We start from the raw sequence: 144179 nt of genomic DNA on the forward strand, positions 1-144179 counted from the left end.
TATATGTATTTACTATACTCATGTATAAACTTATGTTTTCAATTTGGCCATCTGTTATGGGAAGATTAAATTGCCGGGATCAACCCACCCACTAGTTATTGTCTAAAATGCCATGGTCTTGTGATCATGGAGTGGTCTTGTACACTAGAATAACCCTCCACGTCGCTGTTTTGATCATTTGACGCTCGGTAAACGTACACATCTTCAGTCTTCTTCTGTCCTTACACAGGCAATCTGACCAGACTTCCTCCCTGATGTACTTTACTACGCTCATTTGGAGGCTGACTGTCCAGTCTGCATACAGATAGTGTTTGTCCCAGTGCGGCCCACAGATGGTGGCTGATGTGGTATTCCCCTCATGACGTTGTATGCTCCTAGACTCCCGTGTCGAGGGACGTTGTACCCTAACCCTGTCGTCTCCTGCTCCTTAATGCCCGGAGGACAGCGAGCTGTGACCGTTGCTAACACGACACTAAACATGCCCCATCACACGCTCCCTCCCTCCCTCCCTCCCTCTCTCCCTCTCTTCTCCTGGTTTTCCTCTGCACTGTCTAATTTCTGTCTCAGTTTGGACGGTCTCTTACGGAGAGTGCGGTCATCTGAGTGACTAGCATGCCCTGCCCTGCTCAGTGTCCTGTGAAATGGTTCTTAATTGGCCGGCGAGGTTGAGGGAACTTGTGTTCAGTGTGACCGAGGATCAGTAAAGGGGGGTGGGGGTTCTCTTCTCTGGTTTCAGCAACCGACTTTGGCATTAGGCCCTTTATTAGCAGCAACATTGTTTTCATCCTGTACTTAATAGAAACCGTTCTGTTGAAATCCATTCCACTTTTTACATTCTAAATGGAAAATTGACCATCTATGTTATATACTGTTCATACTGCTGGGTTCAATAATGGTCTTGAGTTACAGGATGTAATAGTAATATCATTCCAAGTTTATTCATGCATTGAGAGAAGGTTCACAGCCGTAGTGCAATATCAGTTCACTGCCCAAAGGCAGTCCTACAAAACAGACAAAAAATGGATGCTTAGATTACAAATACATCGATAACGCTAACTGGTTCCAATTGGTTAGACTCCATCAAGACTGCATTCCTTGTCTAAAGAAAAGGGGAGAGTTGTCTCTCAGTTTAGATACCTACAGTATATAAACAAACACAGGGAGTTGAAATAGTTCAAGATTTCAAAGATTATTTATATATTTATATATGTGTATATATACACATATACACATTAAATAGTTTACATGCATGCAAATATTGTTTTGTTTAGTTGTGTCTTATCTCAGTCAGTTAAAAGACAAGATGCATTAAGAGCCAAAGTTTAAAGAAAGAAACGTCCATGATAAAACACATATGTCTCTCTTCGCTCTTCCTCTGTTGTAACATGGGGATGCTCTGTTGAAACACCCACACACCCTCACACACACACAATCGCCCGCACACACTCCCGCCCGGCCGTAATGGAAGGCTGCACCATCAGCTAATGACTTGGTATGCTGTAATGACTTGACACAGCATACAGGAGACAGGAGAACCCAGGCCATCAGTTTGACCGACTTGGAAGAGGCTGGCGTGGAGAGAGGGCAGACAGACACACACTGGCATCCACACGATGGCTGTAAGCGCACACCGCAGATGAGGGTGAAGGTAGAAGTCTTCTGAATACCATAACCTTCATTTGTTCCTTCAGACCACATCACTGCTTTTCAGAGACCAGAGGGGGCCGTATATTGTACCCTTCCTTCTGTCCAGTATTCACATTTGAACAAAAATTAATCATTTTGCTGCAGCTGGGCCTTTATGCAAAACCAGGAAGGAGAGACTTCAGAACAGGGAGAGATTACGCCAGTGCAGAACCAATCAAAACCAATGGAGTGAAATGGTCAAGTGGCCTGCTCCTAAAAGTTTGGAGTCTTTCTCTGTAAGTCAGGCATCCCCAGTCTACCTTCCCTCCCCATGGCTTCAAATCAGTCCCTCACTTCTCCACTATCAGCCTGGCCCAGAGTATCTCTTAGGGACAGCCCCTTTGCCCATCCCCAGCCAATGACTACCCATGGTCGGGTCAGCATTAGGACATACTCTGCCTTTTGGAAAGAAAACAGCCATGTTTAAAAAGAATAATCTTGACAAACGGCAGAGCTCCTAAATATGCACTTCCTGTCTTTGTCACAGTGTTCTGCTCAACTACACTCTGCGGCTCTCTGGCTTCCGTGAAATCCATCTTAATATTCCCTCCAACGTTAATGGGGGGTAGCTGTTGCTTGGCTAATAAATGACAACACAGAGCGGGCGGGAGTCCGGGCAAGCAACTTTGCAACGAGTCATAATTATTTGAGACCTTCTTGTTTACTTTTCCTATGCCCAATCAATAGCCCATTATGTCATGCTGATATTTTTCTGCAACATTAGGTTTTTAACTCCACGATCTTGGATGTCAGAAGTGTTCCGCCATACTCTAGGCTAATTGGCAAACATCTCTCTCTTTCTCTCTCTCTCTCTCTCTCTCTCTCTCTCTCTCTCTCTCTCTCTCTCTCTCTTCTCTCTCTCTCTCTCTCTCTCTCTCTCTCTCTCTCTCTCTCTCTCTCTCTCTCTCTCTCTCTCTCTCTCTCGTGCTCTCCACTTGTTCTGATAGGGTATGTTCATCTCCATTACATATGGTCACTGTATTGTGTCACCAGACAGGTGGTCTGAGTGCATGGCTCTATCTCTCACTGCTAAGGGGGTGAGAGTTCCAATTAGAATGGGTTTGGATGACAGTTTACTGCCATGCACAGCGCATATTAGCTCCTGGTGGCTCACTGTGATAAGGCATTATTCCTGCTGTGTGCCTTGTGCTCACTACATTGTGGTTCAGATCCCATTCAGCCTAAGGAAGTAACCCTTCCATCCTGCAGTGATGTGCTGTGTGTATTGTACGTTGAATGAGAAAGCCTGTGTCACACGTGGTCAAGGGAGTTCTACATTTTCACGGTTTCTCACATTACTCAGTTTTTCTTTTACAGCGTGCACCGGCCGTTAGGCTACAGCTGTTGCTGCTCCACCTCCCCGCATGGGCGAGTATCAAATCATTCTGTCTTTTCCTGAAGGCTTTTGATTTCACAGCAATATGGAGAATGCTCCGCTCTGTCTCATAGCCTGGCCATGACGGTGCTACAATGCACAACACTGCTGTGCTGGAATTAGAAGTGCCTGAAAGAATGTGGGCAATTATCCAACAGTGGCCCAGGTTAATCGCACTCTCATAGCTAATTTGTCTTTGGCTAGGCAAGAGAGCACCCATTTGTTTTGTTTACTTCTAAGAATGTACCTGGCCTTTTCACCTTCTCTGTAATCTGAGTTCTTTGCTTTCAAATCTCGTAGCCGTTTTCTAGCAGGGTATCTGTGGAAGATCACTAACTTTCTTCCTCACTGTCCCAGTAGTGCCAGAAGTGCACAATTCACTGTCCCAAACTGAACTTGACCTGTCCCAAAGTGTACATTCTTGTGTTTTTGCATTTTGACATTCTAACATGGGTCTAGGTTATTTGCAACACTTTTTAATTCATCCATACAGTCATGGGGCTCAAATCAATGTCTGAATTTCAATGTGAATACATACACAGTAGAATACACTTTTGTCTTGTTTGTTTCGCGATTTCAAAAATAGTTTTGACAAAAAGTTCCAAAAGGTTAAAGTATTTTGGAAAAAAAGGTTGTCAAAGTCTCTGTCTCTGTCTGTCTCTCCCTCCACTTCATTTTCTACTATCTTATTTCCTGTGCATCCCTCTTCCCAACTCTTTCTTCCCCTCTCTTCCTTGCCCAGTGGGCAGCAGTGTCGCCCTATCGATTGTGGTCTTCTCAGTCGACCATTTCCAGTGACTGATTTCACGAGGAAGCAGGCAGCTGTGGATTGTCTGCTTCCCAAGCCCTCAGACCAAGTCCTCTCTATGATCTCAAGGCCTCTCCTCTGTGCCCATGTGCCTTTGGACACGTGTGTGGCATGTACAAAGGCAGTAGACCAAGTCAACTCATCGAGACGACGCAGGGTAGCCAGCTCCCACTCTCCTGTCGTGGGAGAGTGACAGCGTCTAACGACGGCGCCTCTTCTTCAGTGAAGGTCAATGCGCTCCTCATCAGGGTGGAACCCACATGGCACTGTTGGCCTTTTCATGTCTGCTCCTTGTTCAAATGAGCACACTTGTGCCATGAAGCAGCAGCACTTATTTTTGCTCCACACCCTCCAATTATACGTCGTTCCCCAATTACACTCCTTTGGTAATTGGCGGTAGCATCAAAGAGGTCAAACATTTGGTGAAGGATTTGATCGTTGTAACTGACAAAGAATTCAATTGAGGCACCTTGAGGACTCAAATGCACATATGCACACACACACACACACACACACACTCTGAGACACTGGCTTTGCATTCAGACTCATCCCTCCCTACCCTCCAGCTTGCTCAGAGTCCCCCTCTCCCCCCGTGCTGTGACAGGGCTCTGTCCCTGCACCAGGTCACCACAGATTCATAATTACCAGCCTCAACAATTACACATCCATTATTTAAATGAGCCAATGAACGTAGAGGAGGGATCTGACTGTGATGGGGGCCCACACAATCGGGCTGGACCACAACTAATTGAGCCTCTGCTGCGATAATAGAGACAGGCAGCAGGGACGAAGCAGTGTGGAGAAAGGGGGGAGGGATAGCATGGCTGCTTCTACCCAGTGACAGGCTGCTGTCGGCGGGTGGAGTTGGAGGGTAGGACAGGGCCCTTCAGGATAGCTTCCAGCAGATTGCTGTTCCAGCGAGTCCAGACATAGTGTCAGCTGCTAGGCAAGGGAGTCATTTGGTCCATGTTAAAAATGGTTCAATGTGTGCCTGTTTTTGTATCAACGCGTACCATATTTACAAGTATTTTCTAAGTATTCTAAGTCAGAATGGGACTAAATCTATCAGGATGTGTCTCTGAATCACAATGCTAAGTGAAAAGATCCAAGAAGCAATGTTCTTCTTCATAGGGTAAAATTAGGTCCCTCTTTCTGTCTTTCGCTTTCATTCTCTCTCCCGGACTTTCTCCCAGTGATTCTGTATCGACAGGAAGCCAGGTAAACAAAACAACAACACAGCAGTCTCAGCATCCACCGGAGCGTGGCACAGCAAGAACATGCCTGTCACCGTAGGTAACAGCTCCCTGAGGCTGGTTCATAGCGTGCCGGCCAAGTCTGGATCAGTAAGAAGTGGCCCGGGCTAAGATGTACGAATCAATACCCCTCTTTCACTTACAGTAGAAGGTGTACCTTAAATGTGTTTGTGGTTGTGGATTGGAACTGTGTGTGGTCATGGTTTGGAAGTGTGTGTGCCATCAGCGCTGTGGGCCAAAAGCTTATTGACAAAGAGCCAATCATCGATGATGACTTGACATGAACAGCAGTCTGACAGTGTACCCCTGCACATCGACATGAGCTGCCCAAGCAACTTTGCAGAATGGCACGGGCAAAACACAGCTGAGATGGCATGAAAAATATCAAATGACAAGAGTTGTAGCGATGAGACGGACGCCAGAGTCCGGAGCGGCAGCGGAACAGTGCCGGGAAACGAGACTTTCTTTCCCTCTCTGTTTAACTCTGGTCAAGTCAAGTCTGGTCAAGTCAACCAACAGCATCGAAGAAGAAGACCCAGGCGCCGGTGACGCAAGAGGCGGTAATGCAGGGGTGTGGGTGGGCCAGGCAGGGGCCAGCAGAAGTTAAAAGCCAGTGATTGGCTGGTTGGGGGAAGTTTGAAGACCCATGGTGCTCACAGGAGAGGATTCCTTGCTGGGATCAAAGAGCCTGAGCTGAGGCTTGAGTGCTTCCACAGCTGACTTAAGAAGGCATGCGGATACTAATGAATGTCATTCCTGCTTAATGGACTCTTCTGCAGGCCTTCAATGGAGTCCTGTCTTTTTATTTGTCATATGGTGTGCTCTCTCCATTTGTATGTCTGTTTGTGCCTTTTATGTAAGCGCGTTGTCTCAGCTTGTGTTTACATTTACATTTAGTCATTTAACAGCCATTCTTATCCAGAGCGACTTACAGTAAGTAAAGGGACATTCCCCGAGGCAAGTAGGGTTAAGTGCCTTGCCCAAGGACACAACGTCATGTTGGTCAATCGAACCAGAAACCTTCTGATGAATAGGCCGATTCCCTAAGCGCTCAGCCATGTGACCCCTGTGTTTGGTGTGTTTGGTGTGTTTGGTGTGTGAGCTCCCCGTCTGCGTGCTGTGTGTCCCTGCTGCTCCCGTCCTGCCTGTCAGAGGGCCACATCAGAGAGGACCATGGTGTCCTTGTGCCGTGTGTTGCACAGCTACAGAGACTTTGTTCTGCTGTCACATGAGTCAGACGTCCCACAGAGAGCAGCCAGACCCCCCCACCCCCCCCCCCCCCCACCCATCTAACAGTGTCCTCTGGACAGAATACTCTGACACATGAGAGAGAGAGGGAGAGGGAGAGAGGGGGGGGGGGGGGAGGGGGGGGAGGGGGAGGGAGTAATAATATTGGTGGACAAGCCGCTCCAGCCTGAACATCAGAAGGACCGAGGACCAGTGCCTGAAGAGTTGGCAGCCAATTAGGGTCATCGGGAGGCATTTAGTTTGACTTTGAAAGTCATCCCATGTTTGTTTGCTGCCGTCTCTTTCGCTCTCACGCTCCCTGTGAAGCATCTAGCATGCGTTCGTTGATTGATTTGAGAGTGTCGTAGTGTCACAGAGACATCCAGAGAACCAGCAAGGGGGCAGGAAGTGTTCGGTGGCAGCTGCTGTTGCACGGCATCACCAGCTCCTAGGCTGTTGCACCGTTTGAGGAAGGAGAGATCTAATAACTCGGCGAGTCACTTGGTAAAATGACACGTCAACAACAGATGATATTTGAAAAGGTGACATCTGCCACCAGAAATGTTTGTTTCTTGATACCTGTGCTTGGGTGCCTGCGCATGTGTTTGTGTGTGCGTGCGTTCAAGTAAAATGTCAAAAAGAAATAACGAGGATGTTCACGTAAGCTTGTGAGGACAGAACCAGTCTGCCTGTTATGCGTGTGTGTGTGTGTGTGCTCATGACCACCTATCCACATGTGTTACCCACAGGCAGGTCTTTCATCCAAAGCAGAATGAAAGCCAGAGCAGAGTGCTGGCCACCAGCACGATAAAGCCTAGCGAGAGTGACAGCATCCCTTTGACACAACTGAGGGTGCTGTTATCAAACACCCCAGCTCTGCATTTCCTAAACCCTAATTAGAAATTAATCAAAATCCAACAAAGCCACTTTGATCACTCCCAATTGATTTTCTGAGATGAAAGCAGGAAAACATTGCAGCTGACAAACCAAAAGAAAGCACCACCTTAAAAAATCAGCTCCCCCAAAAAAATTAAATTGTACGCCTTTCATTTGACTTAAAAAGAACATAAGTTCTACTCCATAAAGTGAAACTGAGAACAACCACTTACAAAAAACCCCAAGAAGAAATATGTTGTTGTATTCCATGGTTCCAAGGCCAGGGGTTTCACAGTTGAAGTGAAGTGAATCTATTGTCTGCTTGGCTGTCTGTTTGGGCAGCAGACGACGGCAGCTAAATCCTGTGACAGCACAGAGAAGTCCCCAGCCCTGCTCACTCCCCAACGAGCTGCAGAGAGGGGAGAAAGAGATATCCTCCCTCCCTCCCTCCCCCCCTCCCTCCCTCCCTCCCCCCCCCTCCCTGTGCTACACAATGATCCACCTTACGCTTTCCTTGAATGTTTAACAACGCACTCCATTTCTCGCTCTTGTTCAGAGGCCAATCAAAGTCAATTATGACTGCTCTCTTTGACTGAAGTAGGCTGCAGCTGCTCTCTGCCTTAGCTCTCTGCTTTTTCCTCAGACAGTTAACTGTCAGAATTAGCATTATTGACCAGGTGCTAAACACCTCAGATTTACCCCAAATCTTTGCAGGGGTCTTCGCTGCCCCTCCTGTAGGCTACAGTCATAAACATTGGCAAAAAATTCTACCTCTTGAACAGTAACGTATTCAGCTAGTTAAGTTTTGAACACTGCTTCGACTTAACGTGAGCAAGGCTTAGGTCTCACGCTATCAGTAGCATCACCATCAGCAGACGACTAATTAGCAGACTTGATTAACCCTGTGGCATCACTCATGTCTACGGGCATTTCCAGGCGCACGTTTCAGCTCTATCAACCCCAGCCTCAGACTCTCCTGCCTCCGCACATCCCTGAGGACTCGTGAGGTAATTAAGACGGGTGTCTTCCAGAGAGGAGCCACGACCCTGTCAGAGGCCCAGTAAGTGAAGCAGGCTCTTTGGCGGGCTGGGGGGGCCACCCCTGACCCCCCTTCCCCACCCTGGGTTCTCCAGAGGACCCTAACCTGCTGGTTAGAGACCGGCAGAGCAGCTGTTTGGCTGACAGAGGCAGCCGGACGTGTTAGGCAGCTAATATGGCGCCCTGATGAACCAAGGCAAATATGTCTATTCGTATGTGCTGCGGTACTAATAGCATCCATTACTAAACTGTTTCCTATTTCCTTTGTAGGTCATACACAGACATCTGGTTGAGAGATCATGGTTAGGGCTACCAGACATTTTCCATGTTATTTTATACATCATATGGGTACATCGCACACTTGATTTCATTCAGTACCCTTTGCTAATGTGGCATTGCTTGAGATGTTGTTTTTCCAATCTATTTGAAGTGCAGCAGGCTAAGGTGATTGGACATGCCAGGGGTCTAGACAGAATTGTATATTTGTTCTGATCTTTTATCTTCCTCTGTACTTTCCACATGCATTATGTCGCTTTAGATAATGTGTCTGCTAAAGAATAAAACATATATTGGAAAATTGGGTACAGATAATGTGCTGCGCCTGGGATCGTGCTGCTCAACATTACACATTTATCTACATGGTGGGGGAGCAGTTTCAGCCCCTGCTAGCAGGACCTAGCAGGATGAAAAGGAGGCAGACTGGTTCCAGCTGTGTCTGGCTAAGCATCCCCCTCACCCCCTCCCCCTCCTCCCCAATCCCCACCGGTTCTGACTGATGGCACAGGAAGTAGGCTGGCTGGTCCACTGTAGATACTGTATGTGTTCGTTTAGGTTGTGTTTTGCCCGGAAGCCGTGGCGTGCTAGCGTTGTGACACGAGCGTTGCCTCTGCTTTATCTCTGCCTTTCTTTCCCTGTCTCTCTATCTCTCTGTTCCTCTGTATTCCTGTTCCTCTCTGTCTGTCTTTCTATCTCTCTGTTCCTCTGTTTTCCCCTTCCTCTGTCTGTCTCTCTATCTCTCTGTTCCTCTGTATTCCTGTTCCTCTTTGTCTGTCTCTCTCTGGTTAGCATGCCCTGCCGTCCGCTTGGCCCTGGTTGAACAGTGTTCCGAGGCTCAGTACAGCGCTCTCTTCTCCCTCTCTCCTCCCTCGTTCGCCATCCTAATCCCCTACTGCCAACATGCTATCAACCCAACCCCACACAACAGGTTGAGTTTTACCTTGGATTTCAAAAAGACACGCTTATCGTGTTCCATGCCCCCCCCCCCCCCCCGCCCCCTCACTCACCCAAACACACACAATTCCCTCAATTTTTCTTAAATCTGGTAATAGAGGACTGAGGTTGTCATGCCAATCCCCAGTGACTTGTACGGAAATCCAAGGTTGGGGTTTTGAGTGTGTCATATGCTATGCTGCTGTTTGCTTCACTCAGTGGGGTTGTTGCAAAACGTTTATTTTGTTTGTCAGGAAGAATGTGTGTGCCCCCAGAAGATGGTGCAAAGCCATTTTTCTCAGCAGCATAATTGCGTTTTTCTGCAAAAAACCTCACTTCACAAGCAAAGAGAGGGTTTCCGGAAACCTCTCTGTTGATGGGAGACATCGATGTACACATAAGCACACACAAACACACACGATATGTGACAATTTGGGATGGAGGCAGAAAAAAAATTAAAAATGCTCTTGTTTGGCTTGGCTGCTAGCTGGTCAAGGTTTCATCTTGCAGGAGCACTAGTGTCGTGTAGCTCTGGTGGGGGGAGCGGGGTTAACCGGAGTGTGCTTCAAGGGAGGGGTGGGGGGTGGGGCTGGGGTGTGGCAGAGCCACACCTGGAGACGGGGGTAGGTAAGGGGGGGGGGGGGGGGGGGGGAGGGGACCTGTGGTTTTGAGCTGGAGGTTAACAGTCCACTCTCCCAGTCTCATCACCCCTTTTCCTGATGGTGCTTCAGAGAAGGGCTGATATGGATGTATACCACCAACCTTTCTGTTTGGAATGTGAGTTTGTACTAAATTAAACCACTCTTAAATACAGTACAGGACATCTCCACACTGTAGGTGTGTGTGTGTGTCATGACTTCTAACCCGCTGCCTAGCAGGGTCAGGTGTTGGTGACAGACTGATGGCAGGAGTCGAATACCATTTGTCTGACGCACGGCAGGGACTGATATTTCCCATGTGCCCCTGGGATGGCGGGCTGAGATCCCTCAGTGCCTCCAGACAGCACATAGTCCTGCTGATCCATCACACGGGGTGCAATGAAAGAATACATGAAAGAGAAGGAGATGATGAAATATGATTACGTCCCCCCAGTTCAGAACTGGGTTTTTTTAACTATTAACTGGTCAGTGTGTGCGTGTGCGCGTCTCACACATGTATGGATACCCACACGCACTAGTACACACATGTATTTGCAGTGTGTGTTCTTCAAGCACAGGCAAAACAAGACTGAACACATTTTGTTTCTTAAGTGCTTCAGATCATTTTTCCCTCCAGTTGTTTTTGTTTTGTCTGCACTTTGTGTCCATGAGTAGTGCTTGCAACACTCTCCTTCTCCAGGATATACACACACACACACTAAAGCATGTATCAGTGTTCAAAATAGCCAGTTGCTCTGTTTGATAAATAGGCATCTCTTGGCCCTTCAGTTTAAACAGAGTGTGTCAGTAGTGTCAGGAACCTTCCATCCCTCTTTCATTTTTCTCTATCCATCCCTCCCCATACACGTTCTCACCCCTCTCACGTCGTTCTCTCTCTACCCACCTCTCCTTGCCTCCCTCCCCCCCTCCCTCTGTCCCTGCCTCCCTCCATCCCTCCCTGCTTGCCATTCAGTGCAGGTAGTCTACAGGCTACGTTGCTCCAGCTAGACTGAGCTACTGCTGCAGGATGGTTTCCTTTTCTCCTCAACTTTCCCTTTTTCCTCTCTTTGCCCCCTCCCTCTTCTCTCCCCCCCCCCCCCCCGCCCCTTCTAAACAGGCTGCTTGGTTAGCTTACCTCCGGGGGCAGTGCTGAGGATGTGTGAAGGAGGCTAAGTAGCAGCAGTCTAGTGGGTCCCTGACCCATGACCCTTATTTAATCACTCTCATCAAGGCTGAGGGCACACACGCACGCACACATGCACACACACGCACACAACGGCACCGAGGAACCATTGTCTCTTTCATTATCAGCACATTCAACGTAACCTCTCTCTCTGTCACATTCTATCCTTTCAGAGGCAGGGAAGCGTGTGTTTTCTGTGTTTCTATCCTGTAATCAAGCTGGCAGATAGCCGTCGCCGTGACTCCACCAGCTAGTAGCTTCCACTTAATGAGAACAAGTCAGATTGTCTCATTTCCCGCTCCTACTAAGGGAGCTCAACTTATCTTAATGAGCATCTGGCAATTGGCTATCCATTATCTACTGGTCTCCAACATGGCTGCTCTCTCTTCTCTGTTTATCTCTCTCTTTCTCTCTATCTCTCTCTTTGTCTCCCTCACTCCCCACCTCAGCTCTAAGACAGTCAAGTTAACCATCCAGGACAGTAATTCTACATCTCGTTGCCTCTTAATCAAGCGCCTAAATTGATATAATTTAGCACACTGAGCCATGGAGCAATAGAGGGATAAAAAAATAACTTTCGTGTGGAAAAATATATCTTCTTCCTCTATCTTTCTCCCTCTCTTCCCTTTTCCCTCTGTTCCACGTGTCCCCCTTCATCTCTTTATTAGACCAGACATCCTACAATGCACTTAGGCAATATAGTCTTAGACAGTGAACCAAAAGCCTTACTAGGGAATAGTTTTAGGGGAGGGGCGGTATGTGTTGATGCTCTCTTCAGATTTGTCTTTCACTCCCCCTCTTCCTTCCTCCCTCCCTCTTACTCACACACACACATGCACGCACACACACACAAACACACACACACCCTAGGACTTTAGAGAATTAAAACCAGAACAAGAAATACAAATAAATAGAATGATAGAAATGGACAGTAATATTTGATAAATGGGATGTGTCCCCAAAGCCCAACATGTGTATTCCATTATGCCATACGCTGTGCCACAAATCATCACATCATGACAGGTGGGGTCCCTACTGTGCTGTTATGTCATAGCTGTGTGGGGATTCATGAGGACACACACAAATCAGTAGTTTGGACTTAACAAAGTACAGTTTTAAAGTTTAACAAAAATCACTCACTTAATTATTGGCATACAGGTTCACACACACACACACACAAACACAAACACATAGACATACCGTAAACAGACACACACACACACACACACACAGGGCTGTCATGTGGCCTCACTCTAACAGGCTTTAACCTATGATTCATTGGCAGGGCCCACTGTTGACAGAGTGGGTGGACATTCATGCGTACATAAGTTTTAATTTATCTTTTTTTTTTTTATCCTTTTAAACACCAGCAGCCTGATATTAATTCCTGCAGGCCTGCACGTGTATGTGGCGGAGGGGGCAAGGGACATAACTACAAAATAAATGGCCTTCTAAAATGTATTCATATTTATAATGTAGATATAACGATAAACAATGTAGCTACACAATATCATTTGTACACATATAGAAGTAGTATGAGGTACAGATTGTATTTAATTAGAAATGTTGAACCCGCTTGGGGGTGGCCGGCAGGTGAGAAGTTCTAACTGTGAGCCACAAAGGAAATGCACAGTATTTCTTTTCTGGTACTTATTTTATCCTATTAATTTTCAATAATTGTCCAGGTGTGGGGGTGTGATGGGTTTCTGCGTCCTTGAAGAATCCAGGTCGCTCAATCAGACTTAATACCATCTGCTTAACACATATTTGGGAGCTTGGGGATGCAGGCCAATGTGATTATTGATTAAATAAAATTATGTTAAAATGGGATTTTTGCTGTTTCTACAGATTGGAATTAGGATGACCTCATACTAGTCGGCATTGTGTAAAAAGGGAAGGGCCAAGTGTTTGTGTGACCCTGGGCCTTTTTCTATGTCAGGCTGTATTTTGAGAAGTGGTTCTCGGTTTAAGAAGAGTAGTGACTCTGAGGAGCCCTCTCAAGTCCTCTCACTCAGTCTGCTTTTTCATTCTGGCGAGAGCTCTTTAATCCTGCACCCTCCCTCTGGCTCTTAAATGACACATTAGCATGTTGCTCTCCAGGCAGCCCAATGACTGATGTAGTCTGGTCTGCCGTTAAGACTGCGGTTTGTGTGTGGGTGAGTGTGTGGGGGTGAGTGGGTGAGTGTGTGAGTGTGTGAGTGTGTCAGCCCTCGTGGACACCTTCTCCCCTCGTCCCCCTGGTGCAAGAGGATCCGCTCTCACACACGGAGCATGGAGTACAGCGCAAACACTGATTAATCTACTGTCACACCCGTCTCACACACACACAGACACACACACACACACACACACACAGACACACCCCACCAGCTTCACACACCTGCCAGCCTGGTGTGATGGCTGGGCTTGCCTTGTTGAATGTGGGCCTCTTGCCCAGGCGTATCCGTCCCGTTTGTGAGCCTCTCCGCTCGGTTTGGTGCATCGCCCTGCGCGCCAACATATGCAGTGCTTTATTACTGTTAGGACACACACACACACAGCCTGACCGCGGGGGCGGAAGACAAACAATTCATTCCCAATGTCATAACGTCTATATGGAAACCCATGCAGTCGGGTGCCTTGGCCAAGGACATGGCGGCCATGTTTCATCCGGAACAGGGATTGAGATCCGTCTTAACGACAGCCCCCGGTACAGCGTCACTTCAGCTCCACCGATCCCCATCACGTGTGTACGCACCCGTGGCCCCACGGGAGAGAGGTTCTATTGAGACATATGTCCGGCCCCTTATCAACACCCCGGAGCCCAGAGGGCCTCTGTGAGGCAGAGGGACAGCAGGGCGGGTTAGCTGTCACTCTAAATACCTTGCGTACTCATTGCATGTGTGAGACTGGGGAAATGGCAGTACTATGTGCTGTAGACATCTGCCACAGTGACACACTGGCTAGATATGCAACCACCCTTTCACTGTACTACCTAAAAAGTGTTACTTTGTGTCTTTATTTAATTATTGAATTGGTTAAAGAATATTTGTGGTATTTAGAAGTGATTGATTTTATTTTGGGATTGTATTTTTTTCTTTTCTTTTTTTCTCCTAGTACAGGAATGTACATTGTTCCTTTTTCACAAACTAGGCCAGTTCTACTACATTACCCAGAGTTCAACACCTAGGCCCGGCAGCGGATTGCACCCTGCGGACAAAGAAGTCCCTCAAGACATTATATGTGATGTCTCTTGACAGCCGGGGGCGTTGGAAATGAGTGTTAACACTCTGACGACACACAACTGGCCCCTCCATATGGTTGGAGGTCGTTCCCAGGCTAATGGGGAAAAATCTAGTTTATAGGTGGCTGATGACACACACTCGCAGGAACCACAGGAAGGGAGCCTTTTCCTAATCGACAGTCTGTCTGACGTGGACTTGCGTGAGTGTGTGTGTGTTCAGGTGTGTGTGTCCCCGTGTGTGCAGGAGACCAGACCAGGTTTGTCATGGCTTCCCCAGCCAGATAATGAGCGAGTTAAAGTGGAGTTTTACAGTGTGACAATCCCTTCTGCTCACAGCCCATGTGTAGATGACCTCACAAACCAGACATTTCGACCCCTGCTAACAGAGTAGTGGTGAGCACCAAGTCTGTCCTTGATAAGATGATGATGTTAACATGGTAGATTGATTGTCAGGGGTTGCCAAGCAACCACACGTTTAATTCTGTGCATCGATAAAGTGTGTTCGACAGAACACCGCCATACCAAAGCAGCCGGCACTCTGCACTGCTGTCTGTTGATATAATTATCCACGGTTTACAATTGTGCTTGTATCATGTATCAACTGTGGCGATTCAGCCCATCTGAACAACTCTGGCCTAGACCCAATCCTCCCCTTGAATACCGTTCTGCATGGACATCTATTTAAGTTTGGTTATCCACACAAACGCAGCCCTCCCTCCCTCCTTCTGTCCTCATGGCTGATTGTGGGGCACAAGGGCGTTAGACAGCACAGATGATTCCCCCCCGTCCCTTGACCACTTACCCTGGCTTGCCAGACACCATCCACGATTCAATCACCCTCTATCAAGGCTGGTCAGAGGGCCCACCCACACAAACACACGCACACATCCACACACACACTCATACAATATGTACACTTCTGGACAAACGCACACACATGCATTCTACATTCAAAGCAGCTCCTCTAAATCGCATGAGATGAAAAGTTTTTTTTTTTTCATCATATGGGACCCTGTTCGCTCTAAGGGGTCAGCTACCGAAACGACAGCAAGCTATCGGGCAATTAAGAGACCGCTTTGAAATCTCAACACCATGGACTGGAATGCAATCAGTTCTGATGCCTTCTCGGTAGACTGTACAGTTTTTACCCTACAGTCATTCCATGGTGAATTACCCCCAGCTCTGATCCACTACCTGCAGTTTGTGGCTCCAGACCACCTGAACAGACTGTCTTTTTTTTCTTCTCTGTTCATCTAGTGTCCGCCTACTCTATAAAGGTTTTTTGACCTACCACATGTACCTCGACCCCCCTACCACCATCACTCTAACCCCTCCATCTCTTGCATCACTCCAAGGCAGGAACACTGAAAAGAGAGAGTGAGGGAATAAGATAGACAGAAGTGGGTGAGGGGGGGGGGTGATACTGTCCCCTAGGGAGCACTGACTCAGCCAGCTGTGGGCTGTCTGGCTAAGAGGCCCAGGGGAGTTGGAGCGGGTGTGGGAGCTAAGCTAACCCAGCGACACAGCGACCTGTCCCTCACGCCTTCCAGTTCACCTCCAAGTCACGGGGGCTAACAGTATGTTACCGCATTAGCCTCCTCTCTTTCAGTATTCTGACAGAAACAGAGACGACTTGAAGGGACATGCAATAAGCACAGAAGCAGGAATAATATGGGGGGACTAGATTGACATGAGCTACTTAGCACGCTGCAGTGCATGCTGTGCAGTTGGTTGAAACCAGTTCCTTCATTTTTCAATTAGCACATTGCTCTGGAAGGCCATGTTTTTGTTCTTGAGGAACTTCTTTTCAGCTGGTTTATTTCCCTTCATTTCTTAGAAGTCTGGCATACCTTGGTTATTAGTCTCATGTGGTTGTTACTGTAGCACTTTGCTATTGTGGTAAGGCCCCATAGCTGTGCTGCTCAGGGATGCTCTTAGTAAAGAGCAGGTAAAGCCTGAAATCTTTGAAATGCCTTTCATAACTTTGGCAATTTCATTTGAAGGGAAAAAACGAATAGCATTTCTGTTCTCCCAATGTAAAGTGTGTGTATGTTGATGCGTTCCATCTGTGAGTGCTACCTGAGTAACTCAGCTAAACTAACACCTTATTTTCTCTTCTCCTATCACACAGACTGGCAGAAAAGAGAAAGGTGACCCTTTGAACTCCGCCATCGACAAGATGACCAAGAAGACCCGCGACCTTCGCAGACAGGTAGGTGCCATGCTGAAACACCTATAGCAGCACTGAGTCAGAGAGCCCTGTCATTGGCTCAGACCCAAGCCCCATGTTAGGTCTGAGCCTATGAATTCCGTTTTGTACTCCAAGCACAAATCCATTGTAAGTTGGGACTAAAACATTATTTAATTACATTTACGTTTACATTTATTCATTAGCAGACGCTTATATCCAAAGCGACTTCCAAGAGAGAGCTTTACAAAAAGTGCATAGGTCAATGATTATAAACAACGAGATAGCCGCAAAAAATATTGCAGGACGCCAAAACATGAGCATACATTGTGATAAGCAACCAAGTGCCAATGGGAAGAAACATAAGAGCAAGTAGTTAAACAAGTTACAAAATAAACAACATGAACCTCAAAAGTGCAAGAGTGTACCTGTAGGAAAGCAAGCAACAATAATATAATCTAGTTAACTCAGTTACAACTAACCAACAAGTTACAACTAACCAACAAGTTCAACAAGTCCCTCTGTAAGTTTCAATGCTGAGACTTAAAAAAACATACCAAAAGATCACATCTCCATTTGAGATTCTGTTGACCACTCAAGGTAGACTCACAAAGTAAACTGCCTTCCGAGCACAAACTTCCATCATCCATGATGGCTCAAAAAGTCTTTTTGCACTTATTGTATAATTGGTTTAAATAATTATTTGTATTTTAGCACACTGCTCCCTCCGTTAGTTAGAAGTCTATGTGCAGCACAGCTCCTTCCTCACTCGGCCTAAAGAACCCAAATGTTCCTGCCTTTCAGTATTATTGATTACAGCCACCTGGAGCTCTGGTTTCTAACACCATAATCAGCAGCTGGGCTATTACCTCCCAAACTACAATGTTTCTGTGCAGTTGTGGCTAAACTAGGAGGGCCCTAACCCATTTCTGTTTAGTGACAGAGATAAAAAGTGAAATGGATACTTTTTCACTTCCAAAATGTTCAAGAAAATGCTGTATTCTCTATCTACCTATGGTAGTGTACTTTAAAAAAATCTTAGAATGGAAAAACAATATGAACAAATGAAGGAAATGGGCCTATATAAAGCATGTACAAAATAGATTTGTTTGTTAGATTTGAAATGAGAACTACTTTTCGAAGACCTTATACAAAGCAACATGTATCTCTGCTTATTAATATTTTGTGCCGAGCCTCACTGTTTGCATCTACATTCAGCTTGAAGTATAAGACAACGTCATTTCAAATCCCATTACCCAGGACTTCCAAATAGGTGTTTAACCCAGATAAACAACATTGCTCCACAGTGGTAGAGAGGCCCTGCCAAATTTGTGTTTGTGTGTGTGTGTGTGTGGTAGGTGTGTGTTCACATTCCCTCAGTGCAAGTGTAGAGACACACAGATTGACACCTCTATCGTCCTTGTCAAGAGAGAGGACTGTACAGAGAGAAGCACTGCAGCGCTCAGCTGTCAGGATCACCTAATGGCCTTTTAGAGTTGATCATGTGACTTTCAAACCCTACTGTCTGCTGTCACTGTGAACGGCCCCCTCCTTCCCCCCTCACACTCACACTCACACTAAATGTACTTGTACAGAAACATCATGAAACTTGGTCTCAGTAGCTAAGCTTTATATGAAGCATGTGTGCTACACTCTGTCTGACACAAATACACACACCATTGCGTTCTCACTCCTGCGCATGAAAACCACACAAGGCGCTCATGCAATCCCCCACAATATGGCACATCTACAACGCTTGACCGAGCAGTACTGAAAACACGGCATATTCAAACGGCAAGATATACAGGGGGTTTAGATTGCAAGTTTAAGTGAAAGGCCCTCTATCAAATGTTTCCCCCCACCCAGAGTAAATCTTGATTGTGCAAACACACATGCGCTAAAAGTGACCCACACAGGTCAAGAATTACTGCCTCAACACTCGCTTGTTTTCTCAGTGGCAGGGGGGGGGGGGGGGGGGGGGGGGGGGGGGGGAGGTTTGCTTCAGGCATAAATTACCCTTAGATCCCTCTGCACCGTGAGAAGACCGCCTCCACCGCCAAGGTGCGCCTTGCGGCGAGCCAATCCCCACGTGACGCTGCTCTGCTCCGCCCACCCTTCCATTACATCCACATTTTTACATTTCATTTATTTAGCAGACATTTTTTATTCAAAGTCCCACCTTTCCTTTTTTAATCTCTTTCATTTCCTCTCTACTCCTTTTGCTGGTAACCTTTGCAATTGCAAAGGTCTGTGGACCAACTGCACAGGTGTACCTGACTGTAGTCAGGCTGGTTGTCAGGTAGACAGCCAGCACATGACCTCCCAGACAAATACACCAAAAGAAGGGAGGATAGCTGTTTACAGATTTGCAAGGCCAGCCATTTTTAATCCTCTTAAGACATTTATGTCATTATCTATCGCTGTATTAAAGCGCTAGAGATGTTTATTGCATGACTTTTTATGGCACAGTAAAGTGGTTTAAAGGAAATGAAAAATGTTTAATAGTCCTGATTTACTCGCTTAACTTGCCCCCCTCATCCCCCCCTCCCAGTCATTTTACCCCCCCCCCCCCCTTGTAATTTTCCCCATCACTTCTAATTCTTGCATAAACCCCACTCTCTATCTGGTGGCATGTGTATGGAACAATGTTGCTCTCAGGGCAGAGCAGTAGTACATTGACTCCAGACTCATCCTCACCTGAGGGCTGCCTCGACAGAAATGAGCGACTCCCAAAAAGAGCTGTTCAAAAAGTCATTATTATATTATATAGTCAAACAGATTTCTAATAGTAATCCCACTTGGCTGAACTTGTATGCATGTCGTGTAACTCATAAACGGTGTCAGGCTACAGGTTTGAACTGTTCAGGGGAAAGAAGTGATTCCTTTCCCGTGTGTGTGAGAGAACACAAAGGATAGTACAAGTGCATATATAGCAACAATCCAGCCAATTGGAAGTATATGTGTAGTGATTTTTTCCTACAGTTATAGGAGGTGCAAGGTAACATTACCATCTCATGTCACCAGCAGCAGCTGTCATGCGAGCTGAATGAGATCCGCCCATCTCGTCACCAGACATATGTACCCCACATCTGCAAATTATAGCCACGGGAACAACTAATAGGATCCAGCTTTGATCCGCCACAGTATTGATTAAATGAGAAAACCAGGCACATAGAATGAAGTTATCAGTGAATAAATCCTTGTGATGGTTCCAGCGGATCCAGAGAGTAGCTGTGATGTGGCGTAGAGCAGCCACCTACCGTCTCCAGACGGACTTCTCAGCAATCACCTGTCCCAAGTGCGGAGCGCCCGTGTGCGCCGGCTGGACGGCCGCTGACACGTCCTTGACTTTCAGACCAAAGGTGTCTCACAGTGATTCAAAATACGACCAAGAAATCTACAACAAGAAAATGAAATCCCCCTCCCCTCCCTATTGTTATCTATACGGGTTCTGCTCCGTGACTTCTCCAGTCATGTGGCTGAGGGACTGGTGTGTGAGTCTCCAGCCACGCAGAGCTTTGAGCCTCCTCCAGCCTGCAGGCCTCCAAGCCTGCGCTAGCTTATCCAGGATACTGGTTAGGTCAGCCATGCAGTCTGACACAGTGTTCTGCACACAGACTAACAGGCCCAGGGAACGAGGAAGCAGGGACCCATTGATTCCAGAGAGACAGAGGAAGAGCGAGGGGTAGCGGGGAAAAGAGAGAGAGAGAGGTCTGGATCTTATTTACAGCCCAGTGGCCTCGCTGTGTGATGGGGAATGTGAGCCACTCTACAGAGCTTTGTTAGGGAGTAGAAGACCAAGGTGGAGAGAAGCGGCTAAACTGGTCTTTGTAAGCAAATACCATTTCCAAGCTCCTGTATTTTAAGGGTACTTCACATATCTATCAATGAATATAATACAAAAACATTTGTATAACCTTGTGAAACATTTAAAAAATGTACTCCAATTCTATTCAGACAATCAAGCAGTTGCACCAACAATTACACCCCCTAAACAAGAGGCCTCTGGAGGCCAGTCCATATTCTTTGTTTGGACGGCAATTTGAGGCGGCTCGTTAATCCAACTCATGGTCAAGAGAGACAATGGCACATGGCAACACACACACACGTACATTATTCACACACACATCCTGATATCTACAGCTCAATAGTGCATTAGTCAGGCCTCTTTAGCCGAGGACTCTGGGAGGTGAAGTTCAGTGGACCCCTCTGACAGACCCTGCAATTTCCCATACTGCCCTGCTCTGATGGCCCCAACTGGCTCTGTGTGCCTTTAAGACTGGAGGGGTAATTGTGAGTGAGAAAATGACTGTATGAGGGAGGGGGGAAGGGGAGGGGGACCTAAGAAAAGAAAGGAAAGTGATGGAGAGAGTGGGAAGTGGAGGGAGGCAGTACGAGAGAAATAATACAGAAAGAACAGAGAGCGGGAGAAGAAGAGGGGGGGGGGGGGTGTACAGGAGGTACATTTAGCATTCCAGCTGTTCTTCGCCTGTGATGAAAAGGACTAATTGGGGTTAAGAAATAAGTGGAGGACGTCCTGTGAAACCAGCCTCCACCTCCCAACATCACTAAGGACAGACCTGAGCCTGGCCCCTGCTCTCTGTAACAAACACCTGCGTCATGTCAGGTCTTTCAGGGGCCTCACCTGCGTCATGTCAGGTCTTTCAGGGGCCTCACCTGCGTCATGTCAGGTCTTTCAGGGGCCTCACCTGCGTCATGTCAGGTCTTTCAGGGGCCTCCCACCATCAACAACCAGTTTCAACAAACCAATTATCAAGACAGAAAAGAAGGTAAAAGTGGAACACAACAAGCCATTCCTCCAATTGTGTTCTTGATGTGTTCATTATTACAGATGTTGGATGATTGGTTTGGAGTAGTGTGCCGAGGGGTGTGGGAGAGGGAGGGGTGTAGGAGGGGGAGGGAGGGAGGGGTGGGGTGGGGGGACAGCTGTGCTGAGCTGAATGCTGTGCTTTGTTTCCACAAACAATTAGAAATCCCAGCCATCAGCCTAGATAGGCTGCAACACATTAAAGATTTTCATCAAAAGTACTGTACTGTACTTGAGGTCATTGTTGGCAATATTGCAGTGTCATTTACCAAGATAAGGAAGAGAGAACAGGAAGAAGATAATAAGTGTTTTCACCTTTATTTACAGTCAGAACAGGAAGTTGAATGAGAAAGAAGCTGCACTGAAAAATGACACGGCATGTCAACCAAACAGATGGCAGTGCTGTCAGCAGGGTTTGCCCTCCAGTGAGCCCCCAAACACACACGCACACACACACACACACACACACACACACACCGACACACACACACACACACACGTGTAATGGTGCACCCTACATAAACACAAAGACATTGACACACAAACATGCTCACTCTCGTGCCATCTCTTTCACAGTCAAACATACATGAGCACACATCCTGCGAGGGCTCTTCCATAACAGTCTGCCAGTCTCTGAACTGCCATGAGGGATAGATGAGATGGAAAGATGGAGGGAGGACAGAGGGAGGAGTGATCGAGTCATCCATAACATTGGTACTCATTATAGAGCTGAGGCATATCCATCTTTCTCTCCCCGGCCACGGCTCAGTAGCTGTATGTGGTCCTGTAGCTGTAGCATCACTGGTTTCTCTCACCTGGGTTCAACAAGGTCGTACCTGCACATGGGTTTTCAGGCCAAAGTCCTCTTACAGTACGTCTCCAATATCTCTCACCCCACTCTCTCTCTCTCTCTCTCTCTCTCTCTCTCTCTTTCTCTCTCTGTCTCTCTCTCTCTCTCTCCTCCACTCCTCCCCTTCTCCCTTGGTCCCTCACCTATCATCCTCACACAGACAGCCAATATCAAATATGAACACTATTACTTAATTTTGATTTGCACAGGCTGTTTTCCCAGCCACAGCCCGCCCGGCCATTTATCCTGTGATTGCTCTTGACATTTTAATAAGAAACTTTCCGACACTGACCCCAAGGCACCTCAGGCTATCTGGGCTAAATCACAAGAGCAGCGCACGGGAGTGCCGTGGGGAATACCACTCGGAATGCTACTTTTAAAAGTCCTGCAATGATTTTTGTTGTCCCTTTTCATAATTGGATTATCCTTGTTTCCTCTCTGATAGGTACCTCTTTTATTTATAATTGTTTCCATCGTGTGTGTGCATCTGAATCGGCCTGTGTTTGTGCATGCGTGTGCGTGTGAGCGTGTTTGTGTGTCTACACAACCATCGGTGTTGTTTGTGTTTGTGTAAATGCATCCATCTCAGATGTGAAGTCTACATGCACCATGCCTAGCACCGGCTGGCACAATATTCAGTGGCATGTTATGAAACAGAGACAGAGACTGTCATGAAGTATCCCTTAGATCTGTTCCCTCTGACATCTGTGTTTGTGTATGAACAGGTCCCTAATTCCCCCGCCCTTTCCTTCTCTTCGCCAAAGAAGAAGAACCTCACAGTTTCTCATAAAGAAAGCACATTTGCTAAATAAGCTGCTTATCTCATTTTTGAAGATCACAAACACTCAATTTTATCAGTGAACTGTGGCGATATCCATCTCCCAGAATCCGTTAAGTATATGGATCTTGAATTTTTATTGTTTTCAACTGTTACCATTTTATCTGCGCAGACATCACTGCAGCGCCTCTGTATTCCTCCACAAAGTCATGGCACAGATGAGAAGACATGACAAAGACGGATGAGGATAAGGGATGAGGGTAGTGTGAAGTACAGGTAGTTTACAAGCCATCAAACGTTTGGGGGAGAAGTCGCCGAAAGCAATTTACGCTCAAGCACTCGTTCGCCCTGTCCTTACCATTTCCAATTTTCCTCTCCCTGTTTTTGCAGACAGGAAGAAATCTGTGACATGCTCTTTGTCAAGTTGGACCCCTTTCTCTTTCCAATTTAGCAGTGAGATTACTTGACGGAAACTGTGATTCCATTGACGACAATGGAGACATTAAGCGTTTTCAACTGAAGTGGAGTTCTTGGATTGCCTGTAATTGGGTCGTACCGTTTCCAAAAGACATCAGCTCAGTTCAAAGGTTACTAGAAGGGCTTGAGGAAGAAAATAAAAACCTTTGGAGGACTTTATGGTCTGTGAAAAAGGCTTTGTCTTCAGCACGCAACCCGCTCTGAGCTTGTGGACTCAAACTGTCTGCATGGATTACAATTGAGTCTGTCCCTTCAAGCTACTTCTTCCCCTCGTCAAAAGTACTCTTGAACAAGTCTGTCTCTGTCGCCACACAAGACGTCCACATGATGTATGAGGGAGAGCTGGCCCAAAGAGAGAAAGAGGGAGGGAGACAGAGGTCTGAGAGATTGAAGTTGGATGTGTGGGTGTGGTGTGGGCACCAGGATGCTGAAGGTGCAGGCAGAGACGGAGGAACAGGGTCATCCTCTCCCAGTCTGATGTCTCATCGTCAGTTCCTACCCCCTCTTCAGGCAGACGGTCCCTAAAGCATGGAGGCATTTACAACTGATTCATCTACCAACTGTGTCAAGAACAGTCAACAAGTTCACTCCAGGTCATTTCCATTGATTGTACAGTATTTGATCTGGAGAGATTAAGGCATTGTTGCACCATGATACGTTCTCAGTGGACAACCCTTTTGTTGAGATGCCACTTCCTCTGGCTTGGAGCACAGAGAAACGCAAAGAGAATAGTCTTATTTAGTAGACGGGTCTTTATTAAAGGTTATTAAGCAAAGCAGCCAGGGTTCATTAAGAGGGATAGATGAGATGATTGGCACAGTGGGAGAGGGATCATTACCTTGCATCAACTCTCCTCGCTGCCCCCCAACCCTCCACCCCCTCCTCTTTTTCTGAATTTCATGCCCAGGTGCCTTGCCTATTGAACACAGCCCTAAGATTGAAATACAGTACCTCATCTCTGTCTCTCTCTTTCCATCTTTCTCTCTCTTTCTAACGCCATCATTTTCTTTCAACTGCCAACTTTTAACTTGTAGGTATGTCCAGTTTCAATACTGGAGATGGCCATTGTTTTCTTGCCTCTTTCCCATCATTGCCAGGAAGGCAGAACAATTATATGGGAAAAGTAGTTTGGGGTATTTGGATTATGTCCTGGCCCAGCTGCTGATCTAGCTCACTGTTCTCCAAGAAGCAGGTTGTGTAGTCCATACTGACACGTCATGAAGCCATAATTTATCATTAAAGTCTGTGGACACTGATAGTTAAGTTTTTAATTGCTTGACGCGCTGATAATTATTGCTGGGTAGCAGTATTCTGCCCTTGTCAATCACCGGCGCTCCAACCCCTTCCCAGTCCACCACCGCCCTCTAAATGTTTTATATAGGAACACGCAGCAATAATGTTTTCTTTACAGCTAATTATGAATGATGTCCTCTCAAGTCCTGCAAATTCCCACATCCGAAGACTTCATTTCAAATAGTTAATTAGTCCCATGCAGTTGTTCTTTGTACTTGTGCAAGAAGACAAATTTAACAGGTTCAGTCTAAAACGATTACAACACGTGCGCGTGTGTGTGTGTGTGTCTGCATGGGCATGTGTGTGTGTGTCTGCATGGGCGTGTGTGTGTTTGCCTGCCTCAGTAGCAGATCTCTTCAGAGTCCTGTGAGACTAACTGGATTTCTTTCTAAGATGAAGCACCTGTCTATTGTCATTTTTACCACAATTCCCTCCAGTCTGTTTCACTGTTGAGTATCCTGAGACTGTGAATACCATCAGTGTCCATTTAGCACTGAGCGGAGAAAAGAGCCTGCCCTATGCCAGTTTAGCACAAAATTATTCTATAAACAAATATAGTAGCCATGGAGCACACCCTCGTAAAAGGCCTCATGGGGAACATGACTACTTTCGGGCGGCCATTTTTATGACTTCGGCTGTCCATTCTGGCCCTACTGCCGCTTGTGAATTTTTCCTCATGGACTCAATGCATGTTTCCTTTCTATGTAGCTATTTATCTTTCTCTCTCTCTCTCTCTCTCTGTCCCTCTCTGTCCCTTTCTCTTTCCCTCGCTCAACACAAAAAGGGGACCATACACATGAACACAGTATTCAAGTCTTTTATTGTCAGATGCACAAAACAACACAGGGTCAGCCTGGGCACTGAAGTTCTTAGGACAACACAACGCAAAGCAACCTGGCATAACATATAAGTACTCACAACCTATATTACACCTATGATAAGTTAAATTATAATAGAATAACCTCCTAAATATACAAAATAATATACAATACAGTATACTAAACCTCTAATACACATTATAATATATACCAACCTTATATACCTATACTAACCTAAAGACAAGTGGGGTAACAAATTAGTGCAATATTGCTGATGGTGCAACCAGTGGCTGAAAATGACAGTGTGTAAAGTGGCTAGTGAGGAAGTGGTGAAAGTGTATCACTGTCCATTCAGAAGCCTCATGGCCCTTGGAAAGAAACTATTCTCCAGGCTGCGTCTGCGAGACCGAATGCTTCAGTATCACCTGCCAGAAGGCAACAGGGTAAAAAAACTGAAGGATGGGTGGTAACAGTCTCTTAGGACCCTGCCAGCTGTCCTGAGGCATCGTGTGTGGTAGGTGTCCTGTAGGGCCGGGAGCTTCCTGCCAATGATGAACTCAGCAGACCTGATCACAATACGAAGGGCCTTGCGCTCCCTTTCTGTGCAGCTCCCATACCACACAGTGAACACTAACTACTACACTAACTGATGTCCACCTCGTTCATACTGTTGCTGAGGAACTAATCTGACATTCTCTGCCACACACTGATAGGCTTCTATGCAGAAATTGTTATGGTGTTGTTGGTTGTATGCATCCGTACACAGTCAAAAGTTTAGCTTTTACAATGTTTGAGTCCATATTATGGAAGGAAAAATATGTCCACGGCGATTTCGAAGGTGCACAAAGTCAAACGCTCTCCTACATAGGATTTGCATTCAGACGCACCGCACAGTCATTATAAATACACAACAGCGAAAAAGTTGAACCTTGGTCCCACTAACCCCCCTCTCCTCCGTCCCCAGCTGAGGAAGGCGGTGATGGACCACATCTCGGACTCCTTCCTGGAGACCAACGTTCCCCTGCTGGTGCTCATCGAGGCGGCCAAGAGCGGCAACGAGAAGGAGGTGAAGGAGTACGCCCAGGTGTTCCGCGAGCACGCCAACAAGCTGGTGGAGGTACGTCATGACATGCAGAGCACAAATAAACAGGAAGTTGCTTGCGCCCATCACAGGTTTTTCTGACGACTTTGGATGCAAGTGGTTTACAGTGAGTGCTCAAAGCTTTCATCACAGCAGTGTCTTCATTCTTGGGGCGCCACCAGTATAATTTGTTTCTAGTGTTTTGTATGTGGATACTCACAGTGTCCAGTGACATAGCTCTCAACGTAATTGCTGGAAAAGCCCATAATGCTTTACTCCATTGTCAATATACAGGCCGCTAGCTTTGATGTAGTCCAGCACGTCAACAATGCATATATTGTATTCACATAAAGGCCTATTGAACCTTTTGTTTACACACACACACACACACACACACACACACACACTCACTCTCTGTGAAATTAAAGGATCAAACCCACTCTGCCACTCCACTACAAGTAACACCACGTGGCAGCAAAAGAAAACAGCTTAAATGACATATGTCCGCCCTTCTCCAGACGTGTAATTGGGCGCTGGATCGATCTGGAGTGGGTTGTTTCCTGGCAGGGTAAAGAGCTAGGCAGTGCCGGGGTCGTAGTGACAACCCTCATTTCTCTCAGGCCTTCAGACTGCTCTTTACCTGACAACAGCTTTGTTTAGTGTGCACCAGGGTCACCACAGTGCTAGTGGCCGCAACTCCTGTCTGCAATGGAGAAAGGGACATTCATTTCTATACTGAACTTTGGACGCCATCCCGTTTCACAATGTGGTTATGACATTTTCTTTGAGAGTAACTTGTTTCAGTGATTCATGTATGTGTTTCTTGAGTGATACAAGTGTTTCTGGTATCAGTGACCCCAGAGTAACCATGTGAGAGAACCAGAGAGGCAGACTCACATGGCCCTTTACAAACACAGTATATATTCTAGCCTCCATATCTCCCAGCCTTTGCTAATTCAGTCCAACCTGAAACAGGCAAAAGGTTACTAAAGTATTTGCAGTATGGTAGTGGTATTAAAACAAAAGCATTTAGCCTCTTTCACATCCATGCAAGATGCCAAGGCTGACAGTGTAGCTTAGCACAGACATGCGCAAACAAACACAGAAGTTGTATGTATAAGTGGAAATTTACAGACCTGTTCAAATTAGTGTTGGCACCCCTCCACAAAAAAAAACAAAGAATGCAGAATTGCTTCTGAAATAACTGAAAAGTGACAAGTCATTGGCATCCACTATTGTTTATTCCATATTTAATATATAAGAATTTCCTGTCCTAACATAACATTGTAAATAGTAAAACTATAATTATAAAAACTAACATTATGGGATCCTAGTATTTTATTGCACAACCTTTAGTGGCAATCACTGCAATCCAACATGTTCTGGAGCGCTCACTGACTTGTGCTCGTGTTCCTGAGCAGCCTGCTCCAGCTGGCTCAGGTTTGATGGGTGTCTTCTCCAGACTGCAAGTTCCAGCTCTTTCCATAGATGTTTGATAGGATTCAGATCAGGACTCAGAAGGCCACTTCAAAACTGTTTGTATCCATGTTAGGGTGCTCTTAGCTGTGTGCATTGTCCTGCTGGAGGATCTATGGCCTGTGACTAAGACAGCTTTCTGACATTGGGCAGTACGTTTTGTTCCAGAATGCCTTGATAGTCTATTTAATTGTGCCCTGCACAGATTCAAGACACCCTGTGCCAGGCACAGGAAAGCAGCCCAGAAACCTAACTGGGCCTCCTCCATGTTTCACTGTATTTATTTGCACTATTTAAAGTGTTCTTTTCTTTGAAAGCTTTTTTTGTGTGTGTGTCTGTGAACATAGAACTGATGTGACTTTGCCAAAAAGCTCCAGTTTTGACTCATCTGTCCCAAGAACATAAGTATTGTTCCTTGTCACTCAAAAAATTATGGATGGTTCATTCAGCAACTGGTCTACCTTCACCTTGGAGTTCAGCTTGAATCTCTTTGGCAGTTCTCCTTGGTTCCTTTCTTACCATTCACACTATCCTTCTGTTCAATCTGGGGTCGATTTTTCTTTTGAGGCCACGCCGAGGGAGGGTGGCTACAGTTCTTAATAATATTTGCAACATCTTATCACAGAAACATCAAGCTTCTTGTAGCTTTACCATGCTGGTCTTTTATTTTCTTTCTCATCTACTAAGACAACTCGCTCTTTTGCTCTCTCTACTCCATGTTGGTGTGGTGCACCAAGGCTACAAAATTACAAAGTAGCTACTATCCTCCATTTAAATAGGGTGAATGAATGATTTCAAGATTGGAGACGTGTGATACTAATTACTAATTAATTAATTAATTACGCATTTTCTGCGACTCAGTGATATGTTTGGGTATGGCCCTGGGGGGGGGGCCCTTCCGGACTTCTTGTATAGGGGCCCAGAATTTGGTGCTACGGCCCTGACTAATTAGATAAACTAATTGGTTGGGAAAATCACGATAATCCAATTATGTTTAATTTCTAAGGGCTACTAACTCATCTGTCCGGGCTATTTTACAATATATTGGTAGAATGAGGAATAATTCATCTCTTTTTACACCTTTGCTTCATTCTATGACATACCAAAGGCATGCAAGTATACATGATGCAAATAGCTTTTAAATAATGTCATCACTTTTCAGAAGGAAGGAATCATTATTTCAATGAGCTGTAAGGGTACCAATACAATTGAGCCTATCTGTATATGTATACTATATGCAAACTTATTATTAGGCATTCATTTTACAACACGTCCCACATGAGGTCATGTTCAGTCATAGGGAAGCTCACAACACGCATTAATTTAAGGTCCTTTTTATTCAGAGCTACAGTCCTCTTATTAGCATCAGAGAGCATCAGAAAGTACCCATGTCTCCCGATATGGTATGCATGGCAGGGAAGCAAGGCAAATGATATGTTCCCGTCTCCATACATAGTCTGCCTTCAGCATGTGTGTACAGATGCATATTGTGTTCTGCTCACGGTTGAAAGGATGGACAGCCTTGCAGTATCCCTGCTAATGGATATACAGGTATGAATATAGATGGGTTTGATAGCCCTGAATGGATTGTTGTTGGATGCACATGCACAGGGCTGGAGCAGTTTTGTAACCACACAAAGCTTTATCTCTGTCTGGATATTTTGAAGGTTATGTACGTTTGATTATATACGTGTGAACGAGCGCACACACACACACAACTCTAATCCTCTATCATACTACCAAACCTCTTTATGCTTCATAATCAAAGCTGGAATCCACATTGTCATCACGTATTGTCATTTTCAATTTCAATATTATATAAACATCACTTTATCTCGCTAATCAGGCATTATCCTTCACTCTTTTGTATAATTGTTCCTTTTTTTCTCCATCCCCACCCTCTCTCTCTCTCCCCTTCCCCCTATCTCTGCTCACCTTGTTGAGTACACAGGTCCACCCTGAACCCTCATCCTAATCACATCACTCTCATTATCACCTGCCCTGACAGGGGCCAGGAAGCCACTAATTACCTACGAGATAATTTGATTGGCTGGGAGAGGAGTGGGAGGGGCCGCAGCATGATGGAGTAATGCAGTAGACCTTGTGCCGGAGTCGGAAAGAGAAATGTTTATTATCCAGTTTGGTCTGACCTTAATTAACCAAAATGGGATTGGGGCTTTCGAGGTGGACACCCTCTTCACAGTCCAAAAAGGTTTCATGCACATACCGTGCACTGACACACACACACACACACACACACACACACACACACACACACACACACACAGTCTCTCTAGGTCCTTAGGTGGGGGGCTGAGACAATTTTTTGGCAGGCCAGTCCCAGGTTCCTTCAGTGTGCTCAGGCATGCAAGGGAGTGATATATACGACTTCTGACAAGCTTTACACTCCTCATAATGATGATATTGTACCTCACCCCGCTCTGGCCCAACTTCAACTATCTGAAGCACTTAGTCATAGAGAGGAAGAGAGGAGAAAGGGGAAAAGGTTACAGTAGAGAAAGGATGAGGGGATGAGAGGAAGAGAGGATGGGACAGGTGAGAGAGAATGAGAGGCAAGAGAGGATGAAAGGGGGAGAGAGAGAGCTTGCTGCAGGATAGTGAGAGGGTATCCCTGTGTTCATGGTCTGATGGACAGGGCTATACAGGTCTCATTAAATCCCAGGGCTGGTCCTAATGAAAGTGACCTCAGCCTGACCCACCATCCCTGCAGCCTCTGAATGGGCACCTGCTGATCTTCAAAGATCCCGGCTTTACTGCTCCTTGACACCCAGTCGCACATACACACCCATACTCGTGCACACATAAACACACACACTCTCTCTCTCTCACACACACACACACGCACACACACACTAAGGGGCACACATATTGAAGCATAAACAGTAATTCAACAGTAAAAATCACACACACACACACACTCAAACATACATTTCTCACACACTCACACACTCATCTTCAATCATAATTGATACTCTTTCAACCCCCTCCACCCCCCATTAAGTGCCCATTCTATTAGCGATGGTCAAAACCCATGTTCTCATTAATTGAAACCAAGGAAGGACATTATTTAGTCCTAGCTATCAAATTACCTTGAAAAAAATGTTTGTATATATATTTTTTTTTTACTAAACCCAAACAAATTACACTCGCTGCCATTGTACATGGAAGTGACTTCACACACTGTCTCCATTGTAATGTGGAGCAGCGGCTCGTCCCTGACCTTGGCTCAACGCCGTCTGAACGACCTTCAGTGGAGGGCTCATTACGGACCATCCTTGGGGCCTTTTTCCGGTGCGGCCCATTTGAAAGGGATACTGCTCTCTCTCTCTCGCTTTTGTGCTGATGGAGGCCCCTGGCCTCCTCAACCCAGGTTTGCTCACGTCCAATCAGCTGCTCCGCTCCTTTGCCAGTCAGGCTGTTGTTTTTTTGTTTTTTTCCCCCCCATTGTACATCAATGTCACCTTCATGGACCTGGCGCATGTTATAGTTATTATTTTATTTTTCATGCAACTTTTCAGTTTATTATTTGTTTATTAGAGTTGTCTCATGTCTATAAATGAACTACAGCATGGCGGATGTCCACTCCAGTTATTTCTGGTAGTGAGGTCTCGAACACGGCCTTACTGATTCTTTGCCCCTGATTTCCTATGGGTGGCACCGTCCTAACAACCTTTCAACCTTGACTATCCTCTCAGGGCCAGTATCTCCCTTCTCCAACATACCTTTTTAAACTACTTATACTCCCCCTTTTTTATCACCCTTCCAACCTCCACACACACACACACACACACACACACACACACACACACCCTCTATGCACTCTCTCACACTAGTGTCCTTGCCTTGTCTCTTTTTTATAAGCCTTAATGGCCTTGCTGCGTTGTATTTGCATGTCATCCCTTGATGTCATTTAATCATTTTTGTGGTCCTTTTCTCTTTCTATTGATCTGAATATTCCAGAATTTTCCTTCACTTCGCATTGTCATTTGTATCTCCCACTTTGCCATAATTTATTGTAAGGGATAATGCCCCTTCGAGGTGTACATTATCACCTGATAATAATGCTTTTTTTTTTTTTTTTACAAACATTCATTTATGTTTTCATGCGTTTTGTAATATAAATCAAAGGTTTTTCAACGTTAGCCAACTCTGATATTTTTTATCCGTTCAGCTCATAGAACCAACACCAGCTTTCCTTTGGCTGAGCCCGAAAGCTAACGTTATGCTAGCATGTTTCAAAGGCAATAACATTGTGCACGGTTGACAAATAGTAAATATAATTTTACAGTATGTTTGACAAGAAGACTAGCTATATAACCAGCCATGTCTCTATCCCAAAATCAATATCAAAATATTCACGAACAAAGTATCGGCCAAATACTAGTACTAGGCTACAGTACGGCCACAGCCTGTGTAGCGAGTTGAATAGCAAATGGATGTGAGATGTCCGCGTCCAAAGTTGACATATTCAGTCATTATAATTTGACAGTATGTTTAACCACAAGACTAACCAGCTATTGAGCCATGTCATTGTCCCAGAAATCAAGATTTTTACGAAGAAAATAATCGTCATGTCGTGTTGGCCGCAGCCTGTCTTGAACAATCATCTCAGTGACGTTTGGCTAGCAACAGCAGCTTGCTCGTAGCAAACTTCTTTTGAATCAGCCATTTCCCCCTAAATTAATGTCAAACTTATACAGTTAGTAGACGGTACTGTATGAATCGCGATTCCATCCTGAAATACTGCCGGTGACAACGTTGTTACAGTAGCTTGTTTCAAAGGGGGTTCGCTTGTTTCTAAGGGAGTTCTTAATGAATTTTGAGTAGACTAAATGCTTGAAAATATAATTAGAAGGGAAAAACCTAAGGGGATGGACCCACCTGCAACCAACGCAAGCGAGCACACCCTATCATTTCCCCAGAAATTGTAACCTCTCTAGTTCTTACTGTTATCTTGTTCAATCATGTACCCTGAGAGTTCTGAAGACATTTTAAACTTTGATCAAGCATTATCCAAATATCAAAACAATTTTCATCAAGGGGGGGATAAAATAAAATTGAATTAATACATTTTTCGTGAGCATGCTGTCTGGCTCTAGCTTTTATCTATAACTATTAATAATAATCTGCAACAGAGGTAACAGTCCCTTCCCTTCTCAGTACAACCCCCCCCCCCCCCCCCCCCCTGCTAATTTCTGCAGCATCAGTTCATTAGAACCCCGTCAGTGGGATTTACTGCTGTGACCTTAGTCTGGGAGTGAGGAGAGTCAGGGAAAAATCCAATGATTATGCACGATCGATACGTGGTTGAATCTAATCAATGCCGAATTGGCCTTCAGTGCCTGACGCTGTGAGACGGACCGCCGCAGTAAATATGATTCCTGTGTGGGTGCAGCGTATCAGGATCTGTGCAGGACACACCAGGGAGGGAGGGGTGAAGACAGGGAGAGGGGAGGGAGGAAGGGAGGGAGGGAGGGGTGAAGGCAGGGAGAGGGGAAGGAGGAAGGGAGGGAGGGGAAGGCAGGGAGAGGGGAGGGAGGGAGGAAGGGAGGGAGGGGTGAAAACAGGGAGAGGGGAGGAAGGGAGGGAGGGGTGAAGACTGGGAGAGGGGAAGAAGGGAAGGAGGGAGGGTGAAGACAGGGAGAGGGGAGGGAGGAAGGGAGGGAGGGGTGAAGACAGGGAGAGGGGAGGGAGGAGGGGAGGGGAAGGAGGGGAGATGGATGGCTGTTGAAGCTGTTGGGAGTCTATTTGTGATGACCCAGACCTTCCCTAATTTCCTTTCAACGTAACCCTCCCCACCCTCCCAGTTATGGGCCTCTGAGGAAATCTGTATGGTAGAAGCACATGGAGCAAGGTAGGGCTGGGAGGGGGGTAGAGGGCAGTTACGGAGGAGATATATCGTCACCCCTATCCTACTTATCGTCAGATCTCCTGGCCAAGAGATATAAGTCATGTGACGGGGGGTATGTATCAAAGAGACTCCCCATCTTTGCTGGGTTTATCTGACTGAGGGAGGGGAGACCACAGGGAGCTGAGGGGGGAGTGGAGGGAGGGGGGAGTGGAGGGAGTGGATGAAACTATGAGATATAAGGACAAACTAGAGCCCCTCCTCTGGGCTCAGTGTCAGTAAACCTCCCAGCTCAGCAGTCACAGGTGACACCAGAGGATTAACGGCCGCTTTAAGGTGACAAAAGAGGGACGCCAAGTAATTTGATCAATACCGCCACGGGCGATCACCAATAAGGGATCTCACTGCTGGGTACCTGGTTGCTACTGCACCAGGAAAAACATAGGGATGTTAAGCTCAAGTTTGGCTGTCAGAGGACAGTCTCTGTCCCTTATAGCTGGTGCTTTAAGGGTTAATGGAAGCTCAGTGTTTTGAGTCAAGGTTTTGATAGTATTGGAGGTGTTTTCATGGGGAACGTTGTCCTTGTATAAAGGGGGACAGCCATGTTGGAAGGAAGTCTCATCTGCATTGTTAGTTTCAGTTCTTCAGCAGCTTCTCAGGTTGATATGTTTCAATTTACTTTGATGATTTATTCAGTGGCTATGAGCTCTCTGGAAACACAGCGCATGTCAGCTCAGCGGCTACTGTGCGAAGCACTTACACGCATTTGTTTAGCCTTGGGCGCTCACCCACTCTGAATTAGAGACTCTTCATTATCAGGAACATAACTCTGTATATATCTGTGTTCACCGCTGTTTGGAAAACAGACTATGTAAAAGGTCCCTCAGCTGGCCTCTTCTCCTGCGGGACTGGAGAAGATGCCTGTCTGTCTGTCTTGCACCAGTCTGTCTGTCTGTCTGTCTGCACCAGTCTGTCTAACACCAGTCTGTCTGTCTGTCTGTCTAGCACCAGTGTGTCTGTCTGTCTGTTTGTCTAGCACCTGTCTGTCTGTCTAGCACAAGTATGTCTGTCTGTCTGTCTGTCTAGCACCAGTCTGGCTAGCACCAATCTGTCTGTCTGTCTGTCTGTCTGTATAGTACCTGTCTGTCTGTCTGTCTAGCACCATTCTGGCTGGCTGTCTAGTACCAGTCCTATCTGTCTGCACATTCACTGCCCCGAGGGACACAATCAGCACAGCACATCACCCCAATCTGACAGCTCTGTTCAGAGGGCTCCTTCAGTCACACCTCTGATCTTTGAGAAAAAGACTGGCAGAGAGGGAGGGAAGAGAGAGAAGAGGTCACAGAAAGAGCGACAGAGAGAGAGAGACAGAGAGAGTGATGCAAAGTAAGCTGACAAATGTACCACTCCAGAAACAAAGTGGTGAGTCTTGGAGTCATCGTCGTCACGGCACCTCTAGGGGGCGATTGTATCGGCCACTCGTTGATGATACGAGATGACTGCGGCGCAACACGCACAGCTGAGAGTCACCAGCATGAATCGCTTGCTCAATAGGCGGACCACGCCAAGCATCGAGACAAAACACCCTCACGGGGGAGAGTGACTGCGCTGCGTGGTGAACGGGCTGCAGGAACCCCCCCACACACACACACCACCTCCCCCTTCCCCGTGCCTGTCTCCAATGTGACACTAAGTGGATTACACCAGATTAAATATGACAAAAGAGTGGAGGGAGGAGAGATAAGACTTGACATGTCTGCCTCGAACCCGTACCCTCTCACTCCTAACGTAATACAGCGCCCACTTACAGTACTTTGGAATGACGGCTCCTCCCATGTTGCGCTCAGTCGGACGGCCGTGTGTCTCACTCATACATCTCTCTGGGGCTGATTTACATGTCCTTGCTGTGTCTCTGGGATGTGTCCCATGTTTAAATATGTTCCTCTCCCTGTAATGCTGGTGCTCGAAGTACACACTGGCCTTTATCTTGTCAGTCGTGAGACAAATGACCCTGTTTGGAGTTGATATTCTTTTTTCTCTTCTTGAACAGAAAGGTTGTTTTTTTTTTTCTCTGCGAAATATTAACAAAGATGTAGGTCTGGCTTTCAGACTGAAGGATGGTTTGTTACTGTTCGTTCGCCCATACGCACTTCTCAGACGCTTGTAACAGAAATGTGGAAACGGTCCTCAAAATGCACAGCTTACTGTATATGACACGAGCATGGAGAAACCTTGACAGTGTCGAGTCAGGACATTGTCTATGTCACCCAGCCTGCCATTAAATAAATGGAGCCCAAATGTGGCTTGCTAGCACAGGAAATTGTTGTTGTGTAGTGAGGCAGAGGCACGTCTACATACAGTATCTGATAATGGCATGTTACAAGCCTTATCTGTCTGGGTGGTGCCCAGTGCTGAAGTGACACACACACACACAAAGGATTAGAAGGTGGTGGGTAGTAGCTTCTTGTCTAGAAAGGGGAGTAAATATGAGACACGACTCTAATGCGTCTGGAGTTATTACCCATCAGGCCAAGCGGCCCTCAAGTGCCTGTTCCCCCTCGCCTTCTGCTCCCGCGCGCCATAAAACTCAATTAAAGTCTATCTCTATTTCATCATGCGTCGCTGAAGGATGGAAGGGAATCAGGACCCTCTGTCTTATCCCAAGCGCATAGTCTCTCTCCATTGCACACACATGCATACCACACACACACACGCAAAAAGACACACAGACACACACAGGAATTGATTTCCATAAGCTTTCACAAATACGTGCATGCTCCATATGCCTGTAAACAGCATGGGTGTTGGCACATGCATGGTGGCAAACATACTCTGCTCACACATACTGTACAGTACACAGTCAAAATGCATACAGGTGAAAGACACACACACATACTTTACACATCAGGCTTATACAGGCCTTCGTAGTAAGAGATCCAGCACATTGTGACATCTCTCTCTCTCTCTAATACGCAGTCAGAGCTCACATTGTCCCCTATACAACAAGAATATGAAGATGCAGCATAGCAGGGTTCTTTAGATGTGAAAATAATTGACCATCTTTGTAGCTGGCAAGATGTATGCTGGAGGCCAGGCATTAGCATACCTTCCTCTTCAGTGGTGATATCAAAATGAAATGGGTTCATTGTTGGAGCTTAATAGAATTTGGTGTTTGTATTTTGAAAGAAAAACTGTATAAACACAAATAAAGAGTTCATCCATGACTTTTGTAGGGGGTAAAACAAACTGCACCCTGGCCTTTTGTCCTACGCCCGTCACGAACGGGGCTCTGCCCTGCACACGTACATGCTTACCTGCACACACCTGAACCCCTCATCCCTCAGAGCTGACCTTAAGCACGCGCGCACGCGTGCACACACACACACGAATACACACGCACACACTAACAGCACAGCAACAGCCTTCGGTGAGAGCCTACAGCTACAGTATAGCAAAGTCCAGCAGGCTGACAGAGACCTCTTAGTGTCTGACTGGACGCTGGGGGAGAGACTTCCTCCTAATAAAGAGGTTTGAGTTAGAAACTGATTTAAGTGCGTGTGTGTGAGTTCATATATATATATATCTTTGTGTGTGTGTACACTGTGTGTTTGTGATTGCAGCCAGTTTCCCGCTCCATCACCCAGGTCTCCCCTGTGGTGGTGCTCTGAGCTGAGATGTTATCATGTGTTGGTGAAGGCACTAATGAAGGGCCTTTCTCCACGGATACACACAGGAGGGACGTTCTAGACGGACGCTGGGAAAATTGGCTTGAGCGCCCAGGTGAGAGAAGGAGCATAGAGATCCCTCCACAGGGGGCTTTTCCTCTTCCTCTCATCTCTCCATCTATCCAGCCTGTAGGCACGGTTCAGGGTTCTAGTTGAGACCATTTGGTCCACCTTCACTTTCTCTCTCTCTCTATTTCTTTCTTTCTTTCAGGCCTGTATGTTTTCCTGTGTTTTGGTCCCACCTCATCCTCATTCTTCTCGTTTTGCTAAGTGCTGTGGCAGGATGTTTCAGGCATTCCTGAAGGCTTTCTGAAAAGGTATTCTTAGAAAATGCTGAGAGCTAACCTGATGGCATGTAGTGCACTATCCTGCAGGCAAGCCTCATATTGACAACACATTCCTTTTAACCAGATAACTACTCTTCTCTACTGTAATCTACTTTAACATTAGATTACATCAGTATAGTCATATGTAGTCAGATATTGTAGTCAGTCTTGGAGGAAGAGATGGGACCAAAAGATAGAATAGTATATGGTCCAGAGAGCCACAGTAGATAGAAAGAAAGAGAACAGGGAAGGAAAACCATCAATTAAGGCGCTATGGTCTCTATTCAGGAATAAACACAATTTTATTTATTTTTAAATGATCATGTTCGCTCAATACCAGATGATGAGGGGGTCAGGGGTTTTCTATTAAACACAGGCGCCCTTCCGTGGTCCAGAGAGGAAGACCTGAATAGCAATTAGATTGGAAACTGGCTAATGATGAGCTTTGATTTTCACTCAGTGCCCTCCGTGGCTATGAACCAGCTGTCCTGCATCTTGATAATCTCAATCATTTCTGTTTTATATTCATCATACCAGGATTTTTTTGTCAAAATAAATGATGTCGCAGTGGATTAATTTGAAACCAACAGTGGTCATGTGCCGTCAGCATGGTAGGCTTTTCCAAGGGTGCCTCAAGGGAAAGTTCTGTTTTGAGCATGTGCTTACATCATCAAAGGGCTCCCGTGCCTCATGTAATATTAACACATGTTAAATCTGCAGCAGAGAGAAGCAGAATCAGTGTGTTTACACAGCATTAGCCAGGGCTTGCCATGCCACACAGAGAGAGCAGCCATCTTGGTGTTGACAGACTACAGGGGGAGTGATCCTCTGGGGGCGCAGGAGTAGGCTGACCGTTTTAGTGCAGTGGTTTTCGCAAAGTGCCTCTACTCAGAGAAATATTTGTAAAAGTGTGGTACGTTTTATGTGATTTGGAGTGTATTGGCATCGATATATGGAAAGAATTGAATTGAATGAAGTCCAAGTGTCATGCTAGTAATCCTTCCTCAGAGAACATTTCTATTTGGTTCAAGCGCCTTTTTATATTTAATGTGCGGGGTTACTTAGAAGTTTTTTGATATAAGTGAAGTTGGTAGGTTGCCATAAGGAGAGATGGAATGCAGGTGGGGGGTGGGGTTAGTGAAAAGGCAGGGGTCACTTGCTGGTGAGCTGCATGACTTTTTGACACAGTCTTAATGTAATCATGAGAAAGCATTGGCGGTGAAGTGGGCTATCGTCGTCAAGTCAAATCCTCTGGAGATTAAGCCCATTAATCATGCACGCCGCCTCATTTGGTGTTCCTTTTTTCTATATACGGACGCTGATTTGCACTTGGGGCACGGCGGGGGCTGGTAGGGGCGGGCGGGGATAGAGGAGAAAAAGAGGCAGGAAGAGAGAAAGTGCTTTGCGGAGCAGAAGAAAAGCCATCAATTCTCATTAGGAAAAATAGATAATCTCAGCAAATTAGAGACAGGGATTTTTTTCTTCTTCCTGCGGTACAAAATGCAGGACAGAGTGCACAAGCAACTGTGCGCCTGCTGTCCCTGATTAATTAGGTGAAAGGATAGAAGCTAAGGAGACTGTGGTTTTTAACCAAGATGGCTTATTAAATGCAATAGCGTTATTTATTGGAGGTCAAGTCCTTTGAGGAAATATTAGCACCGTTTCCAACAGGGCTGTGATCTACAGCTTTTCATACAGCAGTTCTTTACCTAGATATTTGTACCACCGCCTTTTTTTTTGTCCTTAATCAAATTATTACCTCTGTATTCCGTTGACGTGAAACTCAAGCAATTAATCATTGATATGAACTACAAATCCCTGCACAGTGACAACAGCGATGTCCTAGTTAAAGCTCAGACAGTACTACACATTTTTGTTGTAATGACGAACTCTCAGGTGACAAATTACACTTTGTGGTGAAGTAAATGATTACCTTTGTTGTGACTACGATACCTAATGCATCCACAACAACAGTCCTTTTGGGTTGCATGGTGCAGGTTAGAATAAGGTCATTCCACACATCACGTTTGGTTGCGTTAGGCTATCTCTAGTCACTAACATGCACTAATCCACACCAGTGTAGATAGGGTTAAATTAAGATCGTTTTGAATGCAATTATACATCCTTAGCCATGGAATTGTGTCCTTTAGCCTGGTATGTTAACCTCCATAATGAGCAAGTGTTGCCATGCTACAGAATCATTTATATACAATTCTTGATTATCAAGTGAACACAAAAGAATCCCGGTTCACTCAATCCCGTTAAAGAGGCATGTTGAGAAATGCGTGGCCATTCTGACAGAGGATGGTGATGAGATCTTGGACCGATCACAATGACAGGTTTTGTAGGGATCAAGCACACCTTGGCTTAACCATCATAAACAATTGAGGTGACAGGTGTTCAGAAAAATGGGGCAAAGATAGATTTTGGCCCAGAGGCTCTTGAGTGGACGAGGGCGGGGTAGGAGCTAGTATGAGGAGGCTGTGGGGTAGAGATTTGGCAGGAACAGAGAGGGCCTTTGCTGTAATCCCAAAGCACTATGGATAATTGGGTTCCACCATTTATCCTGATAAGGATTGTGCTAAATATGAACACTGCTAAGGTCAGACGTTTTGTTTAAATTAATAGACCCACATTGCTGCTTGGGGGGTATTTAGGGTAACCGAGAGGGGAATTCAGGTGAGGTCTAATTGTCCAACTTGGTCCATGGACTTGAAACACTGTCTCAACATTTACATTTATTCCTTTACATTTATTCATTTAGCAGACGCTCTTATCCGGAGCGACTTACAGTAAGTACAGGGACATTCTCCCTGAGGCAAGTAGGGTGAAGTGCCTTGCCCAAGGACTCAATGTCATTTTGCATGGCCGGAAATCGAACCAACGACCTTCTGATTAATAGCCCGACTCCCTAACCGCTCAGCCATCTGACCTGTGCATTGTTGGGAGAAAAAACCCTCCAGCCCAATGATGATTCACCTCAATCATTGATACCTGTCATTGGGCTCCAATGTGACTCCCGCTTCTGTAATTCAACCTATCACATCCTCCTTCTGCTTCAGAGGGTTCCCACTGAGACACAAAGAGCTTTGGCATAGATAATAACTGGAATTAGCGTAGCTATTTCACCATTGGTGGTGTTTGCACTGTTAGCAATGTTAGCAGTAGCAGTGTTTGCTGTGAGCAATGTTAGCTGTTACCATTATTAGCTGTTGGAAATGTAAGCTGTTAGCAATACTTGCTGAAATGTTTGAGAAGCCACAAGGTTATGGCTGCTGCTCATGCTTCTGCGGTTCTATCCTGTAAATAAATAATAAAAGAAAGGGGAGGCATAAATCCTGGCGGGCACAAGCGGTACATACCTCATTTCATTTCCCTCTTCCTGTGACCCGGACTTGTGTTATCTCTCCCCTCTCAGCACTTTTGTTTGTTTATTTTCTATTTATTACCAAGTTTTCTTCTTCTTGCCTTCCCTCCTGGCGTGAGAACAGATAAGCGAGGCTTTGTTCAGACAGGCCAAAGGTGAACAGGACTAATCTGTCCGGTAGATGTACGCTCAGGTTATAGACGTGTACATGCTGCATACTAACCAGCCGCGTGTAGCCGACCGAACGTACTGCACCCACACACACATGTACAAACACACAAGTGTACAGTCACATAGAAAAGCACAAGCACGCACAGACAGACATGCAGGATCCCTCTTTATTCACCATGGTAGATAGGCCTATTAGTAACCCTTCACCCTTCTTTCTCCAGCACTAGAACATACTGTAGCAAACGTGCCTGTAACTTCATAGTGGTAAAGGTTGTGGTTAAGGTCTATAAACTCGAGGCGTATTCTGTCCAGTGTTTATATAACCCCTGGCGGACATGGCATACTGGACTGGATGAAGTCGCCAGTATTCAAACCCATTCTCATACAGTATGATGCACATTGTACTCCCTCAATGTGTGCAGACTGGAAAATGGGTTTGTTTCTACATGAGCAGTCCCACAGCACATGGGAGGATACAGACTGTACTGTACGTGCCTTTAGGGTCATCAGATCCATACGTATTCAGTGGTCTGGAAGTCAAGACGTGTCATAGCTCGAGATGTAAGCATCAGGAACGAGAAGCTACATTCGGACGCTAAACAGTCACATGTGTTTTCAGCAGGAGCTAAGAGGACAGGACCTGCGTTGTGTGTGTGTGTGTGTGTGTGTGTGGGAGTGTGTGTGTGTGTGTGTGTGTCTGTTTGTTTGTTTGTGTGTGAGTGAGTGAAAGGGTAAGAGAGATAGAGCAGAGAGTGAGTGAGCAACATGGAGAGGGAGCTGTTAGTGTCTCCCAACATGCAGAACCAAAGTTCTTAACTGCACAAGATCAAAGACGTATGCTCTCTCCCCTGACAACACACGCCATTACAAATGTCCTGATGTCACAGCTAATGGGAAAGATAACGGCTTGAAAAGAGCCCAGCCTGTAGCGAGGCACAGTTTGTATGTGTGGATAAGAGGGCCTGGTGTGTGTGGTGTGGTAGTAAGGCTAAGGGTTTGTGTGTGTGTGTGTGTGTGTATGTGGAGTGGAGGGAGTACTAGGATCAACAGTAAGGGTGTGTGTGCATGTGGAGTGGGTACTAGTATCAAAGGGTGTGTGTGAATGTTGCGGTGAGGGCTAGTACGGTGAGGGGTATTTTGATGTCAAGCTCTCGTCAGAATGACTTGTTTTACAGGATTGATGTCTTTAATTTGACCCTTAATCATATGCTGTAGCCAGCTTTGAGGAGCTTCTTTTAGCCTTCTTGTTGCTAGGTAGCGTGGCGACGGTGGTGGCAGAGCTGGGAAGTGGCGGGGTTGGGTTGTGGGCGGCCGGGGGGGTGTTGTGCTCGAGTGCACAAAAACATCAATTAACACATTTGTGGCACTTGTCCTTGAAAGTATGGCAGCCACTCTGATGGCCATCATCTCCCTTGCATGTCTCTGTAGAAGTATGCTCTGTGATCATGGGATGTGGGGACAGAAGGGGACGCATGGTAAGAATGAGAAAGGAGAAAAGAAGAGAGGGAGATCTGAGCAGACAGACAGGCAGGCAGGCAGGCAGACATGAATACAGACAGACAGATGGATACAGACATGCAGACAGACAGATGGATACAGACCTATAAAACCAACAGAAATAAAGCATGTAGAAATCAATTGCAGCTGTGGCTTTTATCATGTTCAAATTTCATGATCTAGATTCAATATTAGGACAAGCCCAGTCAACAGGGAGAAAGTACCAGTGGGGTATCTATATTCCCCCAAAGTGTTTGTAAATCTCTCTTTCAAAAACAACAACCTGAAAACAAACCTCATCATATGAGTGTCTGTGCTGTGTGCTGACACGTTGTACACACACACACACACACACACACACACACACACCCACATACCCTCACTAATTTTCAAGCTTTTTGCTGTCCCCCTAGAGAGAGTGCTGAATCGGGCCGCTCATCCTACAGAACCAGCTGCTAACACACAGAGAGAGCTTTCCCTCAGACAGCACTGGAGGGAGAGAACACACACCATCACATATATTAACACACACAGTCCTTCACACACACACACACATTCTCACACACACAGTCCCTCACACAGACACACACATACACACACAGACTCTGACACACACACACATACGCAGTCACTCACACACGCTAGCAAATGTCCAAATGCACACAAACCTCCCCCTCAACACACACACGCTCCCAATCCCGTTAGCATAAAGCTTGCACATGCACCATGCCCGCCTCTAGCCTGTCCCACAGGAGCCAGATGAAGGGGGAGTGGTGCCAGGGTGTATTCCTCAGGGCTCCTGAGCGCCTCCCAGCCACTGACTGCTTCTTCTGTTCCTCGGGGGGCCCCAGGGATCCCTTCAGCGCACATCTGAGAGGCTGGCTGCTTTTTATAACCCGCTCCTTACTTCCGACACTGTTTGATTAGGTCCTGACTGACACAGATAGAGCCTGTTATGACACGCACACGCACGCACATTCACACGTGTAGGCACACACATTTTGATTCTGTCTCACTCTCTCTGTTGCTATCTCTCTTTGGCTCGGTGGGTATTTCTTGCTCTCCAGGTTCTGTTTTCAAGAGCAGATCAGCAATGATTTTTGTAAAACTGCAGTGCTAAGGCCTAGTAGTGAGGGCCAACACCATTCTGACACACTTTTTACGTACCATTAATCCTCTCCCTCGCTTATCAGGCCTGGCTTGCACCCTCCCACGGTCGCCATGGACACTGGTGGAATGTAATCTGCCTATTGTTTCTAAGGGCTCCTCTTTTTTCCTCTCTTTTGCAATTTCTCTCCCTCTCTCTCTCTCTCTCTCTCTCTCTCTGTTTCTCTCTCTCTCTCTCTCTCTCTCTCTCTCTCTCTCTCTCTCTCACACACACACATGCTCACACACACCAATCCCTCTCTGCCTGTCCCTGTTGCATTCATGCATAGGCAGCACGCTAAGTGAATGGGAAGCCGATGGGCGATGAGTGATGCCTGCTAAGCTGGTTTTAGTCACGGGGCATTGTCATTAGATTAATGGAGCAGAAGGAGCCATCCGTTTGCTCTTTCTCTCTCTCCCTGTCCCTCCCTGTCTCTCCTTTTCTCTCCCTCCCTGTCTCTCCCTTTCTCTGCCTCCCTGTCTCTCCCTTTCTCTGCCTTTCTCTCTCTCCCTGTCTCTCCCTTTCTCTCTCTCTCTGTCTTTCTCCCTGTCTCTCTCTCTCTTTCCCCTATCTGTCTGTCTGTCTGTCTCTCCCTCTCTGGAAGGGGGAGGAGGAGAGAGGAAGGAAGGACAACAGGAAGGAGGAGGGGAGGTGTGATGAGGCTGATGACTCAGCCTCAACTGGAGGATGATTTGGCTGTTTACAGCCCTCACTCCCACACACACACACACACACACACACACACACACACACACACACAGGCTCACTTATTGGTCACTGAATTCATGTCAACGCAAACAAGAGAGCTTAAACGCACACGCACAAACACACACACACAGACACACACACACCCACAGACACACACCCACAGACACACAGACACACACACACACACACACGTGTGACACTGTGTTTCTGTAGTGATAAGATTGTTCCATAGGCCCCACCAGGAACAAAACAAGGGGAGAATAAAAGTATACTGCGGCTGGCTGTTACACAGAGGCCAAGAGAGAAAGAGACAGAGAGACAGAAAGACAGAAACATGTTACCATGGCAAGTAATCCCAAACCCATTCCCATCGTCTCTCCGAGCCAATTACCTCAAACCTTTGTTTTATGTGGTGGCCCAGCATTTAAGACAGTATGTATAGTCACCCTATAATATTGTCAGCAGGGGTATTAGTTAATCTGTCTGATTGTCTGTTAATGGCAATATATTGACAGCATGTATGAATACATATTTCAACACTTGATTTTGTTTTTTGAAACTTAAATGTCCAGGTGAAAATGAACGACTCACAGCCAACACTAGATGGATCAAAACTTTGCTTTCACTGTACACGTGTGAAAGAGGCTTGGCTGAGTGTACTTGGAACCATAACAACACAAGTTTGCTATTTTCAAAGATTATTTCTGTGTCTATCGTCCATGCAACTACATAACTCCCCACGGTTTGAGAACAACTGTACTGGAAGAAACCTGTAAATCTGTATAAAATCAAACAGACCAAAGTCTGTAGGAAATAAATACACGTGGTTATCCGGATTCATTCATAGTTGCATGTGCTGGTAATGTGACAGGGAAATTTAATGATATCGTTAGTTTCCAAAATGCTTCCGAGTTGCACAGAGCCTACCTGTTTACCTCCCTCAGAGAATGACTGATCCCTGGTTAGTCTCACTCACATTAATGCTATTGTTGTGTTGAGGTTTCTCTCTGAGGAAGAGAACAGCAAATTGATGGACTTTTGTGAATCATGCATTATTTATACCTTGTGAAACTCTAGAGATCCTGATCCTGAAATACTTTAATATGAGGGCAAACAGAGTACACTTTCAATCTTACTTGGAAGATGTCCATGTTGCATTTAATGGGGTTTTTTCTTCATGGAATCCACTTTTATTTCAGCATTTAAGTATTTGATTTCAATATTGTTTGACTGATCATGACATCTCTCTGAATATCTTCAACTCATAAGTACAAGTTAGAGTATTCTTCATTGTCTCAGTACAGGGAAGAACAGCATTCTGGTCCATAAAGCAAAGAACGAGTGGTTTGGATTGGTGTCCCTGCATTGCCGCAATACCATGTAATGGTCATCTGTTGACCTAGGTTGTAGTCAGGTCAAAAAGTCAAACGTGAATCGGTGACCCATAATCATTTCACCCTTCGATGTACACAAATAATGACCTCAAATCAGATTCATTTGGGAAATTACCATTACATGAACACAAGATGTCTAACCACTCCACTGAGACCTGCACTGTGACCTTGCAGCCTTATTGGTAGCTAATGAAGCCCACCTGTTGCCTGCTGCCTGGCAACTACCTCAGAGGTCAGAAGGCCAACCCACAGCCACACACAGCACCCAGGAGCTGCCTTTTTGAAAACTTGACTCCGGCGACGAAATCCCACTTTAATATCTGTTTAAATATGGTGGATATTCTTCTCCCGAGGGGACGTTTTTAAAGTGGATAATCAAGATTTTCTGGTGTTTTACTGCTTTATTTACCGAGGACATGTCCAGACTACACTCCTCTGGGAGCAGTTGGTCTGGCCACGCTTTACTTCTGACCACTTAATTACACCGATCCTACATTAATTGGACTCACAATTTATTGCTTATCATTGCTTGGTAAGAAAAGCACCTATAAAACTCTCTGTTCGAAGGTTTGAATTAATTGGAGACCCAGGGCAGAGGTTGTGTCTGTTCTCCTAATGAACTAATTAGTTTAAGTGATTGTGGGGAAGGGGCTAATTCCGATGGTTGTATAACTGTCTGGACACAGGTTTACTTCCTGTTCTGCTATGATAGCCATTGTCTATACTTCAAAAACCTGAGTCTTGCTTTGGCACAAGCAAGGCTCCTGAAAAGGGAGTGGATGTGGATAGATGAGAAAAGCACATTGGATGCTTTGGTTTCATACTGTTGTCTTGTAAAATCTCCTTGTTTATGTTATGCAACCGCGAGGACTTCAGTGTTGGCAAGGACGTCAGAGAATAATGTAGCGGTTGAAAAGTTTTTGTTTGAGGTAAAAAGAAAAGCTGTCCATCTGTCAACACAGACAGCCTCCGTACCAGACACCTTGAGGAAAGGTCTCTCATTACGAGGCGGCAACTCCTGACCTTTCCTTTGAAGCCTGTCTATCTAAGGGGTTAGTGGGGGGATGGTGGTTGACTAATGCAGCAGTTCTATGCTGATGAGATGGGAAGGGAGCACTGACTGGAGACCAGGGCTTACACCAGGAAATGGCAGCAAAAAGCACTGAACAGGTTTCTAAGGTGGATGTTAGGGGAGATATCGGTGCCAGCAACTTGTTTTTCGTTCAAGTGCTTTTTCACAGCTGATTAACAGGACAGCTTGTTGTTAGTCACCAGTGCTATAGAGAGTATCTAAGCTACAAAGGTGGATGGTTGTTTTTGTGGGGCTTTATTTGTTGATATAGGACAGTTGGAGAGAGAGACAGGAAAGCAGAGAGAGACGGGAAGAGGTGCATAACACAGCCTTAGCCGGATTTGAACGCAGGGCCCTGCGTTATGCATCAGCCTAAATATGGTACATGCTCTTACCAAGTGAGCCACCAGGGTGTACCAAAATGCTAACAGGGTAGCTCTACTGCGCTGCAGTACTCATCCAAATGCCACCCTGCTGTTATCAAAATCCCCCCCCCCCCCCCGCTGTAATCCAATTGCCCCTGCCGTCATCCTGCCACAGCCCCTCATACAGCCGGAAGGAGAAGCAAACAGGCCAACCTCCAACACAAAGGAGTCGTGGGGATTACGAGACCTGTGAGAACCATGTGGCTAGTGTTGTGAAGGTGCCGTCTGTCACGTCGCAGATTTCTCGGCAAGCGATGTCTTGACACCAATAAATACACCATTCTTTTTTAAAGAGACCCCTTAAGCGTTTTGTTGCTCTGTGACACAGTGCTTTTTAAATGCAAGGGACGGGGGGGGTAAAGTACAGATAGATGAAAGAAACAAGGCAGCCCATTTTCATAATTATGACTCCAATGCCAAGTCTGACTGCATAGCTTGTGCTCTCAGAGAGAGAGAGAGGGAGAGGAGGTGGAGAGGGATCAATACTTCACTGAAAATAGCCTTAGCGCTGCTCTTTTGTGGGGTTTGGGGAAAGCTTTGTGCAGGAAGTTTGGCCCCTTGGCTGCACTACTTGCAACGTAGGGTTTGAAGATGGTTCAAGTTGAGTGATCCATCTAGCTGCCTGCCCAGACTGAGTGACACACTCACATTCCCTCAGCAGTAGAGTGCTCCTAGCAGCCGGCAGGAAAATCTTTTCAAGAAGCACTTGCTATGAAAGTCCAGCTCAGAGGAGAAATATCTTTGCACATTGCTGGCGGAGATTGTGGGTAGTTGGCTTTTGCCCCAGGGAGCAAGAGTCTGCCCCCCCCCCCCCTCCAACACCCCCCTACTAACCCCTCCTGTCACTCACTGTAGTGTGAACAAGATAATCCAATATCCAGTAGCCTGATTTAAGTCTTCCTGGTGCAGCATACACACACAGACACACACACACACACACACACGCATACCAACACATAGATGCTCACACACGCACACACATTCACACTCTCCCACTTGTCCCAAGTCAGCCCCTGTCTACCCAGCTTTATGGATTGTTTATATTGTTTTCAATTACCTTTTTCGTGTCCCTTGTTGAGCTCAGTAAAGTTTAATACTCGGTATATTACTCTCTGGGTGGCCATCTCCTCTTCCTCCGGCACTTTCCGTCTCACACATACTCCCCACTTAAGTAAATCACATTTAGAAGCTGCGTAATGATCCCAGGGTTTACGACTGTTTTTTGAGCCCGTCGGACGCGGGCATTGCTTATTGACTTTCAGCCGGGCGTCATGGTGAACGAGCTAGGCATAAACAGTGACCCTGCCGCCCTCAGCATTTTCCAAAAATTGGAGATATCAAAACATCATCTTAAATACTTTAAGCTTCTCAGAACCGCTCCAGACATCTTTTTGGTTGACAGTAAAGGCATTGCTATTTTATCAAATCTATGAGTAGTACAGGACAGCATGACTTTGCCCAACACGTTCCCCAGTTGATATCTGGAAATCGCCCTCTATGGTGGCTCAACTGTGACACATGTTGCATATGTAATGCATAGAATGTCCATATAGAACCATCAGAGACACGAGGAAGTATGTGGAGTTGGGGTGCTGAAGGTCAGTGGCCTTGAAGGTGGCTTCTGAACTGGACCTTTCAAAACATAGTGTCGGGCCAGGTTCAGACACAAAGTTTGAAAGGATGGTCGAGTTTGGTCCAGTTGGCTGGGCAGCCTGTTTGACATGGTGCTTCAACTTCTTTTTGGTGAAATGTAGAGTCAAAATTATTCTGTTGGGTTGAGACAGAACTATATTCACAATATATTCACAAGTTGTTATATATTCACATATATAACAACAATCTCATAGTCTTGCACCAAACCCTATCTGCACTTTCTAATGTCAATTGGTGTTATGAAAGAAATGTACATACTGCCATATTCATTCAAGCATTATGTATGAATGTAAAGAAAGGATGATCCAAGTCACTTTTGCTGGCAGCTGTTGTGTGACAAACTAAAGATAGATTGTTCAAGCATGGTATAAAACTAGGGAGAAACAGACGCAATCATGCACATAACACCTATTGATTTTCTCTGCTCTCTCTGTTGTCGACTTTTGTTTCCCAAAGGGAACTTAATTACAGTACTGTTGCAATCTTGTACAACTAATGGTTTCTCTTGCAAGCAAGCGCCTTGTAGTTTAGCAGTGGTAGGCTCTGGAGCGGCTGAACACCTCCAGAGGACACCCTTGAGCCTATCCAGCTAAATATGAAACAGTGTGTGTGTGTACAGGTAAGTGTTTACCCCCCTGCCCTCCAGGAAGCAAAATACTCTATGTCTCAGTCTTTGTCCAGAATTAGCCAGCCGGTCGCCTAGGAAACGTCAGCGACTACATGTGATTTAAAGAGTGTGCAGCCAGCTCCCACAGTGCATTAGAGTCAGACGCAATTTAGGCCGTCTGTGCCTGTAATAGCGAGGGTGAGGAGGGAGAAAAAAGGAGAGGACTGGGGGGAGAGGCGGAGGGGATGCAGGATGAGGATGGACGGAGTGACTGAGGCAGTGGACGGAGCATTGTCAAGGTGCAAGGCTCAGCAACTGGCTTCTTCGGGCTCCCTGTAGTGAACAATCGTGCAAAATACACCCGCATCATCCATGACCCACAACTATAACCTTTTTTTTTCCCCCGCCCAGACTGACAGAGGCGAGAGATATACCTCAGGCTACATTTCCAGGGGCAAGCCACAAGCAAAGCTCATGGCAGCTAAGTTTACAACATGGATGTGTTTCAGAGTGCCATTAATAAGTCATCATCAGATATCACCAGACCACAGAGAACAGACAGAACGCTAACTTGGTCTTAGCACGCGTCAATAAAATAATGATGATATGTTATGTATTTTCTATCTGCGTATGAAGGTTGAACATGCCCTGTGATACAATCATGCGTCAAGCAAATGAAGCTATCATCAGCCAGAAGCAGTCTTCCCGAGGCTAGAAAGCATACATACATATTTCACAAATCTGCATTACAATGTGGTGGAAGTTTAACTCAGGCTTTTTAATAGCCTCTTCATTATACTTGCTCTAGTCATCCAAGCTCCATGCATCCTGACTAGGCCCAGCATATGTGTCTGGAGGCACACCCTAATGTCCAGCACCTTACCATCACCAGGCTCATCTCACCCCGCCGCCCCTGTTGAGCTCTCTCGTCTCATTACGGAAACAAACATGGTTGACAGTCCACTGAGAGTGCAACTTCCTTCACTCTGTGTGAGAGAGAGTGAGAGGGATGGAGGGAGGACGAGAGGGAGGGAATGAGAGAGAGAGACATAGAGCTGCACTTAGCAGGTTGTAATACTGTTGACTATATCCCTCCATGGAGTGCTTTCCACCTATGTTGACAGGCTGATTTATTACTGTGTTTACGTGTGTGTTTCGGGTTGGTGAGTGCGTGTATGTGTGTGTGTGTGTGTACAATATACAAGCAAAACGGTGCCAGCAAGTGTGTGTTAGTTGGGGACAGGCCCTCCTTGTCAATAAACCCTGCCTCCCCTCAACAAGTGAAACAGCTGAAGAGCCTTCTAATAGAACAGAGTGCTTCCGTTTGGGCGGCCATAATTCAGACATCATCGTCCCCTCTCCCCTCACTCCTCTTGAATCCCCTACCCCTTCTGTCTCTTTGTCTCTCTACCTCCCTCTCTTTCTCCCTGTACCTACTTCCATCCTTAAGCCGCCACCTTGGCTGACAGGAAGTCCATTCATTGTTTTCCAGGGAGCACAGAGGGTTGGCGTGGGATTTATCCGGCCGTGCGGCAGGACAGGGAGCGGGGCCAGTCCCTGTCCCGTGTCCTGTCTGAAAGAAACTCCCTTATTGTTAAGATGGCGGCCATTTTGATAGGAGTTTAACTTTTATAAATTACTTAATGTAGAGGAAAGAAAGACAAATTCCTTATGAGTTTGTCTGAACCTTTGACACAGACTTTATTAATAGTGGAGAAGATTGAAATATGGTTTGGTTAACCGCTAGTGTACTTGACAATATCTTGCATGAAGATCCCAAACTACAGAGGGAATCTTCATCAAATTAGAACTGAAGTGATTATCTGAGGCAAAGTAGAAAGGACAAAATCGATAGTTCTTTGTCAGAAGATGAAATGAAGGATGACAATGCAGCAGTGCTCTCTCTGTCTCCTACCCCCCCACCCCCCGCCCCCCACACACACACAGACACAATCACACACACTAACTCAATCCTTGAAATCATGATGTTGTAGTTCAGACTTCCAGTGCAGCATCTGGTCTCTCACTGCGCAAGATGAGGCCTTATCCTCTCTTCCTTCTATTCTGGGGTCGTCCTTTTTTGAAGAAGCCAAAAAAAAAAAAGACATCCTCTAAGGAGGCCTTGCTTCTTTAGATAATTGCAATTAGTAGTTTTGGCAAGAAGCAACAGCATTGGCAAGGACCCAGCTCCCTGTGTTGGGCAGAAGAGAGATGGGGCTAGGGAGAAAGAGAGGGAGGGAGGGGAGAGAGAGGAGGAGCAAAAGGTAAAGAGAGAGAGAGAGAGAGCGAGAGCGAGAGCGAGAGCGAGAGAGAGAGCGAGAGCGAGAGAGAGAGAGACACAACTGGCCGGGCAGACAGCCAGCTCTGCTGAAGGCCCTGGACCCCATTCAGTAGCCTCAGATGTGGTTACTGCAGTAGAGAGGAAGAGAAAGAGAGGGAATGGGAGAGGTGAAGGCCTGGGGGATCTGGAGACGGTGGCAGGGTAGGAAGTCAGATGCTGGGGTTTGCCGGGGGGGGGGGGGGGGGGGGGGGGGGGGGGGGTGACTATGAGTGCTGTCTAATCTACCTAGTAATGTTGACTGATTTAGTAATGTAAGACTCAGTTTCTCTCTCACACGCAGATACACACACACAGCCATACACACACAGCCATACACATTCATATGCACACAAAAGGCGATCCAATCTATCACAGCACTCATAGCTGTCACTAGTGGAGGCAGACGGGGCCGTGAGCAAGAACCTTCCAAGGCAGATTAGATTTACCTCACTTTGCCTCCAAAAGTGACATGTGAGCAGCAGAAGCTCTGATGCGGCCTGGCACCCCCTCACAGCCGACAGACATGTGTCTGTTTAGCTCACCCCCCCCATCCATCCAGGGTACTGCATTCGCTCCGGGACACCATCCCATTACAGAGTTATGAGAATTAAATTGCATGATGTAGCGGGGGAAGGAGGAGGCGGGACAGGTGTGTTCAGCCAATGCGGCATTCTGGAATGTTTTTGCCTCACCAAGACAACCCCCACCACCCCACCCCACTCCTCACTCACACACCCTCCAGGTGGTGGTCCTAAATGAGAGTATCTTCCCAGTGGCCTTCATCTACGTAAAGGCAGATGTTGGCGTGTGTCCTAGCTGTGCATTCTGGGGCCATCTGGGTTATAAAGGACTGTACCTTCAGCCGCTGTGTATATCCATTCAGCTCTGCTGGATTGAATTCATATTTGTGCTGACGAGGCCTGCACATATGGTGTAGTGTGCACTTGAGCTTTGTTCTTGAATATGCATGCGGCCGACAGTAAGCCAATGCTCCACCTTGAAGTCAATGCTTGGATACTCTGCACATGACCCTGAAACCAGGAGCAGTACTCTTGAGTGTTTTCTGGTTAGCAGTAATTGTTAACTTTACTGTAGCAAAGCTCTGGCTACTTTGCTTCAACTATTGATTCAACTATTGACAAAACTGACAATATGGCTGTAACAAATATACTGGCACGCTACCAAAAAATGTTGCAGGAAGTTAATTTCCTCTGACAAAGTGACATTAAAATACCATCAGTGCCCCTTCTAGCTGTATCGCTAACACCAGACGTGATTATTATGGTAACATAAGCTGAGAATTGGGCTAAACAGCTGTTACACACACACACACGTATATACGCACCTACAAATACACACACACAAATACACACACACACACAGACAAACATTCCAGTAAACAGACAGACAGACTAGGCACTCACAAACACACACACACACCCATCGGAAGGAGAGAAGCTCTACCCCTGGATGCAGGCAGACATAAATAAACCGAGGAGGCGTTCCTGTTGAACAACGCCATCTGGCTCCTTAATTACACAATGAGGCGCCTTTTTGCACCAATAAGCCCAGATAATGATTTAGGCACACTGGTAATGAACCCACAGCACTTTGGGTATTCCAAAACTAATGAGTCAGAGGTTTCTAGTTACACTTGCTGTTACAGGGCGGACATTTTGGTTCTGATGTTGGTTCCCAGTTATGCCAGTTTCCCCGCTGGACCTTAAGACCTTAGAGGTTTTTAGCAAAAGCCTACTTCTGTCTGTAATGAAGCCTTCTGATTTGTCATGTAGAGCATGCACATGGCACCAAAATGGCCCACGGTGCAGGCGTGAAGGAGCAACTTCCTTTGAGTGTCTTCCATTTGTCTTTCTCTATTTCTCTTTTTTTTTCTCTTGCACGTTCTATTTCTTTGTATCTTTTCAGAAATGTGCCCTTGAGATTGTCCGACGCGAAAAAAATAAATCATATTATAGTCTCTGTGTTTTGAATTATTGAAATGGTCAAAAATGTTTCCTCGAACAATAAAAGTAAGACCAGGACGAGGGAGAGGTGAGGAGGCAGAGGGACAAGGAACTGATGGAATGAACATCCCTTGATGAGGAGCATGGAGGAATAACAAATAGCAATCTACAGTTGAGCAAGCCCTAACCTCCTCTGTCTACAGCTCCAGGCCCAGACTTAAATCCTCTCTCCTACGTCCTTGGCAGGCCTGCCTGTTAGAACTAGGTGTGAGCGCACGAGAAACCACTCTGTTCTTAACTTTTTTTTTCTTTCTGGGAGACACTATCAGAAAAAGCACTTAACATTGTCTGTGAGTAGGAAAGTATGTCTGTTAGAACTGGACAGGATGAGAATACATGGTTGTACTCCACTCCGACTAAAGCACACAGATGTGCAATCTTTCAGCAATTGAAGATACATTTGAACGTGGGGTGGCAAAAATGTTTGTGCAGAATGTGCTCTTTTTATGGGATGTTAAAGTAACTCTAGGTGATTGTTACGCTAAATGGATAACTGTGATTCCACAGTACATACACTCCACAGTGCACTGTACTGATGTTGTTTGTGTTCCTCCCCTCCCATAGGTGGCAAACCTGGCCTGTTCCATCTCCAACAATGAAGAGGGCGTGAAGCTGGTTCGCATGGCTGCCACCCAGATCGACAGTCTTTGCCCACAGGTAAGCAAACATGCCTACACTGGAATACTGGATGTGGCTGTGATTGACTAGTGGTCATCAAATCAGGAAAACTCAGAGAAATGTTTTGAAGAAATCTTGGGAGAAGAAAATCATTGAGGGAACCTCTCCTCCAGAGAGGGTTGGTGATTCAGAGAGGTGGAGATAGGCTGAATAGAATTGTGCAGTATGATTGGAGACAGGGTCGGGCTGGGACCGAAAAACAGGGACTTTGAAACGCAGACTGGCCCGCGACCTGTGTACGGCTGCTTAATACAAATAGGCTATATAATAATAAAATCTCATGCAGTGCTTTCGAAGACTGTTAACAAAATTAGATCTAATACAGTATCTAAAAATGAATATGGCAATTCTCCCTCACTTTCGTTTTCCTTGCTTCTCTCTGTTTCTGCATCTGCTTTTAAATTTGGCAAAAGAACAATAATCAGTTCACGTTAGTGGTAGTTGATTGATTCTATTGCAAAAAAATGAGGCTTCTCATTGGTACTTTTTCTACCGCAATTTTCTAAAAGAGTTGGACCTTTAGACAAATCCAAGTCCAGAGAGAGAGAGAGAGAGAGAGAGAGAGAGAGAGAGAGAGAGAGAGAGAGGAAAGAGATGCAGCAGAGAGAAAAAGATCCTTCAGGGTCCTGTCAGAAGAGGTATTGGACATCGACCCATTGTTTCCCAGATCATCATGGGGCATTAGACATGGGACCCAGAAAACGACTTGTGAATGAGAGGGGAGGAGACGAGAGGAGGAATGGATGGGAGAGTCGGATTTTGGATTCAAGGTTCAACACCCAGTTGATCACCTCCACAGAAGGTACGCCTCTCTGGTAAAAGTGACTTCCAAAGTGAAGTAAAGCTAGGAAACTTCTGGAGTGATTGCCAGACAGTTGGTCCCCTTCCAGAAGCCTCTTGGCAAGGACTCAGCTGACAAGAAAAAACAGAAATCAAGAGAACCAACTTGGGGCAGCTGAGAAAGGAGAAGGAGTGGAAAAGCAGACAGGTCGTTTCAGATATGTCACTGTGTGTCTCGGTGTCGTTAACATCCGAGGTCTTTCCCTACGAAGTGCCACGTCTTTCAACAGGCTGCACCTGCCTCATCGTTTAGCAGAACGGCTCATGAAGGTGATTAAGTCAGAGTCACACATCCCTGACAGCTTGCATATAATTCATCCACTTGTGCTCCTTGTGCTCAGCAACTTGATGGAAAAGCCTGCAAGGCCTCCTAGCTCCAGCTGAACACTAGTTGTGCCAGGACTGCTGAGTGAGAATTTAGGGAGAGTTAATGACTCACACCCACTCTAACCCTCTCACACACACACACACACACACACACTAAGTCTCACACTCTCTCTGTCTCCCAAATACACACACTTTTTGTTTATCTCTGTGTCACTCATTTCAGGTGATCAATGCCGCACTTACCTTGGCAGCCCGCCCGCAGAGCAAGGTGGCCCAGGACAACATGGATGTCTTCAAGGACCAATGGGAGAAGCAGGTGCGCATCCTCACCGAGGCTGTGGACGACATCACTTCAGTGGATGACTTCCTGTCCGTCTCAGGTATGGCCTGCTGGCACGAAAACCTCTGTATATCAAACCCAATACGTAATTGAATTTCAAGTGTTACCTTGACAGAATTACAATAGAAATCCAGGCATTAATTCCTGAACTGGAGCTCATATTATCCCAACATTTTCTGTTGTTTATGACTGTTTGTAAACTTATCATGGAAGGTTCAGTATAGATAGACTGAAAAGAAATGTCCTCACCTTTGAAGTCTTGTTACGCAAGCTTGTATAGAATTTGTTTTGGAGTGGACATAAACTTCTTGTGGTGCTTTGGTAGGATGTATCATTTGGTTTTCTTGAGAGATGTCTGGACATGGAAAGCTCCATGTTGCTAATCTGTCCACTTAAAACTCACGGTGAAATGTTTCTGTATCTTATATAGCTACTTTTGTAACAGCTGCAGTATTTTTGGTCCAGTTAACTTTAAACAAGTGTCCATCTGTGAACGTGACACAATAGATAAACAATTTATAGTTATTGGTCCACAAAGGATCACAACCTGCGAAAAGAAACACACACTTACAGTACTCTAACACATACAAATCCAATAGATAGATCTGTTTTGCGCCACTGGGTTCTACGAAATCCCTTGACATATAAATTATAATCAACAAGGCCTCACAATATCGATGGCTTGGGGCATAGTATGTTATTTTGACTGGTTACCACCGAAATACCTTTTTCCTCTCAGCATTGTTTTCATCGATCCACATATGACTGACAAGCTCAGGAACAGGAAACTCCATGTGTTTGGTACATACTGAAAGAAGAAAGCAACATGCACACATTCCCACACATAATTCAATACCCCCGAAATGATATTGACTGAAAACTGTCTCAGCCTCATGCTGGCATTTTCTATTGATACGTTTTCTTTGAACGTTTCCTTCAGTTGCGACAGACAATGACACATATTGTTATAATACAACAATATCTATATTTAAAAACAAATCGTCCCCTCGTCCCCTCCCTCACTTGTCTTCCCTCTTGTCTATTTTGAATTGTTATTATTTGACAACCTCCACCAACAAAAACACACTTGCCCCGGCAGAGAACCACATCTTGGAGGATGTCAACAAGTGCGTGATCGCCCTCCAGGAGGGGGACGTGGACACGCTGGACCGGACTGCTGGCGCCATCCGAGGGCGTGCCGCCCGCGTGGTCCACATCATCAACGCCGAGATGGAGAACTACGAGCCGGGCGTGTACACTGAGCGCGTACTGGAGTCTATCAAGCTGCTCTCTGAAACAGGTCAGTGCACTGCCTTGTGGGAGGAGCTTCCTGTTTCTGAACATGCACACAGTCACACGTGCACATTATATATGGCTGTACAGACATACTGACTAGCAGGTATAGTCGGACGTTCAGGGATTCATGAGAAGCAGGCGCTCACACACACACACACACACACCACACACAAACATACACGTGCCAGGTCATAGATAACAGACACACTCCTAACTACCTGGCGCTCTTCAATCCCACAATGCCCAGCAGCACCTTGGCTCTCACACCCTGGGCAGACAACAGACGCCAGGGCACCACCTGTTCTGCCCTCCACTACTGGCCCATCTCACTCTCTAACGACCCCTCTCTACCTTTCTCTACCTATCTCTCTCTACCTCTCTCTTTCTACCTCTCTCTACCTTTCTCCCTCTCTCTAACGCCTGTCTCTACCTTTGTAATGTCCCCTCTTTACCACTCTCTCACCACCTCTCTATCGCCGCTTTCTCCACCCCTTTTTCTATCTCAGCTGCCTCTGCTACCTCCCTTTGACCCAATCGCATTTTCTCTCTACTCTTCCCTCTCTCTCTCATTCTCTCTCCATTCCCCTCACCAGCCATTCATTTGGCACCAGCTTTCAGAAGGCACCAGTTTAGCCCCTGTGACAGACCAAGGCCCCGAGCCAGAACAGCGTGGCTCAAGTGGCACCTGAAGTGGGCGCTGGCACCTGGCGGCGTGAGCCGTCTCTCTGGGCAGAACAGATGCAGAGAGGGGGTACATGCCTGGCTGTGCCCAGGGTTGGATTCTGAAGGAGTCCAGGTTGGGCTGTCTCCCGTGTGTTTACATATTACTCGGACAGCTTGAGAAAGAATGAGACTGGGGATGTTCAGGTAAACAAATATATTGAAACGGTTCCCAGCGTTAATTATAAGGCTTGCCTTTGAGTGGTGCACTGAACAGGGCTGATTGTGTTTGTGAATCACAGTTGTCAAGAACAATACTCATACAGTATGACACTGTTGTTTTGTTAGGGATATCTGATTTCCAATTACTGGTGTTCCAGATAGGTAATTGAGAGAATACATGAATCAATTTTTCAATTACGGTACAGCCTATAACAAGGAATACGCTAGACAAAGAGTTGACAAATGTTGCAGAACAAGTCTCTCGTCACCTTCATCAGTTTGTCCTAAGACAGACGTCCATCCCTCTCTCCATCCTCCCCTCCCCTCCACTCCTCTCTCCTCTGTTGCACTCCCTCCATCTCCCCCCTCCTGTCTCTCCCATTAGGGCCCATTTAGGAGGGCCGGGAAATCCATTGTTTCTCTCATTATACCATCCACCGGGATAATTAAGAGACACAATCAGTGCTCCTCGAGTGCCTCTGAACACGATAAGTCACCAACAACATCAGGGGGAGGAGGGAGGATGTTAGAAACAGACCTATACTGTCGCACTGAGCGCAGGAGGGAGGACCCAAACGCAGGGAGGGAGGCGGGAAGGCAGGATTTCAAAAAATCTAAAGTATTTATTTATCAAAATGCGGGAACGCAACAGGGATGCTCACACAGGTTACGACAACAAGGAACCGACAAGGACTGACACAGGGAGCTAACAGACATGCTGGGCTGGGCTGGGCTGGGCTGAGCGATAACACAATGGAACACAGCTGGATGATTAGGAACGAGATACAGGAAGTGCAGGGAGACACGGAACAAAGGACACAGGACACAGACACAGAACACTAGGAGCAGGAAAACCAGAACTCTACACACAAGGGCATGGCGGTGGCCATGACAATGCATTGTCCCCGACTACCACAAAGCTAGACACACAGACAGGAGCTCTGTACATTCTCTTATTCAATCAATTTACCTTTGTTCGGTTCTGTGCCAACCTGTACTGCTATGCTATTAAGTGTGCCTTGACTTTCTATTCCTTCTGCTGTGATTCAGCTAGTCCTTGAGGGAAATAAAGCGATGGGACTCTTTTAATTTCCTAGTTAAGCAACCAGGTTAATGTCATGTGACCTCCCACCCTACCCCCCCCGTCATGAATTAAGACTATAGCAGCACACCGCCATAGCCTTTATACATCATCCTCTGCTACAGACAAGAGGGAGTTAGCCCCCTGCTCCCAAGGATTAGCCAGGCCCAGAGGCCCCATAGAATGAGACACACACATACACACACATGCTCCATCCATCTCTCTCAAACACACACAAACGCACTTTCACACATGAGCAGATCTACAGTACGCACACCCTCTCACACACATACACACTCCAATGTCACATTGGGGGGGTGGGGTTGGAGAGAGAGGGGATGAGTGATGATAGGGCCTCATAAAGGCTGTGTGCAGGTCTTATCAGGGGTTAAAGCAGCCTAATAGGAGTCAAACACAATACTATTAGGACACCATACTCCCCTCTCACCAATCTCCCCCCACCCACCTTCCCTGAAGAAATTAATACAAACTGCCGACTGGGCTCCTTTTTTCAGAGGAGAAAATTGGAAATAAGGGGAACCTTACTATGGCAAGACTGTAGCAGAATCTTATTCTTAAGTACTCAAAAAACCAGGAAGTGGCCGCCCACATGCTAGATGGGGTGACACCCTCCGACCTTCCAGGACAGGTCGTTCGAGAGCCTGACAGACAGCGCTTATTGAAATGTAAGAAGGTCTGAAATTGAACAGGTTCTACAAGCATTCTGTTTTTCTTTCATGAAGGGCTGCTTGTTTATCTGCCTTCCCCTCCCTTTCCCTCCTCCTAGTGGTTAGAGTCCCCTGAGCCATCATGCACATCTGATCCAAGCCATGAAACACTACTATTGATCTTCGTGAACCTACAGTGTACCATCCCTCCCTGCCTCCGACCCCTTCACACTTGATGTCTATAGATTTGAATCCGGGTGAAGAGGACTGGGAGGCTAAGTGCGAGATGATCAAGAGTAGCAGGAAAACAAAGGAGAATGTACAGCCTGCGTTACTCTCACACCTTCAGAAGACCCTGGCTGTAATTAACTAGACTACAGCAAGCAATCGATAGATGTCACAGAGGATTTTCCAAAAAGTGATTTGAACTAGGATTCATTCATATTTGTGTGCTTGTGTTTATCCACTCATGCTTCTCCCTCTCTCCCTCCCTCACTAACTGACATCCGTCCAACCTCAGCCACTTATCTCTGCCACCTGACCCTACCCTAGTTTTGCCTATCCTTCTGTTTTCGACATGGAGTGTGCCCGATTTGCAGCCCAGGCACCCAACTCTGCAAGCTAAGCCATAGATTCCTGACACGCACACACACACAGAACCAGTATTGAAGCTTGTCCTTGAGAGGAGGGTGGGAGTGGGGTGAAATCAATAGCCTAATAGGAAAGAGGTTATAGCTTCTCTCTCTCTTCCTTTCTTTCTCCTCCCTTAGACTCTACACTATCCCTACATTTTACTGCCTTTAAACTAATCTCTGCCCGGGTACAAAGTATGAAAAAAGGACACATTTTGGAGTCCATAATTAAGTTGGCTCCTGTTTTTTTGGGGGGGTACCATTTAAGGAAGCAGAGTGGTGTTCATTTTTCAGGCAAAGTACAGTAAATTGTCCAGTTAAACCAGGGGTTGCTCATACATATGTATAATGCTGTGGAACAGTAGGTGACATGCAGACTCATGGACATTGCAGGCAGCCAAATGAAAGGTAGTTACAGCCATAGGATATAAAGTAATACAAAAAATTAAAATGTATTTTTGGAATACACCAATGTCGCACCATTGTTAAATGACAACCATCATGTTGGGTTGAAGAGTAGAGGAAATAAGGACAATGGGATGGAAGGAAGGATAAAGAAGTAGAAAGAAGTAGGATATACAAAGTTAGCTACAATCTTATCTGCGAAGGACAGTGTTTGGTACAAGCACAAATGGCTGCCCGGCACCGCCCAGGTGTGTACAGCACAGTCGTTAAAAACTGATGAGTCACTCTATTGTAATCTATTGTTATGATGGTGGAAAATGTGTTTCTTTTTGCCTAAATGGGAAACAGATGGAGACTTGGATGAGCAGAGAAGGAGGGAGCCCAGCTCGGTGGGTGGGAGGTGTAATGAAAAGCTGACGAGGGCATTGGGTAGGAGTCAGCACTGTAGACCTGTAGACCTGTAGAGAGAGAGACAGAGAGAGACAGAGAGAGTTACAAAGAGAGAGAGACTGCAGAGAGAGAGAGAGAGAGAGAGAGAGACAGAGAAGGGGAGAGAGAGAGAGAGAGAGAGAGAGAGAGAGAGAGAGAGAGAGAGAGAGAGAGAGAGAGAGAGAGAGAGAGAGAGAGAGTTACAAAGAAAGAGAGAGTTAGAAAGAGAGAGAGACTGCAGAGAGAGAGAGAGAGAGAGAGAGAGAGAGAGAGAGAGAGAGAGAGGAGAGAGAGAGAGAGAGAGAGAGAGACAGAGAGAGACAGAGAGAGACAGAGAGAGACAGAGAGAGTTACAAAGAGAGAGAGACTGCAGAGAGAGAGACAGAGACAGAGAAGGGAGAAGAGAGAGAGAGAGAGAGAGAGAGAGAGAGAGAGAGAGAGAGAGAGAGAGAGAGAGAGAGAGACAGTACGACCGAGACGGAGAGAGAGCGAGAGAAAGAGGGACTAGAGAGAGAGAGAGAGACAGAGACAGAGAGAGTTACAAAGAGAGAGTTAGAAAGAGAGAGAGAGAGACAGAGAGAGAGAGAGAGAGAGACGGAGAGAGAGCGAGAGAAAGAGGGACTATAGAGAGAGAGAGAGAGAGAGAGAGAGAGAGAGAGAGAGAGAGAGAGAGAGAGAGAGAGAGAGAGAGAGAGAGAGGGGGGGGGGGGGGGGGGGAAAGATGGGAGGTGTACAGGGAGAAGAGTGAAGAAAAAGGCTTGAGGTCTTCAGTCTTAAATCAAAATGGGGGTGGAAAGCCTACTGGTCAGACTTGGCCACCGGCTCCCTCAAACACAAATCATAGCTTTGAAACCTGCTACTTGAAGGTTAACATACTCCACAATTTACTGCTGTTGTTTTTTGGGGGTTATGTTGCTTTTATGTTTGTATCTGCTGTCGTTTATATTTCACCGAACTGAGCTGTAGGTTGTTAACACATCACAAGTCAATACGTCTCTTCCTGACATCAAAATGTCTTTAAGCTGGGTGTAGTCAGAGGGCGTAGTCAGTTTAGTGTTTTACTTGCACTTGTTTAGCGTTGTAAAGTACTGATGTAGTTCAGCTTAGCAGGGGTGTGTCTGTGTGTGTCGAAGGGGGATTGCTAAATCCATTCCAACATTGTCACGTTTAATTCCCTTCATCATTTCTCAACTGGAATGAGTGAAATTGCTCCTTAAAACCATCAGCAATGTTGCCCATTTGGGACTCAGAGAAACATTTAAATATTTATATTTTAAAAAATCCTCTCCCTGCGAATTCCCAAAAGCCTATTTTACGCTTCCTCAGTAAGTGGATTAAACTGAATTAAAAATGAAAAAATAAAAAAGAGGCTAAGAGTGAGAGACTTTTTGTAGCACCTTTTATGTTTTGGCATAATAAACCCTAGTGTTTCAAAAATAAATAATAGACACGTTTCTATCAATAGTACCTGAGAGCCCGAGCTGGCTAATTGATTTGGCTCAGTTCAGTCACAGGCTGAGAAGAAACGTGGAATACGACAATGAAACAAGCTCTTAAAGTTAAGGGAATAGCCACTGGTGGTGAACAAACATCTCTCTCTTCTTTTTTTCCTCTCCTCACCCTTCCTTCTTTCTGTATCCTCATTAGACCTCTTCTGTATCTTCACCCGGGTCATTCTCAAACTCTACTTTCAGAAATTCAGGCCTCCTTTTCTTTTCTGTAATGTCGGTATTTCATCTGCCCTTCTGAATATTTCAACAACCGTTCTCAGGATATCACGTCAATGAGTTTTTTCTTTCCCGTCTTATTCTCCTGACGCGCCTCAGATGTCGTTGCAACTGGGGTCTTACAGTGAGCCCCCCCTCGCTCTCTCTCTCTCTCTCTCTCTCTCTCTCTCTCTCTCTCTCTCTCTCTCTCTCTCTCTCTCTCTCTCTCTCTCTCTGAGGAGGTGGTTGAGTGAAGACAGAGTAGTGGACATGGCTAGCTATGAAAGTGCTCTTGATGAAAGATGAAAAGTGCGTGTGTACGTGTGTGTGTGCGTACACGTCACTGCGCCCAAGGTCACGTCAATCTCCTCGTCAGTCCCCTCTCCTCTTTGTTTTGGACGATGTATTCCCATGGAGCACGGCCACTGACGTGCTATCATGTAGCCTTAGCAGACGGCCATTAATAAAACAACACATTATTAAACATCATCTGCATCCAATTACCAGGATTCATCTGTAGATGATTGAGCCGACCTTCTCAGTATTTATACATGCAGTGTGTACGCTTCACGTCTAACCATATTTCACACAGCTCATGAGAACACACAGAACATACAGATGTCACATAGCTCTTGCCAAAGCAATGTGGACTTCTTCAAATGTCAAGCTTTGTTAAAATTTAAATAAAAGGGCAGAAAAAAAGAAGCTTTACAAAGCATTTAGCAATTTTGTTTTAGAAAAGCGATACATTTTAAATATGTCTTTGGCATGTCGACGTGAGCTTCTGTCTGTCTAAGCTGTCAGTCTTGGCTCTCACACACACGCACACACACACACACACCAACGCACACACAAATATGTTAGACAGACAAGGCCTGCTCCGGGTAGCCTAGCCACGGTTAATTGGCATGCGAAAGACGTTCTGTCCCTACGCAGAAACTTAAGGTGACACCTCGCCTTTTCCCTGAGTGACCAGCTAGTGAAGCATCTGACAGGGTAAACAAAGTTGACAATCGCTTGGCCGGAGCACGCGCACACACACATACACACATGTGTACACACACACATATACACACGTGCACACACACACATACAAAAGCTTCATCTTGTCTGTTCCCATTCCTTTTGCAAGTCTTCCACTTCCTACTGCAGGTTTGGAAGGTTACTAACTAGCGTACCAATACCCGCCTTTAACTCCCTTTCTCTTTCTCTCTCTCTTTCCATCCTGCCTTCCTCCTCCCCCTCCCTCTTCAGTCATGCCCCGCTTTGCCGAGCAGGTGGAGGTGGCGATTGAGGCCCTGAGCACCAACCCTCCTCAGGCCTTCGAGGAGAACGAATTCATCGACGCCTCACGCCTTGTCTACGACGGGGTCCGTGACATCCGGAAAGCTGTCCTGATGATCCGGGTACGCTCAGACACACGCACTCACGGAACACAGAAACCACATCAACACACATTTGGAGGATATCCTGTGCATATACAGTTACTTAAGTATTACTTCACAAATACTTACTTCCTATGTGATGAGACCATGAGATGCCCAATAAAGGATCCCATTTGCACAGGTACAAGGTACACTCTGGAGTTCTTTCATCCTGAGCTGCAGTTAACATCGCCAGCAGATCAATCACATCCCAACGTGAAATTCATTTGGACGTGAACTTCCACACTGCAGCACCTCACCACCAGAACCTTTAAGAACAGAGCAGTTGAACAGACAGAGCAGCTGAACAGACAGAGCAGCTGAACAGACAGAGCAGCTGAACAGAGAGAGCAGCTGAACAGACAGAGCAGCTGAACAGACAGAGCAGCTGAACAGAGAGAGCAGCTGAACAGACAGAGCAGCTGAACAGACAGAGCAGCTGAACAGACAGAGCAGCTGAACAGAGAGAGCAGCTAAACAGACAGAGCAGCTGAACAGACAGAGTAGCTGAACAGACAGAGCAGCTGAACAGAGAGAGCAGCTGAACAGACAGAGCAGCTGAACAGACAGAGCAGTTGAACAGACAGAGCAGCTGAATAGACGGGGCAGTCTGGGGTTTGATCGACACGTGTCGACCCATCATTGTGTTGCGACAACTTTACCCAATACAAGAACAAATAAAAAGCATTTTCTTTTAACCTTCGCGCTGTGGGGGGTGAGAGACAGCCCAACGGTTAAAAGAAAATGCTTCACTTTATTTTTGTATGAAGTTGTCGCAACATGTAGGGGGGGGTCACATTGACTGAAGGGTCACAGTGACCCGAAGATAACACAAGGGTTAAACAACAGACCGTATCACGTTTTCCTGAAATGTTGTTCAATCTCGTCTCCGTGTGGAGAATGTTCTCGACACTGTGTACAGACGCACTGATCGCTGCTCTAGTGCTCCTTCTTCTGCGAGAGTGCGGGAGGACAGATTGATGTTTGTTTACCCTGTCGCCTTGGCAACGTGTGCCTTTGTTGACTGACAACAAAATACTTTTTTTAAATGTATTTTTTTAAGCATCTCCACCTCTATATCTCTCTTCTGTTTTCCTGCTGGTTTGCCCAAGGCCCCAACATGGCTGATGCTAATTGCAGGTTGGGCGGGATGAAAACACGTGTACAAATGAGCTGCCTTTAGACCTTCTCTTAAACTCCACCCCCCTCATCTAGCCTTGCACTCAATGGCATGAGAGGTGGTGGAAAATATTGGAAGGAAGAAGAAAAAGTAAAGACTCAACCACAGAGACCCTTCAGGGCATTTGACACACACACACTTTTCTTTCACTTGGTTGCTTGAGGTGTGTGGGGTGTATTCCACTCTTATGGTACCTAAACGCTGTGCCTCAAAAACAATGATGCAAGGGACTTGAAACCCCAGTGCAAGATTGGCTGAATAATTCATCCATGTGAAGATCTGACTGGTTTTAATTGTGGGACATCTTAGCGCTGTCACAGAGGGAGCTCAGGTCTGTCCTCGCTCCCTCTCAGCAGACACTTCAGAGGAGCAGCAAGGACACCAAGGAGATCTGGATCACTTTCAGGGACAGATGGATAGGCCTGTTGATCTAAAGTCATTTCTCTTTTAACCCCCCCTCCCCTGCTTCTTTCCCTGATGTCCTCTCTCTATCTCCGACTATTCTAATGACCTCTATAACACCCCCCCCCTCCATCTCCCTCTTCTCTCCATCCTCTCTCTGTCTCTCTCTCCAGACACCAGAGGAGTTGGAGGACGACTCTGACTTTGAGCAGGAGGACTACGATGCCCGCAGCAGGACCAGTGTCCAGACCGAGGACGACCAGCTCATTGCTGGGCAGAGTGCCAGGGTGAGTGCATCGCCACGGCCTTCTTGAGAATCCTTCTTGAGAATCAGCATACTGACGTGCATGTCAGTAAATCACCAGTAACGTCACCTGCAACTTACGACATCTTCCGTGCGAGTGTGCGGGCGCTTAAGTTGTTGAAAATATTTGACCGTGGGCGACGTAACAGGCCTTAGCTCTCAGCATGTACAGTGTAGGCTTACGACTAAAGATATGCACACATTAAAACCCATTTAAAGTTCATTGGTCCCTTTTTACTTTCATTTTGAAATGAGCTAGCATTAAGCTCCCGTTTAGAGGCCGCAGGTGTTAAATCGCAACCACAAACAAAACCGCAATTAGCCGATCCCCTTCGGACGAGCAAGAGAGCAACACTCAGGATGCGTGCCAGAACCCACCGCCGTCGCCGTCAACAGGGGGCTCCAGGCTTTGTGCACATAAGCCTGTTCTGTTCTACTGAGGCCCGGCTTAAACAACATTAGGAGGGTGTCGGCGCTGAGGGGGGGGGGTTAAGGCAGACAGAGTGTTTGTGCGTAGAAGCGACTGGGGAAGGAGGGAGCTGGTGTACGTTGGTGGGATGCCATCAAAGCAAGTCCACAATTAGGAGCACTCGTTTTGTTTTAGCTTTCAAATTATAATTTATTTTTCATACTGTGTTTGACCTTTCTCTTTCAGTTTGGGCCCATTAAATACAATAATATAATCAAGGATGTTGAGAGAGATGAACCAGCTGTGCTCTCATAGAAGCTTCCCAGAGATGAGGCCAGAGCAGATAGGTAGCTAATCTAAAAGTGTTTCTTACAAACCCTGTGAGGGCCACATGTGGTCACTCACAATGGATAGGGAGTTTATTTGAGTTCAAAGACAACAAAAAGTGAAGGACCACGGTCATTTAAAATAAGATCCGAGACCAGTAACAAATTGGATGGCTGCTCTCAACACTCAGCAAAACCCTTTATGGACACAGTAAAAAAAAAGAATACATTTCTATCATTTGGAACGCTCACTTTGGCCATACGGACTGTTACAGTACATTGCTTGAGATGGTTTGTGGGATCTCAGCTGTCGTTCCGGGAGACCTGTGGGGGGTCGGGAGTGTGTGCGCCTGAGTGAGAAGCAGTGACAGTTTGGCCACCCCACGTCCCACCAGGGTACCCGTGACACCCCACCGTGAGGCCATCTGAGCGCTGCCTCACACACACACACACACACACTGAACACCAGAACAACAACTTAGTGGCTGGTGAGTTACTGTTGGTCATTATGAAGAGCAGCAGCCGGGTTAGTGGGCATATCAGGATTGGAACATTTCTGAGGTGTGTTTGTGTTTGTGTCGCTTTGTTAAAAGCCTGGCAGTCAGTGGTTGCTAAAACATAAAGAAACTTCTCAAATAAGTTCTCATTATTAGACTGGTCAGACACACACTTTTCACATTCATAACATATTTATTGTGTTCACTTACTGTGCCATGTCATGATGAACATGCTAGTCTTTCCCCGGTCATGGCAAGCGCACACACACTTGAAGACCCACAGTGACACGCTTGCTGGTCCAGTGTTTCTCCAGGGATTGACACCGGCAGACCTAATCTTCTGTAGTCTGACTAGCAGCTGACATAGGTACACTGAGGTTGTGCATGATTCTCAAACCCAGTATCACACAGGTGTTAGACTCCCTCCCTCCCTTCCTCTCTTCTCTTTCTTTGACTCTCTCACCCACAAATCCCTTTATCTTTCTCTCACTTCTTGACTGATGCAACCCTTCCATATCTGTTTTCCCCTCCCTTCCTCTCTCCCTCTCTCTCTTTCTGGTACAGAGGGGAAATCAAATCCAGGGCATCCCGGGAGTCTTTGTTCTTGGAGCGGCTTTTCCTGGTGCTCCGCTCTGCTTGTCACTTCTATTATACTTATGCATAAGGCTAAGTTATTAGAGTCAAACGTGCATAGTAAGAGGGTTGCACAACACACAGGGGACGGGCTGTACACAGCCTCTCCTGCTATCTCGCTAGAGTGTGCTCACACACACACACACAGAGAGGAGACTTAACAACGCTCCCCTTTTCACTCGCTTTCTCTCTCTCTTTTGAAAACAGGGATTGGATAACACCGTGGATAGGTCAGCCATAAAATTGAACCCTTGAGTGTCGGGGCAGTTTATTTCAAATGAAACAAATTAAAGTCATTTCGAGACGCCTCTCTTCTCTCGGGCGCGCCATGAAGAGAACCAGGGAAAGCGCGGCTGCCTCTAATCCCCCGCAGACGCACGGCCGGGGCGCCGGGTGTATTGGCTCCGTCTCTCGGCGGGACGGGATTTGGCGCGCGTGTTAAGCTCCCGAGTCCTGCTCCTTGTTGTTATCAGCAAGGCAGGGGAAAGGATTTGGGGATAAGTGAATTCTGGAGAGAAGGAAGGAAGGGTAGATAGGGTGGGATGGAGGGAGAGAGAAAAGCTTAGAAAGAAATAACAGTTTACCTCTTGTTCTTCACCATCCTGTGCTCCAATGACATCCCAATCAGGGCCTCAAATGTAACGTCCGTCTCTGTTTTTGTCGGTTTCACCTTCATCACATGGAACCTCTGGTTGCAAAAAGCCGCCCAGGACTGGTTGAAATTGAATACCGTGTTGTGTATTCCTTCTGCCCCTACTTTGGAGAATTCTATAGCGTTGACAGTAAATACAAATAAACCGTTGTTTTTACTGTCTTATTAACTGCACAGCCTATGTGCTGAGCCACCACATAAACAGCCAAGTTCACCCCCCCAAAAATACCCTTTACACCCCCTCGCTGTTGCCAAGACAGTTCACACACACACTTATTAGTGATGCAGGTAGCCCTGGTTCCTCCCAGCAGGCTACCAAGCCCTCCATGACATCTCACAGCCTCTCTCTGTCACACGGCCAGTGCCATCCATAATTAGCAGGCAAGTGAATCATTGATGTTCGGCGCTGAGCCGAGAAGATATTAAAATTCCTTCCCCCTGCCTGAGGGGTCAACAACGGCACACACACACACACACACAATTACACTCCTACCTGCTGTTCAAGGAGTGGCCACTCTAAATTGCTGTCCATTTCCCTCATATCATGCGAGGGAAAAGCATGTGCACTGATATTACATTTCCATGTAGTCATTTAGCACATGCCACGTCATTTTTGCACAGCCGGGAATCAAACCAGCAACCTTCTGATTACTAGGCCGAATCCCTAACTGCTCAGCCACTTGACTCCTGATATGCTGGCCTGTTGGCAGACGTCAGAGCAGCATCATGTTTCTCAGGGTTCGGGACAACAAAGCCAGCACAAGGGAGCCCTCATTGTTGTAATAGGCCACTCCCGCTGAGACGAATTGCACATTAGTGCCACGTGTTTTGAGTGTTTCTGCGTGGCTTCGCCACCCATGCTGTTTAACAGGATTTCACAGCACGCTGCGGAGATGAGGGGGAAGAATACAGTCGCTCAGACCGGGAGGGGATTAGGTTGGTTGGTGTGGTTGTAATGGTTGGAAAACAATACCGTCAGAATACCCTTTAACTCCAAACAGGAAGTGAGTCGTTGCCCCCCCCCCCCCCCCCCCCGCTCTTGTGGAAGGGATCCTGCAAACGCTGGGAGAGCTTGTGTGTGTTTTAAACAAGTGTGTTTAGCAGAGTGATCTGCAGGCAAGGGACTCGAGACTCATCTGGCATGGTGTGATGACACAGACGAGTCAGACGTGCACCATGCTCTCCATCTCCCTCTCCCTCTCCATCTCCCTCTCCGATGCTCCGATCCTCGGGATTGCTTTTCTTTCAAGCTCTTCTCTCGGTTTCTTCCTCTCTGTTGTTTCCCTCCAGCTCATTTGTCTCTAAGCTACTCAAGAGACAACAGACAGAAAAAAAGAAAGAGAGGGGGAACAGAAAAAAGAGAGGAAAGCCAGTGCTATGCTGTTGTCATGTTCTGCTGCACAGACCCAGTGAGGGGCTGGGGAGAGATGACGCGTGTTCACAATCTCTCCACACACCAGCCTTGCTGGGAGAAAGGATGAGGGAGAGAGACAGAAGGAGAGGGTGAAAACAGAGGCAGAGTGCGGAGAGAAAGAATGGGGGGGTAGGGACCGTTATTTCATAATGAGAGCAACGGTCATTCTCATGCTGAGTTTTGGTTGGGGGAGTCAAGTCCGGGCGAGGTTGCTAAACAACCACAGACGTTTGCAAAATGGATGCTTCATTTAGTTGTTTCTTATTTGCCCCTGTCTCCCTCCCCCCTTTCCTCTCAGCTCCAGAGTCAATATAATCGACCTAATGTAGTCCAGGTTACTTCTCTGTTCTCCTCACCTCACTGACATAGCGTCGAACAAATGCATAATTCATCCTCAGCTCTGAGAAGTGAGGTAATTATACATTTATCTCCCAAATAATACTGGGCCCCCACTGCGCCTGTGACCTTGGCACAAGATTTATGCCGTCTCAAACTAGCCCTGAACGGTTTTTGGAGCAAGCAGATGTATTCTCACGACAGAGAAAAAAAGGAAGATGGAAAGGGTGAGGGTGAATTAAAAAAATCTGCGTAATTTGAATTTCCCTTTATATTAGTATAAAATGGAAGGTTAAAAAGTATTGTAAAGTTTATAACTGTCTTCCTAAACGTGTCATAAGGGTTACGGACAATCAAAGTTCTCAAGGAAAAAAAAGACAAATGACAAACTCAATATCCATTCCTACTGAGTTGAGGATTGGGGTACTTAACAGAATGGCAGCCAGCAGAGCCACATTATTTTGAGAACAAAATGGTCTTTAAGCTGACACGGTGTGTCGTCCGTTTGTTACTGCCAATATTTAATTGCCTTTGTTCTCTTCTCTTCCTCTGCCCATCCTCAATTCCCAATCTTCCTCTCACCTTACATCTTTCTATTGGTTCCCTCATCCTCTCTCTAATCCTCTTCTTCTTTTCTCCTCCGTCTTCTCTTCAACACTCCTCTCCTCCTACTCTCTGTCACACCTCTCTTTCCCATCCGCTCCCACTCTATCCCTCCCTCTCTACATCCCCCCCCCCCTCCGCCTTCAGGCCATCATGGCCCAGCTACCTCAGGAGGAGAAGGCTAAGATTGCTGAGCAGGTGGAGAGCTTCCGGCAGGAGAAGTGCAAGCTGGACGCGGAGGTGGCCAAATGGGACGATAACGGCAATGACATCATTGTCCTGGCCAAGCAGATGTGCATGATTATGATGGAGATGACTGACTTCACCAGGTAACAACCAACCACCCCCGCGTTTTCCCTCTAGTTACGAAAATGACATAGGTTGTCAACCTGCTAATTATTAGCATCAGGTGTGCTGGATTAGGGTTTGAATGTAAACCTACAGAAGGGTACCTTCTCTATGAACAGGGTTGGGCCTCCTTTCTTTAAGACTACCACTTAACTGAGCTCTTCTCAATTTACAAATAGTCTGTATTCATGTAATCCTGGCCAAATCCCACATTTGTATCAGATGATTTCTCACTGTGCTGGAGCGTCTCCACATTCAGAGCTATGATTGGTCAGAGAGAGGGCCCAGTGCCAGCTGTCACTGGGCTTCGAAGGCCAACTTCCTACCGGGCGACCGTAGTCAGAAGGTCATGGCCACAAACAGACACAGACAAACACGTGCTTACACATTTGTACTAGATTATAATCAGGGTTGGGTGCTTGATCCAACAATGTTCACAGTCTCCATGCTTCTGTTCACAAAGAGGCAGCAGATCTTCTCTGAATCCCCTCCATCTGGTCGCTTCCCAACTCCCTGCCCACTACGAGGCTCAGTCCACAGACACACGGCCTAGAACGTGGCGGAATACCGCCGTGGAAGAAAGGAAGTAGTCAAGCACAGGCCTGCGTGAGTGACCCCTCAGGCTGGCACACGCTGGGGTCACCTCGCCAGATTTGGTTGTGCAAGTGTGGAAGCCACAATTAGGGTGAAACAACGGTGCCTCGTCGGTACTTCTAATTATTCCAGCTCAACTGAAAGATGCTAGATGACATGCTACTGCTGTACCAAACAGAACTAAGAATATAACAAATATGTATAAACAATAGAATGAAAAAAGGTGGACGGCGTTATTTGTAGTCCACACAAAAGTTGGTGGAGTGGTGTGAACCATACTTACCCAGTTTCTCCCTGTGTGTGTGTGTGTCCTTGCAGAGGCAAAGGCCCCCTAAAGAACTCCTCAGACGTGATCAATGCAGCCAAGAAGATTGCCGAGGCTGGCTCCAGGATGGACAAGCTGGCCAGGGCTGTGGCAGACCAGGTCAGGCACACTCCTTCCAGCTTAGTGTGTGTGTGTGTGTGTGTGCGCACGTGAGGCAGGCAGGCATAATAGACCCTTTGAAAGGCGTAAGTCTTCCCAATTTTTTCACATTTCTGATGGACAGAATAACAAGCGGGGAGAAAGAGTTTGTATACCTTTGTGGATTAGTCACTGTGTAAAGTGTAGGGTAATGCTGTGTGTTTGTGTGTGAGATGAGCGAGAGGGTGTCCAGTATGGCTCTCAGAAGACTTTCAGAACACTGTTCATTTGCGTGGGCAGTGCCCAGATTGCCACCGGCATGTACATCTCTGTGTCTGTCTGTGTGTGTGTGTGTGTGTGTGTGCGTGTGTGCGTGTGTGCGCGCGTGGCTCCTCCCGAGGGGCTGGTCATGAGAGAGCAAGGGGGCTTGGGTGGGCGTGCGGCCCAGATCCGTTGTCATTATCTCTCTGTTATAATTAGCTGTGTGGAGGTGTTGCATATATTATCAGCTGAGCACCTTTCTCCCAAACAAGCTGACAGACCATTTTCCATTTCTAATCAATCAATGCATTGCTTGGGGAAAATCCCAGGGTCTGGAAGGGAGTGCTAGGGATGTGTGAGTGAGAGTTTGTTCCAGGTGTTTGTGAGTGTGTATATGATGGGACGCGTGGATGTACAGTGTGAGTATGTATGGGGCGGCTGTGACTCAGGGGGTACAGAGGATTGTCCACTAATCGCAAGGTTAGTGGCTTTATCCCCGACTCCTCCAGGCCATGTGCTGAAGTGTCCTGGAGCAAGACTCTGGTTGGGCCTGATGGTCAGGCCAGCGCCTTGCGTGGCAGCTCTGCCGACGTTGGGGTGTGAGTGAATGGGTGAATGTAAAGTGCTCTGCTGCTAAAATGAGCTATATAAATGCAGTCCATGTACCATCTATGTATAAGGATCCGAACAGTGCTGCCGTGGATAATGAAATATTGTTCATTAGACTTATGTTTGATAAGAAGGGACTACACTTTGACTCACTGAGTCATCAAGACTCGTGTTTGCCTTTGTTAGGCTTTTAATTATTGCCTGAGTTAAATCAGGTCAAGCATGCGTTGCCGAACAGAGAAATAGTATTTCTAATGTATTGTGTGACACAGAATAGAAACAATTGTGGTTAGACATGGAGATAAACTGCCTGTGTGGGTGTATTTGTATGTGTGTGTGTCAGTATGTAGTAGAAGTGTGTTTTTGTAGGTGATCCTGTGTACCACTGTGGGCGTGTGTCGTGTTTTAGCCACCATTTTGTAACGCGTCCGCCAGCATTAGTTGGCAGGGCTGGGAGGGAGGGAACCTGTCACATGTCCAATCAGAGCTGGGGGGGAGGGGGGCGGCTAGGCTTGAATCAACAGTTGTTGTGATGAAACGAGCAGGTGGCTTGCCATTTTTAATTTAGTTTTTTAACTGATTAGTAGGCTGGTGTTTGCTGAATATTCACAACCTTCTGTCACTCATTTTCCATCCATCTCTCCTATTCTCAGGCAGGAGTCTGAAATACCATTGTCACTATGTGGACTGAAGGTCCTTGATTTTCCCTCCCCTGAACTCATGTCAGAAATGGTTTTCTTTAAGAGTATTTCCATGTTGAGCATCAGCATACTAGCATTGTCCAGACTCTGTTGAAATACTAAAGCCATGAAATGTTTAAACATTCAGAATTCCCTTAGTTAGATGTTTTAATGTCCCAAGAGACATTCTCTCAAACTACCTTCTCCTGATCCACCAGAAATATGAGTCTTAATATATCCTTTTCGTTGAGCTGTGGCACGTTGTTCTGGTGAGGACCTGTAGCTGGCAGGTCTTTCAAGTGGCAAACCTTGTTCCACTTCCCTTGGTCCATTCTCTGAAATGGGTTGGTTGGAATGAAGAGAGATAGAGAGACAGAGACAGACACAGAGACAGGGAGAGAGAAAGAGAGCAAACATTGGTAACATTAATAATATACCGACTTGAATAATAATAATATAAATACAAAGCTGTACACCTGTTTGGTGTAGTAACACGTGCATATGTTTAACTACAGTGTGTGTCTCTCTGTATGTGAGTTCATGAAATATAAGTGTATATAAGGCTGTGATTTATATTAATGATTTTTCTGCCGATCATTCCACCGTTGCTTTGGCAATATGTATTCTTTACAATAATTCTTTCCATTGAATTGAGAGAGAGAGAGCGAGCGAGAGAGATGGAGTGAGAGAGAGAGATATGTGGGATTGGCTGGAGAGGTAGACTTGTTAGTAGTCTGCTAACTGCAGCACTTGACATGGCATGACCCCCTTCAAGACAACACACTCCATTTCACCCCCGAGTAGTTTGAAAGAGAGACTACTTTTTGTCAATCCTGTCATTCTCCTTTTCTACCTCCCTCTATCATCCTCCATTCAAACACTTTTCTTAAGCGTTTGCCCACCCCCCACCCCCACCCACACAGTGCAAGGTTGTCTTTATAAATGACTTGCTTTGAGACTTGCTAGGTCTTCAGCTACAAAGCAGGGACCCCCTGGAAGAGATCATCACAACATCCTCCCCACCTGCTGACTGGAATGGTGTTACAGTCAAACGAGAAATCCTTCAGAGAGACACAACATAAACACTTTCTCTCTCTTCACCTTCATATGACAATCAGAAATCCTGTGATTGTCATATTCAGTATCAGAATTGTTGTTGTTGTTGATAAATATACAAACTAATCTAATAATTTGTGGCAAGACAGGATTTGTAAAATTCCAGGACCACTTAGTTTGTCTTCAGAATATGACCTTCATTTTGGTTTTAAGTTGGATCAGGCACTGAGCTAGCTCATGCACCCTGAATGAATGAAGGAACAGGCAACAAAATGTGAATTTGATGTGGTTAAATATTAATTGGTCAACCAAACAGACCCAGTGTGGGGTCTGTGCCAAAGCAGGGTTTGTTGGTATTCTTCCATGGACGTCCAGTGGTGCTCATCTATAAAACAACATTGAGATCGCCTAGGGGCATGTGTAGAGGGAAATTTAACAAGTAGAATTTAGAGCTGGCTCGGGGAGGTTAGAACACTAAGTGTGACATTCCCTCAATGATTTGTGCAGAACTTGGAGGTCCATTTCGTCTTTTTCTATATACAGTACAAGGCTCATAACAAGTGTCCTGTCAATCACAGAATGAGATTGTGATTAAGGAGAATGGAGAGAGAGAGAGAGAGAGAGAGAGAGAGAGAGAGAGAGAGAGAGAGAGAGAGAGAGAGAGAGAGAGAGAGAGAGAGAGAGAGAGAGAGAGAGAGAGAGAGAGAGAGAGAGAGAGAGAGAGAGAGAGAGAGAGACATAGAGACAGACAGACATAGAGAGAGACAGACATAAAGAGAGAGAGAGAGAGACACAGACAGACATAGAGAGAGATAGAGAGAGACAGACAGACAGACAGACAGACAGACAGACAGACAGACAGAGAGAGAGAGCGAGAGCGAGAGAGAGAGAGAGAGAGAGAGAGACAGAGACAGAGAGAGAGAGAGAGAGAGAGAGAGAGAGAGAGAGAGAGAGAGAGAGAGAGAGAGAGAGAGAATAGTTTAAAGAGGGAGGTAGAGGACAGAATGAAGCTACCGCCTTGGTGCTGGCAAGGTAATGGGCCATGCTGTTTATTTACATCAGGAGGGAATCTGGGAATGAAATGGACTATTAGTCAGTGTAGGGGGAGAAAAAAGGAAACAGTATTGTCTGCCGCATGCCTAAACCAGACTGGTGAGAAGGGCTTCTCTAGTGTGTGTGCGTGTGTGTTTGTGTGGTGGAATTAGCAGTGATTCTAGCTAGGAGTGACGGGGAAGTGATCATGCCTTGAGAGTAGCTTCACTGGCTGCAACATCGGCATGCAAAGCTGCTTGTGAAGACAGTAAGTCAGACTTTAGTGTGTGTGTAGTGTTCCTCTGACATGATCCTTAATAAGGACTGAATGTGTTCCCGTGGAGGGTCAGTTTGTTTACGTCAGCTACATTTTGATCATGACATTAATCCTTCTCACCACACAGTCGGCTTCCCAGCAATGTATGTTTGTCAAGTGATGAAGTTGAGTTACATGGTGCCAACAGGATGATGTATTTTGCAGACCGTTTCTGCCCATTAGAGCTTAGCCTGGGACCAAATCACCTTAAACAGACGTGTCTGTGTGTGTGTGTATTTTAGAGAGAGAGAGAGGTGGGGGAGGAAGAGATGGTCCAGTCCCCTGGCTTAACTACAGTATAGCTTTTCCTGTCTGCAGCTCTGAGTCCTGGGGACCAGGAAGTGAGCAGTGCTAATCACCTCAGCTATGTACTGCTCAATGTCCTAGTTTGGAGCCTTTAAATATTAATGGTGCAAGAAAGGTGTGGGTACAAAACAATTTCACACAGTGCTTAAAGGGCCAGACACACTCTTTTCTAATCCTCCAGTAAACTCATGGGTTTTCCGGAAGCAATCATGAGTGCTAACCTTCTGTGGTGCATGCTGGGTAGGTTTAGATGCATGGAATCTTGTATCTGCTGTGTTGGCTTAGCCTAGCCATGTACGCCTGGTAATGTTCATCTAAATGCATTGTGCTTTCTCAAACCAGTCCTTAATATGTCACTTCCAACTTCTGCTTTATTTAACTGTGAGACGTTGTAGACCTGTGTCATGCAATTCTCACTGAAATGACAAGGATGTAGTCTGACGTACTGTATCCATTTATATACTATTGCTCACAGATGGCATCCATTACCTTTGATGCTTTGTACTATTTTTAGAGAGTACACATTTGTTGAAATTGAGCAATGATGGAGATAACCTAACCTCCCGTACTTAAGCCCCCTTACAACTTTGACGTTGTATACTTACTACAGCATACAACATCAAACAAAAGACCCTTTCACAAAAACTAAGTACTAGCATTAAGTTCAGTATTATTCACCCAGTGCATGTGTTTGTGTCTCAGTGCCCTGACTCAGCGTGCAAGCAGGACCTGCTGGCCTACCTGCAGAGGATCGCCCTGTACTGCCACCAGCTCAACATCTGCAGCAAGGTGAAGGCCGAGGTGCAGAACCTGGGGGGAGAGCTCATCGTCTCCGGGGTAAGTAGCACCACGGGATCTTGTTGGCCCTGTACTCTTAAGTGAGAGCAGAGTGTGTTCTTCAAGTCAGCAACCCTTCCTTTCAAAGTTTGGATACATGTTGCTTTAGGTCATACTCCCTTTAGTTACCTTTTACATTTGAAAGAAAGTATAGACTATACCTTGTAGTATATTTATATCATATAAGCCCCAACCAGCTACTGTAACTTGGCTGGCAGGTTGGATTGACCTGCCCTACATTTATTTCTTAGACACCCTTCATAAGGGTGTTAGGGTACTATAATGTTAAGTACCATACTTTTTCAAAGTAATTTGCAAGCTGTGCCTTATTCCCCTAATGTACATCCACCCCTATGAGTGATCACTGAAATACTGTAGTACCTTTGGCCAAAATCAACCTACAGTCCCGAGTCCTGGTGTGGCTACGGCACCACCAGAAAGGTACCAAGACACTATCAAGACCCCCTTATTCACAAGTCACATTTGTATGCCCTCCCGGCCACCTCCCTCTCATCACATGGCTGGAGTGGCAGGATGGGGGGGTGTAACTGTAACCTCCCCCTAAGTTAAACACAACAGTCTACAGGAGGGATGTCCTTCATCAACCAATCATCTCTCACCTTCTTAGGGGAGTTGTGTGAGGGTTGATACAGTTTACAGTAGGAGCTGTTACTGTATGTCCTGCCAGTGTTTGTCTGTCCTGTTGGGAGTCAATTAAAGCAAATCTGAAGACTGTGGATGGGGAGTCCAGGGGTCCCGCTGAGACCTTAACCTTTTTACACTGGCCAGCTGGAGTCTACGCTCATTAAATCTCGCCGGTTGACTCCTCTCTAGGAGGGTGGGGAACAGGGGGAGAGGGGGAGGTGTGTGTGGAAGGCTTGGAGGGGGTGTAAGGGCGTCCGTGAACTCTAAAATGTCAGCCAAACAAAACAGGCGGCAGGAGAAGAGTGCACCCGACCTCAACCGTCGCTAATTACGCAGTGCCGCTACGAGCCAAAGCGGACGGCGTGTAGCGCAGAGCCGGGTGCTCCTTCCCCTTAATTGTCAGTTGAGAAGACTGCCTGGGTCTAACTCACAGATAGAGACAGAGAGAGCGCTACCTGCACTGCAGGTGGGCTCGCTTTGTCGTCCTCACCAAACTCCAGGATCTCTCAACAGCAGCAGCCACCTGTCAGAGGCAGCGGAAACCCATGCAGTTAGACACGTGCCTCTTACTCTTTCTTCAAACAACATTATTTATCTGGGAAATATCACATTGTAGTAGATTGCCTGTTCAGGCATCCCAAGTTCCCCAAAGGAAAAAGTAATGTAACCTATTGTAAGTAGATTTGCAAATAGGTTGTATACAATCTTGTAGGTTCGGATGATAATGCCGTTCATGAGCTAAGATCTGAAGTCGAATGAACTTGCCACTGTTCTTCAGACCCTTTCTGTAAGTGAAGGTTTGTACATAAAGACCCTAACTTAATCTCCACTTCCTCTATCCACCCACTCTTTATCCCCCCCCCCCAACTCTGTAGTTGGACAGCGCCACCTCATTGATCCAGGCGGCCAAGAACCTGATGAACGCCGTGGTTCTGACCGTCAAGGCGTCCTACGTAGCCTCAACCAAGTACCAGAAGGTGTACGGCACAGCCGCAGTCAACTCGCCCGTGGTCTCCTGGCGCATGAAGGCCCCTGAGAAGAAGCCGCTGGTGAAGAGGGAGAAGCCCGAGGAGTGCCAGACGCGCGTGCGACGAGGATCCCAGAAGAAGCACATCTCACCCGTCCAGGCCCTCAGCGAGTTCAAGGCCATGGACTCCTTCTAGAAACGTCCGTCTGAAACAAAGAAGAAGAAGAAAAAATTACAACAATTATGACGAGAAGTTTAAGATAGCGCCCTTTCTTTCTCTTTGTGTTCATTTTGTTTTAACTTTATTTTGGCTAAGTCGAGATCTACTTATGGCACCCCCCCAGCTGTGTTCAGGGTTGTGGAGACACCGGGAGGACTACAGTACTCACTAACTTGGAAAACTACAACTCCCATGGGCACCCTGGGCTTTTGTCGGCCAATAGGTAGCCGGTATGCGTCAAACACTATTTATTGTTCTTCTTTTATTGTAGCTTAACATGTGAGTCAAAATGTGGCACACTTTAAAAACAATGAACTTTAAAAAGGAAGGGAAAAAAAAACGAAACATCAGAAAAGGGTCAATCATGACCTAGCTGTGGTTGTCAATTATTTTAGCAAAAGAGTTATCCCAGCTGCTGACTGTATGACGCCTGTTTATGAGAGGCATTCTGTTGAAGGGAAGAGTAGAGAAAACACTGTCAAAGGGATACTATCCAAGTTTATATGCTTCCTCCTAACTCGGTATATAATGACTCTTTTCTTATGTTACCTTAGTAGTGATAGGATTAACTTATGTTTAAAGATACCAGGAAGTGTCAGCATCAAGTCAGATAGTTTCTTCTTTCCTGATATTGATGATAATCCATACTGTGTTTTTATCTCAAAGCACATTTATGGTCTCTATGGTATTGCAGTTAAAGTAAAATAATTAATTTAACAATGATATCACTGAATAATGTTGCCTTTGATTGGTTGTTGTGTACCATGTAACTTAGACCCACGGAGAGTGACTAGTTGTGGTTTGCTCAGATCATAGAGTCCCTAAATACAGTTACCTTTATATTCACCCTTCCCTAATAAATCCCTTGACTTGGAAACCCTTTAAGTGTGTGTTGTTTGTTTATTTCTTGGTTTTCAGGGGCCAGGACATTCTGGAATGTCCTGTCTTGATCCACTCCTAAAGGCACATCCCCCACCCTGCGCTCTATGTAGTTAACAACAGCAACAGGGAAGGGTGCAGACCTTCTGGAAAGGAGCATTGCCACTGCTTCCATGTTCACATTTTTGGGCTAAACTTGAGCAGAATTTACCCTGGACTACACTGCTTAGTCAGACTGCTGCATTTTTTTGAATGTCCGATGTGACAATTCTACACAGCAAACCAGGCTAAATATGTGACAAGGAAACTGTCTTTGTGCCCCAGAGAAGCTTGTGTAATCCAAAATGTAATATTGAGCAACAGTTCTTCTCACCTCCAGATGCCTTCAAGGTGATGGCAGACCCTGCTGCGTTCATGCCAAGGCATTGGATCTTTGTATCGAACATGTGAGCCCTCGTCAATCTCCGTTAAGCCTGTGAGAGGAGAAGGAGAAAGCGGGGGAGGTAAGAGGACCAGTCAGCATTTAGGCAATCAGAAAACGAGAGGGTGAGTTAGTGAACTACGTTGCATACCCAGGGACAAATCTGGGGAATGAGGAGCTGGGGTGGTGAGGGCTGGGTGTGTTGAGGCTGGGGTAGGTGGAGGCTGATGCTGGGAGGCTGGGGTAGGTGGAAGCTGAAAGGGTGGAGACAGGGAGTATAGAGACTGGGGTGGGTGGAAGCTGGAAGTCTGGAGGCTGGGGTCGGTGGAAGCAGGGATTGTTGTAGGTGGTGGCCGGTAGTGTGGAGACAGGGGTGGATGGAAACCTGGCTCCTTGGGGGGTAGAGGATGGGGTGGGGTGTGGTGGAGGTGGTAACAAGCATGTGGGTAATCAACAAGCACAGCAGTGTTTGTGTGGGAGGATTTCGATAGACCATCCTATCAGATGTCTGTGTCTGATGCAAACTGTACGCAGGATGACTACTGTTCGACTTTAAGAGTCTACCACCTGCTGTAGTGGAGAAGCCCATTTCTGGATATTACATGTTTTGATATCCCCCCTTCTCTCACTGTTTCTAAAGAATGGCAAGTGGTGCCCTTTAATAATGTCAAGGGAACCATCCCTTTTAAAAACAAGGTTCTGTCTGCAGTATAATAAAAACTCTGCAGTGATGCTCTGATCCAATTAAACAAATCTGGTCTCCCTTGACCTCCAGTACAAAGTGAAGAGAGGAGGAGTAGAAAATGAATTATTGTCCCAATGGCAACACCACTGCACACAGCAGGATATTAGTTTTGCTGTTTTGAGGCCTAAAGCGGCTTTGCAACGGCGTCTGAATAGTGTTCAGTGGTGTCCACTCTTTTCCTTCCATTTATATCTTTGTCTCCTCTCTTTGCTCTGTAAAAATAGTCCTTTACCAAGGAAGGAACCTTAATGTAGGTGGTTGTGGTTTACCTAGCCTGCAATGGATGATGAGGTAATACATGCACTTCTAAGAAGTAGCGATAGCATGGCACTTGCAGGAAATACTATATTTATCAAAATGATCCACTTTACCTGGATAGTGGCAGATCGATTTTCGTTTCCAATTCAACCAGATGACATCGTAATAAGACAAAGCTGTCAAGATTAGACTACACAGAGAAAGAGAGATAAAAAGAGAGAAATTACTTATTGACCAAGTTTCCTCATTACTCAGTCTTCACCAGGAAAGGATTTGGTCTTAACTGGATTCATGGTTGTAATACTGTGCCTTATGAAAAGATGGAGATGGGGCCTCCAGCAGTCTGAGACTGGACGCCTAGTGAATGAGAGTGTGACCTCTGTTTCAGAATGGCATCTGCCCTCACCCCTAATGACTTAAGACCATAGTCACAAAGGAAAAGGACAAGCTAAGGTTAAGTCTGATTATTTACCCGTCAGGCAAACTACATAATGATTGAGGTCAAATGTCAAACAGTGGGTGAGTAACTGTTGACTAAAAGCCCAGATTATTCTCAAGACCTGTGTGGTCATACACACACACACACACACATACATAATATGAATATTACTGTTCCCAATCTGTCCTAGGAATAAACCATGCTTATGCCTACACAAACACTCCCATTCACATTCTCCATGACTGTAAGAAAGGAATTCCACAGATGTGATAAACCAAGAGGCAGAACATGCATCCACACCTCATGGAGGGATTGTGCAGTGTTGTGGCCCAGTTACATGGAGAGGAAGCCAACACTCAGTGTCTCCCCAGCAGCCCACTGTCACATTAGCCCCATGCCTAATTCTGTCTAATTGAATAATGAGCGGCCCACTACGTAGTGGCACTTCGCTGCAAGGTCAGCCCTGAACCCTGACAGTGTCCCACTGAGCTACACAGTCCTGCTCACACTGGGAGCTCACATCTATCCCTTCCCAAAACCCGATGAATATACCTGGAAGCCTCAAGCGAGATACCGCACAGACTGGACTTCACAGCCTGCCAGCAATGCTGTGGGCAAATCGGATATACACCCGCTGGCACGGTGTAGGCTTAACGACCACACGCTGTGCCCTGGAGGTTAAACCTGTTTGTTGGCATTCAGCAATCTTTCTCACTAAGAAAAAGGGAAGTTACAAGATAGGCAGGAGACATCTTGTGGTAAGACCTCCAGTGCAAGTGTAAACGCCCAATCCTGACAGATATCTACAAACAAGATAACTGTTTAAACTACTGATTTTTACTTGACCAAATTGTATTTTGAAGAGGGCATGAGAACAATACATTTTCACTATGTACCAGTGATAGGTGTCGTATTATGGATCAACTGTTGTTCAAAAGTGTCTTCAGAAGAAGGCATATTCAGTTACAAATAAAATCTGAATCAAAAGTGTCCAGCTTCAAGCCCCACAGGTGATATGCCAGGCACTAAGACATTCTGCTGTTTATCCTTAGGTGATCATGGACACTTAAGATCCCTATTCAGTCACTCAGTGTTCTTCTAATTTCCTTCCAATGGCCATCAACATAGCCCTGTGAGGTGTTGCTCCAGCTTCAAAAGCATACCAAGGTGCGTCCCAAAACTATTAACATGTACAGCTGTTAACATGGCTGTACCCTGCTGTAAATACCACGATCTGTCACTGTTACGACTGCAATATTCTCCACACGCAGGCCTTAGAAGCCCTTAGCTTCAGGTCAAAAGCAGAAATACGAGTCACATAATGTAACGTCTTACCTTAGAACATGCCAAATCACAATACTGTTGAGGCTGTCGTGGTGAGATTTATTTTTTTACTGAGCTTTTGAACTGTGTACTCACAAGCCCATTGTATTTTGCCAAGTCAGAATAACTTGTATCTTAAAGGCCTGGTTATACAAACAAAGTACTCAGGGAAAGGGCAGTTCTTCCAAGTATTCTGATGTAATATTCTGTACTGTACCATAATCTCAAATCCAATTAGGCCTATGCAAAAAAAATCCCAACACCAAACAGGTATATAAACAGGTAACAACGTTACAATTGAGAATAAACTAGATATCCACAGATAATAAATTAGGAGAGACATTAGCGATAATGGCTTCCCCAGGCTTGCAGGTCTTTGTTCTCAGAGCCTGTCACAAACAGAGCAGAGCTCTGCTACAAGATGTCAGTGCTGCGTCTTATCTGGAGGGGTGTAACACTATGAAGTAGCAGTTCTTGAAAGAGCCATACTGAGCAGTCGTCAACCAAGGCTTTGGGCAGTTGGGCATCACTGCTCATTGTCTGGCTTAAGCCCAAAACGCAACCTCGCCTATGCATAAAAGGCCATCGGCTCTTAAAATCAGCTAATTACGTGTTCATTAATATTATACAAACCACCTACCACACAAACTTTGTTATGGCACGCATCATTTTATAAATGTTAACTTTTAACCGGTGTACTACGTTAAAGACTTCAGAATTTGAACATTCTGAAATTGCACCCCCTTAATAATTCCAACTCTTGAAATTGTTGGAATCATGAATCATGTTACTCAGATGTGTATGCATGTATGAGCTTAATATCTTTGAATGTGTTACTGAACAGACAAGAGTTTAGAACTCAGGTATACATGACACATAATCACAATTGCAAAGTTGAGGTTTTGGTGCTCCGTGTCCAGAACATTACTCTACAACAACAACAGCAAACAATATAATAGAATAAAGCATTTGGGGGAATACATTAAATGAGGGAAACATTTGTTTTGTGGTGGGTTGCAAAAGACATCCCAAAAAAATCACCCAAAGCAGATCTCAAACGAGGGCATAATTACAATCAAGGACACTAAAATTAAGTGTGTAATTTGCGTGCCAACGCCAAGTGCCGCCCCTCCAAAGCAATGTACACTACACGACAGCCCAATCTTGCTATGCTTTTCACCACAGCTGCATTTATAGTCAAACTATTAGATAAAATGCCTGGGACTGGTCCTCCACTTACACATGCACCAACACACACAGACAAACGCATATACACACACACACCTCCACAGTCAACAATGCATTTCACCCCATAAAGCAAGCTCTTCAGACCTAAGCTTCAAAGCTTAAACGTACTGAGAGGATGAACAATGACAGTCTCTGATGTGGCCATGCTAGAATCTTATTTTCTCACCCCCCTCATGGGATAAGGCCTGGTCGCTCTTTACCCCCAGCTCCGTGGATGATTCTGTCAGGAGGAGGAATACCAGGCCGCCGTTCTGGCACACCGACTTTAAACGTTTAAAAAGCAGCTTTTCATCTTGACGACAGTAGCTGAAACGCATCACTCACGGCTCAATCTCTGCTGACAACCTGGATCAGCAGACCAAAGGCTGGCTGTAACGATGCTTAACTGCCAAAGCAGGCTCACGTGTTCAGGTTTATCTCTGGTTCCAAAGGCCTGTAGCGCTAGACACACATACAGACCACCTATGTCTCTCTCATACCAAAAGGTTAAGACCCACAACAACAACAAAAACTTAGGGAAGCAGGGCAAAGGAATAGGATGTATGGGGATATTGACAGTAAACAGAAGCCTCGATGAGCAGTTAATCTGATGATTTCAGCACGAGTGGTTCAATAATACTACATTCGCAGCTCTGTCTCATGGGGTCCTATCTAAAGGCGTTCGACGGGAATGGCTGCTAGATTCAACATGGCCTTGGGATTCAGTTCTCTGAGTTTCAATTGATGTTTCAGGAACATTAGTTGATATGTGATGCTCTGCCAACTCCCAATGATCCAATGCACACACACACACACACTCACATGGCCTCTCCCCAAATTAGGAAAAGCAAACACTGGGATGGTTTCCATGCTGTCTCCCATGTGAGGGAGAGAATTGGCGGGAATATTGTCCATGATTGGTTATTGAGGTTGCACCCCTTTGGGGGCTTCAGGAGCTTTTACTTCCGATTTGAAAGAAATTGGAGCGCACGGAAATTGTTCTTCTGCCATACAACATGCTTGATTACGTTTTTCATTACAATGTTATTGTTCCTTTTCTTTGGGGAGCACTGCTTTATGTCTCCAACTGCATAGTGTACATTTCAGTTCCCACTACCTTTGGAGCACTTACAGTTGAGCAGGATTTGGGCCCTGCTTGTTTAAACAACATGAGCAAACACACTAGGAGAGTTCGTGGGGGGAACTCAACTGTAGTCAGCGTAAATGGCTTAAAAAATCTTTACAATAAATACCTAATTAAATATCTAACACCTGGAAACATGCTCATAAATTGTCGAAGTAAAGGTGATGGATAAGCTTTTGTAGTCTAAGCTCCCTAGATGCTAAAGCATCAGTTTATTTGTACAATCTGAAAATTATTCACTCAACTAATCTAACAACATGCGCTGTTAGAGATGTATATGAAAATTACAATAATATCTTCCAAGAAATCCCAGGCAACAAAGACAGGTACAAATACTTACACTTTCCCACTTCCCACTTCGCACTTTACATAATTAAGCCATATTACAGCTAATTACAAAGGAAGAGTTTGGTCAAATGAGTTGCTTCTGTTATCCACTATGTCCATCATCCTCCAACTACACTGTCCCACTGCTCCCTCACTTCCCATCATGCCTTAAGAATCAAAGGCGTCTCCACAGCCCTCGACGTCTGAAAATACCCATCTGCAAAAAACAACAACTTCAGTCTATCAGGATTAGGGAGAGTAGACATACATGTGGGACCACGACAATCTTATTGCAAAATAAAAAAATATAGAACTAAGAACAGCCATCGCAGACATTTTACTGTACATTGATGTTGATACAGGGGAAAGCAGGGCATTGGCCTGCCCCCCCCATCCCAGTTTGGGATATGGGGATGTGGAATGGAGGGGGTGAGGGGGATCATTCCAGGCTGACTGTCAGAGAGTGATAATGGCAGGACTTGAATGAGCTTGGGGCCTGAGCGCTTTGCATTCTCTTTATAGGCATGCCATCCCATGCAAAAAGGAATTTTGAATATGGGCCTCCTGCATTTTTTATACGCAACTTGTTTCACAGATGTTTCTCCAGACATTTTCTGCCTCATAAAACAGGTTAGATTATTTTTTAATCAGATAACATCTCCTGTTGTTGGGAGGATACGGCATGAGGGCTGTCAGGGTTGCTTTGATGGTAAAAGTGACGGGGACATGCATTAGTCAGGATGAGGGTTGTGGGGAACGAGGAGGGATGACGAGGACAATAAGGCTGAAGAGTCGACATGAAGAGGCTGCTCCTAAGCGGGTCTCTGCAGGAATCACTTGAATCACATTGTAATTATTACTGTCCAACAAGTGATGTACTGTACATTGAAGCTCCAATTGTTTGTCATCTTTAAACCGTGAGACATTGTTACCCAAATGGACCGTAATCATAATATATATTGGGGGGGCCACATCCCCCCCACATTGAAAACTGGTCAAAAGGTCTCCCCCGATATATTGATTTAAAAGTAAATACAATATAAATGTGCTATGCTGCAACAGGCAACCATGCACACTGTCTGAAATTATCATTACAAAATCTAAAAAGGTTTTAAGGGTGGATCCCTCACACTCCCCAGCAGATTTCGTCCCCCCCAATGTTGACTCCTTAGCTACGGCCTATTCTCATCAAAACGCCTCAATCCCCTGACCTCCACCGCAGGAATGAATGGGTGACAATGTACGCTACTTTTCTGCTTTTACAGAAAGACCCATTTTCAACTACCGTTGTCAGATGCCATTATCCCAGCAGTTCTGCTTGAGAGCTTTTTATTTTTTTTATAAACCTTTTAACCACGGCATCATGCTGAGGTGTGAAAGTATAGCTGGAGCCCTGAACAGGCCTAGCGCTTCACAAGCATCAAAAGACCTTCCACCACAGCAAGGCTGAGTGCTAAGTTTTAAGATAACCATCACATACTTAAGTCACTGCATTGAAATGGCCTCTGCCTTTCCAGACAATAGAGTGAATTTCTATTTGTTTGAAGGGGGGGAGAGAAATTGCTAAAACTATCTATTAAACTGGATACATATCTGTTCAATGCACTGCTCAAATTAAACTGTGACGGTTATTTTCAGAATAAGGGGGTGTAATCATATTAGGCTATTTCTGAACCCAATGTGCTTCTTTGCCTATTCAGCAAAGTGTGACCAATGAAACCAAACAACAAAACACTGCACACATTTTCAACACTAACCCTCGACAGTACACGTAGAAACATTTCTCAGCTGAGCTCAAGGTAACGTCAGTGTGCAGTTTGGTGTGGTGGTAGCTAAACATTTTCTTTCTTCTCGTCTAGAGAGTTCTTTCTTTTTTTGACTGGGGAGGATTAGAGAAGTCTGAAAGAACTTGTGATCTATGTACAGAACACAGCCCCAGCACACAGCCCCAGAACACAGCCCCAGAACACAGCCCCAGAACACAGCCCCAGAACACAGCCCCAGCACACAGCCCCAGAACACAGCCCCAGAACACAGCCCCAGAACACAGCCCCAGAACACAGCCCCAGCACACAGCCCCAGAACACAGCCCCAGAACACAGCCCCAGAACACAGCCCCAGAACACAGCCCCAGAACACAGCCCCAGCACACAGCCCCAGAACACAGCCCCAGAACACAGCCCCAGAACACAATCCGACCCATAGTTGTAAGTGCTTTCTTTCTAATCCTTGTGCAGGGGAGGCTGTGAATATCCGCCGAGATCACAAAGCAGTCTGGTGTTTCTTTAACTTCATGGTGAATGTAACTCTGAATGAGTAGAGGGACATAATGAGCCTGCAAATCACATGCTAATACATATAATATATACACCATCATTGATGACTAGAGGGCGATAATGACATGGATGTAACCATGCATTTTCTTCTCTGACATTGTAAAAGTGAAGACAGACCAGCAAAAGCTTAACCCCCTGGATTTAAATACATCCTCTCTAAAACACCATTTATAAAAGCCTGTCTAAGTCTCAATTGTTTTGAGAGACTCAACCTTGCTAAATGTCTGTAATTCCATAGTTCCAAATGACATTTACAGGCAGGAAATAAAAACCTTGGACACAATTACCGTAGAAAAAAAGAGCTAAATTCTGATTTAAGAGAAGAATAGTCATTGCCCCATGGTAGGTCACGGCACTGCCAAAGTACGTATAATTTTGAAATACTAAAAGCAGACTTAACTTTCTTCTAGCCTTTTTTCTAGACTGTCCTCAGTCAAATACTACTAAGACGCAGAGGGCGGAGGTGTAACTAGACACAATTATGGCCAACATGCCTCCCCTGTATCTCATATTTCTGGTGGTACAGGACATGTACGTATGTAGTGTATGTTTGTATGTCCAAAAAATGGAGGAAGGAAGGAAAACCACCCTGGGGAAGCTGGGTCAGAAAAAACTCCTTCTCTCGACCATACTTATTTGCCTCCTTCTGAGTGCTACTAAAACATACATATAAGTGCACCTTTTCATGAGCTTTAATTACCCTTGCTAAAATATAACTTATCCTTTGGCATTAATATTTCAACACACCACTCAGCTGGACTGTTCACAACTGCTATCACGCAAGTATCTTCCTACTGATTAATGAATACATAACAATCCAGACAGGAAAGAAGCATGACATCATCAGCTAACGTAAAAGTAACACAGTGTTCCATTCCAACTCGTCTGCCGGGGCCCGGGGGGTAAAAAGGTTGGTTCATTGTTAAGATGATATGCTTGGAGAATATATAGCTAAACACAGCCCAAAGCAAGTGCTGCCAAACATGCCAAAAAAAAGATGTTTCGTCAAGCACAGTGGTTTGTGGCCATATCAATATTGCATACCATAGAGGAGAACCCAAACATCCTCATCCACCAAAATACTTTTCTTGTTTTCTCCATACACATGTACTGAAATGTGTCGGTACCCTTACAGTTTATTTAAATAATACTTAATTCCTCCGAAAAAGCGATTACATTAAAAGGCTATTGCATCATGTATACTTGCATGCCATTGATATGTTATAGAATAAAGCAAAAAAGCTGTGTAAAGAGATGAATCATTCCTTATTCTACAAAGCTGATGTAAAATGGCCCAGACACATTTGTTGGTAGCCATTGGAAAATATAATGAATCATTAGATTATAGGGATTTCACACATATCTCCTATCTTGTAATCAGTCTGTCAGCCTATTTAAATGGAGAATGGTGGTCACTTTGTCATTTTGTATCTTTGGTGCACCACACCAACATGGAGCAGAAAGAGCAAAAGAGAGAGTCGTCTGAGGAGATGAGAAAGAAAATAAAAGACCAGCATGGTAAAGCTACAAGACTATCTCAAAGAAGCTTGATGTTTCTGTGACAAGATGTTGCAAATATTATTAAGAAGTTCAAGGTCCATGGAACTGTAACCAGCCTCCCTGGGCACGGCCTCAAAAGGAAAATCGACCCCAGATTGAACAGAAGGATAGTATTAATGGTAGGAAAAGAACCAAGGATAAGGATTTATTTGTGAGCAGAACTTTAATCAAATATTTCATTGAAAATAATAATTTTTACAGGATGTAATTCTTGGGCTCCACATGCAGTACTGTGGCTTCAATAGTTCTGCTGTAGTGTGCCGGATTCTAGAAGATGCATGTCAGGCAGGTTTGTCTACTTTAATGGGTTGGTGTGTGTGTCTGCCTGTCCACATGTTTGAGCATACTGTCACTACCACAGACATACAGTATATATGTCTATGGTCACTACCACCAGTTGATAATGCAAAACACTCCATTTCCTTGGATGTCGCGGGCCTGAGTGAGTGTGTGTCCACTCTGACACACCCAGCTGACAGACCCACTCTGACACACCCAGCTGACAGACAATACGGTAAGTCTGGCAGGCTAGTGAGCGCTCTATCCCGAGGGGCCCCACCTGGGGCTAAGGAGTCTGTGATTGATCTACCCAGGGAAGACATGGGAGACAAGGGGACAAAGATGGTGGAGACCTTTGACTCCTCCTCGCCGACCCTAGAGACAGTCCCTATGAATAACATCAGAGCCAGGCTTTTATGTCCGTATCAACGTCCACTAAGCAGTGAGTCTGAGACAGCGTTTAAGGAGCCCAAGACAACTGTGAGAGAGAATAAGACGTACTGTAGCAGTGAAGAAGACACACGGTTATGTAAGCAACCAGACCGACCCTCGTTTTACCTTAGAGACAAGTTGCAGGGAGAGTTGAGAAGAATAGCCTCTTAGTAGTTCCGGCCATAGGGCGAGGATTTATTTTAGTAACACCACCTCATCACTAAGATATCATCTGGGAAAAAAAGGACCTAATCTCCCAACTGGATTTCATTTTTTGGCGGGGTTTGAGAGCCAAAGCGTTGTCACAGTGCATTTGGAGTGCTTGCTAATTAGGTTAAGAATAACGTGTTTAAGTCCTCATGGAAAAACCCAGGACAGGTCTTCTGTCTAGGCTTTGTTCTCTCTGCCCCCTGTGGATCCCATTATTCAGCTAACTGCCTGGGTTCAGGCCTGTGAACAGTGGGTGTAAAAATACTGCAATATGGTGGCGGTTAACATAATGTTGAAGGGTCATCTCCTGTTCTTCCAACCACACACATTTACACACACACACACACACACACACACACATGGGAAACTGTGTGCAATTAAACGGCCTGTTGGGATTACGACCGTTAAATAACGAATGGTCGTCTATTAAACGTGGAGCGTGAGGACTGGTAAAACAGCTGTTTGGACCTCTGGAAAGTATTGCCCCGATTTAATGGATGCCGTGATTTGGCTATATATTCGTGATAACTGATTCCGGACCTAGACAAGCACATTTACTGCCACAGAGGAGCGGCCTAAGGATGAGAGATGGAGAGCAAAATTATAATAGAGACAGCTTGCAAGGAGCTTAATTGGTCATACCACACATTGTGCCTGGCTGTTTGTGAGGTAGTCACATATTCCAGGAACTGAGGCGGTCATGGGAGTTAGGGTGAGAGGCATTAAGGTATGGTAATGGTTCAGCAATCATCTGACAAGCAGCAGGTGTTAAATGGCAACAGCATGCTATGCTTGCCATGTTGGCCATGTTCATTCATGCAATGGAGAAAGTTAGCAAATTTTGATGAAGCAAAGTTCAAAGGGGAAATCGTTTAAAATTGAGGCCTTAGTGTTCTTTGGTTTATCTTTAATGCAACCTTTTCCATTTATCTTCCTCCAATAAATACATTGAAAATGTGTGAAAGTCCTGTAGAAGAATTACTCTTCTCCCCCACCATCGTCAACATGAGGTAAACATGTAGAGAGATGGAGGAATAGAGTAGGTCCCAAAATTGTCAAGGTGCATTGTGTTTTTGGATCGTGTGTTCAGATAACGAGGGAGAGAGAGAGAGGGAGAGAGAGAGAGAGAGAGAGACAGAGAGAGAGAGAGAGAGAGAGAGAGAGAGAGAGAGAGAGAGAGAGAGAGAGAGAGAGAGAGAGAGAGAGAGAGAGAGAGAGAGGTGAAAATACTTTTAAAAAAAAACTTAAGTGCAGAGGGGGAAAATCAATACATGTCTTAGCTTTTCAATAAGCTCCATGGCCTTGAGTAAATCCTTCATCAAGCTGACTGGCCTGACAGTACAGAACGAGTGCAGGACCAAATGAAATTCTGTCCATCGATGCCCTCTAAAGACCACGAATAAAGCAGTGTGTTTTAATAAACGGAGCGAGAAAGCGCTGGCCTAGCTTGAGCACATGGTGGCTAGACGGACTGTACATTTTTGGTACAGAACATTGTTGTACATTCCAGGGAAATACTGTACCACATGACACGCGATTAACGTCAACCTCAAATGGACTGGCCATGATTCGCAAGGGCCAAGTCAACAACCATAGTGTTTCTGCTGCTTTCTCTACTCTTTTCATAACCTTTAACCTTATCAACTCAGCCACATTTACTACTGTAACTCCCACACTCAAGTGCCACCATGCTTGTTTATTCATGTTTCATCCAAGATCTCACACTGCAGTCATTTGAACTTCTGTCTGTGACCGTTAGATGAAACGATCTAACTGTGCACTCAGCACTTCCAATCATAGCAACAAGACAGTACTACATCCTCCTCTTACATACAGAAAACAATATTTGACAATGCTTTTTATAAATCGATTGAACAGAAAATCGATATCCTTTGGTTACTGTCTATTGCAAGTTTGTTTCTTTCAAAGCTCAAACTGAACAGAGAAAAAGCACGGAGAACATCAACATCATCATTGCAAAACACTACAGTATATAGTCATACTTTATTCCAAAGGTGACAGTATACTATTTCTATGTTAATGTGTACACAGTTCAAATTATCTCTGCAAGACGGACATTATGGAAATGTAATTCCACATCTGTTGATATATGCCATGTTTGCTCTCTCACCTAGAGACTCCAGGGGTTATTGGAAATGTTGAGCGCCTGACTAAAGGAAGGTTCGGTCATATGAATTATTCTGCAATCTTATGCGAGTTGTGAAACTTCTCTTTAGCTGTTATTTCCGTACAGGGGGTCAGCCTGCCAGGTCTGGGGGACCAATTAGGTGTTTCTGAGAAAGTATGATGGTGAGGGCCTGCTGTGGTATGTTTTGGAGAGGGACGGTTGGGTCATGGAGAGGAAACAAGACACATGATTGGCTTTGCAGTCATATTATTTTGCACTGTAACTAAACAAATCCTGGTGTTTTAGACATATCACTCTATTATTCCAGGAAGCTGTGTGTGTGTTTGTGTGTGTGTGTGTCTTGATTATCTTGAGAACAGGGCAAAACAGGCAAAACTCTCCTGCCGGATGCCCTCTTAACCATCACACCACCTGAACCAGGGTCAATCCTTTTTTTATTCAGCGAATCACTTCATCCATTTGCTTATCAATCTATAGTTTAGCCCTATGCTATAGGGATTTGATTGACATTGCTTTGCCAGGCATCATCAAACGAGCACTCACTTACAGAACAACATTCCTACTGGTAATTCATATATGTGTTTGCTGGGCATAATGTCACTTAGAAACTCATTTTTGAGAGGATATGGCCAGATGAGTAGTCTGGCTGACTGACAAAGCTGGCACATTAGCTTGAGCAAAGAGTCTTCTGTATGGATGAAAAGCTGGATAGCTAACTAACAGCAAGACAGTATTAAAGTGGATACTTTATTTTCAGTATAGATCTGTGAATTTTGTTATGTTAATAAATTATCGTGTTTCCTGATATTCTAAGTGGATGAGCAGTAATATCTATATTCAAACGCACAAACTCCCAATTAAGTTAGGCTAACACTGAATCATCTACAGTAACCAACCTCTTAATTACCGGCTGCATCACGGACACATGCACAGCACTAGTGTATGCAATCCTTAAAGACTTGAAAGATTTGATTGAGAGATCGACCGTCTTTGTGGCTAAAGGATGACTTAAGCCAAGAGATTACCTTCTTAAAAAGTGATGCAGATGAAAGTATTGAGTGAGGAGAGAACAGACATAGAGCCTGAGGTATGCCTGAGACAAAACCTTATAAAAACCAGAGGCTACTCGCTCACAGAGGAACATTGGCATTAAAACCGGCCCGTTTCCAGTCACAAATTCTGCCCCCAGAACAACGGTGGACAGGTAAACGACAGTCATAAATAACAGGGGCTTAATACTTAAAGAAGAGTTTCTGCTCATGCGAGCTACCGCAAAACCCACAGAGGAAAGATCGCCCCGGCAATAAGACGGTAAAACAAAGTGACTAACTAGGTATATAAATTAATAAAAATGGAGGAGAGTGGGGGAGGGAAACAGAAACGAGAGAGGTGTAAAAGTGCAGCTAGCTAGCAAAGAGAGATCAATAACTTCAGGAAGCAGATTTATGTGCAAAGGAAACTTTGTAGCTTCCTCCCCTAACCCTCAGCCCTCTCTTCTTTTAGTGGTGGTGTTACTGAAGGCCTCAGCGACACATGGCTACACTGGTATACAAAGCCCTTCTTCAGGAGCTGTAAATTGGGTGGTACAGGCCAGTGATTCAGTTTGAGAGCCTCTACGTGTAGCAAGTGAAACCTCAGGTCACACACTTTATAATCAAAAAGATAAAAAGACAGCAGAGTTGAATTGACAAAAATGGGCTTACTTTGATGAAAAAGATGAGTTCAATACCAATGACAAATAAGAGTGTATTTTCACAAGCTAGAAGACACACTGACATCTTTGAAGAATTCTTGAAATGCATTTTCTTGCACCACAAAAGCTTCCATCATTCCTACTTGCCATATTTTATACGGCACATAAAATGTAGAGACACCGACAATCAAAGGTCCAAATCCAAAGCCCAAGGATTGCCAAATGGTACTTTGTTCTCCTGTTTCACCTCTTATGGGGTCTCTCTTCTTTCATCTATTCACTATGGGGTCTCGATTCCCCCACTTTTCTAGACAGCTCTGCCACTCTGAATGCTTCTTAGCAACGACTACAGAAAGAACTCCAATGCATCTGAGTTTATTTGTCCTTTCACAAAGTGGTAAAAAGTCAGACAGACGTGGAGGTGTGTGTGTGTGTGCCGTGTGCTGTGGAGGGGGGGGGGTCTGTGTGTCTGGAAGAATGGACTAAAACTAGATAAAATATATACAACAAAGTCCTCCTCACCTGTGCACATGACTAGTACAAATAAAGACTAAAACTCAACCACCCCAGTGTTTCTGCTGCTTTCTCTACTCTTTTCATAACCTTTAACCTTATCAAATACAAGAATAAAGAATATGTTAAATCAATTCTACACAATGTCTATATTTATTTAACCTTGTCCCCGATTTCCTGAAAAGGCAGCTAGACAAAAAAGCCGGGTTTAACTGAAAGGACCGTTTTTCATCACCAAAGGATGAGTCATACTCTCCACATAAAGGTTTTGGGAAAATACACACAGTACTCAAAGTAACAGGGCAAGTGTGATTTCATGGTAGCAGTAGTTACTGAATTCAAAGAGAAAGTCAGGAGGGGATTTGGGTTTTTCAGGAAGGCACATTGTGTACATCGTCTGGTTAACCATTGAAATAATGAATCTTCAAGAATTGTTCTCAGAGATGTAGGAGTTGGTTCAGGTTGGACGTCAGTCCCCGCAGAGGTCCCATGTGTGTCCCAGCTGTGTGAACAGACCCCTTTCCAGGTGACCCCAGCCAACTGACCCATGAAGACGAGGGTCAGCACACAGACCCCGCCATGCGTCACACACACTGTCACTCTTTCTATGGCACTTCCTGTCTCGCACTCTCTCTTCTTCTCCAAGTCTCTGTTCGTCTTCATCTCTTTTTCTTTACTCTTCACACTCTATCAATATCAGTCCTCTCTCCCCCTCTCCCTCCCCCTCTCTCCATATCTCCCTCTCCTCCCCTTGTTCTCTCTTTTTCCAACCTCCGCTGGGTCAGTGCTGTGTCGTTTTCACACCCCAGAGTGTTCTTATGGGAGTCTTTTAGTCTTCTAGGTCACTGCCTGAAGTAGTACCCAGTGTCAGACTGACACAGCTGTTTCAGACAGGGAGAGGGAGGAAGAGGGAGGAAGGGGGGAGGAAAGAGACAGAGAGAGATAGAGAGTGGAGGGACAAGAGACAGAAACATGTAGATGTTGATGGGGTGAGTGTTTCTACTGTGGAATTGTCACTGAAGGATAAGCGCAGATGCATAAAGGCATCAAATGCAATCTGTAGGTCATTAGTGAAAGACAAGAACAACAGCAGAAGCTGCACTCTGCACTAAAGCTGTGTTGTGTCTCAGTTTGAAAAGTATCCCCATGCACTGACCCTTTAAAGAGTGTCAAACTGTCTGTTCAGTAGCATGTTGGAAAACACGATTCAGACCCAAGGCTGGTAGTTGCATTGTATTGCCTTGGATGGTGGACATCAAACAGAACAAAAGTCAAAGGGGGGAAATATAAGTGAACTTCTGTGATTTCTGTGTGGAATTGCTGCCTCTGTTGTTTGATCTCGGCTAAGATATGAACTGGACAGCATTATGCTTGGAGGCAGAAAGATAAGACATAACAGGGAAGGTAGATGGCTAACAGGCACAGGTGCAACCAGGGTGGAGTTAAGAGCTCGACAAGACCATCAACAAGTTACCCTGACGAAAAGAGGAGAAAACTCTGACCCCTAGTTCAATCAAAATGTGTCCAGTGAAGGTACCTGCAAAACTTATTTGAACTTATATGAAAAATTATATTGAGTTACAATACATGTATCTGTATGCGAGTTCAGCCAAATAAGTCTTGGTCACAATTTCTGGTGGAGGTTTAAACTGGCTTGACGATTGAGGGATATTTTTTTAAGAAACCATAAGAATTCAAAAGGTAAGGATAGATGGAGATAGAGAAAAGGGAGGGAGGTGTGGAGATCCTTTCAAAAACTGTATGTCAAGGCACATGAATATGCACTGGGGGGTAATTGGTTGCATAAAGAAGGCAAACGTGTCACTCCACTGTTAGACAGAGCTGGCTGCTGTGCCCCGTTTTCGCAAACAACAAATGAAAGAGTGTTTGATGTCACGTCAGTGCGGCGGCGTTCTCCCCTGGCGCGGTGCAAGCGCCGACAGAGTCGAACTTTCATTTAGCTTTTAATGTTCCTTCGAAGACGTGGGCTCGGGTTGTTCCTGATTCGCAGACAGACTCAATAAGTTATTTGACAAATATCCTCTAATTCTCCGTGGGGTGCAAGCAATAAGAACTTGCTCGCGACAAGAATAGGACTCTGAGATAAATAATTTGTAATTGATGCCTGCCAAGAAGAAGAAAAAAGCAATTAAGTTGTGCAATATTACAATGGTCCTTAAGATAGGATTTAGGCCCTGACTTTCCAAGTTATTATAGTGAGTCGGCACGTGCATGATCAAGAAGGGAAGCAGGGTCGTGTCCAGACATTTTTGATAGGGGTGGCACAAGGGGTGGCCCGCCTCAGACTGGGCATATAGCCAATCATATTTTAAGATATTGGGGTGGCCAATCAGATTTCAGGGGTGGCCCGTGCCACCCTAGGCCACTCCCTGAACACGCCACTGAAGGGAAGCAGTTTTAATCTTCAACAACCTTCTTCAGCTTACAGTATCTGCTTTCAAAGTGTTAAAGCTGACCCTTACCACCACATAGGCTACTTGTGTTGAGATTTTTTGAATCTTTCAAAATGATGAAAAGCTTTTTAGTTTAAAATAAATTGTTGTGCTACTTAATCTCAGTATCAAATTTAAATTAGTAAATGTTACCTAAATCAAATGCTATGTGCAAGGTCTGCACCATGTTAATAAAGTAATGTTAACTGCTGACCCATTTTATATCAGGTTGTCTTTTTCCTAGTTCTTGCTAATATTTCTATAGCCTGAAAGTCCTCACAATAGGGGCCATTTACACAGACTTAAGATAAAGGGCGTCCAGCATTCTGCCCAAGTAAAAGTGTGTTTGGTAGCAAGTACAACACATTAAGACTTTGTATTCTGGTGTGAATCTTACATAATGTCATTTGGAGCAATCATCTTTTTTGGACAGCTATTACGTTTGGGACACATGCAAATGACTTGAAGTGGGACATTTAACATAGACCTCTACCTTATAGGAATACACCTACAGTTTTGATTTGTGTGTGTGTGCTTGTGTGTCTGTGTTATTTTGTGTGTTAGTCTGAATGTGTGCATGGATGAATTGTATTAAATTCCAGAACAAGCAATAACGCATGCTTTATCAATCCTGAACGAAAAGGATGGTTTTGGAAGGGGGAGTTATAGATGATGACTCGTTTCTACAAAATGACAGAGCAAAGTTTAATTATCCTGGAAGACACTCTGGGCTTCTGGCTTTTATTTCCTCCTGCTGCAGAAATACATCATTAAACTTTCATTATGTGGGAAAACAGGCTTTTGCAACGCAGTTAATTCCTCACAGGCTCACCTCATTGACTCCATGTACTCAAGGACTGCGCAAATCTCTTATTTACTGACACTCGTACGCTGCACTGACATAGTTACACAGGTACACAGTCTCTTACATGCATGAGCAGTCAACATACACCTCACACACAGTAGAAGTAGTGTGCCAACAGTTACTAAACTGGTAACTCGAAGCGCACTGCTCGAGGACCTTGAAAGTGACCTTTCTATGCCAGCACTACAGCTTGATATGAAACGAGGAGCTGCATGTGTGATATCAAGTGCTCAAGGGCTTCTCTGGTCCTGGGAGATTCCCACCATCTCATTTTCCTAGCTAACTTGACAGCCTCGTGAGCAGTCTTGAATTCACACTATCCTGTAATCCTACTCCTGCTGCTTTCCTCTGCAGGAGAGCACAGATAACTCGGGCTGCTACAGACAGAGGCTGAAACTGTTCAAACATTTGTAAATGTGCGAAGTTTAACAGGCAGACAGACCTACAAAGGGGACTGATGGACAGAGACAGACAGTAAGAACCCCACAGGACCCTAGAACTTCGCAGTAAAGATATCCACATTAATAGTAAAGATTGTTTGTAGTTGAGGAAAAACAAAGAAGTGATTGCATATGTTTTATTAGTACAGGCCTGGATAATTAGTCCATCATGGCCGAGTGCTCGGTGGTCGAATGAATGTCATGGGTAGGTTACAGAGATCCCCATAGAGACATATACATGGAGAAAAGAAATAAACTATATTTGTACTTCTTGACTCCATGTATATATATATATGTGTCACTTTTGCACATCACATTGTGAATAAAATTGTCTTCAAAATGAATGAATATAAATGTAACAAACTAATGACAGCAATTCCAAGGAACCGATTGATGAGGTTTGTTTCTTAGTACTGCTAATACTTGCACTCTCTTTGGATCGACTGGTCACACACAGACTTGCAAATCCTCAGAGACTACAGGGTCAATATTACACCCCTCGATCCCCTCCCAAGTCTCACAAGTCTTGAATCATTCCAAAGAAACAGAGTTCTTTCAATCTGAAGTGGAACAGCACAAACCCCAAGGGATCCGTTCAATCTCAGGCCGACTGCTCAGTGGTACAAGGCAGCTTGGAGGCACCAGGCTCAGCAGGTTGTACTAGAGGAACTAAAGGGGTTCTGACTGCTTCATTCCGAGCGACACACTGGGGATCTTGTAAAGGGCTTGGGGAGTAGGGGTAGTTTGGTAGGAGAATGGGAGACAGTGTGTGAGCAGGCTAGAGGAAGATGGATCATTGGGGGAAGGTTTTGTCTGTGAGGAGCACACAGCTGTGTAAGGCAGGGTGTCACTCTGCCACCCCACCTCTCGTATGCTCAAATCTGGAGTTGCAGGACGGAGTCTCTGCTTGATGGGTCTCACACCTCATTGTGTAACTTACTGTTGCATTGCTATCATATGTTTGATCAGAAAGGGTCAATGTGTGGTCTGATTGGTTGTTGTACAGATAATAGTTGGGTATTTATCTTGATACTTGATCTCCTGAGGGCTTCTCCTCAGCTCTGGCTCGTCCTACTCCTTTTCCTTGCTCCCCTCTTACTCTTACTATCTTTGATTTCCAGGAATCAAGGTAGAGTAGGTAAGAGTTAAAAAAGTCATTTTGTAACCTGTTTGCCTTGTAATTGATTTAATTCATTTGCAATGTTTTTATGACAGAGAATAGTATGATTATAAGGGATAAGCAGCAAATTGCTAATGAATTTAATGATTATTTTGTCAATGTTGGTCCCAGTCTGGCTGGGGAGATTGTAGAAATTGATAGGAAAAGTAGAATGGAAAGGGAAACGGGTAGTGTAAATAAGCAATCGATGTTTATAAGAGGAACATATGGAAAATAAACATTTGATATTGTTAAATCATTTAAAAATAAGAAGTCAACTGACTGGAATGATATGGATATGTCTGTGGTAAAACAAATTATCGAGTGTATTGAGAAACCCCTGGTACATATATGTAACTCTTCAAATATCTACTACAAAAACGGCATAAGAGGGGTAGCTTATTCTTGTGTAACTAATTACTTAGAGAAAAAGCAAACATATGTCAAAATAGATAATAGCAAGTCACAATTGGTGCAGGGCCCATTGCTTTTTCTGTTGTACATTAATGATATATGTGAGGTTTCCAAAACATGGAACATTATGTAATGTAATAATGTAATATTATTTGCAGATGATACAAACGTATTTTGTTCTGGTGACAATCTGAAACAACTTTTGGATACAATGGAAAAAGAGATGGTAATACTCAAAAATTGGTTTGATTAAAAAAAACTAACATTAAATATAAGTAAAACTCAATTTATTGTATTTGGTAATCGTGCATCGAAATACAATAGGTAAATTCATGATTAATGAAGTTGAAGTAGAAAGGGTGTCAGCTACTAAATATATTGGAGTAATTTTAGATAATAAGTTAAATTGGAAGCCCCATATATCTTATACTAAGAACAAGATTTCCAAATCAATTGCAATATTATATTAGGTTAAATATTTCTTAAATGAAAAGTCATTATACACTCTGTATTGTTCCCTTTTGCTACCATACACACTTATTATTATTATTATTATTTGCTACACTTATTGTGTGGAAGTATGGGGAAACACATAAAACAAACACCAATCCAAACTTTATGCTTCAAAAGAGAGCCATACGAATAGTAAAGAAAACCACCTAAGGGAGCCAACAAACTCCCTTTTGATTGAATTAAAGGCTCTAAAATGTAAAGAATCAATCGAACTAAAAACATTACAATTCATGTACAAAGCAAAAAAACATCAGTTGCCAGAAAGTGTCCAAGGGTTGTTTACAAAAAGAGAATGCCAACATGACTTAAGGGGATGTTGTATATTCAAAAAGAACGAAGTGAGAACCAATGCTAAATACCATTGTATTTCCGTTAAAGGTATACATTTATGGAACAGCTGTCATGCAGAAGTAAAAATATGTGGGACCTTTAGTAAGTTAAAGAAACTATTTAAAAATAATGTAATGAAATTATATGAAACTATGTAAAGAGTGATAGATGAACAAGCTGTTTTGTTGTATTTGGACTGTGCAACTCTATTGCATAAGAAATATTAATGGTTTTTGTATTCTGTTCAGATCTGATTGTCAACATAATGATGTAATGATGTAATAATTATATCCATTTATTTTTAAGATATTAAATGTTTTCATAAAGGGTAGGCATTATAAGCATGAGCTTCAGCCTACACCTGTTTCAGACCGATAATATAATATTGGTAAATATGCTTTTGTTTGTTAGGTCAGCTGTATGAAACTAAGTTGTTTGTCTGAAATAAACCAAACTAAATGTTATTAAACAATTTAACTTTACTTACACCCTTCTTGCTCTGATTTAACCCACAGACTCAAATAACTATAATTCCAGAATATTTGGTTAATGTTAATACAATGTTCAGTTTACCCCTCTTTCTTTAAACCTAGGGGAATAGTCTTGGTTGTTTGACCAATATTACAGCCCCTACGACTGGATTCCAGCAACTGACCTAAAGCTGTCCTTTTTAGGTTCAACATGAATTTGTATCTGCAACATTTTGGGTAATAAAAAGTAGTTTTTTTTTTCTTTTTCTTAAGAGGTGGTGGGGTCTAGTACTTGATCTTCAGTGATTCCTGCCACCCACATCACCCTTTATAAACCCTTACTCAGGGACTGGAACCATCAAGGGCAGTATCCACTTTATAGTGCATGTCCATGCTGTTTATAATCCTCAGCACTCTAATCAAATATGTATATAAATAGCTGGTCTGAAGTACTTTCTGTGAGACAACTTTTGAGTTCACAAAATATATATGATTATATATTCAGAGACTGCGCTAGTCATCAGCTGACATCCCCTAGGGAAGAGAGCATGGCTAAGCCCAAGGCGAACAACGCTTTGGGAATCCCGCAGCCTCCCAGGATGCACCACGACATCCCAGCATGCACCTCTTCCTCATCCATCATGTTAGCATGTGACCCACATATAGTTCAAGGGAGACAAAAAAGAACCTCAGGCGAGTATTGTACAGAGGAGGCACAACATTTATTTTTCCATCTCAAATACTGAAATACAAAAGATAAGAAAGAACTATCTATATGCACAGATTTTTACATATTCAAAGAGCGCTATAGTACTCCATGTCCTAAATACATCCCAATGCTTTGAGACTTATGCTTCTGTCAAGCCATGGCCTGTCTCATCATCATCATCATACTGTATGGGACATGTCTGTGTCTCCTTTTCCATACTAACAACCACATTTTCTGTTGGATCAGATGAGATAATTTTATCATATAAACAACTGCTTTGTGTAACTATTTGAGCGATAAGATGAGATTAATAGAAGATGCCCTGGAGAGAACAAGTGAGCAATAGCGAGGCCCAGAGGCTACACGATAATAACCTGGAATATTGTGATATTAATGTGTTTACAATATAGACTAATATCCTTCTTCAGTTCTTTTCTTTTCACAGTAAAGGGGTCCTCAATTTGACGAAATACCTTGTATCTAGTTAATGTTCGCAACAGAAAACACACACAGGATGACACCCCTCCTACAGTAAGACTCCACTGTCACATGGCACACCAGTCCAAAGCACAATTCTGTCACTCAGACATCAATCTGTCCATGAGAGAGGGTCTTCTGACTTGATCACCAATCGCTATCTCAAGTGTCGGCAAACCTCTTCCCGGCCTCTTGTTGCAGTACTTCACGTAGCTCTGCTGCTAGTCTAGGCTGTATGGAGGTCCAGAGAGGCCTGGGATCTTATGGGTGGGCCTCCTATTGGTGAGACATGGATAACATCTTTGCATATTGCATGCGCCTAAGCCAGAGGCTGCCTCATTAGATTATTCTAAGTGGTGCTTGTGGAGAAGGAAACATCAGATACAAGCTACGGGCGGATTGGTTTCTCTTTTTACATATCGTATACCGACACACGTACTGCACGCGCTCTCCTCTGCACTCCCCAGGAAATTGCATTTCTGATGAGGTTATCAAAGTTTCTTCTCTCTTGTCTCCCAACCTATCTTTCTCTCTCTCTCTCTTTCTCGCTGTCTGGCAAATTCTATCATTTTTCTCCCCTCTCTTTCTCCCTCCCTTTCACTCTCAGGTACCGACTGTCTAAATCTCCTATTACTTGGGACATTGAATCCCAGCTCAGCTGCGGGCCAAACCACCTACACATGAGAAGAACAACACAGTACCTTGATGGAGAAGGCAGGATACCCTGTGTACAGTAGTAAATGATAAGTATTTGTTCTTTAAAGACTGAGGGAAGGACTCAGACAGGATTGATTCCCTGCTATACTAAACACTGATGCACCAGCTTACTAAGAGGCTCTGGATCAAAGTACCAAAAGAGGTGTCCAGGGCGTTCTCGGCACAGACTGTGCCGAGAGACTTGGTTATCAGTCGGCCTGTCAAGGTGTCTGTTCATCAGAACACAGGCAGGGTCATGGCATGTGCCACGCAAAGCCCATGAGTCCTTTCACAGCACATCAGACAACTCACCTCGCGGCTTTAGTAGCCTCCGGTGGCTTGCAGGAAAGCATCACTATCAAAGCGGGAGCAGAATAATTAGCTATGGCTCATAGCTTTGTGAAATACGTTTTTGGACTGGATCTACAGATAGTTTTTCCAAGAGACAGCACCCTCCCTTTTTCTATGCAAGCATTTAAACACCTGCTTGAATCTTGGTAGGCATGGAGCGCTCCATTCAAAACTATCACAGAGGTGATCTGATCAAAAAGATCTTCAAAGTTGTTGCCTCTCCACGGCTGCTACTTCGTTGGTTGTCAGTTGGGATTATGTCACAGTGAGCAAGCTGTATCTTGGGGTGGTCCCAAGTTTCCGAGTTGAGTCTTAATTTGATGGATTTTTGATGGTGTGGTAAGTTGCATGTATTATTGCCAGGGATAAGCGATGGCGTTTTGACTTATTATCTAGCGTGCTTCAGTAATTTCTCATTAGAGTTCATTTATCACTTAATGTCAGAGTTAGTTATTCACCCTCAGATTACAGAAATTCACCCCGGAGCGTGTTTCAAGACTGCATTCATAATTATGAGGACTCAGTAACAACGTTTGTGTTTGTAAGTGAACGCTGTTCGCTCAAATATCAGTGAACAAATGTCAAGAGAAGGAGGTACAGCCTTTGAGGCAGAATCTGTGTCAAGTTGCCATTCATAAGTTAATGTCACAGCTACGTATCATCTGGTTAAAACCAAATGGTTTATGTGTCACATTAGTGTGAGTCATTGTTACGCAAATTCTTGGAATAGTGTGAGAAAACAAAACAAGCCGCCAACAAAGTCATCTGAGCCATAAGTATTTCTATCCGACAAGAGTGTGTGGTGGTGTGGCAGTGAATGAGGGAGGGGAAGATTCTCTCCTGTTTGAATGGATCCTCTGCCCATACTATGCCATCCTCATCTTAAATGAATTAAAATAGAAAGGTGGTCCAGAGGTTTGCAAAACGGTGCAATTCAAGTGATGGTGAGTCCCTATGGTTCTCAGTCTGGTTGTTGTACAGTTGATGCGTATCATTCAGCAACTAGGAATGATCTGTCTTCAATCACCTCCAAGGGATGAAGGTTGGTTTGATGAGTGCTAATGTGTAGTCAAAGGAAAGGCGCTCACCTTTCATTCAGATGAAATAGCCATTTGCCAACCTTTCGCATCACCGCTAAATAAAAATTGATTTTCTGTTAATGATTTATGAGTAAACGTTGGTGGATGTATTGGTTAACTTGGGGGTGGAGGATCAGGGTTGGCTAGGCCTGACTGTGATCTAATACTCTATCCTAGACACTAACTCCCAAATGAGCTAGTCACCAAACAGAGCCATCACATCTGAGCTTGATCTGTCCTAGTAGGATGTGTCTGTGTGTGGGTGTTCACAGTGTGTGGTCCAACACTGAAAAGTTATCACATCAAATCTTTATCCGGCCTTGTGTGTGTGTGTTGGTGTGGATGTGTGTGTGCTTGCATGCATGTCCACGGTAGTATACACTGGGAGGAATGCAAAGCTATTTTTTGACAGGAGAGGTATCAAGACTAGTTGTATTTATTATATTTTTTATACAGGCAGTGAGTCTCTTCACAGGGTGTGCATAAGTTTACAAGTTCCAGATCAAAGGTGTATAACAGGGAGACAATCAAGTCCAACTGACAATCTCCAAGAACACCCGCTGTAATACACAATCCACCTCCAAATTCAAAAGACCCCTGGTATCACACGCTGCTGAAAAAGGAACGTTTCTTGCCAGGCTTTGAACTGCACTCTCCTTCATACATAGAGGTAGATTACTTTGAAGCTCAATGCAAGCACAGAAAAGAGGTACTGAGTGTCTCACCAAGCAGAAACAGAAGAGCAGGAGACAGAATTGTGTTATCCTACCCAAGTAGTATTGGCGAGATCTTTACGTAATGCGATTATATAAAGTCAGCTTGCATGGTTGACATTTTCTTTGTGTTCATGAAAAGAGCTGGCTGTCGCCTTGAAAACTTCCGATTACGGCAGAAAAATGTATCATTGACTCACAAATTTATTGTAACCTATGACTCATGAAAAGGATCCACTAGGTCATCGGACTGCTGTGGGCAGGGCAACAACGTCATCCTTTCCACATTGTCACTGCCCCTCAGTATTTGAAATAGTAAACATAAATCTAAACACAACATCTCTCTATCATGTCATGTCTTTCCCCAAAGACATCCATGTCCTACCCTCCAGCACACAGGCAACACACACTTTACACACTCACACTTTTCAAACACACACACACACTCAAAACACACACGCACACACACCCTTGTACATGTTAATAATTCACACAGATCCCTAGCCAGTGACTCATGCATTATAAAGAACAGAAAGGAACCAGGTGACATAGTCAGGTTCCGTTGCAGTGAAACCTCCCCATGCCATCTCTGTTTGCGTTGTGTTTTGTTCTGCAGTCCAGCAAGGCTGTGTGAGTGAAAGCCATTTAAAATGGGTTAATGTCTGGGGTGCTGGGTTCAGACCTAACCCTGTCACATCATGCCACAGTACTGTATATTCAACTACTGCTCTGGAGCAGTCGTGACAGGAGGCAGGGGAACATGATCGGGTGCTAGACTGACCAACACCTCCGGAGATTGATAGATGCCATCTCTTGCTTTAAATTGTTTTAATCTTTTTGTTTCATTTTTTTCATCTCTTGTTTTCTACCCCCTCTTCCTCTCACTCTTTTTCTCTGTCACGCATGTGTGAATTTGTGCACTGTGACCATTTCAGTCTTTCATTCTCGGTCAATCAGCCTACACACATATTTTTCTCTTTGTCGAACTCAGACACACACACACACAAACCTACACCAAACAAACAATCTTTTCCACTATGGAATACATGACAGCTTGGTTGTGTGATGCGGAAAATTATGACCCTATCTTCAAGTCTGTGTAGAGAGAGAGAGAAAGAGATGGAAGGAGATTGAGAGGAGGGTGAGAGACAAGTGTATTTCAACTCCCAAACTCCAACTTTTTCAAACAAGTTGACATATAAGCTCAAAGGATCCTCATTTCACCCATATTATGCAATTACAGGTTTCCATTTGCCTTAACTATACAATTCCAAAACTGCCAGTTTGGATGAAATAAGAAAAACGACGGCCTCATGTAGACAAGCAACACTCCGCTCACCAAACCTGACAGATTGGCCCTCCACCTGCCTGTCCGCATGTCAACACAAATATATGTGCTTCTATAAATAATCTTTAGCTAATGCTTTACCAAACAGCCCCCACCCACACCTCATCCCCTAACTCCAGCGACCAATTTCCTACAGCATCGATTGGTGGTCAATTCCAGTCAGACGGCAGAAAGAGGCAACTCTTCTTCCTTATGGATTTTCATGTCACCTCAATGACTGACTGCAAATAGCCACTCGGTGGTCACGTCCCCTTTTCAGTTGTGACCTTTCTGAACACCTCACGCTGTGATGCCCGTGTGCTATTCTGCAGCTGTGTGCAGTCTTATTTGGTGTGAAACTGGGAAGTGGGTTTCGTAAACGGATCCAGGACACTATTGGGTAAATGCATTTAGCACCTGGCAATAACCTGAATGTGACTGAGGACTGTGGGCGACATGTGGAAACCTAGAGGCTCTGTGAGTTGTAATTGTGCACGAGGTGTTTGTGAGAGACAGAAAGACAGAAGCACTGACAGACACAAACACACCTGCCTGTGTAATGGAACATTTTTTCTTTGTGACAGGCCACCTTACAGTCACTCACAAACCTCTGTAGCCCAATTGAACATTTAGTATTAATTTACTTGGGGGGGTATAGTATGTATTTGTGTGTGTGTGTGTGTACTGTATGTTGTATATGTGAGTGTGTGCTCGCAAAGGGAGTTGACAGGCAAGGGTGTGAAGATGTTTTGTGGGTGTTTGTGAGCAGATGTTGTGAAATGTTCTATAATGTATCAAGCAGCCAATCAAAGCCTCTAGTTGACAAAGAGGATACCCACTGCAGTGATTTTGTTGATCCAAACCCTTCTTCTGTAGTCTCAGTTGAGTAGCATGATCACACCCGTGTCAACTTCACATCTCAAACTCCCCCCTCCTTGGTTCCTCAAACCCCAGTAAGTCTTTCAGCTCACGGACTCCTCATAACTCCTTGTCTTACCTTTCTTTATTCCTCCATGAGGGTGGCTCAACCTGTCACCTTCTTTCTTCCTCTTTTCCCTCTCCTCTCTCGCTCTGTTCATTCCCGGCCTCTCATAGATGACTCAATTCCCCGCTTTTATTTCCTCCCACGTCAGACATTCCTCCCTCGCCTCAATTTCATTTCCCCAGAGCGAGGATTGACAAGTCTGTCACGGATATAACTCTCAGCCTTAGCAGGGATCTGTTTTGCTGTTCATTCAATGTGTCGTCAAATCAAAAGCGAGGTTCCTTTCCTCTGAGACTAGATTGTTTTCATACGATTCAAGATGGAAGACTCACATACAGAGTTGTTTGACCTCGTAACGTCCTCTTAACTCTGAACTCCAGGCCCTAATTGTTGCCCTGTCACTCAACAGGAAAAAGTCCTGGCTCAAGCCATTGTCTACTTTAACAAGTTGCCAAGATGAGTTCTCAACGTGGCATCTGAGCTTTTCGCCCTGAGCCACAGACACAGGGAGAGAGGACTTTAGAGAAAGATATTGACTCTGTGTGTGTGTGTGTCCGCATCTGGACGAGCCTGTGCTCTTAAATTCACAGGCGTGTGTAGTTCCGAGATTGCATGGTGTGAGTTTGTGTTTCCTGCATGCATGTCTGTTACAGTGTGTGTGAGTGTGTGTGTGTGCTGGCACAGCTGCGGTGTACACGGATGACTTCAGCGCCTTGCGTATCAACCCATCCTCCAAGACAGGCTTCAGCAGCTGTTCCTTCTGAAACAAATCATTACCAGCCCCAGCCCCTCCAAGGAGACGCAGCAAATCTCACACAGTCATTTCATCAATTTGTTTTATGTCTTATGCAATTTGCTCAAATTTAGGGATAAGAGACATGCAAGAGTGAGCAAGGCTAGCGCTGCTAACCGTAGAAAAGCTCAGACCTTACCATGGGGAAAAAAACTCACAACTTCTTGCAAGCACACTTTGCTCTTTGTGAGCTCCGATGAATATCAATGGAGAAAAAAACGTGGGTGGATGTTTGGCGAACACAGATGAATAGACTCTCTTAGTCAGGTTGTAGCGTTCTCCATCTATCTGCTTAATGTGGGCCCCAATTGGCCTTTATGTACAGAAAGAGAGAAAGGAAGGGACAGAAAGAAGGAGATTGACAGAGACTGAGAGTCAAGAATTTCAGAATTAATTTAGATTCAGATCCTGAAATGGGGGAGAAAAGGGGAGTTGGGGAGGAGAAAGGGGGAGAGCAATGAAAGAGATTTATGCACCAAAGAGGATACATCACTGTCACAACGTAATCACTATAGATACTACCCTCACAGGGGTGTCGGAGTGACGGAGGGGCCTGTTAAAAATGCACAGGGTGAGTCCACTTCTGGAAGACAGAGGGCCTCAATCTTCTTCACATCACATACCCGCATCTGTGCAGAAGGTTGTGTGTGTACTGTACACACACACACACATTATAGTCATACACACACGACAGGATGGATTTTTAGTCCGACTTGGCACCTGTTGCGTGAAGGCCATAGGTTATCTTGCAGACATAAACTCAGTTCTATATATGAGATATAAAAGTATAATGAGTTATGATGTTGTCATGGTAAACCCTCTGTAGCAGGGTCTCTTCTAATGACATCAAAGCACAATCAGCCTTCTTCACACCATCCAGTCTGTTCCTCAGACCTTACCAAATGCCCATACAAAGGACAGGACAGTGTAGGATCTCTCCACACTGCATGTTATGGCCTCTCATCTCTCCCCAAGGAGCTTCCAAGACGGCTCGTAGACGACCTCTCTCCAGTCACTAAGTGTTTTCTCGGTTTGTGGTGGGAATTCAAACACAAAACATATTTACCATGAAGGAAACTGAACTATTAAATACAGTGTCCATGAAGTCCTTGTGTTATGTCCTGGTTTCTGAAGCAGGACAGTGTAGGCATGTCCGACTGTTTTCATTGTATCTTGTCAAAGTTTTGCAACAGTCTTGTGAGACAACTGCTGATCCTGCATGTTCTTCTGAGAGACCTATTGAGAAGGACTACATGCCGAGCTTATCTTTCAAGGTACAGGTAAGACACTTGCCTGCCACAGGCAAGACGCTCACTTGCTCCATTTTAGGCCTCCCTCTGTCTTTGGGGAAAAGGCTTATAGCATCGCTAAGCTTCCTAGCGCACCCTATCACTTTTTTTTTTTTTCTTCACGCGGTGCAGCTTACATTCCAGGTGTTTTTAGGCATTGTTGGATGGTTAAAGCAGATTCAAGGTGAGAGAACATTATTCAAATCCATGGGTATTGTTCAACAGTGAAAAAGTTGGAGTTAGTTAAAGGAGAGTTCTACTGCACTTCTCAAATATGATGAGGATTCTGTTTCCTATCTTGATAAGAAGCCCTGTTTTGGTTCTACAGACACTCAGTAGTGAGGGAGGTCGTATGTCGGGCACATATAGTGAACTTGTTGGACATTCCTACCTCTGGCCCAGCGAGAAGATCAATAGTCAGATGCTCTATTCAACATTCTACATTTCTCTAGACTGAACAAATACTGCCTTGTTTTATAATCCATACGAGCTAGCCCCAGTCATGCTCATCCAGGCTATCATTACAGGGATTATGCAAAGCGCAGTTTTAGGCCGTCTGTAATGCAAGAGTCGATGCAGATTTCCGTGATGGTGCCTTTGATATCATTTTGCTGGATTTGATTTATTTACTGAGTGTATAATGTATTTTAAATTACTATAATTACTTGTTTGCCCATTAATGTGTCGTAAGGTCTTTGATAAACACAAACAGTACACAGTCTGGAAACTACTATGGTTGATATTCACTCAATGAATTCTGTTAAGCGTACAGATGTAGAGGTAGGAACAGGCTCGTGACAGGGTGAGATGAGCAGGAAGACAAGCAAAGAACTAGTTAAAAGTACAAGCTGTGAGTCTAGGCATGATATCAGATTCCACAAAATTCATTTATGTTCAGTTCAGTTCAATTCAATTCACAACCCATCAGGTTAAGTGTCTAGGCAGTATAGTGTACAGTAAGAGAGTTGCTCTGCATTTAGAACAGATATTGATCTTCTGAGGCAGACGGTATCAATGTCAACGAGATGGGTGTGTGTGTGTGTGCGTGTGCAGGGGGGTGGGGTTCTGCAGCATGTTGACAGGATTAGCAGTAGGTCTAATGTAAGGTTCACCGAAGCAGAGTTTCACTCTAATTCTTCTGCCTTCTAACAGTAAATGGAATTGGACAGCAAGAGGCTCTGGTCTAGCCCTTAACATGTTTTAATGCATGACCAACACATGTGTTCCAATGAACACCTGGGAGAGCTGTTGGAGGATCTATGTTTCGTCTGGCTAGCAGTAGACCACATTGAATAATGGATCTGCTTTTATTCAAATATTTGTCATGATGCAAGCATCCTAAATACTACAATCTGAATAATTAAATATTTCAAGTTTGAAAAATAACACCAAGCTGGTGTTCAGAATAAATGGTCGAAGGCTTTGAAATCCCATAAGGGCAAATGTATCTTGGAAATTCTTTGCATTTGGCATCATGCCATTTATTTCATTGAGTTCCCTGCATGTAGCACATTCAATTCACCTCCTCTCCTGTTACAGCTGTGTAATGGCTACAAACGTCCTCCTGGCGTGTATGTGTATATATTTGCATAATTGTTAATATACCTCACAGCACTACATTCAAATTGTAATTTCGAAATGCAAACAGTGAGCAGAGGGGACGACTAGGGACTCCGTTGGCAAACTCAAGCAGGAGAGAAAATGGAAACCATTTGCATAGATGTATGGCAAAGTCCAGTAGGGCCGCGAGGCACTGTGGGGGCTCACTGGCCAATAAACGGCCTCTTCTTAAAGAGTTCTTTCATTAGATGAGCCAAGTACTGTTTAGTAAGGCCTAGTGGTTCTTTGAAGCAGGTAGTTGTGTTTACATGGTGTTTTAACACTGGGGTCAAAAGCTAATTACACCCCCACCCTGTCTACTCCTTTCATCAACATTAACAAAGTGATTTGATAATGGTCAACATGGACTCCCCTAGGGAGGGAAGGCAGGGCGGGTGGGTGGGTCTGTTTTACAATGTCTGCTTCTTTGACTCTTTATAGTTCATATTTGGTTGTTGCCATGGAGCCAGATTCAATGATGTTACCAATTAGGTCCCTATCCTTTCCCAGTGTCTGCGTCTAGATACAAAAATGTATAATGACATGGAGGAGACAAAAAAAAAGAAAATATTTTTCTTTTTCCCCCCCATTAGGTTTGCACAAAGGCAAGTTAGGCAACATTTCTTCATATTTTGTGAAGACGTTCCAAGGACTTTCATTTGCACTGCCTTCGGGAGATAAAAGCGTCTGTCTTTTGTAAAGGAACAGAGCAACATCTAGGACCATAGATTCACTCTCTTGGATCATTATACGTTACGCATTTAGTATTTCATGGCTAACATTATGTGTGTGTGTGTTTGCATGCCCTTGTGTGTAGATAGGGCTTTGTTTAGAGCATTAGAGCTAAACAAGTTGTTTTGATAACGGATACAAAGGGATGAAATTAGATTTTCATAACCGTTAGTCCGGACACATTTAGGGTAATCCAAGTTCTGCAAACAGTGGTTGACAAATCAAGAGGACAGACAGAACCTAGCATCCTTAAATGGATGAGTGCAGAGACATTTAGAAACATGAACATGTTGCCTTAAATTGGTCTAATAATGACACCCTCAGTCATGGTTTGGTCCTGAAGTGCTGATTGAGTACGGCATAGAATGTTCATATTTCATCAAACAACACAATCACATTTCATATATTACATTACAACGGAGATAAAAGATGTTCCATTTCGAAGTGCATTAAAGCACACAATGAGGACCGTACTGCGCATGTGTCAGATTTAACTATGAATGATAATCTGAAGTCATTTCTATTACGCAACTCCATTAACACAACACATAGGCTGTCACCAAGATAATCATACTATATTTCCTTTCGCGATGACAGGAATAATGTGTACAGTTTTCCTCAATAGCCTTTGCAGTATTTCATCAGACTGGTCGTCCTTGGATAGTTTCTCGGTACAGTAATTAATGATTTTTTCTTGATGACTCATCATATTAACACTGCATCCAAGATGGTTGCAGAAATAACTGACTTTACTTATAAATTACACATTACTCTGCATGTGGTGTTTCTGATTGGTAGGTAGCTTAACTCTGTATAACTCGAGACAACTATCAACTTGGCAGAAAACTTGCCTTTGTATGCCTGAGCTTTGTCCATTAATTGTATAAAGTGGGACAGGTTATCCCTTACTTCTCAGCATGAGGAATACAAGGTGTTGCGTGAGAAATGGTTGAAATGCCTGAGTCTCACGGCGAATGCGTGAGACTTGAGAGCCTTAACTTATGTAAAGAGACACAAATATTGTGTGAAATACAGGGTGTCTGCATGTACAGTAGGCTACTGTACAAATGTTTTGGGCACTTACATAGGCACAGATTTAATGAAATTAAAATACCCAAATAAATATTATCTAAATGCTATGTTACTATTCTTTCATTTACACACTAATGCACAAGACCAAACAGCATTTATGGATTTTTGCACAGTACTGTACAATGTCCCAATCCAGAACTAAAGCAGTCTGATTGTAAAGATGCCAAAATTCCCCCATCTTATGAATCATCGCCTCTCAATCACCCCCTTGTCTCTCCCTCTTCCCTATGTGCATTGGCATCACCACCTTTGGAGCTGAGACAATTGCTGATGTCTAAATGATGAGACATACATTGCCTCTGCTCCTCTGGCAACCCTCGCTAGACATTGCGCGATCAGATGCAACGTTGTTTAAAGTTTTAACACACGGGGAGTAACATTGCAGAGCATTGGCAGTAGATTACATGCAGAGACATAATGACTGAAATTATTTTCTTTGGTTTTGATGGTGGTGCAGATCTCATGCAAAACTTGCCAGATATGACATAATTGCACAAGATTACATAACTCAAATTCTGAGGCAACAAAACTGGATATTTAAAACGTGTGCCTGGTAGCTTTGTGCTAAAATAGACAGCTGTTTTCTTGTAGCAAAAGTCTTGAACTAAGCCATGTGTTTGATTTGGTCAAGGTCTGGTTTTGATCAAACGTGCCCTCCGTCACGCTGCAAAGTGGAAAACAAGCTAGCTGACATGCTACGGGTTCCTTGATAATTTCCTGAGCTTCCCCTCAAAGTGGACTGGAGTTCATAAAAACCCAGCACACTTGGTCTTCCTGTAGGTTTGTTAACCCTAACTAATGGTAAGTCACCATATGGAGACAGCTATAGTTTTGTTACACTACATTGACTGCAGATATGTATATAAATATAGCTGAGATATATCGTAAACAAAATAAATATCCATTAATGTATGCCAATAGGTAACGGGATACGTTATTCAAAACACAAACATTATAACCACCAGTCACAGTGCGAACAGAGATGTCTAAGCAAAGGCTACATGAAGTCGGAGGCAGCATACCAGCACAGTGCATTATGCTAGCAAGCTTAATAAAGGACGATGCATACATGAAACCCCATTAATTATTAAATCTTTATTTATCTATTTTGCAAAGTGCTGCCAGTCACATAGAGGCAGTATACATTATGCAGATTGGGTGCAATGCTGCTCATGGGGAACTAACGGGGTGCATTGGAGTCAGCCGGCATGATATCTAGCCCATACACTACGTTGACGTTTTCATTTCTAGTTCAGGAGACGATGGGTTCTCACTTGCTCCAACGCTCTCTATCCAAACATTGGGTCGTATTTTCCTTAGCCGTTGATGTATTTGAACTCATGGTAAAAAAAACTAATTGTAAATGAATAGTAAACACATTTTGAATAAAAAGTTAAAATTAAACAGTGGCCTTCAAACACAAATTCATTAAGGTGGGCAGTTATAAGGGGAGCAAAAAAGAAGACAAATAGAGTTTGAGAAAAAGGAGACGAGTCAGGGCCGCTTGCAAATCATGAATGCGGAGGTCATTTAGAAAAGGTTAATAACATTTGGAAAAAGCCACGGCACGTTATTAAAATTAATACAGATATTCATATTCAAAAAGCCATGGTAAAGAAAACGACAGTGGAGATCGCCATTCTGGGCGCAGAGACACTGACAGTCGGTGGTGAGACACAGAAGGCTCTTTTAATTCATTAAAATGAAAAGAACCTTTCCTCTGACTGGTCTCCTGGGGTGTGGCCCTGGGTAATTACACCTCAGGTGAAAGACCTTGGAAACTCGCAGATGGATGAACACATTGCAGTTATGCAATGAAGCAGTGGCTGTGATATTGAATTCTCCTCATGGCACAGGTCGTCATCTTTTTTGTCAAGCTCTTGGATTTCAAGGATGCGCGTGTATCAATGTCCTCTTAACAGGTGGAATGTTCATTTAACATCAAGGACTGTGTGTGGCTGAGAAAACATAGAAGCGTTTGAAACAGAATAGGCCAGGCTGAAAAAATGTTGTTCACTGCCACCAGCACCGTTCTTTTCTGTGGAACAGTTTAAACCAATGAAAGCTGTAAAAGTCAAGTTTAGCTTGTAGGCTTGGATACTGGGAGACTGCCCCCACCTCTCATACGCTAAAGCCTGGAGCTGATGGATGCAATCTTGCTTGATAGGTCTCACACCTCATTTCGTGACTTACTGTTGCATTTGTAATCGTGATCAGTAAGGGTCAAGATGTGGTCTGGTTGGTTGTTCTACAGATGATAGATGGGTATAAAAGCAATTGTGTAGCATTTAAATTCTTCATCTCCTGAGGTTCTTCTCCTCAGCTCTGGCTTGTCCTACTCCTTGTTCACCTTTTATTCCTTTTCTCTCTGATTTACAATAATCATGGTAGAGTAGGTCATATTAAAAACCTTCATTTTGTAACATGTTTGCCTCGTAATTGATTTAATTAATTTGTAATTGATAAAATGTATTTCTTAAACCTCATACAAACTGAACCCTGACTACAGCTGTTTGGACAGACCAAAACCACAGATAAAGTATCCACTAATTTAATTTGTGTGTCAACCACAGGATTAAAAACGATCTTTCTGCATCTCCAACTGACAATTCTGAGTACCCCGGTAGAGAAAATGATTTCGATTCCCATTTCACTGATTGAGGGATTTCACAGCTGTCCACCAATTAAATGTTATCTGCACTTGTATTACTCACCAAGCAACACATGACCAAATAGTGCCTCCTCAGCACTATTCACTCACTCATCTCCCACATGCATTTACACACAACATCGATTCACTGACGTGTGTGAGTCATGAGCTGAAGCAGGCAGGTGACCTCTTATGACTGATGGGAAAACAAGTGGCTGACTCTGTGTGAAAACGTCCTGGATTTACATCCCGTGATGGGCTATTTTCATGGTGTCAAACACCTGTGATGCCATGAATATATTTAATACCTGCTCCAATCAGATTACAGGATTTGTCCAAGCTGTATTTGCAAACTACATTACAGTACAGCGGTGTTAGTAAACATAAGTGTTTTTCTACTACATTTTTTTAAATCAAACCTAACCACAGGAAAGGCAAAAACATTACATTTGGCCATGAGTCCCAAACAGAGTAATTGAAGTTACTACAGCATGCATGTGTTTTTCTTCCAGACCCATAAACAGATTCTGTGTCCTCTGAGTTGTTGTGTAATTTGTACTGGCCTTTCCACTGCACTCATTGGAAAAAATGAATTCTGTCTTTTTCCATATTTATATAACATGTCCATGGAGGCTACAGCAAACGCATTATTTCTAACTATTCAGTCAAGCCTACCACAAGAATTCAATAAACGACTTCACAGATAAATTCATGTAGGGAATAATGGAAAAATATACATTTTTTCCACACAGACTTTCCTCATTGTAAATTTCCAAACCACTCTGGGGAAGGTGCTACTGTAGAACAAAGGGACTATCCACCAGCAAAAGAGAAAAGATTATTCTGAATTCAATATCAACAAACTTTTAATCTCTATACATCAAAGTGATTCAAAACAAGACTTAACAGATGCAGATCATTTGGGTTACACCAAATTAAACACACCATATCACCTTCCTGGCTATTCAATGCTACTCCATGGAAACAATCAATGACCCTACAATGAGCTTTATGACGTCCTATTGAGCGTTCTCGCACGGTCCGTGAATGCAATAGTTTTCCACTCGGACACCTGCTTTAATCAATGCCTTCTTCATGCCCACTCAGCCTGCCTTGTTAGCCATTTTTCTTAATTAAGTCTGAACAGTCTATTCACAGCACCTCTGGATGAATAGGATATTGATTATATCAAAAGCTAGAAGTCATAAGATGTTGACCTCTCGGTAACTCGTGGATGTTTCTGGAATTCCCTTAAATCTTTATCATTCCAGGGAGGATTTTAGGATAGAGAGGGTGAAAAATAAACACGTACAGTAAGTGCTCGTTATTTGTTCAAACCTCTTCCTTGCTCAACTTAAATAGGTAAAAGTCATCAATATTTCATCGGGACCCCATTGTACACGGAGCATCAGAGAATTACTCAGGGTAACCGCGTATCAAGAACTGATTTGAACAGTTTAAATTAGTAATGGCATTTTTTACATACATTAATTTTAATTCACTGCGAATGGCAATTTATGCACATTATAATTAATGAATTATTTTTAATCTTTGTTCGTTTGGAGGCAGGGACCAATTCTTTTTCACTCTGGTAAAGTGTGAATAAGTTTCCATCTGCGACAAACCGTCAACACCTCACAGAAAAAAGTTGTGTGAGGACATTGTCTGTGCTGTGCCACTTCATGAAACTGTTACAGCTGGTACAAGACGTTTTACGTTTGTCCTTTTGTATGTTGGTTTTATGAAGATGATATGCCTGCAGTAGGCATATAGTACCGGTTTAAAATCATTACTTGCATGTATGACTTTTATACTTGCTTTAAATTTGTCCATAAAACTCAAGTCTGTAAGTCAAGGTTTTCCAACAGGATGACTTTAAAGCCATCAACCGTAACGTTTCACTCCTGAGCGATCGTGAGAAAGGATAGCACAATAAAAGATCCTACCATTTCCTTCAAAGTCACACTTCTGAAAACATAACAGGTATTTGCTTTTTCAGAGAATATTTACTGGGCTCCGTATTCTTGCTTTAGATTTGCGACTTCAGAAACAGACGCATCAAAACACTTCGCAATGAATCACGCCACACGGATGAAGAAGCAATTTTCCTTTACCACCCCCCTTCACCCTTCCTACGATCACTTCCTGTGAGAGATGCGCTACCGGTCCCCAGTGTCTTATTACCTATGTTCCTTGGGGTGCTGTTGTGGAGGCTGGGATTAGAGGTGGGAGACGGTGTTGATGAGGGCGGGAGAACTGCCAGACAGCGAATTGATGGAATGCGGAGCAATCTGATGAGACGGTTTATGAGCAATTTGTATATTTACTCCGACAAGAAGGCTCTTTAACAACGCTATCTTTGACCTACAGCATACAGACACACCTCCCCAGTCACTTCCCCCAAAGTCACCTCAGCAGTATGCACAGTGCCTGGGTCTCCAATCAAGTCTTATTAGAGCCCTGTTAGCTCTAGGCCTCAGAGGTGATCTGGAGAAGGACGCAAGGGACTGGAGCCCAGCCAAGCAATGGCCTCCACATTATAATGTTGTAAGCACAAAGTAAGGTCATGCCCAAGTGGGCCGAGTGAGCGGTTTGGCCCCTGCTGATTGGAGAGGTTAACTGGTATTAACAGTGGGGCCCCCTCAGGGGAGGGTGGCTGCCCTGGTCTCCAGGCAATGTGGGGAGAAAAATGAGGTAGTCTGTTAGGGGTGTGGGGTATAGGATTAGCTGAACTGGAGAGGTCATTTGGGGAGTGTAAACCTTGGAGGTGGGAATGAAAAGGGTGTGTGTGTGTTGAGGTGTTTAAGCGAGTGACGGACTGACTGTAACTGGATGACAGAGAGAGTGAGAGAAAGAGGGAGTGAGGTTGAGTGTGTATGTGTGGAAAGATTGATAAAACTATTGTGGCTAGACATGTGGCTGTTCACGGTGGGTCAGCACTATTTCTTCCAAGGCGGTGGTAATAAACAGGTAGAGGGTTGTTATCATCCCAGTGATAAACCCAGGACAAGGGCACTACATCACCACTGGAACATCATTAAGAAAACTCCAGTTTTGAGAGGAGTGTATGTGCCCGTATGTCTGATCTGTGTGTGTGTGTTTATGTCTGTGAACGTTAGGGTGTGTGCGCATTTGTGTGCATGCTTGCAAGGAGCCTGGACCTTCCAATGCAACACAATCCAACTTTACATGACATCCTGTGGTATAGTCCACTCTCACTATTACAGTGGTACACTGGTACAGGGGCTGTGTTTGATTGAGTGTTAAATGTTTTCATCCATCCCAACACCATCCCCCTATGGGGAACATCACAAATGCACCAATGCTAATGTGCATTTTTGTGGAAGAAATTGAACAGACAATTGAATGAGCTGTACGGGGAGATCCTTCAGTTGGTTTCCCTTACAATGCACTTGTTTTAGTGTGTGCTATACTGCATATAAGGTGGATAACAAGACCTTGCAGGCTAGCTACCGGTCTAATGGTTCAACTTGGATTGGCATTGCACCTTAAAGCCTTGCATATATACTTTCTCTGTGTCATTATCTCACTGTCTTTCTGTGCTACTTTCTCTCCCTTGTCATCTCTCCCTGTTACCCTCCTTCCATCTCCACTCACACCTTTTCTATGCACCTCCATCTCCTTCCTTCTCTCCCAATCACCTTCCGTGTCTGAGAAGAGGGGGAGGTTGATGAAGAGGAGGATGAGGGGGGGAGAGGTGCTGAGCTACTGTGACTAATCTGTACGCCGTGCCCTCCGAGGGCACTCCCTCTCTCTTCCTCCCCTTCTCGCCTCTTTCACTCTCTCTCCCTTCTCCCCTCTATCTTCCATCCTTTCTCTTCCTAACTATCTCCCTCTCTCATTTTCTTCCTCTCTCTTTCGCTCTCTCTCCCTCTCTCTTTCTCTCCGTGCTGAGTGCCCTCTCCCATGGAGGACAGACACGTTTGATTGATTAGGCCAAGGGAAAACTTTGACAGGTCGGCCATCATGACTCTAACCCTTTTCTCTGATAATAAATTCCCTCCTCCTACGAGAGAGGAGGAGAGGGGGATGACTCGGAGAGGGGGAGAGAAGGAGAGGAGAGTGGGGGATGAGGAGAAGAGACTAAGATGAGGATAGATGTGTGTCATACAGTGCGCTTCCATAGCTGTGATTATCACACACTAGGCAGGTTGCATTGTAGCTATGGCTGCCGTCAGGAACCTGACTGTGCCTGTTACCTTGTGGTTTGCATGTGTGTGCTAGAGAGAAAAAGAGGAAGATGGAGAATGTATGTGTGTATTAATTCACAGTCCATGGTGTTCAACCAACCGCCCCAAATAAGCTCCAGCCCCGCACTAAGTCTAGTGTACATATAAGATGAGGGTCCGGGTAAGACAATGGGGGAATTACTTTTATTGGCAAAGTGTCGTGACAAATAGATTTTCTCAATTAAAGCCCAGACAATGGACAAGAACTAGCAGGTTGGCTGTCCCTCCTACTAAATGGGCCATTTTCTCTTTCCTTCACAGATCAATGGCACCAAGTAATTTAGAGTCACTAGGTGGCCCCTCGAACACAGGCCTCTGGACCAGCCCATTGTTCAGTCGGAGTTTCATTTCTCTCCCCCCCTCCCCTTCCCCCTCCCTCTCCCTCTCTCTCTCTCTTTCTCTCTCTCTCTCTCTCTCTCTCTCTCTCTCCATCTTTCATTCTATCCTTCTGTCTCCCTCTCTTTCTGTATCTTCCCTTTCCTTTCTCTTTCTCCCTTCTCTCTCTCTGTGGAATCATAGAATCAGTCACCCATTGAAAAGGCTCCAAGGGGCAATTGTCATTGGTGCATTAGGCTGACTGGTTTAGTCAAGTTCACGCACACACGCGCATACACACAAATGTTAATTAATTACAGGGAATCTAATTTTGTTGTAGAATGATGTGCTAAATTATGAATATTAGGGTAATTCATCTATTTGGAGGGGTAGATTTTTTTTATTAATTAGGGCTTTGGTTAAATTTATGCCACTCTGTTACCATTAAGCTCTCTCAGTGAGACCTCAAATGCACAAGGGATTTGAAATGTTCTGGACTTACAAACCTTTAGGTTGTCGACACACACACCCACTTATACCCTACACGGCAAGATACAAACATTTCTGTGTATGATTTCAACTTTGTTCAGTCAGTGTGCATTAAAACCCAACATTTCTACAAATTTTTATTACAAGCAGAAGTGCACAGACACACATGCAACCAAAGAACTCCTTAAGATCACTGCTTAGTGGACCAATGACAGCTTAGCAAGATACTCAACACTATGGGAACAGATCTACACTAAATAGCAGTTGGCACCATGTCACTGAATGATAACGCACAATTCTGCACCATCATGTGGTGCACAATCACACTGCATCTTCTTTAACAGGTCTGAAAAGAGCCCTACCTCTTCTCCCTCCAACACCATCCCTATCACCTCAGGCCCTTTGTCAGGGCCTTCATGAACCCTGTGCGAGCCTCTCTTTGGAGTGAATGACGTCCCATCTCTCTGCTCCTGAAGGCCAACTCCCACCTGGACGGAGCTGGGAATGCTGCCATTTCCTATTGGGGGTAAATAAAGTAGAACTACTACCAGTACTACTACATAACAATGCAAGTGTGCAGAAACTTTGTACCGAAACACAAAAGAACTCCAGACACCTCTCAAGGCATGTTTGGGAAATCCAACATGACAGAGGCTGTCAGAGAGGCAGTGAGCAGAGAGAGAGAGAGAGAGAGAGAGAGAGAGAGAGAGAGAGAGAGAGAGAGAGAGAGAAAGAGAGAGAGCAATTTGATTACGTTGTCATGGAGATGTGCTGCAGTTCTTCAACACTCAGCTTATGAATGGAAATAGAGGGTGTGTGCGCAAGTATTCCTACATGTCTCTTAGTTAGAACAAGTACAAGACATCCCACTGGAATTGTAATTCGGACAACGCTTCTAAAACAAGTTATTGCAATCATTAAATTGATTATTTATCCAGAAAAAGGGAATGGGAGTTCATTAAAGGGAATGTGATTGAATTGACTGTCAGTAGATAAACTTCTCTCTCTCTCTCTCTATCTCTCTCTCTCTCTTCCTTCCCTCTTCTCCGTTAGCTTTGCCGCCAGTCATCAACTTTTCACTCTGGTCCTCAGGGACCCAGCTTGTTGACCTTATCTTGTTGAGTAAAAGTTTCCATGTTCAGCATCAGAGCTTTCCCCTCCTTGTCCTCGGTTCTGGTCTGTTCCTTTGCACTCATCCCTCAAGGTACCCCATGCTACAAAATTAGTATGAGATGTGTGACGTCTGTGTCAGCGGTGCACAGTCAAATACATGGAGGTGACAGGTTGCGATTGAGGGTGACTCTACAGAAAGGTGAGCCACAGTGCGAACAGGAGGCTTTTAGCAAAGCTGTGTCACACCTGAATTGTTCTCTGTGGAACATTTCTCCTTTTACTCTGCCCCATCATTCTCTTTGTTACCAACTGCGTCTAACTACAGTACATTGTTTTCCTCCTGGAATTACAGATCTACCTTAACCCTGATCTCTAAATCTATATTTTTTTCTCCAAGTAGTTGTTAAACTATGATGAAAGGTGAATTTGAAAACACAGTTGAACCAACCAATTGGAAAGACACAGCATGTGGTCAAACTTAGTAAACCAGGTTATGGCCAGAATAGATGCTAGTTAGTTAGATAGTTCGTTTTATTTAATATCCGTATCTGACGATCCTGGTGTTTCTCTTAGCGCAGGTGGAAACGCAATTCATGTTCTCCTACTGCTTAGACACCAGAGCAAAGACGGTTGTTTACTCTCCACAGACCATAAAAATAACTACTAAAAGCTGTGAGTTGACAAAACAGCTGTTGTTGTGTTCATACAAGGGGAGCTGCTGCCTAAAAACTGGAAACAAATCCTTAGCTTGGTACTTATTAATTGTGAGAAGTTGGCCTCAGAGTTGTGGTAGGGTCAGTATAATTCCTCAAAGTCTCAACGTGTATTCTATATGAGCCGACACACCCTGCGGCTCTTGAGAAGTTACAGTGTCACACACACACTCTTGATAGTGTTACAAATGAGTGGCCCCTGGCACCTGGCTGACCTGACCTGACACAGCTTCTGAACAAATGACGAAGGGGGCTTTGATCGGCCCCTCAACAGGGGCAGGGGAGGTTGAGCAAGATGGATGCTACCTCTGGAGGCGCCTGGGACTTCCTTAATGTAACACTGTCCTACTGCCATCTGTTTAAAGTTGACAGAGAGCGAGCAGTGTCTGTGTGTGTGTGTGAGTGAGTGAGAGAGTGAAAGAGCAAAGAAGAAAAAGAGTGTAAGAGAAAAGAAAAGAAAGGACAGCGAGAGCAGGAAAGATTCAGAGAGAGTGCAAGAGCAAGAAAGACAGAAAGGATTACTGGGGGGCTATTTTATAATAGTACCTCAAAATATCTTACATCGTGCCTGAGTCATGACTGACAGGGTGATTAAATCTTTGTCATAATTTGCGTCCTTTATTGCCACATGGTTTGGCTGGACAAGCGCAATTCCCGGCTGTGTGGCGTTCTCTACTGATAAATGGTTCAACGCAGTATTGTTGAAATGACTTGTGTATGCATGTAATTGTGTTTGTGTGCGTGCCTGTGTGTGTCTGTCTGTCTGTGAGTATGGGGCACAGCGGGCAGGCCTGCATGTGGAAAAGTGCTAAAGAGAGGGAGGGAGGCGAGGATAGGAGCGGTGCAGAGTACTGGATGTGAGAAATTGCATTGTCAGTGCTGTCAGTCAGATGACTTCATGTGGATAATGGAATCTCCCTCCCAGAGCTTGTGTAGGGCTGAAGACTAACAAGACAGACAAAGGTGTTCTTTTGCGGCAGTACATTTGCTTAATCACAGCCAGGTGTACTATAACACCTAAATACAATCATCTTTTTTTTGTATTGTTATATTTATCTGGTACCATTTTAAATCAGTTAAAAGATTTAAACAATGCTGATGTACTGTTTGTTAGTTTTCGGGAGGGGGGGGGGGGGGGTATTAGCTTATGACATTTTCCTAAGCGATATCCAATTTGTGTAAGTGTGCTTTCTCTCATCCAGGTCCATCCTTTTTATGTAAAAAATCCCCACATATGCTAATTCAAAACATTTTGTAACTCTTGGTATGCACTAAGGAAACTATACTCCCCAGCAATCCTCCAAATCTGACTCGGAGAGTAGACTGATGAAGCAGACCACTGCAGCTACAAACCCCACGGTCTGCCACCCCACGGTATGCACTGGTATTCCAGCTACGGCCGTCCAAGCTACTGCACAAGTTTCATTTGGAAACACCACCTCCGCAACAATTATTTTGCTCTCCGACTACAAACACAACCTCCGGCCCTGCGGACGCCTTCCTGAACTAAGAAGCACTTTGCCTTCTCTCCGGTGCCTCAGCCCAAATCAGCATTCAGGGAGTTGCTTGAGTGGAGGCATTTTCCAGAACCACTAGAGCAGATGGGGGGGGGGGGGGGGGGGGGGGGGGGTGGCCTGCACCGTGGCGCTCCCCCGGGCGTTTCGTCAAGCGAAAGGGGAGCTAATTTTTCATAATCAGTGGCTGTTCCACCGATGTCAGAGCTTAAGTAATCATAAACCAAGGGACGGGAGAAGGAGGAGGGGGAGGAAAGGGTGGGGAGGGTGGGACTTTGAAGTTTGTCTGGTCGAGTGACATGGAGAGAGAAGGATAGGGGTGATAGAAAGAGAGAGCTGGGATGGGAGAGAGGGAGGAACGGAGGGAAAGAGGGAGCAAAAGAGGGAGAGAAAGAGATGGAGGAATGAGGACTAGAGAGAGAGAGACGAGGGAGAGAAAGAGAGAGAGGTAATTGTAGAAGGAGAGCAGCAAGGGTGGAGGGGTTAGTAATTAAATGTGAAGTGGTGGGTAGAGGGGGGGCAGTACCTGCCTGCCTTGTTGTTGCCTCTGCAGTGTTGGTCAATTAAAGTAGCAGTTGCGCCTGACTGAGGTAGGGAGGCAAGGGAGTGGACAGACAGGCAGGCAGGCGCACGCTCAAGAGCCAGCGTGAGAGATGCAAAGGCTCTATCTGTGATTGGTGGGTTGTGGTCACCCATGGATAACCTGATGGGTCTCTCAGAGAAATGCAAATGAGAGAGAGGGAGGTAGAGGAGAGAGAGAGAGAGAGAGAGAGAGAGAGAGAGAGAGAGAGAGAGAGAGAGAGAGAGAGAGAGAGAGAGAGAGAGAGAGAGAGAGAGAGAGAGAGAGAAAAGAGAGGGAGGGGGAGAGAAAGAGAGAAATGAAAAGCACCTCACTTCCTTTATGCCTTAGGAATAATTTGTACCCCCCATCTTTCTTCCTTTCTCATTTTTGTTACCTCTATTACTTTTTCCTCCTTAAACCTTTCCATCTCTGCCACTGCACTGCTTTGGTTGTCACCTCTCTTCTTTACCACCTTAAACCAATTTTTATCCTGGCAAAAAACGACTTGACATTGATTCAAACACTTGCCCAGTACAGTATGTATGTGCTTGGCAAATATTGCTAGAAATAATGGGAACAGAATATATGAATATGCATTTGAATACATTTTCAAAATACAATTTCAGCTTTATCAATTTGTAGTGCGCAAAGAAAACTACAGGGAGCTGGTGAAGTTTAAACAAGCCCTTCGACTGTAAAATTATAAAGTATCTGTTTAGCGGCCAAACAGTCCAGGGTGGTTATCCCATGTCTTCCCTTGCTAATGAGTTACAGTCATGCTAATTTGCTAGCAAGTCCTGAGGCAGGGGACGGCCGTTGTGAGAATGCTAATAAAACACACCTCTGGGTTTGCCTCTCTCTGGGTCTTTGCAGGAGGGGGGGGGCGTTTAAATAAAGCACACCCAATCCACCCTTTAGGGTCTCTGGGAGTCTTAAGGATATACCTCTGCTCTGGAAGATATGCTAGCTCTCCGATGAAGCAGGGTTGAGCAGTACTGCATGCAAAATTAGTGCACTGTACTAATGACTACATCCACGCAACCCTGACACACACACACATAAAATAATATTCTATATTTGATTATACTCCATACTCCACAATGGAAAAATTGGAGTCCTGGCCGTGACAAATGTACTGGGCCACTACACACACACACAGTGGAAGTGGAAGGTGGTAAGCGAGGGTGTCTGTGTTGCTAAACACTGGCTATAATAGAGGCCATGGATCAGCTGGCAGCACCCACACCGCAGCTCCGCTCCCGTCCTCTGACTCGCCACCGAGTTGCATTCCATCAGCCCTTTATCTGGGATTTTTTATTTGCCTTTATCGAGCATGGCGGAGGGCAGCCGCTCTGCGTTTAACAACGTCAGGCTGATGTCATTTCACACAACGCTACTTGGTCATGTAAGCTGACAACTCTTATATCCCCCCGCGTCCTTGCCTGGGTGCTGGGGTGGGTGGTGGTTTGTAGGCCGGACCCGTGCTAGAAATGAGTAGTCTCGCAGAGGGGGGAAAATAACTGGTAATTTCAAGCTCGGTGCAACCTTTGGAGGATGGGAGGGGGGTGAGTGTGGATAGAAGAGGCAGAAGAAATTGCTTTAAAAAAACCTGGGGGTGATGGTGATGGTAGGGGGAGGGTTAGGGAATGAGACGAGGCCACCATTTTAAGGTTGGGTAAGAGATCATATGAATCTCCCTGCTGAGTTTAAGTGTTGTATAGTGGCGTAGTGCACCCTGGTGCACCCTGCCTCCATATACAATCAGCTGTTGAGCTGTGGGGAGAAGGGGGGGTGGGATGTGAGACACAGCATTTTAATTAACCCCCGGGCCACATTTCTCTCTCTCTTCCTGTCTCCCTTTGTCTCTCCTTCCTAAGTATGGGCTGGGATGGGCTTGCATGATCTCATAAGGGAATTGATGGCATGTGAAAGTGACATGGTTGGAAGGTTAGGTCGGTTTAGGGGGACAATAGGAGATCCTTTAACTTTAGAGGGGCAGCTATGGCCACTCACCCGGGTGATGGAAGGGTGTCGGTAGGGAAGGCCACGTCCCTAACCACTGCCCCGCCATGATGGACGTTGGGAGGGGCGCCATCGCAACACAGTTACCGTCAGTGGTTGGCGGGATGCCATTTGTTTACAGAAATATGGTTACTCAAAAAGAAAGCAAGGCCTTTATGCCTCGCATTCTCAATTTGCAATTCAATTCAGTCCCCTCTGGAACTGTGCAAAGGGGATCTCTCACTCTACGGTATGACTGCTGCCATGTGCTAATAAAGCTAATAGTTTTGGAGTCTGCAGGCTTGTATTTGTCATGCATACCGCTCAACACAAGTGGCAATGATTTCCCCAACTCGATATGTTCCGTTTTATTCTGTCATTATTCTGTGGCGCTTAATTTGAGCCGACTTGCTGCGTGGCCTAGACAAATGGTCTAATTTGAGACCTGTCGGTAAGCCTGGCGGATTACAACCATTTTCGTCAATTAAATGATAAAGACTAAAAGCAAGTTGAAGAAAATTCCAATTTGATCTCTTGGATTGCCTGCATTTGTTGACTGGTGGTGGTGGAGGTGAGAAGGGGCTTGGTACTTTGAGCGAGATGGAAAGCATGTGATTGAAAGAATATGGCTTTTACATTTGTAAAATCAATTCAGAACACACAGATGCTTCACAGCTCTTACCTTACACACGCTGGCCTAAGAAATATAGTCCAGAGGCACATTATTGAAGCCAGAGCTTCTGATAGTAAATAGGGATTCCTTGCATTAACAGCTGTTCCCTTCACACTCCCCGCAATCACAGATGTCCCCTAGAGGAAGCTGTGATCAGAGGAGAGCCATCCCAGTCCTGGCGCACTGGCACAGCCAGAGGGGGGCATCGGTGGCAGCTGGCACCATGGCAAACACACCTAGTGAGTGATTGCACTTTCTGGCGACAAAGTAAGATGGATGGAGGGATGTTTGGATGAATGGAGGGAGGGAAGGAAGGATGGATGCATGGAAAATGTAAGCTGTGTGTTTGTCAACATACATACAGTGGCTTCAGAAAGTGTTCATACCCCGTCAATTTTTACGTATTTTAATGTGTAGTGGATTTAATTTGATACAATTGGCATTTTTGACCATTGATCCACACAATTACTGAAACATGTTTTGGGATATTGTTTAGAATTAAAAAACTGAACAAAAAGTTGCTTTGCTGTGGCTCTCCATAATGTGGTCAGATGCATCCTGATTGTTTTACTTATCATTGAGATGTGTGTAGAATTTAATTCAACCTGTGGCAAATTGTATCCACCAAGTCAATAAGTCCAAGGAAGTCTCTGTAGACCTCTGTGATAAAATTGTGGCAAGGCATAGATAAGGCCAAGGGTATAAAGCCATTTCTAAAGCTTTCAGTGTTTACAATTAGCAAAAATGTTTACATAATTTAATTATCACATTAGGGGGAATTGAGTCTACATTAATAGGCAAATATTTATGTTTTATCCAATTACAATGAAATATTCAGCACAACTAAATTTACTGTAAGATAATACTTTCTGAAGCCACTGTATATTTAGTATGTTAACATTACATACATGAAGTCTATCCCTTTGGAGACAAGTTTGATGCTATAGATTAACCAAACAGCTGTGGCAAAGCTACATAGGTGTGTTTGTATGTGTCCCAGGGGATCTGGAGGTGCCAGTCTTGGCTGTCAAGAGTTCCAGATCATGAAGGGTGAAACTGTAGCAAACATTTCAGCAGACACTAAAGAGTAGAAAAACACTGACAAATAATCACAGTCATACAATAAATGCTCAGTCATGGACCATGCAGTGTAACAAGGGGCTGCCGCTAGGCGCAATAATTTATCAAGCGTCCGGAGCAAAGCATTCATTTTAGGATTTGATCAGGCAATAAGTCAATTTATGCGGTAGTATCACCTACTGTTAAGGGACAGCAGCAGTCCTAAAAGCGTGTCTGTGTCCATGTGATACTGTGACAAAATCCCTCTGGTCTGTGGACTGTGTCATGTCATATGTTATGTAATGACATGTAATAGAAGTCTGGAGTAAATGTCATCAATCATGCATTAGACAGGGAGAAAAACACGCCAAATAAATGGTTGTAAATTATCAATCTAAATCCACCTTGCTTCTTATTTTTTAGTTGGCCATTTTCTTTTCATTACATAAAATTGAGAAATAAAAACCATTCCTAAAAATTTAATTTCGGAAGAAGAAAAAACTGATTATGTTAATTCCCATTACACTAGGCCCTGGGGGACAATTCTGAGCAAGTTACCTGCTCATGGCAATATCATAATGCAAATGAGAATTAGCACACAATCAAGTTAGCGAAATTAAAATGTATATTTTTTTCTATATCCAGATGAATATTAGGAAATAACTAATGGAAAGTGACAGGATGGAAATACAATAACGTAAAACTCCCTCTGGTGCTGGTGGATATGAACACTGCCAGATGTCTTGTGTTTAAATTAATGTATGTTAGCAAAACTCTTTAGCATTCTTGTGTGTGTGGATGTTTAGTGTTCGAAAAGGTTCTCTTTGACGAAGCAAAGCAATTTCACCGTTGTGATTTGTCACATGCAAATGAGGAAAAGAAACCGTATCCAAAGAGCAGCACTGGGTGTGTCCTGTCAGGTGATTGGCTGTGACAACCTTCATTGTTCATACTCTAACCATGTGGGAGCTGTTGTTTTAGTATTCTGCAGATCACAGTTCCATACCTACTCTGAGTATGTTGTAAACATCGACCCGCTTGTCTGATCTGATTGAGCTCAAAGTCGGTGATCACCGCTATTAGGACTAACATTAGCCCTATTGCAAGCTCTTACACATTGTGCTTGGGGCTGAAAAGGCTGCTCTAACACAAGAGCTTCTCTGTCTTTACGTTGGGTCAACCATTATTAAATCACAAGACCTTGAAACTCGTGTGCAGATGAAGCATCGGTGGATTAGAAGAATGAGGAGGGGTGCATGTGTGTGTGTGTTGATCTAGATGCTTGTCTCGAAACAGTGGGGTCAGCTGAGTGGCAGTCTGTCATGACTCTGACCTTTGTGTCACAGTTGTGTTGTCTGCAGGCTTCGGGTGGAAGTTAATTGAGAAAGCTAATTGACCTTGGTCATGTCACTTAACATTAAACTCTTTGGACATAGAGAAACACTGTTACACAACATTGTGGAAGTTATAAATATGTCCAATGCATTATTGAAGTGTTCAAATTAGTTTAAAAAAATTATTATAATAATACAAATTACTGAATACAAAAATTAATTGACTAAAAACATTTTGAGTTGTCCCAAAATGCCAATACATTTTGCAACTATTGACATGGTCTCACCTGAATAAATATACACATAAACAAACCAAGACAAACCTTGTAATGAATAATACATATGTAGAGTGCCTGGCAAATGCAAATGTCTTCTGAGGTTACCAGAATGCTAAATATAGGGTTGTTTTTGGAAAGTGAAAAACCACTAAATGTCAAAACCAGTCAAAGATTTTAATATGATTGTAAGAAAGAATTTGTTAAGGGAAGTAATGCCTATCTAAAGTAAATAGGTCCCTCGTTTTTGAACGTTTATTTCCACACAGCCTCGCCGCACATCTCAATGTGAAGGGGAGCTAGGGGACGCGGTGAGTGAAGTGTTTACCGTTGTTTGTTTAGTTCAGTTCTGTGACTGCTCCGTTTGTTAATGAGCTATTTATCCCTTCACCCCTAGTATTACTAACATAACCATGCAATTAAGTCTGGCTTTGACTAAGTATAATGCTTGTATTCAGTCCTCTTCCTTCCTTCCATTTTGATTGAAATCAGTGGGATTGTTTGCTTGCATGTTGCATTCTGGCTGTACTGATTTGATACTGTTCACAATCACTGACTGAAGCAGTGTGTGTGTGTGTTAGTGTGCATGCCCGTGAATTAACATTTTGACGAAGCGCAAGTTGATAGGGTAATCTGACATGACATAGGCCAGCCCTCAAAGGGAGGCTAGGTTGCCAATGTAGTGACTGGTGGAGTATTGACCTGGGCCACACTTCCTAATTGCTACTTTCACCCTATGTGTCAGACTAATTATTTTACAACAACACGGCTGCCAATAAGAAAAGCCATGTCAGAGCCATTTCTGTGTCAGTCTTCACAACCCCCCCCCCCCCCGCCTCTCCCCACCTAATCCCCCTCTTTAATCCTCGACACAGTGCCCAAAAGGGACACCCACCAGTAACCTCCAGCTCCACCCCCAACAACTGCACAAGGTTGCAAAAGACACGACAAGTCAACCCTGCTGTTCCGCAACCCTCTGCACCTCCCCCCGTACTTGCTATTGTTCTTAATTGCTGTCTTCTGACAGTCAGTGTGTGAATAATCGACCTGCAAAGGGAGGAGCGGTGGGTAAAGAACACATACACACACTAACTGTATACACACAGCCACATACTGTACACACGCCTCAATGGCTTAAAAGGCTGTCGGCTTTAAGTGTAAGTTCTGTGAGAGTAGAATAGCGTAATGCAGAATATTGAGAGAAACTTGAGGAGTACAACACAACTTCATCCCCTGCACCGTGGCCATGTCATTTCCTGGACGTCTCATATCATCTTGTCCCCTTTGTTGCACTGTGCTGTTAGACAAACACTGTACCAATATATACACATGTATGCAATATAAGCCTGATCCTCATGTTATTGAGCCATAGCTTTTGGTATGACTCCATTTCAAGCATACATCATTTTAGCGCAGGATGGTGAAAGCATCTCTTCACCAGAACAAGCATAACAAAAAAACATAAAAACACCTGTTCAAAACACCAGCTTAGTGAATCTGGTGTGGAGCAGGAGAGAATTTATCAAAAACTCATAGTTTGAATTCAGCACATGCTGTTCAATGTCTGCGTTCAGCTGTGAGTTTGAGATGCAGGGCCATGTGAAGAAACACGTGGATCTCCTCTGAAGCATGCCGCTCTGTGTGATGGCCTCCCTGAACTGTGATGCATGACGAGGAGAGGGCTGAAGCTCATAGAGCAAGGTGCGTCAGGGACGAGAATGTCAATGAAATTGGTTCTATGGAGAGAAATGCTGGTGAGGGAAGAGAGGACAAAACAAAAAAACAAAAACGAATAAATGCCAGTGAGAAAGCTATTCGAGAACACAATTAGCCTACCACTTGAATCTCAAAGCAATCAGGAGACCTTTTTATCATTTCCAAAGATCCAATTTCTGCACATGACAGGAAAAATAAATAAATAAATTAGCAACGCAATCACGAAAAAAGACATTCCGCAGTCCCATGCCTGTGTTTGTTTTTGACAGTTGGACAGTAGAAATTATATATGGAAAGCAATCGGTGTGAAAAACAAACAAGAATCATTTAGTTGTACGCAACCAACGGAATACTCAATCAAACGCAACAAAATAATTCCCATTTGAACCCCATCCAGGGATGACGATACAATCTCTCTCTCTTCACAGGCAATGTTCCAAAGGTCGAGCGGTGGATCCAAGTTTTGCATAGAGAAAATAATTTCATTCCAACCTCATCTGTGTTTTTGGTCGGTCTAGGAGAGCCTGGTGGGCCATGATATTTCCTTAAACTAAATGTCACGCACGCACTCGGCCATGAAATGTCAGACTAATTCAGGGCACCAGGAAAATGCGTGCTAGCACAAACTGTCGTCCCCAGCTCATACATTGTTTTCAGCAGTGTAATTCATCAAACAGTAAAGGTGGCCAACAAATGCGAGGTTAAAAAATATATAAATATAAAACAAATGGTTGGTGCTCACAAAGGGCCCGGAATTGATTTTGCAACAAAAAGTGTATTTAAAATCTATCTCCATCTGAATGAAAAATCGTAGTACACTTTTACTAGCGCAGAATCTATATGATACATCATGCTGTTGCAGGTCTGTGAAAAAAATATTGTCTAACTGCCACTACAGTGAAAACATCAGGCCTTAAAGGATGTACTGACAACCTATTTATCCTGTTTCATACATTACTGAGGAGTCTTGTAGTCCAGCTCAGTCCTAAAAACCCCCAAAAATATAACATGAACAAGTGTCTCAAACTAAATTAACTATGCTATATCATTGTACAACATTCAATTTCTTCAGAAGAAACAGCTTGGAAATAAGTCCACAAAGTATATAATAGTAAAGTACAGACCATTGAACAGAAAAATTTATATTTAAGAGCACGATCAATAATATTTTTGGAGGAGGTTCAATAGCAGTGGTGAAGCTCTGCATATTCATGTCAAAGTAATTGCCTATTCTTTTCTGCCTCCTAAACTCAGACAGAACTTTTTGCAGATGCTTTTGGCATGGGTTTGACTTGCACGTCTACATCTGCATTTGAACGTTCTAACACTGAGCTACACCCATCAGATGTTGAATGCATGTATAAAGTAATACAAATACATCCAAATGGACTTTGTAAAGCACAACCTTCTGTTCCCTTTGCAGAACCACAACAGACTAGTAGTCAACCCAAGACGATATACAATGATGATACAATGATGGTATCTGGTGAGGTACCGTATATTCTAAATTGGACTGCTAATAATTGGAGATTGTATATTGTGCCTGATGGAATTGAGTGTGTGTGACAGTGAGTGTGTGTGATCGAGAGAGTTAATAGTTTTAACAATTTAAATCAATTTTAAGGAGAAAGTACCCTGGTCTCTGAGTACCATTTAGACAGCAGGGTTGTGCATCGCATGCGGACCAACAAACCAATGTCAGTCGTGTGCATACACACGGTTGGATGTTCTATGAGCACATCTCTGTATCTCATGTTATTTTAAACCGTCTATAGAGTCATGGCGGCAACTTACCATTTTTGCGAGCACTGATATTTTCATCTGATGCTTTGAGAAGCTGATAGGGATAGTTGACAGGGTATCCTGGGGCTAAACCAAAAAAAATATTAATCAACAATCTTAATCAGGAGAAGAATGTTGATGCAGACAGTCATGGTGTTTGCTGAACTGATGTGACCACATGAGCAATTTAAAACCAATCCACCTGTTGAGACAGGTTTAAAATTACAACAGAACTACTTAAAAAAAACAGGCGTTTACATTTACATATTAATATACATATTAATATGTAAATGTCACTACTCAAGACCATCAATAAGTCAATAAACACATACAGAATGAGTAAATGGCAAACAGCATGAAACTAAATGTTATTTTCTCTCTGTGGAACTGCATGTATGATACTCTGGTGATATGAAAACAAAGTGACAAGGGAAGTATACACATATGTGTGTATAAATGAGAACAGAGAGAAGTTGTGAGCTCTCAGGCTGATGATGTCCCTACTGAATAGTTATGGGATAAGTCATAAAAAAATTGACCACTTACGCTTAAATTAGACAATTTCATTTCATGTAAAAAACAAATTAAAAGATTGAGTCCAAAGTTATCTTTGAAGTTTGCCTCATATCCTTAAAACAAAAAAGCTAGAGAAAATAACGATCATACATAATGCATGACATCTCATAAAACCAACCATACTTTCAAGAGTTCTTTTTTTCCTATCATTCTTTTTTTCCTATCATTCCTTTTTTCCTATCATTCTTTTTTTCATCCTTCAAAATTTTGCTCCAGGCAATATAAAAAGGCAGTGAATATAAAGTAAAAGTGCAACTATTCTATTTCCAAAGTGGACAGCAGCCAGTCAGGTCTTGTAATGCTTAATGCTGGATCCAGTATGATATCCCCCCAGGATAAGAGAGTCATCATATTAGCCGACACTTCCTTTCATGTCTGTGTTTTCCTCGAATTTGACAGAGTACAAACAGGGATCAGACCCTCAGCAACAATTCAATGTACGGTGGAATCATACAAACCATGGCCGCTTCTAAAGAGACGATTCCTGGTGTGGACGGACAAATCAAACAATCAGTGCTGGGGAAGATGGTGAGGGGGGGGGGGGGGGGGGGGGGGGAGGAAGATCTATTTTGAATTAGCGTGCTACCCGTCTCAGATTCTCCGTTATGGTACATGCATTATTCAGATGGAGGAGACCGCTTGCATGTTCTCTGCTGGTTTGTTCAGCACTGATGTGGAAGGTAGGGGTATCGGAAGGGTGGATGTTGAAAATAATATTTCAGACTTCTGGGAATGCTGGCAGCTATGTGAGGTATTTTCCGGTCTTGAGGCATTGAAAAAGGAAACGTGCATCAAGCTAGGATGATTCTCAGAATTCTCTGAATGTTTTTGCTATCATTTAGGGACAACGAACAATACCCAACAGTACAATTCCTGTATTTAAAGCTTCTGATTCCAGAGCCAATTGTAAATGCCAAGTACTAAAGAACTAACTAATCAAATAGCTGGTAGTAGTTAGTATGGTATTGCATAGAAAACCTTTTCCTGCACAATGAGGTGTAATAACCTCCATCTAACATCTAAAGGGCCCATTCCTCCACCCTGCCTGTCAGACAGACACTTGTAGGATTCTCTAAAGGAACACCATGCTAAGCAATTGTTAGGCAGACGCAGTGTGTGCCATGATTAGTTTTTTTTTCAACCCTAGCCCTATAATTGTAATGTCAAACCCTAAGTTAAACCACAACAGTAGAAAGCCTATACTACCAACACAGACGTGTACAGTGAGTAAACATTTCTCAAAAGGGACAAATAATGTGCTACTAACACTCAGGAACCAAAGTCTTCCTCATCAAGTAAGGTGATTAGATCAACAGTTATACAAAGCATAATCAAAAAGATTTGTGACGCTGTTGATTGTCAAGAGGAACCCGCCACTGAAATAGTTAAATCCTACCTCAGACACAAATGTCATCTTGCGCAGAGCAGTAATAAGAACCATATGTGGCTGCATTAATGCTGCCATATTTGCTGGCCTTTTAGAAACAATAAAATAAAACATGGAGTAATTCCTATTCTGTGGGGGAGAGACGAAGACAGGTCGGCAGAGTTAAAACTGCTTATTAGACTCCACCCTTTAAATCTCACATGGGCCTAGTCCCGGCCTTGTTACAATGTGGTTTTAATAAAGCTGTCAAATCTCCTTGATTGTATGTGTGACCCATATTTATGCAAGCCTGTTTAATGTTGTCCTGGGACTTGCTTAGTTTATGATGCCAATATCAAACAGGTCATGACACTTAATCAATTGCCTATAACCCTCCCTATAACTATTGAATTTCAGACGCCAATAAACATGCTAATAAACAAATCCCAGTATTCGAGGTTAGCTTGGTTAATTGCATAGGAAAGACTTATCTGGAAGGGAGTCAGGTACATTTCTGACACTTTATGACATCTTGTAGAACTGGATGAACATTGAGATGGTGGGAGTCGTAGCAAGGCTAGCACAGAAATAGTAATTACCACTTGGAAGGACGCTGATGGAAGTCAAACTATACAAAGTGTTCACCAACAAGACAACACCTGACAGGAACATTTATTTCCACCAATGTTTCAGTCCTTTGGATTTAACACAGGTTGTGCTGTGACACCCTGAATCATAAACAAGTCCTTACAATTCTGTTCCAAAAACAAATAGTACTTGATATGCTGCCCAAAAAAAGTCATATCCATATTTTACAGTTTACATTTAATTGGGAAAAGTGGCCCAAGTGTATCACACAATTCATAGTTATTCCCCAACAGGGTGCAATTTTTAGCTAATAATATTGGGCCCAGTCCACAATAATAACCTTGAAGCTTGAGTGATCTGTGAAACATTATCTTTGATGATCCCATAACAGAAATTTGGTACGCAGTGGCAGATGGACCGAAAGAGCTTGTACATGTAAGAGGCTGCTGCCAGCCAACACAGTTAGTTGTATCACAGTGAAACAAAATAAAAAAAACAAAAATAAAGAGGTCCACACCAGACACAGATATTTTTTGCTGAGCATGTCTAATGAAGTCACAGTCAGTTTGTCCCAGCTACCAAAGTCTATTCTCTGTAATCCTCTAAATCTCTTCAGCAGTTGATATTATTTTCATTGTTTGATAGAAGGCAGTTGGCAATCATCTTAAGGCATGCTGCCAAAATCCCATTCGAATGATGTAAGAATTACTGTGATGCATTTATAACAACAAATGTTGGAAACATTGTGAAATCAGTAAAAAAGTTTTGCATTTCTGAGTGTTCACACCAATGAATAAACATAATTAATAATAGACCCAAGCTCTCATGGATAAACCATTACCAATTTAGTCACCTCTGTCCTCTGTAAAACATGACATCACAAGATACCAACTAATTGGTGAATTGAAAAATGATTCCATCCTCGGTCTTGAAACTAATCTGGCTTTAATTAATCTCCCGATCAGAGTCCACACAATGGAGGAAATAAATTGCTCCAACTGTGAGGAGTGACTATCAGGCAAGAGGATATGATAGTGACATTTCTTTTAACGCCTGCTCATTTGCTAACCAGTTTTCATCTAATGTATCACAGCGTTTGTGTAAGTGCACAGCACAGTGTCTGCATGTGTGACGTGTGTGAAAGAAAGACAGTAAGAGCAAAAGAGCGAGAAAGAGAAACGAGGGAGAGGGGGGAGGGGGGCAAGAACGAGAGTCTGGAGTTCTTGAAAGAGGGAGGTAGAGGGAGGGAGAGAGAGCTTTCTGCAGTTCGCACACAGCTCCCATCGTTGCCCAGACAGCCAGTGCTCCACTGTGGCCTGCTGCAAAGAGGTGAGAGGATCCTGAGAAATGTCTTCCACTGAGCAGCACAAACACCCCCTCCCAGAGCCCCAGGGGGTCAGACCAGGCCTGGGCTCTGCTTAACCCAGACACACTCAGCTCAGTGTGAGGAGCGAACCTAATAAGGAGCTGGGGGTATGGACAGTCTTACACACCAACATACTCCACATATGCACTTGTGTTTCAACTTCATCGCTATCTGCTAGTCTTTGCAGTCGTTCATGACAGGGAAGTATAGCCTTATCCACGATTCATATTCAGTTTCAGAATTGATTATTCCCTCTCTACCTCTCCCTCTCTCTCTCTCTCTCTCTCTCTAGTCAAGTACATCAATCGATTCTTTCCTTTTTGGTACCCCCAGCATTACTTTAAATGTAATGTTTTCTCTTCCAGACGGTAACACACTGGCATGCAATTTGGATGCTCCAATAGTTTGATACTGTATTTTATGCTTTTGACAAACATTTTTATGCTCCTCCTCATTGCACTGCATGTACATTTTGAGACCCATTGTAAACAGAGAAAATAACCGAAATGTGATCATGCACAAGGGAAGATGTATTCACAAGATCGTAAACATGGTAAGCTTATTTTTTGCATTACGATGACTATGATTCAACATCATATGGAGGCGTGATGTCAGCGGAGAAGGTCAAAGGTCAGTGCGTCTGGGTTTCTTCCTGTTTCCAATAAGTGATCTAAGGAGCTTGGGATGTGACACAGGCTAACATAGTGAACCACTGAGGATCTCCCAGGACCGGGGCGGTGAGTGCATTATGTGTGTCAGAAAAGCTGACCTTGCTTAACATACTTCGAGGTCTTGCCATGTTCACCGACCAAGACACAGAGGTAAATAATTAATGTGCCTTCTGAGATAAATTTAAAAACCATTATGCTGTTTGCATAAATTCAACTCCCCTCCCAGAAAATGATTACACCACATGGAAAACATGGGAGGGGTGGGGGGACAGACAGAGAAAGGTGAGGAGTGCCTTTTTTTCCTTCTTTTCTGAGTCAGATGTAGTTTGATGTGGCAGGGAGTGCCGTTTCTCGGTGAGTGAATATGACAGCTTTTAGGCTACTGAACGTGACAGACTTAATTCTATCTTCATGCATGTGGTTTGTAATGGCATGCCACTTCAACTACAGTATCTGAATGGGACTGTTTGCATTAAGTCTCACTCAATCAGGCACATTGCAAACATTGTGAATTGAAATGGGAATGGGGGATATGTTGGCATAATTGAACAAGGGCTTTCTTTTGCTAGATTACTCAGAGCTCCACTGCGTAGAGTCAAATCACATCAGTGTGTTTCTTTACGTGATGGTTAAAATGTTTTCAACATTAATAACAATGCATCCTCAAGTCAGTTTTGTGCACAAAATACTTAGATACATAGAACTGGCTTGTTGTATGTAGGCAATTTAAAATCTGAATCTCCGTAAAATGAGATCTCTTTTAGAATTCTGACATTTTAACAAACAAGTCTGATCTTTAACCGGCCTTCTCGTAGTCCAAAACATAACGTGCCAGCTCACCATCTTCTCATTTACACTGCTGACCTCGTCTTTAAAAAACTCTGATGATGTGAAACGTTAGACCTCTAGCCTGGCCATCCTCATCATGTGGTGAGCCACACTGCTGTGTTTATGCTTTTTTCTTCGGTGCACAGCAAGTCTTGTTTGTTTCATTTGTTGGTTGGAGTAGAAAACTGCACTGAGTTGTTTAGTTTTTCTGTTGAGGGGGTTCAGATTGATGAGTCAGCGCTGAGGATGTGTGATATTGTGAGAGTGTGAGCCAAGTGCCCGTTCCGATAATCCATGTAATCCATGATAGCTTTTACTTTCCGCCGCAGGGCAATATGTTGACGTGTTTGACTCAGGGTAGTGGGATCTCTGGACCTTCGCAAATGTCTTTGCTAAGCAGTTCGAGATCATCGTCTCTTGTCTCTCACAGCTGTGGAGGTCTGGATGTCAAATGGCACCAAATGAAACAAATTGTTTTAACTCTTCCCATTACAGATTGCAGTCCACATTCACTGCAAACTATTTACAGCTGTTTCAATGTATCTTACAGATACACAGAAACACACTGTAGTACCTTAGCTCAGACGCCACTGCAATGGCAAATACGGATATCAAATGGCAAGAAAGAAAACATAAGACTGAAGAGGATTTTGCGGGTGCAAGACGGTAAAATGAAAATCCCACTAATGCCAATTATTGGCACATTCAGAAATCAACACAGTCAAAAATCAGGAGTTATGTGGCTCGAAGAACAATTTTGTTGCTTGTAATAGCTCGATTAGTCAATTAGGATGCTTTTTTGGGCATTAATCTACAACGGTGTCTGTGCGCCAACTGACTCTCTCCAAGGGCCCTTTTGGTGCCAAAATACTTAGGCAGATAATTTAATATTTCCCTTCTACTGGCAGAGCGAGGCAATGTTGTTTTAACTGATTGAATCTACTTCTGATTGCTAACTCGATTAAAAACAATGGGCGCAACAGCTGAACAGATCTTCAAGGCAGATGGGGAGGTTGTGGCTTCCATTTACCTTACACTCTTACCCCGTTTTTTTCTTCTTCTTCACATAAAACCTTACAGTTTCGGTGTCCTTAATGTCAATTCAGATGAGGTAAGGACACCAGCTGTGTTGTCTTAAGACTTGTACCGCTGAGACATTAAATTAGCTGTGTCTTACTTACTGTGTCCAAATTAATTGCTGACACTCAAAGCTACACTTGAGTGGGTTGTGCTGTGGTGACAAATGAATACCCACAGCCATTCTCGTACAATGTCAGGTGAATTATTCTTCTTTCCGTTAAATATTTTGTTGCTAAATATAGTATCTTTTAAAAGGTTAGGAATTATTATTAAAAGGAAAAACTACATACAACTGGAGCAGGTTGTGGTGAATATTCGGGATAAAATATCAATTAAACTACCTTGACATTAACATGGACAAATGTAAGTAATTTTATATTGGAGATGGTTTGGTTTCAATAATAATAGTAATCGAATTTAAAGATAACTGTGTTTTGAGTCTAGTATTGTAATCAGAATGAATCTGATTATGTGCTGTCAACAATACAAATCGTAAAACATAGCTTCACTACTACAGGAAGAAAAGAGCGTTCAACATTCTGGAATTCCTTGGTAAAAAAAACTCTTGGTCAACTCTTGGTCAACAATTCCTTTTGTTGTATTGGTACTCAGTTTAGTTTAATTCAAAGTAAGATTAGCTGCATGTGACCAAAATTCCTTTGGTCTAACACAGTTTTGCAACACCCTAAAAGTTTTAACGACCGACAAGCGGAGATCCTTAATAATGCTAATTCTGACTATGCTTGCAGAAACATCATCTTGACATAGTTTGACTCAAAGATGGGTAATCATCTTGATACTTTCAGAGTTCAGAGTACAGGGTGTGTACTGTGTTTTGAGGTCAGTAATTGATTTCTCAAGTGGAAAGTGGTTGTAATTCCATCTCCTTCACTTCCATTCACAGAGTAGGTGGTCAAATTCCAAAACATCACTGCTTGTATACTTCTGATGTGGTTGGAAGAGGATTTGCTACAAAATATGTTGCAAGTAAACAAGCGTAAACAGAATTCAACTAATACTATCCTGACAAATCTGAGGGTTTTAGTGTTTCATTTCAGTGACTTGGGAACGGCACCAACCTGCCAACTGAAAGTCGGGAAACGATCAATCCAAAATATGTCCTTTTTTTGGAGGCCAAGGCTTTCAGATAAGAGTTTGGTTTATTGATTGCCCTAGTCAGCCTGATATGAGGACTGTAAGTGCAGAAATATTGTCATTACGGAAGGTGGGATTGGGCCTGTCGCCAGCAGGGCCAGTTAATGGCTTGCCTTCATCGCTGGCAGCTAGGACTCAGGAGTCAGTACATGTTGTATGCACACAAACATTTGGGGAACAGATTATGGTCTTGATAAAGATACATTTCAGCAGATGAGATTAATGACATGTTTACTCAACAGCTTCTCTTCCTCTTTCCACTCCCCTTTTTTCCTTCGCCTCCTCTCAGAGAATGTTCCAGACCCGCTTGAGCAATCCACCAGGGCCATCCAATCGGCAGGGGCTTTAAGATGAGGGGGTGGGGGGGGGAGAGTAGGGAATGCAGTTGGAGCATTGTCAGGAGCAACAGTGTTGAGTTCAAATTGTTCTAAAGGGTACAGAACTGAATGGTTGTCATAGTGACGCACATCTGTCCAAAAGAGAAAGGGAGAGGGAAGGGAAGAAGTGGTGGGCATAGAAAAAGAGGAGCAAAGAAGCAGACAAATGGGAGAAACAGGGAGATAAAGAGAGAGATGTCCCTGCTGCCAATATTACTCTGATTTGTATGTTGAGTCCTCTGTCCAAGAGTGTATGGCTGCAGCCTGCAGCCTCCCACCTCATGCTCTCCCGTCTCATGCTTCTACTTTTCAAAATAAAAGCTTGTCTGGTCCTCTATTTCTCCTCCCTACTTTGGTGTACGTGTTTTTTTTTTAGCTAAACTACAAACTAAAAATCCATTCTACGGCTGTAACCTGGGAGGCCCGGTTGAGTTTAGGCGTCACAACGACGGTTGAGGTTAGGATTAGTTTAATGCCAGGAGTCGTAGCAGAGGTCGAGGTTAAGGTTAGGCACAACCACGACGGTTGGGGGACAATGATGGTCGGTACAGCACACCGTGCATTTTGTCACCTGCGGTGTGTAATTTTTTTTAAAGACACTGATGTGTACCTTAAGGAAAATCACATAAAGAAACCATCAAAGTTTGCAACCATTAATTGCTCTAGGTAACATTAGCTAATATTCGCTGACAAATGTTAACAGAAAACGCTGATGCAGTTTTAAATGAAGGTTATCGCAGGTTTCATCAAATATACGTTAACATCAGGGATAGAACAATAACATCCAGAAATCAGCAAACTATATGGATAAAAAAAATATATTTCAAGATTTTCATTTTTTGGCAACAAACGTGCTCACGAACTTACCTTTAACTCCATTCGTAAAATAATTTGAGATTTAGTATTTTTTACCCTTTGAATTTACCGTTGGACAGCTTGGGCATGAGACAGGAGGGC

General features: G+C 44.4%; 1 protein-coding gene across 1 annotated transcript; it reads left to right on the forward strand.

The window, feature by feature from the left end:
- Window positions 1-16653: 16653 nt before the first annotated feature.
- ctnna2 (catenin (cadherin-associated protein), alpha 2) lies at window positions 16654-81044 on the forward strand. Its single transcript, XM_047045094.1, has 11 exons — window positions 16654-16728; window positions 26713-26865; window positions 55175-55267; window positions 56679-56835; window positions 57895-58095; window positions 65149-65300; window positions 67074-67187; window positions 72222-72403; window positions 73335-73440; window positions 78382-78516; window positions 80037-81044. Exons 1-11 carry the CDS (start codon window positions 16696-16698, stop codon window positions 80322-80324), a joined length of 1614 nt encoding a protein of 537 aa, XP_046901050.1. The 5' UTR covers window positions 16654-16695; the 3' UTR covers window positions 80325-81044.
- Window positions 81045-144179: the final 63135 nt, after the last annotated feature.

The sequence above is a fragment of the Hypomesus transpacificus genome, chromosome 22, assembly GCF_021917145.1.
Source record: "Hypomesus transpacificus isolate Combined female chromosome 22, fHypTra1, whole genome shotgun sequence".
Taxonomy (NCBI): Eukaryota; Metazoa; Chordata; class Actinopteri; order Osmeriformes; family Osmeridae; genus Hypomesus; species Hypomesus transpacificus.

Coding starts and splice junctions, on each gene's coding strand:
- ctnna2 (XM_047045094.1), top strand. CDS start 16,696: ATGACCAAGAAGACCCGCGACCTTCGCAGACAG. Junction 55,268..56,678: donor TCGACAGTCTTTGCCCACAG/GTAAGCAAACAT, acceptor CACTCATTTCAG/GTGATCAATGCCGCACTTAC. Junction 72,404..73,334: donor GAGATGACTGACTTCACCAG/GTAACAACCAAC, acceptor GTGTCCTTGCAG/AGGCAAAGGCCCCCTAAAGA.